At 47.4% G+C, this 140572-nt stretch overlaps 5 protein-coding genes and 1 long non-coding RNA gene across 31 annotated transcripts; 4 read left to right on the plus strand and 2 right to left on the minus strand.

Moving 5' to 3' along the window:
* Positions 1 to 4065: 4065 nt before the first annotated feature.
* YOD1 (YOD1 deubiquitinase) lies at positions 4066 to 10961 on the minus strand. The gene is made up of 2 exons (XM_002717546.5): positions 10619 to 10961; positions 4066 to 9742 (listed from the first exon to the last, which is right to left on the minus strand). The coding sequence occupies exons 1-2, from the start codon at positions 10959 to 10961 to the stop codon at positions 9039 to 9041; spliced, it is 1047 nt and encodes a 348-aa protein (XP_002717592.2). The 3' UTR covers positions 4066 to 9038.
* Positions 10962 to 11116: 155 nt separating this feature from the next.
* Positions 11117 to 36231, plus strand: PFKFB2 (6-phosphofructo-2-kinase/fructose-2,6-biphosphatase 2). Of its 15 annotated transcripts, none has more exons than XR_011381393.1 (16): positions 11117 to 11250; positions 11759 to 12450; positions 13780 to 13927; positions 19246 to 19371; positions 20234 to 20330; positions 20732 to 20794; positions 20927 to 21001; positions 21281 to 21337; positions 22200 to 22324; positions 23663 to 23870; positions 24346 to 24492; positions 25266 to 25370; positions 26081 to 26210; positions 26885 to 26947; positions 27217 to 27281; positions 34313 to 36231. XR_011381393.1 is itself a non-coding variant. In XM_051821282.2 (16 exons), exons 1-16 carry the CDS (start codon positions 11235 to 11237, stop codon positions 34334 to 34336), a joined length of 2145 nt encoding a protein of 714 aa, XP_051677242.2. In that variant the 5' UTR covers positions 11117 to 11234; the 3' UTR covers positions 34337 to 36231. The 15 variants fall into 15 exon arrangements, 14 of the variants coding, with proteins under 14 accessions (XP_051677242.2, XP_051677241.2, XP_069911307.1 ...); XM_051821282.2 differs by having other exon boundaries at positions 20728 to 20794; XM_051821281.2 differs by lacking the exon at positions 34313 to 36231 and adding an exon at positions 27882 to 33249 and having other exon boundaries at positions 20728 to 20794.
* An 8432-nt stretch (positions 36232 to 44663) lies between these two features.
* Positions 44664 to 86178, plus strand: C4BPA (complement component 4 binding protein alpha). Of its 10 annotated transcripts, none has more exons than XM_008268485.4 (12): positions 44664 to 44714; positions 61578 to 61746; positions 64385 to 64567; positions 65350 to 65449; positions 67149 to 67234; positions 67391 to 67585; positions 69894 to 70076; positions 73328 to 73522; positions 76106 to 76294; positions 83920 to 84090; positions 85063 to 85238; positions 85765 to 86178. In XM_008268485.4, the coding sequence occupies exons 1-12, from the start codon at positions 44679 to 44681 to the stop codon at positions 85936 to 85938; spliced, it is 1857 nt and encodes a 618-aa protein (XP_008266707.3). In that variant the 5' UTR covers positions 44664 to 44678; the 3' UTR covers positions 85939 to 86178. The 10 variants fall into 10 exon arrangements, 9 of the variants coding, with proteins under 9 accessions (XP_008266707.3, XP_051676456.2, XP_051676458.2 ...); XM_051820496.2 differs by having other exon boundaries at positions 61581 to 61746; XM_051820498.2 differs by lacking the exon at positions 44664 to 44714 and adding an exon at positions 53731 to 54140.
* LOC103350991 (uncharacterized) lies at positions 75687 to 92075 on the minus strand. Its single transcript, XR_518824.3, has 3 exons — positions 91926 to 92075; positions 88269 to 89836; positions 75687 to 75808 (listed from the first exon to the last, which is right to left on the minus strand). It is a non-coding gene; the product is annotated as an uncharacterized lncRNA (long non-coding RNA).
* A 69-nt stretch (positions 92076 to 92144) lies between these two features.
* LOC100352436 (zona pellucida sperm-binding protein 3 receptor) lies at positions 92145 to 121616 on the plus strand. Of its 3 annotated transcripts, none has more exons than XM_070055218.1 (11): positions 92145 to 92267; positions 98431 to 98615; positions 99638 to 99817; positions 101050 to 101149; positions 105092 to 105177; positions 106379 to 106570; positions 108628 to 108810; positions 109843 to 110040; positions 115072 to 115272; positions 120540 to 120715; positions 121214 to 121616. In XM_070055218.1, exons 2-11 carry the CDS (start codon positions 98459 to 98461, stop codon positions 121415 to 121417), a joined length of 1677 nt encoding a protein of 558 aa, XP_069911319.1. In that variant the 5' UTR covers positions 92145 to 92267; positions 98431 to 98458; the 3' UTR covers positions 121418 to 121616. The 3 variants fall into 3 exon arrangements, with proteins under 3 accessions (XP_069911319.1, XP_051676977.2, XP_069911320.1); XM_051821017.2 differs by having other exon boundaries at positions 92147 to 92267; positions 98434 to 98615; XM_070055219.1 differs by lacking the exon at positions 92145 to 92267 and having other exon boundaries at positions 98475 to 98615; positions 99568 to 99817.
* A 5077-nt stretch (positions 121617 to 126693) lies between these two features.
* LOC138844935 (apolipoprotein R-like) lies at positions 126694 to 131730 on the plus strand. The gene is made up of 4 exons (XM_070055233.1): positions 126694 to 126886; positions 129701 to 129868; positions 130663 to 130838; positions 131361 to 131730. Exons 1-4 carry the CDS (start codon positions 126802 to 126804, stop codon positions 131532 to 131534), a joined length of 603 nt encoding a protein of 200 aa, XP_069911334.1. The 5' UTR covers positions 126694 to 126801; the 3' UTR covers positions 131535 to 131730.
* The last annotated feature ends 8842 nt before the right edge of the window (positions 131731 to 140572 follow it).

Genomic DNA, 140572 nt, shown 5'->3' on the forward strand with positions numbered 1-140572 from the left:
CTGCTGGTTCTTCCTGGGTTGGCTACTATCCCTTCCACCTCCGTGGAAGGGCAGTTCCCCCTGGCCACATTCCCCACTTCCGCAGGGGAGCGGCACACCGCCGGCCGGCTCTCTCGGGGGGCTGCACAGGTGTTATTCAGATAGATGTTCCCCTTAGATGTTCCTTCTTAGATGTTCCTGGTGCATGCCGTCTCTCTCTTCCTTTATAGTCCTCCTCCGCCAATCCCAACTCGGCTGCCCACACGCCGAGTACGCTGCTCTCCAATCAGGAGCAAGTCCTACAGTTTATTGGTTGAACTGGAGGCAGCTGTGTAGAAGCTGTTTACTTCTCTCCCAGCGCCATATTGTGGGAGAGCAGATGCATAGAATAAGTCTTAATTCCAGTAACTCAGTCCAGTCCGGGCTGCTCCCCACAAATACTACTAATATAATATTAATATATTGTTATTTATATTATCCCAGAGAATTCTGACCTGCTTCCATCTGGAAAAGTTGTTCTATGGGTTGCTTTATGACTTTCATTTTCATATCTGTCTTCATCATACTACTGAGGAAAGTCCTTCTACCTCTTTCTTTTTCTGGAGTCCCTGGCTCTCAAACCTTCCTCTTTCTTGCTAGCCTATTCCTTTGGCACAACACATTCTCCAGTGGTTTCCTGACAAGGCAGTGTGGGATCTTCAATGTCTGAAATCATTCTAGTCATGACTAGACTATAGTGTGCCTGGGCATGTTATTTTAGGTTGTCCGATAGTTTCTTTCTTTTTTTTTTTTTTTAAAGATTTATTTATTTATTTGCAAGTCAGAGTTACACAGAGAGGGGAGAGGCAGAGAGAGAGAGAGATCTTCCATTTGATGGTTCACTCCCCACTTGGCCGCAACGGCCAGAGCTGTGCTGATCTGAAGCCAGGAGCCAGGAGCTTCTTCCGGGTCTCCCACGCGGGTGCAAGGGCCCAAGGACTTGGGCCATCTTCTACTGCTTCCCCAGGCCATAGCAGAGAGCTGGATTGGAAATGGAGCAGCCGGAACTCAAACCAGCCAGCGCCCATATGGGATGCCAGTGCTTCAGGCCGGGGCATTAACCTGCTGCGCCACAGCGCCGGCCCCATCTGATAGTTTCTTGTGTTGTTGGAAAGCTCAAAGCATTTCTGATTCTAAATTGCAGGCCCTTCTCCTTGTACCAAGTATTCTGACATTTCAAAGATGATGGTGATGATGATGATGAAGTTCACGTGTGTTGCATGTTTAAAGAGTCTTAAAAAGTCTTTATTCAAATGTCTACTTTTATTCTGGCCAAAAGACTTTGGATTTCCATTTCAAGAGCTAAAAAAAGGTATTTCTTTTTCTACTTTGGTTTCAAGAAATGCTAACATCACCAATTCTGGAACTTCTTTTGGGAAGAGGGTGCTCCATGGAGTCAACAGGATTGCTGAGTTAGAATTCAGCTTTTTTCTAATCAGCTAAGTTAGCTATCACAATTCAAAGTGTTGCTTAACTTTTATGTTTAAAAGACTTGAACAGTTTACTTCCTAGTACTACTCAAACTCTGGGGGAAGTAATTCACTGAGAGAGATTTATCAACCCCAAGGCAAAGCTGTTACGTCATAGTAGCAGGCTTGGGAATTTACTAGCTAAAAAGTTCTGTCCATGTTTAGGACAGACAACTCCGTGAAACAGCCCATATAGCACGCTCTAAAAAATGATTCTTACTCCATGATAAAGGACACATTTCTGTTTAATTCAATATAAATTTCTAGCAGGATAGAAATGAATTGTGCAGGAAATTTTCATGGTTACTTGAAAAAGTACCTTTTCCTTTTGGATAGTTCTATGTAAGTTCTGGCAATTCTTACCAACCACTCATGTCCTCTATTCTTAATGGAAAAACTGTTAACAATAATTTCAAACTTGATATTTCAGTTTCCAATATGCTTTTACAAATTTTATGGTAGCTGCTTCTTTTTAAGATTTTTATTACTTGTGAGGTAGAGTTACAGTGAGAGGGAGAGACAGAAAGGTTTCCACTGGTTCACTCCCCAAATGGCTGCAACTGCTGGAGCTGGGCCCATCTGAAGCCAGGAGCCAGGAGCTTCTTTTGGGTCTTCCACATGGGTTGCAGGAGCCCAAGTGCTTGGACCATCTTCTACTGCTTTCCCAGGTCATAGCAGAGAGCTGGATCAGAAGAGCAGCCGGGACTTGAACCTGTGTCCATATGGGATGGCGGAGAATTAACCTACACGCCACAGCGCCGCCCCACTCCTTTGATTCTTAAAAACAATGTGTTGCTGAGGTCTTCCATTTCCAGTGATGTTGGACTGGGTAACTGAGAAGATCCCTCCCGCTATTGAAGGTAGCCAAAAAGCAAGTGAAGGATTTGCAGAACTCCCAGGCCGGGATCAGGATGACAACACAGGCCTGGTGTGGTGCGCCCAGCACCAGGGGCCGCCTTTCAGAACGGGTGGCTGAGATGCTTGACCTGTGCTTCTGACAGCGAAACAGAACAACGGGACGGCAGTCACAGTCCGGGTCCACCAACGGATGGACCCCAGTGACCCACGCGCACTGCAGATCGCAGCCTGAGAGCTGCACCCTGGCAGTCCGTGAGCATGGGCTCTGCCAACAGAGTGAAGTCTTCTCACACATTTCCCCAGATTTGAGGTGTCTACATGTCGATCTGCAAGCTCGTCTCGTTCCAGCTTTCAGTCATCTACCCTGCTTCACATACTGTTTTAACTGTAAAATCCACACACAAACCCTCTAACACCGTGGCTTCAGTTTCCAATCTTCGCAATCCATGCCATGTCACCCTGGTGGGATCAGAATTAAGTAGTATTGCTCCATCTTCATCAAGTCAGCTTGAAAGGCAGGTTTTCTTCACGCTGGACTCGGATTGTTTTAGACTTTACATTTATGGGCATTCAATGTCAAGGTTTTTGAACATGCTTTTTGAATTGTCACTGTACTAGTCTTTCCTGGACTTCCATTATCAATTCATTAACTATCTCTAAGTAGGCAGATGGAAATGAATTGCATGAGCCAAGGATACAAGACTGATATAAGTCATCAGACAGCTCTCCAAGCTAATGTGGTGAAAAGTGTGCTTCTCAAACCCTGTCATGTATCAGAATCATCTGGAGGGCTTGCTAACACTGATGGCTGGCTGTCTGCACTTCTGATTTGTGAAAATTTGCACTTCTAACATGTCCTCGGGTAATGCGATGACCAACTGCAAGACGCATTGCATTATGGGCCTTGTTAATTATTCAACAGGATCCTGTCACAAGCTCATGGTACTCTTTATAAGCCTTATGTTGGATTGATTGTTTGTCCTGGTGCACAAACTGACAGCAGTATTATGGTTATACTACCATAATCTTTAAGCTTTCAATGAGAAAGAAAATAGTAGTTTAATTAATCCTAATAAACAGTGTTGTTTCAAATAAATGTTTAAATGTTGACATCGACAAAGATTAAATAAACCTCAGGAATGTTGCTACTTTCAAACAGATCTAAGTTCACACAAATTTATCATAAACAGGAACACTCAGCCTTTCCACTTGGCCAATTGTTCAGCAACAGACACTGAAAGCTCACTTTCGGGGACCGATTTAGAAAAACCATCTCAACGAGAGATTTCCAGTGCGCTCTGGTGTTAAAAGGAGGCAGGATGGTGTGTTTGGCCGAGGTGTCATGCTGCTGCTCGCGGTGCCTGGGTTCAATACCCAAGCCTGGCTCCTCACTCCTTCCTGCGAATGCAGAGCCCGGGAAGGAAGTGGCGACGGCTCAGGTGACTGGATCCCCGCCAGCCACGTGGAAGACCTGGGTTGAGTTCCTGGCTCCTGGCTTTGCAAGGCCCAGCTCAGGCCCTGCTGTTGCAGGCATTTGGAGAGTGAACCAGTGGATGGAAGCTCTCAAACAAATTTCAAAAAAGAAAGAAAACCTTTAGCTTCTAATTCATTAAGGGCAAGATTTGGCAGATTTTGGCATTTATTTTGATTACAGATAACTTGAGTGTAGTAGTTGTCCACTGGCCCTCTGCCCAGAACACAAAATATGCTCAAACAACAATGTATTCATTTGATTTATTCCTTTAAAACAAGTCATTTCATACAGCGTTTAGGTATTTAAAATCATACACCTTATAAATAAAATCAATGCATCTTCATGACAATAGCAAAATTACATAATAGTTGCACAAAATGAAATTAGACATCTTCCAGGTAGCAGCAGTGCATTAACTTTGAAAAAATGCTGGCAAATAGACAAAAGAACACTTTTTTTTTAAATAAGAAAACACTGTCAATTTTCTGTTAATAAAAATATATTTTTTAGGCCAAGAGAAACAACCTTGTTAATTTTTCCCTCCCTACCGCTTTTCTGAGTCATTCTACAGCTCTCGATCTAGTTGATGGTCTTTTTGTGTGGTTTTCCTCCGGCTCCGGGAGCCCCTGCCTTGACCGTGTCAATACAGCAGCTACGGGACAGTTGTGATTCTCTATCTCACTGGACAAGCTCTGCAGACTCTGTATTTTAAGCTGAATTCAAAAATTTTAAAGGAAAAAACCTACTTTGCTAAGTATATTATTTCCTGTAAACAGCTGGAGTCTTGAATGGCACCAATTAAAACTGGAAAATGACAAGAATTAGGTCCCCTGGTCCTTTAAGTAACTTATGGGCTATAATTAAACTACCTATCCTATTTCTGTTAAAAAGTCAAACTCATCTAATCTTAGTAGAAATTCTAAACACTTCTGCTTACCTACAATTTGATCAAGGCATATCTTCACTATACCTAAACTCCTACATGTAGGTACTTTTGAAAATCTAAGTATCAAGGGTATCATGGCAAAATGCTTATATTTATGGTTTTATACTTTAATGGCAAACTTTTACACCTATGGCCCTGCTACATTCTGTGCCCAAAAATGGAGGTGAAAGGGTTAAGGTGACAGAAAGGCATTGCTTGAAAAGCCTAATTCATGACTAGGAACAATCTCTGGACAATGTCTCCTTTTTTAAATGGCATTCTATTCTTCTGCTTTCACCCTTCACTCTGAAATACCAGGGGAGGGTTCTCAGCACCCTTTAAATGCATATGAATCAGGACTGAAATCATGATCTCACAATTCAGTATCAACGTAACAATTTTTCTCAGTCACATATTCAAAGCACTGTCAATAAAATGCTAGCTACTTTTTGGAGAAGAAAAACAGAACACTTTCCCACAATCAGGGAAGTTTCACATTCTTTTTACATTGATTAAATGTGAAATATAATGCTTAATAAGAAAACATCTTTAATAAATTTAGCTTATTCAAATCAAATCAAGTATTTTACTTTAGACTTCACAATGATGTTACTTGAATATGACTTTTAAGGCCTGATTCAAAAATTAGGTTCCTTAAAGTAAATTTGCTTAGAAACAAACTAAGAAGCTTAAGAATCTAATCTTTTAGAAGTTGTCATCTTTGTGCAGAGGACAAATTTGAATACTGCACCACACAATGAATGATAATGGACAATCACACTGTAGTCATTAACATTTTAGTGTTAGGACACAGATCATGCTAAGAGTTACTGAAAATGAGTTCTGTGGTTATCAAAACATTAGAATGTTGAATGTTCCACTCGGTATACCTCCACAGATGACGAAGGTAGATTAGTAAGAGCTCATGGCCAACAGCTCAAGATTGTATCATGTCATCAACAAGATCCCTAGAGAGGGCTAGCATGTAAACTTTTATTTCATAGTTTTTAAAGTGCTGCAAATAATCAATGTGTGTCAACAGATGAAAGAATGTAAATGTTAAAATACATGAATTTAGGAAGGCCACCTGATTTATCAAAAACAAAAAATAAAAAAACAAAAGCCACTCTGTTGCTTAGTATTACATACTCCTCCATTCTAATTTTTTTCAAGACACACAAAACTATGTTTAGCTAGAGCAACTTGCAACACCCCGAAGGAATAAGCTAGATAAGCAAGTTTGGCATGGGCACTTAGGGGCATAAACTCACAGATAATGCAATGTTAATTCCTGTTTATGATTCTGCTGGGTCTTGAACTTCATGGAAATCAAGTGGCATGACTACATTAATTCTTAACAACAGACCAGCTGACCAGCAGCCAAGCTTCCAGGGTACCGCCATCTGACTACACCCACTTCTCTCTCACGGTGAACAAGAAATCAACGATGAACCATTAGCACGAGACGCACAACATACTGCTGTCTTCACATGGCTATCACATCACGAGGCCCCCACAGGGACACGAATTTGACCTGCAATCTGTCTAGGAATGCACTTTCATGACAATAAATCTAAGTCTGAATTCAAAGATAAGAGAATGGAAGACAGGTTGTGGTGCGGGGAACAGTTTCTATCTGTTTCTTCCACTACTGAAAATGGTCCATTTTAATTAAGGAAATTTTTTTTTCTTTTGGTATGGCACCCAAAAACTGAAGGAATAGGAAGGGTTTCATGCTGCTCCAACACAAACTTTAAACAAAGGTTCTTTAACCCCACTTCAGGCATTAAATCCATAGACTTCCAAAAATCCTCGAGGTGGGAATGTATCCACTTTAATCTCTGAGAGTTTAATAAGCATAGTAAAAAGACTCTAAATCCTGCCAGGACCACAGCTTCAGTGCAGCGTGAGCAGAAGTTTTAAAGTTCTCAATAATCAATCACACAGGCTGCACACCACACTTCATCTTGAATTTTCCATGATTAGAACATTATTACAGTACCAACGACCAATTTCAGTAAATAATTTAAAAAGTCATTTTTTTAAAGTGACCTATCAGGGTTCACCTGGTGACTGGACAACCTAGTTGACCCAGACAAAGAAAGATTCCCCAAAAGAATACTTAACAATATGTGATCAAAACTCTTAAGACCCTGGGTGGGGGGTGGGGGTAGGGGCTGTCACTGCTGTTGAATATCCTTGCTCCATTTCTTCCCTTTGTACTTGTTGAATCAATCCATTGTAGGTAATATTTATTTTAAAGTGAGAAATTTATGTTGGGAAACATATCAAACCATGCCTGCAATATGATAAAATACTCAATAAATATTTGTTGCATGAACAAACTTCTAGGTCTAAAATTTCAGTCAGCAAATATCAAATGTAGCTCCTGAAACGGCAAAGAAAGGGAAGACAGCTTAATGAATAACGATGCAGAAAGCTCAATCAGATAAATGTCACCTGGTGGCATATTCATAAATTACATTTTTAAATTTCATCTTTTTTTGAGGAAAATAAAAATCATACAAAAATCATCTAGACCAGATGATAGGGACAGATCTTCAACCATATTCATTCACATGTAACATGATTGCCAAACATTATTGTAAGCTCACAAGCGCTATTTTTAAGGCTCAGAAAATAGAAAATGAAACACTTTTTAGTTATATTGACCATAATAACTTATAATACCTAAAACAGATATGCACTCAAGAGGTACTCCAGCAACCTCATTTCATGATTTGAATCTTCGTTGTGAATTGTTCCTTCAAGTATTTTCCCCTAAATTGTTCACATGGTCCTTAATTCTACACGGTCACCTTCACCGAGTGTAAATGCTAAAAGTAAAACTCAATTCTAAAAACATCTGCTGAGACTATATGCTGAAGAGATATTAAGTGCTTTAGAGTATACCATAGGTTTCCTAAGAGATACTTCATCAAAACTAACTTCACAACATTAAGCTTCTTCACATGGTGTGAGATAATACATAACAAACTCTAACTTAGCATCCCTGATCTTCATAGGAATTAAGAAAAGAGGTAGAAAATCTTATGTGGAAGATCTCGTAGTGCAGCCACGTGTCAGAGGGCATGCCTCGCGGACCGGGCCGCCAAGCAAATGGCTGCACATCTACGTAACTAGGAAGAAGCAGAAGTCAGAGAAAGCTGAATAAGGCAAGGGTTTTAAAACTTTCATGTTTTGGAAGAGAAACAAATTCATTTAACAGCATTATCTCAATTACTTTGAAAATGTTTCAAAGTACAAGATCACAGATTAAGCAAAGTGCTAATTTGCAGAAATATGGAATTATTCAAGAGTGGTAGTGGAGGGACAGGGCTGGCACAACACCAAACACTGTTCAGGTATGCAAAGTCTTGTAAAACACAAGCCGAAGCATAGCATTCTCACTTTGGATGAAGATGTTTTTTGGAGGAAGTTCTCGTGACAAAAAGCTGAGAAAATTACATCCCTCCAAATTTTCATGTAAAGAAAGCAAAAATCAAATACTGGAATTTCAAGGAACTTTGATTAAAAAAAAATTACCCTGCTTAATTTTAAAATTGTACCCAACATGACAAAGACCAGCACAGGAAGTGCATTGACACACGAGGCTGACGTCCTTGGAAGCCGCAGGGAGCTGCTTCAGGCACCTTTTCCTCATACATTCTACTTCACACACCAGAAATCCGCAGCAGGACACAGGCGCTCCTGCTGTCAGCGACATTCTCTAGGAACGCACTCATCCCTGTAAAGATTGCTTGTTACGTACTCAGAAGTGGTTAAGTACACACTGATAAAGTCTACCAAATGGCAATATAAAATCAGTTTTGACAATTCTGAGTATCTTCGTTTGATAAATCAATTCATAATTTAGAAACTATTAACTCACTCAGTTGTTAAAAGGACTCAATTACTGGAGACACTGGTACACGTCCGGGGCCTCATGAGAGGCTGTCAACATTACTCGAAATGTGGCGTTCTCTTCTTCTACAGGTGAAAGCTGCTGCGTGCTAGTTTATAATACTGAAACTCAATCTCCAGCAGGTGGGGGGCCACCTGTTCTGTCACCCCCGTGGAAAGAGGGCAGGCATCACCACTGTAGACACACATCTGTAAACTTGCACACTAATTTTAATCTTAACAAGGAATTTCAGTGTCTTAGTGGTTTCAAGTTCAAGGTGTGGTTCAAGCATTGTGTCCTTTGTTCTTTAGGGTCAGGAATAGCTTATTGGAAAACCCAGAGCCTTCTGGATCTGTGAGGTAGTAGGCTTCCACCCTCATCATGCATAGATCACACTTCTCCAAAGTTGGTGTGGCCTGTCTCCTTGGCATGCTCTCTTGCCTCTGCCTGTCCAGTCAGCCCCTTCTGACACACCATGCATCGCAGGGTGAAGCGGTTGACGTCGGTAAACTGTCTCTTTCTTCTAGCTTCATCTGCTAGTTCCAGTGCTTGTACGAGGACAATGTCATCGTTCGAGGAGAAGATGGTCAGAGGCGGCGTGTCTGGATCCGGGAAGTCTCGCTGCAGCGGGTCGTAGTGGATGCCATCGTAAATCAGCAGGACCCTTTTGGTATACCCCGCGTCTTCCCCGAAGCGATCGATTCTTACCGTCTGTGTATCCACTACACAGATTTCACACTGGTAAAATTTAGACAAGATGGAGATTTCAATCGCTCCTCCCCAAGTATCATCCCTTTTGATCCAGTCACAGTACTCTTGATTTGTTTTTCCCAGTATGGCCTCACTGTAGAAGTCTGGATCGCTCGCTACGATCTGTGCTATGAGGCGTCTCATCTCAGGGGCGCAAGCTGGATCCAGGACGCCTCCTTCAACCACATAGTACACGCTGGTGAAGAGGCAGGAGTTGTCTGCTGGGACCACAGTCCTGGAAAGCACAGGCAAGGTTTCCTTGACATAGCTAGGAGCACCGTGTTTTGAGAATGCAGGTGAAGCTTTGGGCCTGGTTTGGTCTTCTTCAACGATCAGCATATCGCCTGTTAAAAATAAAACAGATCCAGAACTGCAGAGAAATGACAGATGAGATTAGCCAAGTCTGTAAATTACAAATAGAAGCTGGGGTTACGATGGAGAACACTGCTGCCCCTAGGAACACTAGAAACACCTGACCCCGACTGTTCACAAAGGTGAAAACAGAACAGACTTCAAGCTGCACCCCAAGCAAACGAAGCCGGAGGCCTACACCGTCACACTTCCTTAAAAAGATACATTTAAAACAAAATTGCCTGCGAAGCCTTCGTCCGGAGGGTGTTTTCCCTAGACCGGCCGCTAGGGGGCTCTCGCCCTCCTGAAACTTGGCCTCTCTCGCCCCGCTTGTGTTTACAAGGTCCCGGATCCAAGAACAAAAAGCTTTTAATTACAACGTTGATGTTCAAGTTTTAACACTGGACACAAATAATTACTGTCGGTTAGGACTTGAAAGAGCTCTCCGTGGATGTTTACAAGCTAACTCTACGAGGCGTGCACCTGTTAAACTTAACTATTCAACGCGGGGGACTGCAAAAACGAACCAGGAAAGCCAAAGGAATAACCCCGGACCCTTCAGACCGGCTGGCCAACGAGCGACACCGGGAACGAGCGCTCGGGACCGAGAGGCAGGCCCTACCTTTTCCAACTTTTGCGGATGCACGGGGAAAACAAGGCTGAGCTAGCTTCAGGGAAGCACAGAAGGCAGGCTGGGGAGGGCGAACTCCTGGGCTCTGGGCTTCTCTTCCAGCCCTGTGTAAAGGCACGGAGCTGCCGGACACTTGGCCCGGCCTCCGTCAGCGCCCCCAGCCACCTGCCTTGCCTGGGTCTCCGTCCCCGCGCGCGCCCCTCAGGCCTTCCCGCTGGTCCCAGCTCCGATCCCTTACCTGATTGGATGGGCAAGTCCCCCAGAACGGTGTCCCCGTCGCTGAGATCCAGGCACTCGGGCGGAAAGCCGACGAGGATTCGCTGACCGCCGGGGGCGATCCCGGTGATGGCGGCAATTTGGCCCTGGAGTTCTCGCACCCGGGTTCGGCTGGACAGCCCCTGCAAAACATGGGTGCCATCCTTGGCCTTGCAGCGCAGCCGCCACATCGTGTCGGACTGGCCGCCCACAGGCCAGACACCCGCGGGGCCAGCCTTGGTGGCGGCCGCAGGAGGCGAGACGCCGCCGGGGCAACCGGCCGCCGGGTGGACTCCAAAATGGCCACCCTTCGCGGGGCCAAACATCGCGAGAAGTCGGCGCGGGCTACAGTTCTCGCGACACTTTCCGCCTCGGCCCTTGGAGGAGAGCGAACTCCCTTAAAGTGGTCGCTGGTGTTGCAGGGACGAGGATGCGCCCCGTATCCCTAAAGCATCCCTGGCCTCGCCGCGCTCCGCGCCGGCGGCTTATAAGGACAGCGCGCGGGAAGAGGGCGGGGAAGCAGTTCCCGGAGGGAGTCGGGTGGAATGTCGGCGGCCAGTGATTAGGCCGGCCGGGGCCTCCGCCCGACACGGCTCGGAATGCTAGGAATGGCCAGTGAGTCAGCGGGGCTGTCAGACGCCATCGGAGGCTCGTGGCCGCCCGCGCCGGGGCTGAGGGGCCGGAAGCCCGACCCTCCCACCCCGGCGGCAGCAGGCGGCCGGCCCCAGCCTGGGGGGCGCAGTGTGAGGAGGAGCGAGGGGCCCGAGCTGCCTCTGCAGTTCCCGGGCGGACAGACCCCGAGTCGGCCGCGTCCCCGCCTTCGGTGCCGGCGGTGGCGCGGAGAGACTCGCGGTGGGAGCCGCGGCGCCGCTGGGTGTCACGGCGAGGAGACAGTGCGGGGTCAGGTGGCCCTTCCCCACGCTGTAGGCCTAAAACCCAGGGCTGTGCCTGGCGTACAGCGCAGGGGCACGGGGAGGGCCGCTGCCACTCGCCGAAAGGGGAGATAGCTACACGTTCGAGCTGTTTGGGAGAATGTCTTCGCTCCCGGGTGGGGGGGGGGGGTAGAGACGCCCCGGGATTGAGCTCTAGCCCAAGAAGTGCATTTGCACTGCTCTTTATCCAGCCCGGACCCAGAGCGGCAGGGCTCCTCCTCTACAGCCTCCAGCATCAGCGGGACGAGGGCAGGCCCCTGGGACGTGCAAACTCACCGCCAGCGCCGCCGCCTCCGAGTGGCCACGAGGAGCCCCTGCTCTCTGCAAACACCTTTCCCACCCAGGCCCCTGCCGGTGCCGTGGAGCGCCTCGGGCCTTCAACACGACCGTCACAGATGCTGTCGCGTGGGCGGGGCGGGGCGGGGGCGGGACGGTGGGTGAAGTCCAGCCGGGCGCATGGCTGGGTCCGGGAAGCCCCCGGTCCCTCGTTAGGGTACACGGTCTGACCCACGGGGAGCGGCACGCGAACACTCGGGGCGCGACCCTCAAGAGCACGGTGGACGCCGACTCCCGGCGCCTCTTAGAGCTTTCGCTCGGGTGTGCGGATCCCACGCTGTCCGCCTGGGACTCAGGGATGAAAGCGTTAACCTCTGCGGACGCCGGCTGGCGCGGTTCAGTCTCGCGAGAGTTTTTACAGAACAGTCAGGCTTTCTGTGGGCCCCGCCCCCAGCCCTGTTGGTTACCAAGCAACGATGCAGCCCGCCCGGGAGCCCGGAGACTCCGGAGCTGGTCTCACCCTTCCTCGGGGCCAGGGTCCGCGGTTCCGCCTGGAGCCCCGCCCCCTGCATCCGCCGGCGCCCGGTTGGTCGGTGGTTCTCTCCAGGTGAGGACCGACGCGCGGGTGGGCGGGGCCAGCGGGCACGTGACCCGCCGGGGACTCGGGGCCGGGCCCCCAGCCACGACTCCAGTCTCCCGAGTTACGGGGCAGCGCCGGGGCCGCAGCCGGCAGGGGTCTCCGGAGAGATCGCGGGGTGAGCCACCGCTGCCGGCGCCTGGGAGGGGCTGGGAGGGCGGGCCGCGGGGGGCTGCACGCACCCGGATGAGGTGCCGGGCGTTAATGCCTCTCCGTCTCGGGGAGTGCGGGCGGCCAGGGCCTGGGAGCCGCACCTGCGGCTCGGCTTGGACGATTTGTGTGGTCGTGGAGGAATAATGCGCGGCCCCTGAAGGGGTGGGACCTTCTGCCCTCGCGGGCCCCGTGTAAGCTGGGTTAGGGAGCGAGCTCTGGGCTTTCCTACCCCAGGATTTACCCCTTATTCTGCAGGTGACCTTGGGGAAGTCACTTACCACCCTTGCCTCCCGTGTTCCTCCCTTAGAATCCTAGCGGATAAGCGGGGAGAGGCTGCAGGGCCGGGCAGAAGGGTGAGAACTCAGAGGAGAAGCGACGTGTAGGGCCGTCCAGGGACAGCTTTCGCCCAGGGAACGTGTTTCAAATTTTCCCACTCTTCTCAGTTTTTGAAAGTACTGAATCAACCTTTGGATTGAAGTTACTTTCTGTTTAAAAATGTTTATTTTCATGTACTTGAGAGGCAGAGAGAGAGATCTTCCATCTGCTGGTTCACTACTCAAATGCCAGCAACAGCCAGGGCTGGGCCAGCCGGCCGTCTGGGTCTCCTTTGTGGGTGGCAGGGGCCCAAGGGCTTAAGCCGTCACCTGCTGCCTGCCAGGATGCACATTAGCAGGAAATGGAATCAGAAGTTGAAGAGAAACTGAACCCAGCACTGCTCTCTGGGATGTGAGAGTCCCAGCCTGTGGCCTGACCCGCTGTGCCACAGAGCCAGCCCTGAGAATGCCTTCTTGGTAATGATCTGTTCCCAGCCTTCCTGCCCTAGATCCTCAAAACCGGAGTCTGATGTCGTAAAGAAACTTGGACAAGCCACTTAAATCGAACAACGTCGGTTTTTCAATCTGTAAAATGGGAGAGAAGTAATAATGGTAGCAACATCTGCTCTACTTAGGATTGAAAGAGATAAAAGTGTCTATGAGGGTAAACTCCCAAGTCAGCAATACACGTAGGGTTCTAGCACCACCCTCTTTGTAAGTGAGAAAATAGGAGACGGAGGAGGCTCATGGTTCCCCAAGGACAGGCAGCTCCTCTCTGCGGGAGAGAGAGCTGGCCTTGACTCTTGACCCTGAGTTCTTTCCTGCGACCCAGCTGACCCTCCGCACTGTTTTGAAGACCGTCTTCCTGCCCCTCCTTCCAGACGCCTACCGGAGAGCCACCATGTCCGGGCACTTCGGGTCTCCCTCGGAACACGGCAGCAACCGAACCGCCGGTCTTCGCATGTCGGACAAGAAATGTTGTGAGTTCTGGGACAGAGAAGGGCGGCCGACTGCCGGGATGTTATCTTGGGAATGCAACTCTGCTTCTTGGTAGGACTGGAAAATCATTCCTTGACTTGGGGATCTAAAGTGCCATCTCCAAGGGGACGGTTTCCTGTCTGAAACTAGTCGTTTCAGTGAAATGTTTGATTTTGGGGCTAGAAGGCTGGGGCAGCCCAGGAGTGTGTGAGCTGCACACTCATTTGATCTTCGAAGTAGGGGCAAGCATTGTGCACACGGTGAGTAAGGCAGATTGATCAGGCACAGACGTTAGATGGGGCTGGTACTGTTGGCGGCTCCCCTTTGTCTGTTGGGCCAAGTCTGGGAGTGCCCCACTCAGGCGAGGGTCAGTGTTGCTTGCGGCTTTCCTAGGCTCAGGGGAAGGAACGGGCCCTGACTGCAACTTCGTACCGCGTCTTGGGCGCCTTACTTTCTCCCTGTGAGTTCCTTGCTCTGAGGACTGGTTTCACAGGAGCACGTCCATGCTAATTTCTTAAAAGTCGGCTGGAGCAGGAGGGCTTGCAGAGGGAGAAGCATCACTCCCTGTCCCCACACACCTGCATTTCCAGGCATCATCGCAGCCTCCGTAGCGTCCCCAAATCTGGGAAAGCCGGTCCCCAGATGTCTGGGAGAAGCTGCTGCGTCTGCTCGCCGCTGGCACTTTGCCTGTGGAGACCTGTCGGTGGGCTCCTCTCACTTCAGGGGTTTTCTGTATCAGCGAGTGCAAGCAGCTGGCCAGCAGGAGCCGGGGATCGTTTCTTGGTCCCAGCTCCTCCACCTTGACGTCATGCGTCTGTCAGTTTCATGATTAATGGTGCTGATTTCTCTTTACCGCCTGCCCATGAGACCTACTGGACAGGAACAGCTGCTCTGGCTGTGATCCTGGGGTTGGCCACCTCTGCATTGTCACCAGGCACCAAGGGCAAAGTGCCCCATGAGCGAGAACCCGGATCGCCGGAGGCTTCCGGAACAAGACTGGGTTTGATCGACGGCTTTACCTGCTCCTGGCAGCACGTGGCTCCACCTCCCTGTGCCTCCCTCTGCTCCCTCTTACGAGTGAGGATGCCGATGGCGTCCGCCCTAGGAGTGACCCGGGGGCTGGATGTGGCCGTGTGGGGAGCGCTTAGGAAGGCGCTGGCCACACAGCTGGTGTGTGGTCTTTGTCACAGGTGGCTTTCTTCTTGTATTTATGGTTGAAACATTATATGTGGATGCTCAAGTGCCGCGCTGGGAGTTCAGTGTTTAAAACACCCAGTGAAGACTTATTTTTTCAGTAGAGAATGTTTTCCCCTCTTGTTTGACAATGCCCTAACCCAGGTTTGGGGACCAGACTTGCACCCCAGCAGAGGGGAATCTCGTGTTACTAGGACGCTGGACCCAAAAGAGGGCGGGAAGTTGGAGGGCAGAGCACGGGCAGACTCGGTCCCTGTGGGGACTCTGACCCTTGGGTCCGCCCTCTGCTGCCCGCCCGCCTGCCTGGCTCTCCTGGAGTTTTCTGTCTTGGGGTTTCCATCTATCACAGACGCCCTAATCTCAGGCCTCTTTTCTGTCTTCTAGACTCGGATTTCTGCTCCGGACTCTGATTTCTCCTTCCCAAACCCCACCTCTTTCTCCAGATGGCTTGTTCTACGCTTGTCCCAAAGCCACCTCGTTCATTTGCCCCAGTCTTATCTTGTGTCTGGGCTGTGAGACTCTGGTAGAAAATACAGAAGATCCAGCGAGGAGAACATGTGCTCTTTTACGTGCACAGAGACATGTAAATGTGGTTCTTTAGGTGTCTAGTTCAGGTCTGTCTTAGTAACGTAGTGTGTATATTCTGTTCTGCCATTTCCTTTTAATTTTTTTTTTAATTTGCTCTGTTGCAGGCTGTTTTTGTGTTGGAAAATCCAGCTTTCCCTCATTATGTGTTGTACAGAGAATGTGCCTTGGAACAGGCTCCCTGGCTGCTGGCGTTCGCCCCAGCAGCTGCCTCTGCGCAGCTTGGCGGGGATCCCTTTGCTGCTTGGTTGCACCTGCGCTGGCTAACTGACTCTGGGGAGTGCCTGGGCGGGAGGACTTCAGGGCTGAGGGATGGGCCCGGGGAGCCAAGAGCTCTGCAGGGGCACTCCTGGGCCGTCAGCTGCTCCGGGAGTGGGGTGGACGTGCAGAGGCCTCTGAAAGCAGGAGCAGGGAGTGTCTGCGTGCTTTTTTGTTCTTTTTATTTATTTTGAGTGAATCCGGGGCAGGCAGGTTATTTACAGGCACATTTCCCTAAATACAAAGCAACACATGTCCATGAACAATTCAGAAAGAGGGAAAAAAGGAGGTAAAAAGTAAAAACAACCTCTTACGACCTCTGCTTTGTTTGCTAAGCCTGATGCTTGCAGACGTTGGGTTCTGGGCATCCTGTGAAGGAACATAGATTCCTGCTGCACCTATCGTTCTGCCATTTCCTGTTTTTAAAAACTAACTGCTTCATGTTGGGAAATCCAGATTTCTTCATTCAGCGTGGATGGGTATGTCAGCTTCCCACCAAACTGTTTCCAGGTTTTCATCATCACAGAAAGTCGCAGTGAATGTCCTTTTACACATACCGCTTTGCATGTTTGTGCCAGCAGCTGTTCCTACAGACATGGCAGGAGGAAGGGTAGACTTGAGAAGTGCTGACCAGTATCGCAGTATTTCAGGTTACCTGGTGGAAACGAGATTTCTCAACCGTAGCCGCACTGGTTAACTAAAGCGTCCACTCAGTTAGTGTTTGGCTGCAGTCATATGAATTTGGGTATTTCATGCCCACAGGCAAACGGCAGGAGATACTTAACAGTTATTCTGATTCTTGATAAATAAAAGTGTCAATCATGAAACATGCTTTATGGACGCATATTTCAAAATGTTGGATCTGTTTAGAATGAATACCGGGAGAAGGCTGGGAGCCATTGCTGTCCTGGAGCCGCTCTCGGGAATAAGGAAGACAGCAAAGCTGTGCTTCCCGAGAGTCCCTCTATGCAGAGCTGCTGTGAGGCATGAGAGTCAGCCGCTGGGACCAGCAGTTACAAGACCAGGAGTTTGGGCAGGGCCCTGACCTTGACTTGCTACTGTGGGCAAAGCTCAACTGCTGAGGGCTTGAGGTGTTGTGTTTTTGTGGGGGCAGTTACGAGGCAGTCATTCCATCTGAGCATGTCTGATAAGGGAACCTAGATTTCGGATTGAGATGTGAGTTGAACTTTATGAAAAGACGCTACAAGAGGATTTGGGGATTGAAGCAGCTTTGCATAATGTATTCCACAGTCCCTGAGATCGGTCAGCACCAAGCGTCCTCCGTGCACATTAAGCCGGTGTTGGTGGTGGCAGGGAGACTGCAAGGTGGTTTTGTGTTGTAACGGGCAGGACGGCCTGCTCCTATTCTTGCCAGTGTGGTGGTTTCAGATAGGAAGTGGGGTTTTGTTTTGTGCTTTAGAAAACCAGAAGCCCTGGTGGCAGCTGGTGTGTGGTGTGCTCTGGGCAGAGGCGGCGGGTGTGGTGCTGGCGGGCGTTGGCGCAGTCCCCGGGGGTCAGGGTTTTACGTTGTTCTTAGCCTGCTCCTCCCCGTGTGGCAAACACAGAGCATCTGGCTCCCTGGTTGCCTTCAGGGCAACTCCCAAGTATCGGTTCATTTTCAGCGTTAGGGAGGGCAGCAGGGCCTTTGGGGGAAGTGCCTAATGGGCTGGAAGGTGTGGACAGAGCAGGCCACGAAGCGCAGGTAATGAGGCAAACCCTGGGGGAATGGAGAGCGTGTGCGCTAGCTGGAGAAAGTGAAGACTCAGGGGGACTGTGCTCCGCAAACGTGCGCAGTGGCTCCCCTGCAGCGTGGCCAGCACCCAGGGGTGAATACCGCTGATGCCGCACGGTGGTGTTTGCTTGCCGCTGAGTAACGATTTTAGACAGAGGAACATTACTTACGTTGCTCCATTACCTACCTCGGAGGGGCTCAGTGAGTAGAAGCCTAAAAGCCAAGTCCTCTGGCCCTGCATCTGGACGTCCACCTGTCCCTCACCGCCGGGGCCACTCTGGCTATGCAGTACTTCTTGCCCAACACCCCTCGGAAACTCTCCTCTCTACTTCTCCACTGAGACCTTTTTACAGTTCTCCCTCCAGAGATGAAGGGTTAATTTCACGTCCGAGCACCTCCCTTTCACCCAGTTGTCCCTTAGTCCTCCAGGGTCGGCTCATCCCAGTGTAGACAAGCAGCGGCAGCCCGCAGGGCAGCTTCTAGAAAGCGGTGCTGGGGTGTGGACTGTGAGGGTCTCGCTCTCCGTTCCATTCCTGTGCCGGGCCTCACTTCTCTGAGGGGCAGAGCCTGAGCCCTTCCCGATGAGCTCAGCTGGGTCTCGGCCCCAGGAAAGGGGCTGGCAGCAGAGCGGGCCCTCTCCGTCCTCTGCCCTGTGTCGCGAGAGGCGGGAGGAGCCGGGCCTGTGAGTAAGCTCAGGAGGGGCTGCTTTTTCTGGAGAAAAGCTGTGCGCGGAGCCCACAGTCTGAATCCCAGCACCAGCTCTGCCCTTGACTCTCTGCGTGTCCTCTGGAACGCCACCTGCCCTCAGTGCATCTTGTCCAGGACGATGAGCCTCTCCAAGTGAGCCTTGCGGAAGTAAGTTAGCTTACTGCGCAAGGGCGGACCAGCGGCTTCCTGCCTCTCCGTCGTCTTTCTTTTGTGCCACTTGGCCCTGATGCCCCTGTGGGCTGTCTACCAGAGGCTTCCCAGGGTCTATTCAGAACCTGTACCCAGTAGGCTTTGCCCCCTGACTCTAACTATGCTGCAGAAAGTCTGGCTTAAGCTGGAGCTCAAGGCCATGATAGCTCGAGGCCAAGCCAGGCCTCACCTGAGGCACTGACGGGCTGGGCGAGATTCCCAAGGTGGACGCTGTTGCACCTGCTGTAGGAGCCAGCTCAGTTCTGCACATAATCTTTAGGCGCCAGCCCTTCCTGCACAGCTGTGTCACTGTCCCGTGACTAGGTGTTCTCCTGGTAAGGAGGGGATCCTCGTTACTTTCTTACCCTTGCCACTCCCACCCCTCTTTCCACCTTGGGTGCCTCCTTGAAGACTTCACACATGTGGGAAAGACATGGCTTAGTTGGACACTTTCTAGGAATCTGCATGGCCCTGAAATTCTATTTCCAAAGAGTCTGCCCAAGATGTCAGTTTGCTTTCCTGTTCTTCCTGGAGCTTTTCCCTGCAAGTTTATGAGATTAAACGAGACATGAACATGAAGTCCCTAGCCCATTTCATAAGGCTTACTAGGCCCCTAGTCATTTAGTTCTGCCTTGTTTTGTTGTTTCCTTTTAGCCTGGGCCTCCTACATGACCAACTCCCCAACTCTCATTGTGATGATTGGTTTGCCAGCCCGGGGGAAGACCTATGTGTCCAAGAAACTAACACGCTACCTCAACTGGATTGGGGTGCCCACCAAAGGTAGGTGCAAGTTTTCCTGGGAAAGGCAATGATTAGTTCTCAATCCCCACGGCCTCTAGGAGACTTGACTCCCTGGCATCAAGGTTATGGGGTGCTCCCAGCAAAAAGAGTGGGCGCTTCCTGATTTACTGGCTTTAGTCACTATTTTGAGAATTATCTCTCCTGGCCTGGGGAGAAAGACTTTATTTTGAGGGAATGCTGCTGTTAAAAATATTAAGAATTAATGAGACAGGGTCAGCATTGTGGTGTAGCAGGTTAGGCCACTGCCTGTAGTGCCAGCATCACATACAGGCACCAGTTTGAGTCCTGGTTGCTCCAGTTGCAATCCAGCTCCCTGCTAGTAGTATGCCTGGGATGGAGTGGAGGATGGCCAAGGTGCTTGGACTCCTGCACCCATGTGGGGGACCAGGAAGAAGTTCTTGGCTCCTGGCTTTGGCCTGGCTCAGTCCCAGCCATTGTGGCCATTTGGGAAGTGAGCCAGCAGATGGAGTATCTCTCTCTTTCCTTCTCTGTAACTCTGCCTTTCAAATAGAAAAAATAAATCTTTAAAAACAAACAAAAGAATTAATGAATATAGAGCTTTATTTTTTCAAAGCCTTCCCATGTACTTATATACACCTAGTGGTTCCCCTGTGAAACAGATAGAAATAGTATGGCTGAAGAACTTGAAACCTGGACACTTTAAGACTTGTCCAAAGTCTGCTAAGTCAGGACCTGAACCCACTCTTTTGACCTCTTAATCTGGGATTGTTCCCAGCACACCGTGGTGCTTTTTCATCCCCTTGGCCACATTAGGCCAGGAAGTCCCCATGGTGGCGCCATCATGTTGTTTTGCTCCTAAAGGATTTGGGTGTCTCTGCAGTGTTTAACCTGGGGGTGTACCGGCGCAAAGCGGTCAAGTCCTACAAGTCCTACGACTTCTTTCGACATGACAACGAGGAGGCCATGAAGATCCGCAAGTGAGTCTTTGTGAACGCCTGACCTCAGGGCCAGTGTGTGCCTGGAAGTGGCAGGGCTTTGTTCCTCTCAGCCAGTGTCTTGTGAGCACTTGAAGTAGAGGGTGTCTGGTGGGCGGCTGACCTTGGGCTCGGGGAGGTGGAGCAGGGCTCAGGGGCATCATGTATGCTTGTAGGCCAGGCCTAAAGAGGGATAAGGTATGTGCACTGGGCGGGGGAAGGAGGAAGATGCTGGGTGCCGTGGAATCCTCGGTGGCAAGGGTGAAAGCTCTAGAGAGAAAAATTGTGACCAGCAGGAACCTGGGTAGCAAGGGATGTGACTGCTGCAGTAACCCACGTGTTTGTGTCAGTGGCCGTGTTGAGCGTAGCTCTTCTTGCTGATTTCCTCTGCTCTCGACAGACAGTGTGCTCTGGTGGCACTGGAAGATGTTAAGGCGTACCTCACCGAGGAGAACGGGCAGATTGCGGTAAGCCCGAGCCGCCTCTGCTCCGTGGGCACCCCCTGTCTGCAGCCTGCCTCCTCAGTCCCACCCTGGGTCTTCCCTGATGGGGCTCCGTTTCTCAGGCCCCACTCAGTTACCTTGTTTGCTTCTTCCCAGGTGTTTGATGCCACCAATACCACCCGGGAAAGGAGGGATTTGATTTTGAACTTCGCACAGCAGAATTCCTTCAAGGTAAGCTCTGACTCCGTGCTGGAGGAGAAAGGTGGAGTGGAGGTGGGGAGTCAGGACGGGGACATGCATCTGTTTGACCTGGTGGGTGGGGACAGAGCTGGATTCCTGGGCCCTTCTCTTGGGGCATACCTCCAGTCCTTGAGCGTTTCCTTTTAGGTCCTTTCTCAAGAGCAAAATCATGGGAGACGAAATGGCTGGGTGGGATAGGTGAGCACGCGCTCTTAATTAGTAGCCTGGCCCATTTCTGTCTCCCTCATCACTTCCTCTCTTCATGGCCAGGTGTTCTTTGTGGAATCTGTGTGTGATGATCCTGATGTTATCGCTGCCAATATCATGGTGAGTGACAGCCCTGTGTCCCGCCTCCTCTTCTTTTTTGAGTCTTGTCTGGTTTGTGTCTCTGGGTAGTGAACGAGAGAAGTTGACACGGTTGACACTAGAGAGTTCTGTCTGCCAGAGCACTGTGAGTGCTTCCCTGTTCCCTTGGGAGATGAGATGGGAGCTTTGAGAGTCAGGTAAGAATTAGCTGTTGAGTGGACACTGAGGCCTAGATGTAGGTGTCCTGGCTTTGTGTTCTGGATATCCTTTGAGTGCTAAGACTTGGGTGTTGGGATAGATCATATTCTTTATTATCTGTTTACTATCTGTTACTATCACAGTAAGCACCTGCCCAGCGGTTGTCCGGTAGTCTGGTCAGTGTTCTATGCATTGTCCTCTTCACGCCCTCTGGGGTCACTGCATTCCGTGGCCCCCTTCAGTGGGTCCTGCCACGAGGTGGACATCTGTGGCTCTTCTCTTGGAGGTGCTGTCCCAGCACTGTGGGAACCTGGGGTGATCTGAGGCGAAGGCACCTGGTCCCAAGGCAGGCATTGGATTACACGCCCTATTCTGAGCAACAGTGGGGAAAAATTGGAGCCTCTCTACCTTCAGGAGAGTCCGTAGAGGGATGGATGGGGGCGGCTTCAGCTGCGTGACTGCCCATGTCCTTCAGCCAAGGGCAGGCACATGACTCCCAGTTGTCTTTCCCTTCTTGCTTGCCAGGGTCACAGGATGGGGGCGGGCTTCCCAGTGGCGGGGAGTGCCAGCGCCACAGAGAAGGGCCGCTTTCCTGGGCGTCGGACTTCTCCTCCAGCGGAGCCGCATGTGGCAGAGCTGCGCGCGCAGCCCTGTGACGGGGCTCGTGCTGCTCCTGTGCTTTCAGGAGGTAAAGGTGTCGAGCCCCGACTACCCCGAGAGGAACAGGGAGAATGTGATGGAGGACTTCCTGAAGAGAATCGAGTGCTACAAAGTCACCTACCGACCCCTGGATCCAGACAACTATGACAAGTAAGGGTTAAGGTCACGACCTGAAGGGCCTGAGGCAGAGTCTCTTCCGGGAGCAGAGCCTTCCTCACTCTGTCCTTTGATTGCTAGTCCAGACTATTAGTGTTTACGTCATCCCAGAGAAACTGGGTGTGGATGTGTGGCTTTTATGCAGGTTGCATCTTACACTTGAACACCAAAGTATTACATACTTTCTTTCTATGTACATGTTCTATCTCTCTATCATCTAATCTGTCTTACACGTAAAGCTCTTGGGAACATGCCTGACTCAGAGGAATTCTCATAGATGCTGCCTGTCATTCCAATGGAAGTGTCTGTTGACAGTGTGGTATGGAATTCAGATAAGATACACTGTATTGGGAGGTACAAGAGCCATAGCAAATGTCAAGTCCATGTTGAACAAAGATGGTGCACTTGGAAGCCTGTGAGAGCCCGGCCTTTTGAAAGCATGGACGTTCAGGGCAGTTACTGGCCCTAGTCAACAGATGTGGGCCTGCAGCCAAGCCATCACCAAGGCAGATGCACTTGGCACGCTGTTAGATCACTGCGGGCCGGGTGAACTTGGTCAGCCTTTAGCTGCGTCAAGTGGGTTGCCCTGAATGCCAGTGTTTGGAAGTGTGCCCTTAATACAGAGGTTGAAAACTGCTACCTTAGATATGATCGCGCAGTATATTCTTCAGTTGCCCAAAGTCTCACACAGAGAGACAGCCTAGAAGGATGCTTTCATGTATGACAGTGTGTCTTCATAGATGTTATCTCTGGTAACAGGGTGATGGGTGACTTGCATCATTCTACCCTATTTTTTGTTTGTTTCCTGAATTCTTTTTTGGACTAACTACTTACAGTTTTTATAATGAGGAAAATCCCACGATGGCCGCAAAGCAAACAGTTCCTGGAGTGCCTTTGGGAGAGGCTCGATTAGGCGGATGGAAGGAGTACGTGGCTGTCTCTGTGGCTCCGCAGCCTCCCTCTCTCCCCAGGTTGCTGGTGCCGTGTTCTAGCCGGGTCTTACCAGCTTCAGGTGGAGCCTGTCTTCTCACCAAGTCTTGGTCTTAGCACAATCTTCAGGACGTCTTGTCTAGCTCCTGAGTGGAAGCTGAGTTCTGTTTACTGTGTTTATCTACTTGCGTGGTACAGTGCTACACAGAGGGAAGGGTACAGACTGACCGAGAGCACAGGAAGGTCTGCTTCATCTTCCACCGTCTCTTGCCACTCGGTTCTAGCAGTGTGGGGAGGATACAGGAGAGGAGGAAGAGCTGCCGAGAGCTTGCAGGTCCCCTCCTGTTCTTACTCTTAGATTTGCATGCCTGGGAATTTTTTTTTTTTCCTATCCTGTCCCAGAGACCTCTCTTTCATCAAGGTGATAAATGTGGGCCAGCGATTTTTGGTCAACAGAGTGCAGGACTACATCCAGAGCAAGATAGTCTACTACCTCATGAACATCCACGTCCAGCCCCGCACCATCTACCTTTGCCGGCACGGGGAGAGTGAATTCAATCTCGTGGGCAAGATCGGGGGTGACTCCGGCCTCTCGGCGCGGGGAAAGCAGGTGAGTAGTTGGCCGGCGTTTGGATTTCCTAGGCTTAGAGCTGGAAGGGCATGGCAGAGGTCATCTGTTTCATCCCCTTCTTAAGTCCCGTCTGGGCTTAAGCTGTGGTTCCAAGCAGTCAGGCAAGTGCCAAAGATGCTTCCTTGCTCACTGCCTCTAGGTCTGTACTGAAGTGTGGGTGACTTGGAACCATTTCTGCTGTGATCATTCAGCCATTACTTATTCAGCAGGACTTGTGTTCTTAGCACAGTACAAGGTGTTCCCGCTGAAGTCCATTTCTTCTTGGGTTTATATTAACTATGTTGCACCTTACGGATTTGGCCCATGGCTCTCCACACTGCACATTACAGGCCAAGTTAGCAGTTGTGTGTGTGTGGGGGGGGGGGTGGGGGTTGGTGGTGGTGGTGGTGTGTGTGTGTGTGTGGGTGTGTGTGTGTACTTCTTTCTTTTCATAATTTTTATTTTCAAACCCCAGTTTGCTCAGGCTCTGAGGAATTTTCTGAAGGAACAGGAGATAGCAGATCTGAAAGTGTGGACAAGCCAGTTGAAGAGGACCATCCAGACCGCTGAGTCTCTCGGGGTGACCTACGAGCAGTGGAAGATCCTGAATGAGATTGATGCTGTGAGTAGGATGCTCTGAAGGCCAGGGGAGCCAGCAAGAATCACCTGTTGAGACAGGGACCCTCAGAAGTCACTCGGTGGGCAGAGTGACTAGAAAACTAGAACCGCACATCAAAACTGCACAGAATCTGGATCTGTGGCCAGTTGAGGGGTTGGAAAGGAGGTGGACTTGGACCTCCAATCAGAGCTTCCCGCCTGCTCAGCACCTGTGCCAACAGTGGGACCCAGGCCAGCGTTTAACCTCATCGCTCTGGCATCTAGGGGGAGTGAGGCTGAACAGGCTCATTTTGTTCCTTGATATGTTTTCCTCCTGGGAGAAAGAAGTAGTTAACTACCCAGTTCTTTAATTTTTGCTTAGATATCTTGCTCAGCTCTTCTGGTGAAGTCCTTCCTCACAGTTTTCTTGTAATAGGAGACATCTCTTTCCTTCCTTCCTCTCTGCCTCTTTATTCTTCCTGCAAGGTGTTCAGTGCCTTCAGTTTCCCTCCTTCCGTGCTACCTCCTTCTGTTCCTCTTGTTGACTTTTCTTGTCCTCCCCAGTGCTAGGAGAAGGGGGACGTTAAGCTACAGGAGCTGCCTGCTTTCTGCAGGGGCCCTCACCCCGTGATCCCAGACTCCTTGCCACCCTGGTCACAGTCAGCTGCCAAGCATGGAAGGACTCAGCGCGGGGCCTGGCACACAGTCTGAAACTCGTGATCATCCCTCTTATGTTCCTTGTCTGGCGTGGGGCGAGAGCGGATCAGTCGACCCCTCAAACCCGGTGGCTCCTTGCAGGGCGTGTGCGAGGAAATGACCTATGCAGAGATTGAGAAGCGGTACCCGGAAGAGTTTGCACTTCGAGATCAAGATAAGTATCTGTACCGGTACCCAGGAGGCGAGGTGAGACTGCCCTTGCGTGGCGTGGCTGCCCAGCCCTGTGCTGGGGCTTGGCCCTCGTTTGGGAGAAGGATTGAATGATTGGGCGGTGATTAGAACGGAGGATCTGGGCTCATTTATCCTCCAAGCTTTGGGTCATACTAAGCTATCCAGGGCAGAGGGTGCCAAGATATCCCCTGGGTTGAGTATGTTGTAGAATCCTTTTTACTTATTTTCATTCTACCTCTTCATTTCTACCTCCCTCCAAGCAGGTAGGGTCACCAAGTGCACATGGGATATGGGGTTGTGAACCATTTCCTGTTGTCTCTGGTGGTCAGCTTGCCTCCTGGTCTAAGGGGTTTCCCACCATAGGGATGTGCAAGGCAGGAGTGCATGAAACAGGATGATGGGGGCCAGGAAACTGCTAGCAGCCTCTTGCCCTAGACTCTGCCTGTTCCTTTCGTTCCTTCCTTCCTGTGGGAAGGAAAAGTAAGCCACTGCCACCACCACCGGTTGGATTCAGACTTCTTGACCTTGGTTTTCTCAGTGTCAGCATTGTTCTTACAAGTCCTGAGTATTTTCAAAAGGCAGCAGGGCCGGGGGCAGCTAGCCGGTGACACAGTCACTGAGCCTCCGGGAGGAAAGCCGGCGGGGGATGAGGAAGAAGTGGCCTCTTGACTATGGGTCCTGCCAGCTGTGCTGGCCTCCTCCCAGCCTGCCCACTTCCCCCACAGTCATACCAGGACCTGGTGCAGCGGCTCGAGCCTGTCATCATGGAGCTGGAACGGCAGGGCAACGTCCTGGTCATCTCCCACCAGGCTGTCATGCGCTGCCTCCTGGCCTACTTCCTGGACAAGGGCGCAGGTACCAGCTGAGTTGGGGGGCTGGGGACACAGGCAGAGAGAGGGGCCGGGCTTACTGCAACTCTTTCTCTTTCTTCCACTCAAATTAGGGTGCATTCTCCAGGCAGCCGTGTGGGCTCCCAGCAGCTGTGGCGTTGCCTACTTGAATTCGCTCTGCTGCCTCAAAACCCCCAGGGGACCTGCGGGTGCTGCCACCGCGCTGCTCGTTGGCCCCGTCTGTCTGAAAGGCCTGTGTCGAGCTGAACGTTCGCAGCTTGGCCCCGTGGCCGTGGGAGGGTGGTCTCTTGGAAGCATCTCTGTTCCTTGGGTTGGGGCGCTGGCGTCTGGTCAGAGCCGTGAGGAAGTGTTGCTTTCCTGCCGGATCCACCTGACCTGCTGGGAAGCCTGCAGGCGGCCTTCGCATACCCGAGGGCCCAAGTCTCCCCTCCCGTGGGGCCCTGGCTGCGGCACTTACTCCTGTTTCGTCTACCTGGAAGGATCTAAAATGGCCCAATTTCCTCAGGAGTTTGGTGGCTTCTGTGGTCTTGCTGAGCGTCTGGGGACTAGGGGAGCACGTGTGCCACTGCCGGTGGCGGTCAGGGTGAAGAAAGCTCACGCACGCTGCAGACCCATCTCCGTTACCTTGACCTCACTCTGCAGTGTAGGAGACCCCTCACCTGGTCTCTCTGCTTTCAGATGAACTGCCGTACTTGAAGTGCCCTCTCCATACCATCTTCAAACTCACTCCCGTGGCCTACGGTAACTATGGGCGTGGGGCTGGCACGAGGTGGGGACTGGCGCAGGTCAGGATGCTTGAGTTTTCTCTGAAGGTGGCCCAGAAGTTCCGCGTCGTCCCGTGCATCTCAGGGAAGTTCCCTCGGCACCCTCCATCTTTGAAGGGGTCGATGGGTGCCTGTATTTGGGAATGCACGCATACCTCCATGGTGTGCTTTCCCAGACTGAAACCCAGGAGTTTTTCATAGAGTGTTTTTGCCTGAAGGCTTCTTCTTTTTCCTCTGTTTTGTTAGGGTGTAAAGTAGAAACAATTAAACTCAACGTGGAGGCCGTGAACACTCACCGTGACAAGCCCACTGTAAGTATTTTCCCATGGATGCACTTGCCACGTTCCCGTTCCCTTGCGTCTTTGAACCTTTGGTACCAAGAGACTGTACAAAAGGAAAACATGCAGATCTCACAGCCTAGAGGGTCTGCTGACTTCCCAAAGGAAGAGATGTTGAGATTCCATGTTTTAAAGTTATCTCTCTTTCATGAATTAACCTTGAAATCTGGCTCCTAAGGAGGTCAGTTAAATATGAAAATGTTTGGCTGAAATAAAATACAAACATCGCCCCTTCCCCCACCCCCAGGTTTCCCTTTAGAAAGCAGGGCCCACAGGAGCCAATGCGGTCGGGTCACGAGGTTTAGGTCTGATCCTAGCTCCGCCCCTGGGGATCTGCGTTATCTTCAATAAGCCCCTTCCTTGGAGCCACTCTCCATGCTTTGGGGTGTGGGGCTCAAGGAGCTTTTCCCCCTGCAACGCTTTTAGCTCCCAGGGGCTGGGGATCAGGCTGTGTCCCTGCATGTGGAGCAGCAGGAGTGGAGGAAGCTGTGTGGCTGCAGGCAGTGTTCAGCCTGTGCAAGTGAGCTTTTGGTTTGGCTTTCATCTGTGTGGTGTCCCTCCATTTCCAATCAGAACAACTTCCCCAAGAACCAAACCCCTGTAAGGATGAGAAGGAACAGCTTTACGCCTCTGTCCAGTTCGAATACAATCAGGCGTCCAAGAAATTACAGTGTTGGGAGCCGGCCCCTCAAGCCCCTCAGCCCTCTTCGTGCCCTGGACGTGCAAGAAGGGGCCGACCAGCCGAAGACCCAAGTCAGCATTCCGGTGGTGTAACCGTGTGTGTCCCTCCGCCCTGGCCTCCTGCCCCTGTCACTAATCACCTGCGCCCTGCCACTTCACCATTAATCTGAACACAGATCCTGGGTCTGTGTTGTGGACCAGCTTCCGTCGACGGCCTCGCCCAGGGGCAGCTTGGCAGGTTGGGTCTTTTAGGATAGGCGCTCAGCTGGGGTGGTCTGGAGGAGGAGGAACAGGATACACTCTCCCGGGGCCAAGCATGCCCCTACACCTGCTCCTTTCCCTCTCGTGTCCAACTCCCCACCGTCCTGGTGCTGTGACAGGGGCAGGTAAGTGCAAGGAGACACGAAAGCCCATTTCTCCTTTGCCTTTGTCTCTTGAATGTGTGTTTCCTTCATAGTCTTCGCTTGATTGTTCTCCTCTTCCAGCTCACCCGTGGCTTGTCTGGTGTTGGTGTCTGGGAAGGAGGGGTGGTTGGCGAAGGAGAAGGCTAGGCCCCGACGCTGCCTTCTCCCATGGGCCTGAAGGGATCAGGACTCGGGGAGACTCTCCTTTGCCTTCTCCCTTCCTCTCCAGCCAGGTCCTGTAAGGGTCAGCCCAGGCTGCAGTCACCCAGAGAATTCTCTGGAGCTTGCAAGTACACATAGAGTGAGAGTTCTGGCCTCCTTTCCAAAGGAATGATCCTGTTTCTGATGCTGTGAGAGAAGCTGGCTCTGGGGGCGGGATGACATCTTGGTGTGTTCTAGCTTGAAGAGCCCAGAGTAGATCGTCTGTTACTGCAGGGTGGGCTGGGCCAGCAGGGCGGTCTCCAGCTCTCACACAGCACTTCCTGGAGCACTGCTCTCCTCTTCTGAGGTGCTCAGGTTCTGTGCCAGTCACAGCAGATTCCATGCCAAAGCCTGTGTCCTGTTCTTCTTGAGTTGTGCCGAGGTCTGAAGGGCCCCATTTCCTATCATTTTCAGCACAGCCTCCTTAACTTAAAAAATAAAGCTGCTCTTCCCCCCGCCCCTCCAGGAGCAACCTTTTTTCCCCCCAAATGTGGAAAAAGCTTGATCAGAGTTTAATCTTTCATTTAGAGTATTCCTTGTTCATAAGGAGAATCTATCTCATCTTAGTGTCTAGAGGAGTCCTTGGCACACTGGAGTCTGACTCTTTACTTTTTATTTGTTCACTTCTGTCATTTTCTTTGTAGGGTTAGACAGGAAATATTTAAATTCATAGTCCCTTCGTGGCCAATAATGGCTTTCTCTCAGTCCCAGTGGAGTAGAAAATGTATGAATGTGGATATGTATATTTTGCCAAGAGGCAAGTCTAGAGTTCTTATGAGACTTTTTTAAAAAGATGGGTGGCTCCTCACTGCAAAGTTATGAATTTGTCTTTTAGAGGAAGTCATCAGTTTTCCGAGGATGGTCGTGTTTGGTAATAGAAGACTGGTCTTGGTTCTCACCCAGGAGTGTTCTTTAGAGAGCTCTTTAGAACTTTGGGACACGTGTCTGGGTCCACCTGGGTCAGGCTCAGTAGTGGCTCACTGCGTCTAGCTTGGAGTCTGGACATGTGGTGTTTAATAGCTTCCCTGATGATTCTGATTCATTCCCAATAGCTCCACCCTATCAACTTGGGTGGGAAAACACTCGGGCAAAGTGTCAGCCTCCGAGTTCTGAATTGCCCCCTGGTTCTGAAAGGACAGTCTGTGCAGTTAGATGTTTGAGCACTTGACAGTTTGAGATAAAGTCACCCCCTCGAAGGCAGGCTGCTTCAAACAACCCTTTTTATTAAAGGCTTGTTCCAGGCTCTTGTCCCATCTCTGACACTTTACTTTGCAGGGTAATTAAAAGAAATCGCTGGATTGAATGAATGTCTTTGGTTGAAAGCTGAGGGTTTTAAGCACCTTGGAGAGGGGCACCAGTGATGAAAGTCGGCAGCACTGGGAGCTGACTGCTGACCTTGAGCCCTTTGCTCTTACGTGTCCAGTAGAATCCCGCAGCCAGTGTCCACACTCGGCGGGGCTAGATTCTTCCTGCAGTTGTGTCCGGGACAGAGTCACCTGCCGTCACACATTGTCTTTAGTGGCGTTGGTTTTGGCAGCGTTGGGGGGGTGGGTTTGTTTAGTGTCTTTGCTTTTGGGGCTTTGAGCTGGGTGGGGGAAGGACACAGGGAAGTAGTAGAACGGGTCCTTGTCCTGGGAAGCAGGACTTGTATAACCAGTGAGCACTTGCCGGAGAGAGCTCCGAGTGTAGAGAGATGGGGCAGTGGAGAGCAGATTGCTCTTCCTCGCTTTTCTCCTGTCCTGGGGCTGCTGGGAGACGGGGTCTGGGAGGGGTTCTGCAGTGGGGTCTGGCAGGTCAGTGCCTGCAGCACGTTTCAAGGTCGCCTTGTCTGCTGTGCTTGGGTGGTGGCATCTGTGGCCCGCATGGCACAATTCAGCCTTTCCTCGTGCTGGGAGGTGAGAGTAGAGTGAGAAGCTGGAACTCGGTGGTCTCAAGACCCTGGATGTGGCTACACTCACCATGAAGGAGAGGGGATTTGTGGTGAAGTAGCACCCTGTTAGCCTGTTAAAGCCCCGGCACTGGAGACAGGTCCAGGGAACGTTCACTCTGGCTCTCAGCCCGCTGATTGTGTTTCCACTCTCCCTGGCCCCCTTGCTGGTCTGTTTCCCCCGCAGGAGCTGAGGTGGTCTTACTGCCCTCAGATAGGACACGAGCAATTGGAATTTGACAACCACAAGGGTTTCAGCGTCTTTCAGGCTTTAGAGCTAAGAGCCCTCAGAGAAGTTCATCAGGAAAATAGAGGGTGCAAGCTCTGATTCCAAGCTTTAGAGACAGCCTGCTTGCCGTCTGTGATCTCCCATCCTCTCCCCTGCTTTCTTGAATGTGTACTCATGGTGTACGCACCTTGCTGTGCTTGTCTCAACCCCAAGTTCAACAGGGAAAGGGTGGACCCCACACCACCCTTTGCTGATGTGCTGAGTTCTGTTAAATAGGAAACCGGTGAAGACTTCAGCATTTAATCTACTGATGTAAAATAGGGAAAGGAAATCATGTTGTTATTTGTGTGTGTGTGTGTGTGTGTGTGTGTGTTCTCTTGCTCTCAAAGCTGATTGAGGAAATTCCTGACAGATTTGAAAGCAGCAGCTCAGGCAGCCACTTCCCATTCCGGCCTCCTCATCTTCCAGTTGAAATTTAGCACTTACTTTTTATCTCTGTTATCTGTTGTTTTGATAAAGGGGTAGTTGAAAAAATAGAAGAAAGATCTTTTAAAAACATGCAGTGCTAGGGATGATATGCCCCATATCATTGTCTCTGGCTTTTTTTTTTTTTTTGTCTGTTTCCCAAGAACTGAGCATTAAGGATGGCCTGACTTTGTGCTCGTGTGAGATCAGGGGCAAACCCTTGCAAGCCACACTTGATGTTCAGAGGTAGTGAGGTTTGGAGGGAACATTTGGCACAGCTGTTTGGGAATAAAGCCACCTTGTGGTTTTCCTGTGAGCAGGATTCCGGAGTGATCAGGAAACAGTGGTGCTTAGCCCGAGGACAAGGGAAGCACACTCAGTAACTGTGAGAAGTGTATGTGGGTGAGGGGATCTTAGGCACGTTCTACTGTCTTTGCCAAGTCCAAAAGCTGTGTTGTATTGTTGTCAAGAAATTGGATAGATTTACACAGCTTTCCTAGTGTGCATTTTGGCTTGCTTGTATTTGGAAATACCTTTTTTTTTTTTTTTTTTTTTAATGTATAGCAAGAATAGGTGTTCACAGAGGGTTGCCCTCCTTGGGATGCCTCCATCCCATCCTGCAGTGCCTGGTTCAAGTCCCAGCTACTCCATACTTCTGATCCGGCTCCCTGCTAGTGTGCCTGGGAGGCAGAGAATGATGGCCCAAGTACCTGGGTTCCTGCCACCCATGCGGGAGACTTGGATGGAGGGAACTTCTGGCTTCTGGCAGTGGTCTGGCCCAACCCAGGCTGTTTCAGGCATTTGAGGAGTGAACCAGTGGATAGAAGATCTCTACCTCCCCCCCCCAACTTTCAAATAAATAAATAAAAATTTTTAAGCAGAAATTTTAAAATATGTAACAACTGAGTCCGTTTGCAGCATTGGTGGGCTCTTTGGCTTCTCCTGGCCATGGCACAGACTTTAGACGTGTGCCCAAGAATTTACTCTTAGACTCCCAGTCCCCAGGATCTGTACATCCTCTGTGATGGACTCTAGGGGTGTGTGTGCCAGCTGATAGGCTCACAGGGTCCATAAGCCAGCAGTCCACCTGCTTTCTGATTGTAGCTTGGTGGTGTACGTGCGGCATCGTAATTCTCGGTCTACAGCACCTGTCTATAAAGAAAAGATTCAACACACCATGCTTTCTCTTTTTAGGGAAATTCTCTACACTCTGGTTTTAATATTAATAGACATTTCTTGTCCAGTAGCAGCCAAATTCTCATCATTTTGTAAAAGATGATGGTTGAGTATCACTGGAATGGTATTTTGTGAACTCATCCGAGGGAACGTGTGTTCAGAGCCTGAAGTTGTGACATGTACTCACCCAGTCCCCTTCAGGGCAGGGCTTTGTGTCACCATCTGTTTCTGAACCTTCTATGCCTGCAGCTGACTCTGTTGAGGAGTGTCGCATTCCCCTGGGTAGTGGTGCTGTTTTTGTCTGCTGTGAACTTGGCTTTTATTCCTAATCTGTTAAATAGAAATACAGAGGAGATTTTGTGATGAAGAAATGGGTGGGTAAATGTGGGTAAATGTGTTCTTTCCAGTCAGTCTCTTACTGGATATCAGTGGCCAATATCTACCTACTTTCAATGTGATTGTATCTGATTTGTTGTATATATTTTGTTTGCTATTGAAGTAAGACAATTAACGCATTCTGATATGGTGATGATTTTACTGTGGCAACAGCAAAGGACTGATCACAAGCAGTGCCCTTTGGAGGGAGGTGGGAGTGAGGGAGGGCTGAGGTCCCTGGGTTGGGTGGGGATGGGCTGCACTGGGAAGCCAGGAACAAAGTTCTGCTGTGGTTCCCTAGGCACTGCTCTGTTGACAGTCAGAATGTAAATCTGTAGTGCTGTTCTGATTTAATTGGTGACACTGATGAGAAAATTCACCAGAGGCGTGTACAACTGTATTTGAAATGTGCTTTGTGTGTGTGTGTGCGCGTGTGCGCGTATGTGTGTAGACTGGGTAAATAAAATTGTTGAGTAACTTGAACATTTCAGAAGGCTCCTGGGTTTTTTGTTTTGTGTTTTGGGTTCTGTTCCCTACCATCCCCCTTCCCCCTAAAACTTTGCCTCTTGTTGCACAGCGAGACTTGGGCAAACCCACTTCAGTGTGAGTCCATGGCATAGGCACGGCTCACTTCCACCACCTTCTGGGGGAGATGGGAAGGACATCATGGAAGAAAACGTGGTGTACTTGTGTGCACCTATTGGCGCCTCTATAAGAATTACAAACTACATTTGACCACACTGTACTCTAAGTCCCATTAGTGACATGTAATTCATGTTATCTAGTACAAAGGAAAACACTGGAGAACTTTGAAAATGTATTGGGCTGTTGCTTCTAAAATACAGCTTGCCTGCTGTTTTGTAAAGGGCTTGTAGTCCATGTGAAGAGCAGTGTTTGCGTCTTCTGGGACGGGAGAGTGCGCAGGTGGGACTGTTTCAGCATTCTCAGGCCTGAGTCCTTGAACCCTAACGTGGACCAGGAACTCGTGAGAAAAGCAGAACCGCAGGCTCCAGGCCAGACCCGCTGAGCCCAAGTCTTCCTGCTAGCAGGGTCACGAGGTGGTTCCTATGTACATTCAGCACTGGGGGAGCACCGTTCTAGGGGGAAGAATTTCTCACGAGGCAGAACGTTAAGTCTCAGTGAATGGGAGGAAGTTGCTCTGCTCTGATCCCTGACTTCAGAGCAGGACTGGGATAGCTGCCCCGGCAGGGACCCTCTCGGAGGCCAAGTAGCCCCGGGCTGCAGTGTCACTCTTGTGGCGTGGTCTTTGGCTGATGTTGCCAACACATTCTCCCTTTACTGCCGGGGTCCTGGCTACTTCGGTTTCATAGCTTGGGTACGTAGCTAGTGGTCCAGGTCTCACGAGGTCAGCTTCTCAGGGAGAGAAGCTGAGTTTACCTGACTCCCCAGTGTCCATGCGTGGGTGTGGATATGGGGGTCAGCGGCGCGGGGAGCAGCGGAAAGGCGGGGAGGGCTTCTCTACTTTTCTTGGTTCATCTGCTGTCTGGGACATAATGGCTCTGCTTCTCTTCCTTCTGACCCGTAGGTAGCAGCGAATGGCTGTGCATAGAGCCCCCTCCGTGGCATCCCCCACATCGCTGTCCTCCTGATGTGGAGGCTGAGGCCAGACCTCTCCGAGGGACGGGCATCTACTGGAAAGCTGGGATGTCAGCTCCACAGAGACTAGGACAGGAAGCTCAGTGGGGATTCAGCTTTGGGCGCCACCAAAATAAGGCGCAAGAAAACAGTCACCGCATTTCTTCCCCTCATGCCCAGCGGAAATATCAGTTAACACTGACACTTAACTTCCCTGTGCCTCGAAACATCTGCCAGCCCGAACCATGTAGTTTTTATCATCTCTCTGCTGGGTTGGCCCACGTCGGCCTATCTTGTTCATTTCAGGCATTTTCCCTCCTTCCTGTGACTGCCTCCCCACAGTGCACATGCACCTCTTCAGATACGGTTTGCAAGAGTGAGGACGGAACTCCAGGGAAGCTTGTCCAGGCACAGAGCTGGCCTCTGTGGCCATCCTGGGAGAGCAGGCTAGAGCCCTGGCAGTCACCTGGTGCCACACTGGACAGGAGACGCCCAGCAGGTGAATGGAGGTGTCAGAAGTTCCGTCTTCTGCAGCGATGGAGGAGGCAGTGCCAGTAGCACCCTTTTCATTCACAGAGTTTTCAGGGCGGACTCTGGATGCAAGATCCCTCACGTGGGTACCCATCTGAGTTCTCTTTGGTAGCTACCGTGTCTCCTTCCGATGAAGACCAGAGAGAAGAGTAGGGCTCTGTTGGCATCACCCAAAGAAATAAGGACAGCTCCTCCGCAGTCAGCTCTGCTAGGGAGAGTTTCTGGCTTCACACAGATGCACGGAGACACGTGCCTCTGTACGGTCTGTCACCGTGGCGTGGTCTCTGAAAAAGCCGTGCCCATGAGGGCAGTGTCTTAGGATGCTTCTGTCTTGGCTAGTTGTCACTCTTACGGGCACCTGTCTCCCGCGTGGGACTTCGCAGGAGCAGGAGGAGAGCCAAGGCCTCCAAGCGTTGGGCATTTGGTCTCCCTTACAGGCGCCGGGCTGTTCCCCAGGCCAGTGACTGTCAGATGTACAAAGCTGTCTCTGGGAGTGGTTTCCTGTCACTGCTCTGGATGAAGTGTGTGCAATCCCTGGAGGATATTACATCTTGCAAGCAAAACCTTTTTTTTTTTTTTTTTTTTAAGAATAATGCATTTTTAGCTTTAATTTTTTTTGCCTTTCACTCCGATGCCCACATCCTGGGCAAGAGAGCGAGTAGCAAGTCAGGCCGTGCAGCGCAGCTTTCCCCAGGCGGTTCTTCCGTGCTGTGGGTGACACGAGGCAGAGAGCTGGGCTGCGGACAGGTCAGCAGCCGGCAGCCGGGAGCTGCTTTCCCACGCACAGAGCTGCCCCCGACGGGCTCCTCACCCAGCTCTGCACGGCGGCTCACCTGGCTGCTTGCAGCGCGCTGTGCTGTACAGATTTGCTTCTTGTGGCGCAGGTCTCCCTCTGCATCTGTCTGCGCTATCTTTTGGTGATCAGAAAAAAAAAAACATTTTTTCATTATTTATTCTATCTGTGTAAGGCATTTTTAAGTCCTCATATTAGCATTTGCATGTATTTAACCAGAATGTAATGTAATTTATGTTGTCAGTTTTTTGGTAGAAATGTAGGTGGCCTGAACTTTTATGTCTAATGATGTCCATGGTATCACCTTAAGTTAAATTTCCAAAATAGGATATCATCTTCTCTAAAAGGGTAATAATAACTGTGTTAAGGCACAGTAGGGTTTTTTGAATACTTTTTTCTCACGGATTTTTATTATGAGCCAGGAGATGTATTTCTTTGCAGAAAAGTTTACCTCCTGGATAAATAAAATCAATGCTAAAATATGTGAGTCCTATGTATTGTTTTTGTAATAACAGAATACAATAAAGGCTATTTTTCATTAAAAATGCAATCGTTATAATCACGCACAAAAGAAGATCACATTTGGTACGTGGGGCTGGCCCTGTGACGTAGCAGGTGGAGCTGCCGCCTGCGATGCCAGTACTGATGTGAGCACTGACTCAAGCCCAGTGGCTCCACTTCTGATCTAGCTGCCCGCTGACGTGCCTGGGAAAGCAGCTGAAGGTGGCCCAAGTGCCTGGGCCCTGCACCCACGTGCAAGGCCCGGATGGAGTTCCTGGCTCCTTGCCTTGGCCTCTTGCAGCCCAGGCCGCAGCAGCCATTTAGGGAGTGAACCAGCGGATAGAAGGTCTCCCTCTGTGTTTTCTCTCTGTCCCTCCCTCTCTATATCTCTGCCTTTCAAATAAATCTTAAAAAACAAACAAACAAACAAACAAAAACACTTGGTGGTGCTGGGGCTGTGGTGTAGCAGGTAAAGCCACCACCTGCAGTGCCAACATCCCAGGGGTGCCACTTTGAGTCCTGGATGCTCCATTTCCAATTCAGCTCTCTGCTAAAGCGCCTGGGAAAGCAATGGAAGATGGCCCACGTGCTTGGAGTCCTGCACCCATGTGGGAGACCCAGAAGAAGCTCTAGGCTTGTGGCATCAGATCGGCCCAGCTCTGGCCGTTGTGGCCATTTGGGGAGTGAACCAGCAAATGGAAGACCTCTCTATCTTTCTGCCTCTGTCTCTCTGCAACTCTGCCTTTCAAATAAATAAATAATCTTTAAAAAAAAAAAAACATGATATTTTATATATACACAAAATATTCTCAAATTATTAGATTGTATATATATTCCAACTATAATTATGTTTTAACCAGTGATTACTAGCATTTCAAAATGATATCAGGGACCGGCCACTGGCGTGGTGGGTAAAGCCACTGCCTGCAGTGCCGACATCCCATATGGGTGCCCATTTGAATCCCGGCTGCTCCACTTCCAATCCAGCTCTCTGCTATGGCCTGGGAAAGCAGTGGAAGATGGCCCAAGCCCTTGGGTCCTTGCACCCATGTGGGAGACCCGGAAGAAGCTCCTGACTCCTGGTTCCTGGCTTCGGATTGGCACAGCTCCGGCCATTGTGGCCAATTAGGGAGTGAACCATTGGATAGATCTCTCTCTCTGCCTCTCCTCTCTCAGTGTAACTCTGACTTTCAAATAAATAAATAAATCTTTTTAAAAAATGATATCAGTGGGATTGTTACAGGTACACATTATTGGCATCCCAGAATTTTACTCACTTATGTAACAAATAGTTAATGATTACCCGTAGGTTACCAGGCAACTCCTAAAGCAATGTCACTGCCAGTTTTCTAGCGCTTCTTTTTGGAAAGGAAAAGCAGTTCTGTAACCCATCTCTCCCTGCTGGGCCTGCTGTCTTCCTGATGACTGGTCTTGGCCAAAACCAGGATTAGATAAGAATTACATAAATGTGCATGACAGAGGAACTTAGAACACTCTCTTTGGGGGCAGGAGCAACAGATATAAAATAAAAATGTCCTTAATAGCAATAGCCGCTTCCAAATTCTCCAAATTCAGGAGTTCTGGTAGAATCAGAATGAGTAATGAATTTTCCAAGTTTGAAAGTAAACAAGAGATAGTGGTCATAAATGCTGAGGTGGATGAGTAATAATGAGAGAGTGGTGTCTAGGGTGTCTTTTTTTTTTTTTTTAAGTTTTATTTATTAGAAAGGCAGCGTTACAAAGAGAGAAGATGAGAGAGAGACCTTCCATCCACTGGTTCACTCCCCAAATGGCCACGATGGTTGAGGTTGGGCTCCCACGAAGCCAGGAGCCAGCAGCTTCTTCTGGGTCTCCCCCGTGGGTCTCCCCCTGGGCCATCTCTGCTGCTTTCCCAGGTGCAGTAGCAGGGAGCTGGAAGGGAAGTAGAGCAGCCCACAGGGGATGCTGGCACTGCAGGCAGCAGCTTAACCCACTGCACCTTTTTTTTTTTTTGAAAGATCTGCAAGCACTTTTACAAGTAGTATTTGACAAGCTAAGGACTCTATTCCCAGAAAAGCTTAGAAACATAAAAGTTTTGCATACAGATTAGGAGGGTCATGACCTCAAACCCATTCCTCAGGGTAGGAAACCAGGTGCCAGGTGGTAATCCACAAACTCTGTATCTCCTTTGATGTGTAGAAGTAAAAATCAAATGACATCCATTCGACCCTTTTTTCAGCAGAGGAGGGGAATATTTGGACACCAAAATACCTTTTTATGGACACTGATATATTTAAGATTTTTATGGATTGTAGTGAGATAATGTCAATCATAGGGAGTAATATCTTCTTTCTCTTCAAAACATCAAAGCACAAAGTCTGTCCCTTTTTATTCTCACCAAGCCGTTGTAAGCTGTGTTATCACAACCATTTACAGACGGGCGGCTGTTCCCTTCTAATTTCCAAAGGCTTGAAATGCCCTTTTTGGTTATGTGCAGTGCTCTACCTGTGAAAACCTGGTTATCTTCTTCAGGTAAGTGTCTCCTTGTAAGGGACATTCTTGCAGGAATGTGAGGTCAGTCCTTAAACCCCAGCTGTCAGCCAGCCCACCTGCAGAGAACAGTGCTTTATCCTCTGGGGTTTCTTTCATTAGCGATGCATTGACCGCACTGTTTGCATTTGCTTTTCACTTCCTAGGTCATCTCCCCGTCATCCACTGCCTTTCTTAGGATTTATGGATGGGTTGGGAAACAGTCTGGGGTTGTAGTTTAATACAGTCTATTAAATATGCCTTTCTGAATTTAGATTCCTGGGTCATTTCGCTCAAACTCCGGGTCATCTTTATTTTCTTGCTTTCATCATTTTTTTTTTTTTTTTGACAGGCAGAGTGGACAGTGAGAGAGAGAGAGACAGAGAGAAAGGTCTTCCTTTGCCGTTGGTTCACCCTCCAATGGCCGCCGCGGCCAGCGCGATGCGGCCGGCGCACCGCGCTGATCCGATGGCAGGAGCCAGGAGCCAGGTGCTTTTCCTGGTCTCCCATGGGATGCAGGGCCCAAGCACCTGGGTCATCCTCCACTGCACTCCCGGGCCACAGCAGAGGGCTGGCCTGGAAGAGGGGCAACCGGGACAGAATCCGGCGCCCCGACCGGGACTAGAACCCGGTGTGCCGGCGCCGCTAGGCGGAGGATTAGCCTAGTGAGCCGCGGCGCCGGCCCTCTTTCATCATTTCACATTAGAGTTGGCCAGCGAATCTGAAACAACCACTCCTCACCTGCGACAGAAGGGTGCTGTCTCACCTACAGTGATGTGGGGTGCGCTTCCTAGAACTGGTGTGGAGGCGTTGCAATCCTTGGGGTCTCTGGCCTCGAAACTCATCATCCTTAAAATGTGAAGCATTCATGATACCAGGTGGCTGCTCCGGCTGTAGGAATCATGTCTGCATTCCAGCCAGCAGGAAGAAGAAAGGCAAAAACAGACAAACAAACCACCCCAACTTAAGGGTAGTACCTAGATGGTGCACACAACACTTACTCTCACATCCCATAGGATACAGAGATACACACACACACTCACATCCCATAGGATGCATGAATACATCTATATATATAGCTTCAAGACAGATTGGAAAAAAATTGTTTATAATTACAGGTGGCTTTGCGCCAACTGGCATTGTGGTTTAATTACAGAAGAAGCAGGGTACTGAGTACTGAGTAGCTCAGTGCCTCGGGAGGCAACTGGAACATGGTAGTCAGTCTAAGGGCCAATGGCAAGACAAGCCACAGCCTTTGTCAGGTTAGGCTGCTGGGCCGGCGCTGTGGTATAGCTTGTGAAGCTACCGCCTGCAGCGCCGGCATCCCATATAAGCACCAGTTCAAGTCCCGACTGCTCCACTTCCAATCCAGCTCTCTGCTGTGGCCTGGGAAAGCAGTAGAAGATGGCCCAAGTGCTTTGGGCTCCTGCACCCATGTGGGAGACCTGGAAGACGCTCCTGGCTTCAGATCGGTGCAGCTCGCCATTGCGGCCACTTGGGGAGTGGACCAGTGGAAGGAAGACCTCTCTCTCTCTCTCTGCCTCTGCCTCTCTGTAACTCTGCCTTTCAAATAAATAAAATCTTAAAAGAAAAAATAAGATTAGGCTGCGTGGTTTTGTAGAATAGGGACAAATTCTTGGCTTCGACCTCCCTACGTCCTCTGGCTGGGATCCTGTATATTAGGCTGACAAAAGACACATTAACACAAGGAAAAGGCATTACCGGTCTGCAGCAGTGCACATACAGAGTAGGGCAATCTCCTGCTGAGGGGTGATTAGAATTCCACTAGTGCATCAACTTAACAAAACCACACCGTTTAGACAAGGGCGGGGAAGGAAAAGGACTGAGTTTATAGAGTGGCACATTTGGGAGGGCAAATACTTGAAGAAACTAAGAAACTAAACTGATCCAGCTCTCTGCTTGGCCTGGGAAAGCCCACGTGGGAGACCCGGAAGAAGCTCCTGGCTCCTGGCTTCCGAACAGCCCAGCTCTGGCCGTGGCAGCCATTTAGGGAGTGGGCAGCTGATGGAAGACGTCTCTTTCTCCCCATTTCTCTGTAACTGCCTCTCAGATAAACAAATCTTAAAACAACAACAAAAAACCCTCAGGGGAGGGAACCTACTAGCAGTCCGCATTTTTCAGCACTTTCTGCTTTTAGCCAAATAAGGGAAGCTCTGGGAAGCCTGCCTGCCTGCCTGCCTTCCTTCCTTCCTTTGTCTTCTTCTTCTTCTTTTTTTTTTTTTTTTAAGATTTATTTATTTATTTGAAAGTCAGAGTTACACAGAGAGAAGGAGAGGCAGAGAGAGAGAGAGAGAGAGAGAGAGGTCTTCCATCCAATGGTTCACTCCCCAGTTGGCTGCAATGGCCGGAGCTGCGCCGATCCGAAGCCAGGAGCCAGGAGCCAGGAGCCAGGAGCCAGGAGCCAGGAGCTTCTTCCAGGTCTCCCATGCTCGTGCAGGGGCCCAAGGACTTGGGCCATCTTCTGCTGCTTTCCCAGGCCACAGCAGAGAGCTGGATTGGAAGTGGAGCAGTCGGAACTAGAACTGGCGCCCATATGGGATGTTGGCTCTGCAGGCAGAGGATTAACCTACTGCGCCACGGCACCAGCCCCACTGTAGGTCTTCGTAAACAACCCGTTCTCCCAGGCCTCACACTCATCCCAACATGTGTGCCCTTTTCCTATGCCATACAACCCTCCCCCAGACAGGCATTTCGGATTTTTGCCTCTCTCCCTCCTCCCTTACTGCCTGGTCTCTTCCTGTATTCCTGTCTCCCCGTTTGTTTGAAAAGCAATCAAACCAGTCCTATTACGGCTACTTCACCTGCCCTGTAGCCATGGCCCTCCAGGAAACAATGTGGAGCAGAGAGAACTGTCCTTCATGGTCAAGGGCGTGGGAGAGCCTGCGAATGCTCATTTCCTGCTTTATCCACAAGCCTGCAGCCTCTGCATCTTCCATTCTAAAATCCAGCAGTTGTGTTCTAAATCGCTTGACAGCAAAACTTGATTAAGTTTTTGAGGCTATAGTTTCTGTCTCTCAGAGTGAATTTTCTTTTTTTTTAATCTTTTTTTTTCTTTGACAGGCAGAGTGGACAGTGAGAGAGAGAGGCAGAGAGAAAGGTCTTCCTTTGCCATTGGTTCACCCTCCAATGGCCGCCGCAGCCGGCGCGCTGCAGCCGGCCCACCGCGCTGGAGCCAGGAGCCAGGTGCTTTTCCTGGTCTCCCATGGGGTGCAGGGCCCAAGAACTTGGGCCATCCTCCACTGCATTCCCTGGCCACAGCAGAGAGCTGGCCTGGAAGAGGGGCAACCGGGACAGAATCCGGCGCCCCGACCAGGACTAGAACCCAGTGTGCCGGCGCTGCAAGGCGGAGGATTAGCCTAGTGAGCCGCGGCGCTGGCTAGAGTGAATATTCTTGTCTGCTACGGAGAAATATCAGTACGGCCATAGTATAAGCAATATGAACCTTCCTGAAGCCCTCGTGGTTCTGAGTCTGAGATGAAGGATTCTTTGCAATGATCTCTGTAACACATCCTCTATTTTATGTCCAGATTTTTTCTTTCCTTGTAGACAATTTGTTGTACAGATATAATGTATATGTCTCTATGTAAGACACTGAAGGGTGTATATCCCTCAAGAATTGGAATATGTGGGAGGTTGAAAAATTATTCAAAACCTGGAACTAAGCAAAAAGGACCCATTGGATCACATTTCAGTGGATTGTGGGCATTCTCTGGGAGGTTGGGGATTACCGTTCTCCAGGGGCATGCAATTTTTTTGCTGACTTTGCATTAGCCAGGCTTTGTTACATTTCTCAAGAAAAGAGAATTTCTAGTAAAAAGACAGGCCTATGAAGGAGTTTTAGAAGAATGATTCTTGAACATACAAAGTTAATGAAGTTTGACCATTTTGCTTTCATTAATTTCTATCAGGTAGAAAAGTCAGTGTCAAGCATTGCATTGTGTTACTATGTAAGCTATTCACCAGCTTTGGGTCCATTACAAGAGTCATTTCAGAATGCTTTTCACTTACTGACTGCATGGGTCTCGATTCCTCAAATTCTTCTTTGACCCACTCTTAGCCTGTCAATGGTTCCCCATTCCTAAATGAGTTGAGTAAAGCCTAAGACATAATATTTATTTACACACTGTATTTACACAAGTGTCATTTTTTTTCACCTTTTGAAAACCACGCTTTAGAAGGTTCTTAGACTACAGGAATCCACACATTAGTTGAGAAAAGATAGTTTGTTTTAAAAAGTGCCCATTATACAGTTTATGATAAATGATGAATGATCAGATCGGATCCGGGAGGCTGTGGGGGAGTCGCCGGGTGCCTGTGATCTTCCCGCTGGTTCCGCGTGGCTTCTATTCCTTGAGCATACAACTCTGCTTCACACCGTGAGGCACGGATCCTGTCCCAGAACTGTTAACAGTTTAGTGCACAAGTGCAGGGGAGGAAAAGTGCTGCCCTTCACCCACGTAGATTTGGTGGCTGGGATGTGTGAGTCACATGATCCAAAAAACCCAATGGTGTGTGCAGTGTGAATACACCGTGTACTCAGGGATGAGTACCTTGAAGGGGTGGTGGGAATTGTTTTTAACCACCTTTTTTTTTTTTTTTTTTTTAAGATTATTCATTTGTTTGAAAGGCAGAGTTACAGAGAGGCAGAAGCAGAGAGAGAGAGAGTTCTTCCATCCGCTGGTTCACTCCCCAGTTGGCTGCAAGGGCTGGAGCTGTACCTATCTGAAGCCAGAAGCCAGGAGCTTCTTCCGGGTCTCCCACATGGGTGCAGGGGCCCAAGGACTTGGACCATCTTCCACTGCTTTCCCAGGTCACCGCAGAGAGCTGGATCAGAAGTGGAGCAGCCAGGACTTGAACTAGCACCTATACAGGATGCCGGCACTGCAGGCATCCACTAGGGCACAGCACCGGCCCCTTTAACCATCTTAATGGATGAAGAGGAAGAAAAAGGTCCGTGTAGGAAGACAGATGGCTTTTGGAAAGATAAATGGATTTTCAACAGGAAAAACAGGAAGTAAGGAAGTTTGGGCCTTCCGCCTTCCTCGTGGTCTTAAATCTGTTCTGGAGAGGGATCTGGGGTAGGTCTTACCTCCATGCTCCTTGCTGGGAGTGGATCTGCCCCACAGAGGAATTCACAGCACCCTTAGGTGCCAGAGTTGCTGCCTTTCACCAGCTCAGCAGAGCTGCAGGAAAGCGCTGTCCCCCCTGCAGCTGTGGACTTGGGGGTATCTCCAGCTGATGTCTCCCTGGTAATGCAACATGGTTTGGGGCTCCATATTCTGATCCCCTTCAGGAGAGGCACGGGAACAAATCGTGATAAAGTCGCGAGAACGAGTAGGGCAGGGAATACCATTTGAGACTTTGCTGCATCCGTAGATGTTTTGTATTTGTTATTGTATGGAAATGGAAAATCGTGAGGGTATTTTACACCAGCTTCATGAGCCGGACACAGAGAACCCACTAAGTGCTGTCCACTCGTGAAGAAGACGTCCTGGGAGCCCCAGAGCTGTCTCATGTGCTTTGATTCCCGGGAGCAGGCATTTCCCTCGCCTCTCTCTTCATTCATTGGGTTCCCTTTGCATTTGGGCCAAAGCCTGCCCCAGCAGGGCCACAGGGTGGGAGACCCGGCAAGGCCTGGCCAGTGAGGGCCACGTGGCCCTGCTGGTGTGCAAAGTTTGCAATCAGTCAGGACCAGCTCCTTGCAGGGAAGCAGTCGACCTGCAGGCACAGGACAGCTGAGGGTAGCTTACTCCCCTCCGGCTGTCAGAGTAGCCTTGGGAGAAAGAGAAGGAGGCAGCACTGACTTGGCAAGCACCATCGATTGGTGCTCCACCCTCTGCCTCCAGTGTTGGAGAGAGTTGCAGAAGGTGGACCGCAAGCACAGACAAATATTGACAGAAGTCAAGGTCATGGAAAGACCTTTTGGCCCATGTCTGTTGGGGAAGGAGAAACCTGTAGTTCAAATGGACTGGTCAACTGATTTGCATTCCCAGAAACCGGTTTCAGAAACTAAGTTTTGAAATTGGTAGCTCTTTTATACCAAGCTATGTGTTTTTCCAAAGCCCCTCCCTGTACTGAGTTCCTTCCTGCTATTCTTATTTCCTTTGGTAGGATTTCCCCCTTCCTCCCAGGAAAGGGAAATCAATATGACCTCTTGTCTAACATGGCGGTGGTTGGTCGGTCATACCTGAGGGTAGATTTGTTTTGGTCCAAGCCGGATATCCGGATGGGCGAGTCGCAGCCTGGGTCCAGCAGTTATCACCAGAAGTTTCTACTGCGTGCGTGAGGTCTTGTGGTTGTAGGGCTGATTTCTGCTCTCGATGATCTGTCTGCTTCCCTTAAACTCAGTCTACAAGCACTTGATAGTAGTTTGTGGGCGTTGAGACAAGTGTCTGAGGTTTGGATGACATGTAAACTTGTGATATTTCTTTTATCAAAAAATCTCTAAGTACTTGAGCTAATATTCTGTCCTCCATAGGGGCTGTAGCAGATCCCTGAAGTGGGTAATTTCTGTTTACTCCCCCCCCCCCTTTTTTTTGAGAGTGAAAAATGCACTAATGTCAAAATCCCGAGAGCTGTGGCTTATTTTAAACTCAGAACTGTTTTTGGGAAGGGGATTGTCTATTTAGGAATGGATAATGTGTGGCTGTATTAGAATGAAATTCTTGTTATCCTCTTGCATTTAAAACCTTGTAGTCCTTGGAAGGGGAGGGACAGGGATGTGCAAGCACAGGGAAGAATACGAGGCATCAGGATCAGCAACCTTGCAAAGACAGTGGGATGCAGGAAGCTGACGAGGGCCGGCCTGTGGCATCCAACACGCTAAGACAGAGACTCTGCCTTCCTTCTCCTTCCAGCCGAGGGCTGGCCCGAACTTCCCAGGGGCCAACAGTGTCTCTGGGAAAGCAGGTGGACAGATAGACTTTCACATCAAGGGCTGCCCCCTGATAGGAGGGAAACTCCTTATCTGCAGGCCTCCACTGGTGCCTGCCGCCTCTGGTGGGCTTCCCACCTCTTTGCCCGAATCGCCATCCCGCCCTAGTTTTCAGAGTCCCTTCCTGCTGGCCACGTGAGAACTCTAAGAAACCATTCTCAATTTCTCGGTATGTGGTCAGTTCTTTATCAGCATTAATTCAGTTGGATTAATAGAACTAATTACTCCTACGAGAAGAAAAGACTTACTTTTTTCCATATATCAAGATTACTTTTTTCAGTGTAATTTGTAGTAGCCTTACTAATTCAGACATTTTTATATTATAGAAAATTTTTATACAAATGCTATACAAAATTTTATACAAAAAGAAGAGCCCAGTTCATTGACATATGCTAATCACACAGCTTCCTCATTTATCGACATGTGTCTAATCTTTTTCCATCTATGTCCTCACTTTATTATTTTGAAGTAAATGCATCATTTTGTTTCATCCATTCTATAACTTTTTTAAAAATGTATATTTATTTATTTGAAAGTAATAGCAACAGAGAAAGGGAGACAGAGAGAGAGAGAGAGAGAGAGAGAGAGAGAGAGAGATTGATCTTTCATTCATTGGTTCTCTTCTCAAATGGTCACAATAGTTAGGACAGGACCAGCCCAAAGCCAGGAGCCAGGAACCCTGTCCAGCTCTCCCACATGGTGGGTAGCAGGCAGCTGGGTCAGAAGTGGAGTGGCTGGGGCCGGCACAGTGGCTCACTTGGCTAATCCTCCACCTGCAGCACCGGCACCCCAGGTTCTAGTCCCAGTTGGGGTGCCGGATTCTGTCTCGGTTGCTCCTCTTCCAGTCCAGCTCTCTGCTGTAGCCCGGGAAGGCAGTGGAGGATGGCCCAAGTGCTTGGGCCTTGCACCCACATGGGAGACCAGAAGGAAGCACCCGGCTCCTGGCTTCGGATCTGTGCAGCGCGCCGGCCATAGTGGCCATCTGGGGAGTGAACCAATGGAAAAAAGGAAGACCTTTCTCTCTGTCTCTGTCTCTCTCTCTCTCTGTCTAACTCTGCCTGCCCCCCCCCAAAAAAAAAAAAACCAAAACCAGTGGAGTAGCTGGGACTCAAACCAGCACTCAGATACAAAATGCTGGCATCTGAAAGGGAGGCTTAACCTGCCGCACCACAACACCAATCCCATCCTATAATTTTTTAACTGGGAAAAATTTATGTTCTCAATTTACACATGTGATGGCTGACATCCAGGTGACTTGCTCAAGGTTACAAAGCTCACGTGTGCTGTTGTTTACAAAGGTGGAGAGTAATTGGTCTGTGTCATCTTTACTATCACTATACTGATGCCTGACTGTGGTGTTGTCTGGCATACCTAGAGTGAGGCATGCTGGGGTTTTTACCCTTTACTCATGTGACCAAATTCACATCCTACTTCATTCTTTCTTTCTCACATCACGGGAATGGGGGAGGGGTCTTTTTGATGGAGGAAGCAGTGGATGGAGAACATGTGCCGGGTCCCACAAGTGCTGCTGCGAAGGTGGCAGGTGCAGGCTCGCTGGTGTCCTTACAGGGCGCGCCCACCAAGCAGAGCTGGCCCTCACAGCTGTCCTGTGAGCCCCTTCTCCAGGCGGCTGTGGTCCTCCTGGGAGCCCAGTCCATGGCTGTTCTGAAGCAGAGATCTCACCTCGGGGTCTGCCATGAAGAGGGGAAAGTGCATGTAGCCTTTCAAGAGTGGGATCTTGCCTCTTGGCAGCGCTGCTCTGGGGAAGGGCCCAGGCTATGCCCCCACCAGCCCCTGGATTTTCTGCTATGTCAGTGTCTCTGGTTTTACAGCTGGTATCACCCACTGCTAACTCGCCCCAGTCCCTGGAAGACAGACTGGTCCTATTGAAGTTTCCTACGTATCCTAAGTAAAGCATGACTCTTCTCTCCATAAATACTACACATGTGTGTTTTTCTAAAGAACTGAAGAATACAATAACAAAATGTAGAAGTGCAGAAGGACAAAGCTTTAGTCTGTAGACCCTCACAGCATTCTAATTAAGACCAAGCCTTCATTCCGATGGCCTCCTCGCCCACCTCAGGGACCTGCTCAGATCCTCTCTCACGGTCTCAGTCTTACTAGCTCCACATCATGTGACGTCACTGCCGTTTCAGTTAGTAGACCTGGCAGCCGACTGTCACGGTGTTCTGAAGAAGCTGCGTCTCCCTCCTAGCCCGCACGTGAAGACCTATTGAGGGGATGTCTCTAACTTCCGACACCACTTTAGAGCCCCGACAGGAGGCATCTGGGTTACTGAACCAGCAAACACTGCTTCCCTCACCCAGCCCACTCCAGTGGTGTGTGCATTAACGTCCTGACAGAATCCCTCACTTCTCTGGGGTTTATGGGTCCTCCCCACCTTCCCGAGAGAGCTTTTTACTTTGTAGCTATTTTGTATCCCTGAGATAACCTAAGTGCCCATCAGGGCTCAGGCACCGGGAGGTGGAAACCAGCCCCAGCTGCCCCGTTGGGAAGGTGGCGTTCTGGCTTCTGTCCAGGTACCACTTAATGGGTACCCCACAAGCAGCAGTGCACTCACAGGGAGTGGAGCGGGCACTTCCGGCCTGTGAGCTGACCCAGGAAGCTGCCGAACGGGCCTCCCTGAGCTTGAGAAGCAGGGCGTCTGTTCATGGCTGGGTCTCCGCAGCCTGGGACTGGCTCCTGGCACGGGCTCTGTAAACATGTCTTTGGATAGGCTGGCTTTGGCCTGACTGAAGAGGGAGTTCATAAACAGTGAACTCACATTTTTATAGATGGATGGTCTCACCACCATCCACTCGACTCTCTCCTAAGTCCCATGTTGACAGGAGCTGCTGTCTCACGAGTCTTCCAGAGCAAGGGACATGACACTCAATGCCTGAGATTTGGACGTACTGCCTTGAAAAGTCCCTACATTTCTAAAGGCTTAAAAAATAACACCGAACACATCCCTTTTCAAAGAGACTTTTCTTTTAGTCTATACTTGCTCTGGGGTAGTATTAAAAACTATGCTTTATCAAAATATGTAAACAACCCATCCTGTTGAAGAGCCAGATCCTCACTTAAGCCCTGGTTCTGAGCCCCAGCTCTGCACCCTACCCCGATTGGAGGCTCTGCACGCTGCCTTCCTGGCTCAGGGTGCAGCTGGTCTCAGTCCTTCAGCTGCAATTAAACATTTTTTCCTTCTTCAGCTTGCCTTTTGGGAGAATAGCAGCCTTTGCCAAAACCCAGAAACGCTTACACAAAGGTTAAGGGGAAATACCTTAACAATGGGAGGACTAAAATATTCTCTAAAGATGAAGAAAGTGGAGCCGGAGGCAAAAATGTTGGTGCAACATGGGAGCTAAGCAGTCTGCTAATAAAAATGCGTCTGTGAATCAATTTTCCTCTTGGTTCTGAAATTGGTTTCCGATTTGTTTCTTATTGGACTGAAATGCAGCCTTCTGGTAGCCAACTGCGATTGTATAATGCACCATGGTGAGTGAGTGTGTGTGTGTGTGTGTGAATTGTGTGCTCAGAATATGAAAAGGCCAACATAGAAACTGTTTCTTTAAGATAAGAATTGGCAACAGGGAGGAGCCGAGAGTTTAATTTCCTGTGTGTGAGAGGAGGAAAGGTGGATCTCAGCCAAGAGTGTACCTCATCTTTTAATTGGAAGTGCACATAACGAGGCAAAATTAACCTCAAGTTAACCAAAACTTAGGAGGCAAAAATTTACCTCTTATTTTGGGGTAATCAGCTCGGAACAGTTCCACCCTTGGAAAGACCCACTGAGGCAGATGCACGGTCAAGGACCCGCACTCTCTCCCGAGTCCCCTCTGTGTGGTTTCCGGAGCCTGGTAGGACCTTCTGTGGGAACGCTCCAGGCTGCCTTTCGGATGAGGTTTGAGGTGCTGCTGCACAGTGAATGTCCTTTTTCAGAGGGTAGTGAGAATGGGAGTTCTAGGGCTTTCCGTCAAGACGTCATCCTTATCTGACGTGATAAGCTTCTCATCTTCACCCGGACCCTCACCTGAACACAGAGGAAAAGCGCAATGACACATAACCAAAATATCCCAGATGCCTTGAAAGATTGGCCAACCTCCAGGCAGAATCACAAAGCAGCCCAAGACATGGTATCTGAAGCAGGCTGGACGCTCTGAGCGGACACACAGGGGGACGCTCTGAGCGGACACACAGGGCGTTGTTCTGGGGTGGTTACAGGGAACTGGACGCTGTCCCCCAGGGTCGCGCCACGGGCCACGGAGGAGAGGAAGAGTCCATGTGTGGGAGGAAGCTGCAGCATCCCGAGGGAGGAAGCCGTGGTCATGCGGCCTTCAAGGGTGAGAGACGTTTGGGAACCAAGTATTAAGGAGGAGCAGAAAAGAGATCCAAGAAATGGCATAAGTAAGTGAGTCATGAGCTCTCGAAGTAACTCCACTCCTAAGATTCATCCACTGGTGCAAGGGACAATGTTAAAAACATGATCTTAGGAAAGAGTAGAATATTTATTAATGCATTCATGTAAGCCTTCTATTTGTTTTTTATTTGACAGGTAGAGTTAGAGAGAGAGACAGAGAGAAAGGTCTTTCTTCCGTTGGTTCACCCCCCAAATGGCCGCTACAGCCAGCACGTTGTGCCAATCTGAAGCCAGGAGCCAGGTGCTTCCTCCTGGTTTCCCATGTGGGTGCAGGAGCCCAAGCACCTGGGCCATCCTCCACTGCCCTCCCGGGCCTCAGTAGAGAGCTGGACTGGAAGAGGAGCAACTGGGACTAGAACCCGGCACCCATATGGGATGCCGGCGCCGCAGGCGGAGGATTAACCAAGTGAACCACGGTGCCAGCCCATAAGCCCTCTGTCCTTGTGGGAAAGGTCTGGGCAATCATAGGTCCCGATGCAAACAGCTGTCTTAGAATGGTTGAGGGAGAGGTGCTAACTTTCTTAATGTTTTCAAATGTTTTGATAGTACTTCTTTTTAAAAACACTGTACAGAGACAGGAAAAGTGAGAAATGTTTTGGGAATAGCATACATTCTGGTTGGTCTGGATGCAGTGGGGAGAGGTGAGAGAAGGCTGGAAAGTCAGGCTGATGTCAGTTTACGCAGAGCCTTGAATGGCATGGTAGAGAACTTATGCTCATTTTGATGGGTAGCGAGGATACATGGAACACTTTTAAACAAGCGAATGCTAAGGACAGGGCGAAGAGGAGGAGTTATCTCACCACAACATGCTGTATTGGTTGAAGCAGAAAAAGAACCGGGGCAGAAACCAATACAAGGGTTCCTGTAATAGTCTACGGCTACATTTCAGTATGTCCCCCAAAGTCCACGTGTTGGGAGTTTAATCCCCAGTGTGACGACGTCGAGTGGGGAGATCTCTAAGAGGTGATTGTGTTAGGTCATGAAGGCTAAGTCCTCCCGCTTTATGCCATTATGGCAAGACTGGGGTTAGTGACCGTGGGAGTGCATTCCCATGATAACTAAGGATGGGTTCAGTCCCCTCCCCCTCTCTCTTGTAGGCATGCTCGCTTGTCTCTCCACCTTCCATCATCAGATGACACACTAAGAAAGCCTTTGCCAGCTGCAGGCCCTCAACCTTGCACCCCCAGCCTCCAGGTAGAAGAAATAGACATCTTAGGCAGTCTCAGGTATTCTGTGAGAGCAGTACAAGATGGAGCCAGCTACCCAGGAAACAATGATGACCCAGCTGCTCTGATGCAGGGGAAAGAGAAAAAAGGCACAAGACAGCCTGCAAAAGTCTGAGCCAAACAACTTGCCAACCGACTGACACTCGGAGGGCGGGGGAGAAAGAGCTCCAAGGGGGTCTGTAACCCGTTGCCGAGAGCCCGGATGAAAGTTGGGGTGACCTGGGCAGGAGAGGACAAGGTCCTCTGTGGGTGTGCTGACTATGAGCCACTTGTGAGGTGTCCAGTGAGCAAAACCCTCCACAAGTCTTGAGTTTCGGAGAGCAAGCAGGGACACAGAGCAGGGCGTCCTCTCATCGCAAGTGCTGAACGCTGCGAGAGGAGGGAAGTCATTAAAACTGTGAGCAGAAAAATCTATTCTAAAAAACTGGGGGTTGGGGAGCCCCTGGGATGTATGTCTACTGAGGGATGAGAGGGAGGAAGGAGGTATTAGAACTTGAGGGAACCTGGAGTGTTTAGGGCAGTGGGGGCAAAAGCAGAAGAGAGTTTTCCGAAAGGACAACAGCAGGGGTGTCAAAGACTACTGAGATGGGGCCGGCGCTGTGGTGCAGCAGGTTAACGCCCTGGCCTGAAGCACCGGCATCCCATATGGGCGCTGGTTCTAGTCCCGGCTGCTCCTCTTCTGATCCAGCTCTCTGCTGTGGCCTGGGAAAGCAGTAGAAGATGGCCCAAGTCCTTGGGCCCCTGCACCCACGTTGGAGACCTGGAAGAAGCTCCTGGCTCCTGGCTTTGGATTGGCGCAGCTCCGGCCGTTGTGGCCAATCGGGGAGTGAACCGTCTGATAGAAGACCTCTCTCTCTGCCTCTCCTCTCTTTGTGTAACTCTGACTTTCAAATAAATAAATCTTTTTTTTTTTTAAAGACTACTGAGAAGTCACAAGAAATGAATTAAGGAGATTTTGGGTCCAGGGCACACCTCAGAGCAGCATGCCCACAGCAGGCTGGGGGCGGCACAGGCCACATCTGCGAGAAGTTCAGCATCACAGTGAAGACCAAAATGGAGTTTGAGGTTTCGGCGAGATGGAGGGATCACTTTGGGACGAGAGGCACATTGTGACAATGAGGTAGAGAAGAAGAGACACCACCCCACCTCCCCCCGCCCCAAATCAGGAGTAACGGGAGGAAACTTGGTGAAACTGATGTAGAACGATTTTCAGTAAGGAAGGAGGCAAGATCGTCTGCTGAGAGTAAGACAGTGTGCTGAGCTGTAAAGAAGTTTGCAACAATCACCACGGAAAGCAAAATGTCCTCTAGTGCATTGGGAAATAGTATTTTGAAGACCCAGCTTGGGGCCAGCGCTGTGGCATAGTTGGCTAAGCCTCCGCCTGTGGCACTGGTATCCCATATGGGCACTGGTTCGAGTCCCCACTGCTCCTCTTCTGATCCAGCTCTCTGCTGTGGCCTGGGAAAGCAGCTGAAGATGGCCCAAGTGCTTGGGCCCCTGCGCGCATGTGGGAGACCTGGAAGAAGCTCCTGGCTCCTGGCTTCGGACTGACCCAATTCTAGCCATTGTGGCCATTTGGGGAGGAGTGAACTAGAGGATGGACGATCTCTCTCTCTCTCTCTCTCTCTCTCTCTCTCTCTGTAAGTCTGCCTCTCAAATTAAATACATCTTTTTTTTTTTAAAAAAAAAAGACCCAGCTTTAAAAGTGGGATTTCCTCTAAATTAACTCTCAAGACTGATGATCAGGAAACCTCTTCTACGCTTGTTCCTGTCCAATCAGTCCCGCACCTTTGAGACCTGCTTTATTTACATGTAGAATCCTTCTCTCTCCATCGAATGATTTCTGCTTCCTATTCAAAGCCCAGCCTAACTCACACCTCGGGTCAAGGCTTCCTCGATTAACAGCCTGCTAGACGCAGATGTCTTCCTTTCTGGAACCTTTAATGTGACGTTAGATGTTTATTCCAGAAAAAGTTGTCAGAAACAATTTGCTTTTTCATAGCAATTTCTTGAACACACAGAGTGGAAACTTTAACAATGGACGATGTCGGGGCTGGGCGTCCTTCCCGGATCAATATGAAGGTAAATAGTTTGTCTTTCATTGCCTTCTCCTGAGCAGCTCTCAATGGTAGACCACCCCCTGGAGGTCCTAGGGGGCCCGACATGCAATGGTGGTGGTGGAGGTCAACATTAGTTGAGCCCTGAACACACTGCAGGAACTCAGTGAGTGTCTGATGAGTTCCCGTCTTCCATACTTCTTTGGAATGGGATGGATACCAGGGCAGGGCAAGACTCTGTCCCTGAGTCCCAGGGAAGCTCGCCAGGCCTGGTGTCATGGGAAATGGTCATTTCTGTGGAACTTCTCTGAACCCTGGAGCAGCCAAGATTTCCAGGCCAGCTGGATTACGCCGGCACAACCCTCTTGTGTTTGCAGAAAGGGAAAAGAATTTTGACATCAAATTCAAATTACCTTTCACTTAGGGGAAATGGTTGGCAGAGGAGAAAAGAAAACGATTGCAACATGTTATCAACAACGAGGAGGAGGAGGAGCGAAGAGGAAAGAGCAGGCCCGCCCTGCGGCTGCTTCGTTTCTGCTGTTAATCATTGACCAGGCAGGTAGGGAGTTTCTGCTGTCCACTGCCATTCAGCTGATCCTGTCCGGCCAACAGCATGGCTGCAGTTTAGGGATGTCTGTGGCGGAGCGATTTCTGGCCAGCCTCGGGGCGTTGTGAGAGACTCTGATCTGCGGAGGAACTGCGGCCTGTAGAGGTCAAGGGTGTCTTGTTCCTTGGGAAACTACGCAGAGCACCTTCAGAGTCTGCTGCTTCTCCCTCTGCTGCTGCAGGTCAGTGGGCTACTCAGTGCTCGGGGACTCTGGGGTCTCTGGTGGTTTGTCACTTCGAAGCGAGTGCAGGATTCTAAAGGTAAGACAGAGACAGAAACTGGCAGCAGACTCTTTTCAGGCGGTTGTGTGACTTAAAAAGTGTTTTTATCCCCTTCTGATCCTCAGTTTTTTACATTATAAATGGGAGGATAATAATATTGCATACTAACAAAGAAAACCAAAGAAGAAGAGCAGTGTAAGATTAGTGTGCTCTGATGATTGTATCTAAAAGATGAGTGTGCTGGTCTGTGGATCGTTCGCAACTCCCCAGAGAGGCCTCCCTATTGGCTTACGGAGACAGGGTTTTCATAATCTAGATTCTGAAACTGGGTGCCTCTTTCTAAGGAGATTCTGTAAGGCTCCAACTCCCCACCCTTGACAGCTATGGCTCTTAGATTTGGCAACAGGAGGACACTGGTCCGCCTCCGGTAGGGTCTGGAGCGGGAAGCCCCAGTCGGCCTGGTCTCCTTTCTCTCCACGTGTTCTGAACGGGACAATGCGTGCACCTTTCCTTACTGAAGTTCTCATCTACCTTGGTTAGCCAGGATGCAGTTCCCTTCTCTTCTGTTTTATTCTCCAGGCACTTGTCTCTTTGTTGGTTCCTATTCTATACCTAAACATGGTGATACCAGGAAAATGAATAGTAGGATGCACAGGAGAATGAGAACTGTGGAAAGTTTTTATTAACTTAGTGTGTCCCATCATCCTATAAAAACTTAAATTGAGCAATAAATATGCCCTATGGTAACTTTGAAATAAATGTTATATCTTAGATTTCTATTCTTTTGGGAAAAGTAATAGGTTAATGATTATTGCAGTGTTTGAAAATATTTTGAAATTTATTGTAAAATGGCATAAACTTTACACATAAGTAACTTTTACTAAATGGTCAACTAAGCAAAAGATTATGTATATAACCAATATCTAATTTAAGAACTGCATTCATAAAATTATTTTCTAGAACCAGGTTGTCATTTCAAAGAATGCACTGTGCTGCAAGTGGTCAATGCTCTAAGACAGCTCTCCTATAAATAAGACCCTGGTCGAATGTGGCCTGCATGGTAGGTGCGTGGTAACACACTGCCGCCCCGCAATTCTAACATGTCACTACCTGTGTATCTGCTGAGAAGCTGTGACCTCTGTGCTTGGGAATAGCTCTACAAATGCTTGAACTGGTAGAGATCCATGGTCACACCTATTCCTGTTGACAGTCTATTCACTGCTCATGACTTGTTGGTACATCTTCAGAATACTGGATTCCTACCTATAGGCGGCATGAAAAAAAAGACAAACTAAGCAAGTTTCCTCAGAAGTGCACAACACTGATGAAAACAGGGTCATATGATTATAGATTCGATACAAATAATGAAATCTTCATTGTAAAATGGTTAGATAACAATGTGTCACTGTTGGAATGAACCACTATACAGGGGAACCACTTGGCAAAGCTCAATGATGGAAAAAAGAGTAGAACCAACGTGACTCAACCAAAGGTATGGAGTTGTAACAATTGCAGTGGTGGCAGTTATTCAGTGGATAAACATGCCTGGTTTCTAGACATTCCACTTATCTTAGAGGTAAAACATTCTACTGCCCACTCTTCATTCAAATAATTGAGATGTGTATTGTAAATTCATGAGTTATTCACAAACTTGTCAACAAAGACAAGAAAGACCTCATAAATCTATTGCATTTCAAACGAGACACCTGCTTAGCATACCGAAAACCGTCGTGGGCTCTGGGCTCCCGGGCTCAGTTTGTTCCAGATTCTTCCCTCCACAAGTGGATGAACTCTAAGTGCAGGCCCGGTGGTGTGGTGCAGCAGGTTGAGCTGACGCCTGCCACGCCCTGTTCCATATCAGAGAGCAGGTCCCAGTTCCCGCTGCTCCGCTCCAGCTCCCTGCTAACGTTCCTGGGAAGGCAGTAGAAAGTGGTTGAAGTACTTGGATCCCTGTCACCCACGTGGGAGACTTGGATGAAGCTCCTGGCTCCTGGCTCCTGGCTTTTGCCTGGCCCAGCCCTGACCCTCTAGGCCACTTGGGGAGTGAACCAGTGGATGGAAGATCTCTTTCTCTCTCTCTCACTCTCTTTCTCTGTCATTCTGTGTTTCAAATAAATAAAGTAAATCTTTAAATTGAAGATGTGCAGGGGAAAACGATTTATTCAAAGCACAGGAAAAGTGCAGGCAAACTGGAGAGAGAGAATGAACAAAAATCCTAAACACAAAGACTGACCTCAAACAGGGAAACAAACCCTCACAAAGAAACAAAGTCCTCACAAGAGTTAGGCCTCTTTATACTATCCGGAGGCCTAGGAGGTGATGGCTAGGGTGGGGCTTAATTTGCATATTCAAAAGGGCGAGGCTTGAGTGTTGCACATTTGTATATCGTTTTTTTGGGAAATATCTATGTTCTGTCATCAGGTGTGTGATAGGAGTGGGAGTGCTCCTCCTGCCCCGGCAATTTTATTATAATGGCATAAGGTCATTGCTGGGGACACATTTTGCAGCCATACTGGATATTTCCAACTAGTGTTGGCTGAACATTTGCAGTCTTGGGGAACTTGTGGTTTCCACTGCATGGGAAGGGGGTGTTGGTGGTACATGGAAGGCTGCCTGGGTTGGTGTGCAGAAAGGGGACTGTCACGCAGACTGGGCCGGGCTGTCACATGGGGGCTGGCCACAGCTGTCCCAAGGCTGGGGATGGGCAGCCAGAGCCATCTCACAGCGAGTGGCTGTCAAACCGCAGATCTCTTAGAGCTGTCAGTCAATGAGGTGCAGGTCTGGTCGTAGGCTAGAGCTGTCAATCGGCAGATCAGCTGCAAGTGTCAAACTGCCTTGTGGTTGCACCAGTAGCACTTCACCCAGCTGCCCACATTAAAACGGTGCCAGGAAACACCAGCAGGAGGAAGAAAGTGTCATACTGCTGGGTCTGCTACTATGCAAGACGACATCAGATTTCACGTGAGAAGCTGTGTTATTCTCAAATGGCAAGAGCAGCGACTTGTCAAAACAAGCCATGCCATGTAGAACTGATAGCATCGTGTCAGAAATTTAATGTTGTCCTTTGCCTGAAGTGTTTTGCTGCTTCCGCTGGAAATAACTGTTGAACAGGTCATGACTGCTGTTTCTTTGTCCGTTGTGTAATGTATGGAAGAATATCGCAGTTGCCTGATGTCTTACTCATAGGACAGCTTCTATATGTAAGATTGACTATATGTGTAGGACAATCTGTATTTTCATTCTTAACAATAACAAAGGATACATAAGCTCTAGTTTATGATTTCGATCCTGATTTAATGCACCTGTATGAGTTTTGTGGCAATAGTCATCGAATATTGAGACTTAATGGGTTAAGCTTAGAAATACATCAGAAATGCAAAACAGGCATGGAAAGATGCAGAAATTAAGAGATTCTAGGAAGTGAAAGGGCAGTGTGGAAGCAAGTTCTGTTTTCAAATTTTCATTTATTTCATTTATTGAAAGGTAGAGAGTGAGAGAGACAGGAGGGAAAAGAGAGAGAGAGAGAGAAATTTCCCATCTGCTGGTTCATTCTCCAAATGCCCACAACAGCCGGGGCTGGGCAAGTCCAAAGCTGGGAGCCAAGAACTCAGCCAAGGTTTCCTAGGTGGGTGGCAGGGACCTGAGTGCTTGAGCCAACACCTGCTGCCTTCCAGGGTGCTCGCTGGCAGGAATACCGGAATTGGTTCGCTGGCAGGAATACCGGAATTGGGAGCAGAGCAGCCTGGGTTCAAACCAGGCACGCCAATGTGAGATGTGGGTGTCCCAAACAGCATCATAACCGCTACACCAACTTCCTGTCTCATAACTTCTTTCTAGAGTTTGCCAGGGATGTGATGAGAGTCCAGGTACAAGGAAGACAACACTCCCCCGAGACCAGAGAGAGCTATCCTTTCCAGAGGTATCTGAAGGTTAAAAGGAGAATTTTGAGAAATACTCTAACTTAAAAATAACCTCTAACAGGAGAAATTTGGGGACTGAAGATTTTCCTGGCATCTCTCAAACTGAACTGCCTTGAACAGTGCTGACAGCGCTTTACACAAGAGACGAGCCGGGTTGATAATTCTTGGATTGGTTTCATTTGTCTAGGAATTAAACAGGTGATGTCATTGAAGTAGGAGGTATGGTAGTCTCAGCTTTTCAGTGGGGAGTTACAGCAAGGCAGGGCTTTTAAGGAATAACATAGATACTCTACGTTTAGTATTATCTTAGAGACGAGCAAACTGAGTTCCAGGAATTGGAGTAGTGTCTTCAGGATCAGAGAATTAGACCGTGGTGTTGCTGGAACTCAAACTCGGGGCCTCTCACCTTGCAAGTCCTGACATTTCTCGGTGGGGTCAGGCAGTTCTCCACCAAGGAGGTGACGGTTCATGTGGACGGTGATAAAGGAGAGATTACAGGTAAGAGCATTCGTGCAGAGGAGACATTATGTGCAAATGCGTGGAGGCGCTTAAACATATCCAGGGTGTGTTTTGGGAACAGTGAGTACGTTCATGAAGCTGAAGCACAGTGTTCCACTTGAGAAGGGTGAGGGCAGCTGGGCGAGGAATGAGGACCTGCGTGAACTGGGGACCATGGGAGTTTTTAAGCAAAATGACATACTTTAAATTTCTTCTTTGCAATATAATGGCATCTACATGCAAGCAGGCTGACAGATGTCTGGAGGCTTTTGCAGTGGTCTAGGTTAGGGTGGAGGGAACTGGGAGAACCTGATCCTAGACTGTGGAACTGGAGTGAAGGAGAGAGCAGATTCTAGTGCCATGGCTGTGGCCAGCTGGACAGGACATGAGGCTCTGGGGACGGAAATGGGGCAAGTGAGAGGGTGCAGGGAGTCGTCAGATTTCTAGTCTGGAATGTTGGTGAGAAGGCACGGAGGTCCAGGGGAGGTGGAGGAAGAAAGTGAATTTAGTTGGTGATCTGTGGACCTGTTGGCCTGCTTGGAAATACTGATCTGAACCTCTGAACCTTGGGAGTTGTGTGTTTTTAGATCGTGTTTTGTTTTGTTTTGTTTTTACTGATATAAGAAATCTAACATGGTCAAAAGTTTTGATTTACTTTCGGGATTGCAGACGAAGAGGAAAATGTAATCATGTATTTCTGCATTTGCAAAGAAAACTCATGAGTTTACACAACTTTTAGAAAACAGAAGTATTCATTCAAATATTATATAAAATAATTTGCTAAGATAACCAGAATTGTAGGTTTTTTTTTAAGATTTATTGATTTATTTATTTCAAAGGCAGAGTTACACAGAGAAGCAGAAGGAGAGAGAGAGAAAGAGAGAGAGACAGAGAGATCTTCCATCTGCTGGTTCACTCCCCCAGATGACCACAATGGAAAAGGCTGGGTCAGACTGAAGCCAAGAGCCTGGAACTCCATCCATGTCTCCCACATGAGTGGCAGCGGCCCAAGTGCTTGGCCCATCTTCTGCTGTCTTCCCTGGCACATTAGTAGGGAGCTGGATCAGAAGTGGAGCAGCCAGGACTGGAACCGGGCTCTGCAGACACAGGATGCGGCTGTTGCAGACGGCTGCTTAACCGGCTGTGCCACAACATAGGCCAGAATTGCAGATTTTCTCAAGGTGAAAGGCCACTGTCAAGTGGTAGAGCAACAACCTCTAAAGTCTAGGAAGGGCTCTTTTGTTAGAAACAACAGTTGCGGCCAGCGCCGCGGCTCACTTGGCTAGTCTCCACCTCCGGCGCAGCACCCCGGCTTCTAGTCCCAGTTGGGGCGCTGGATTCTGTCCCGGTTGCCCCTCTTCCAGGCCAGCTCTCTGTTGTGGCCCGGGAGTGCAGTGTAGGATGGCCCAAGTGCTTGGGCCCTGCACCCGCATGGGAGACCAGGAGGAAGCTCCTGGCTCCTGGCTTCGGATCCACTCAGGGCACCGGCCGTAGCGGCCACTTGGTGGGGGTGAACCAACGGAAAGGAAGATCTTCCTCTCTGTCTGTCTCTCTCTCTCTCTCACACCTAACTCTGCCTGTCCAAAAAAAAAAAAAAAAAAAAAAAAAGAAAGAAAGAAAGAAAGAAAGAAAGAAAGAAAGAAACAACAGTTGCAAGGCTAGCAGATGTTATGTTTCTCTCTGCAGCTACAGAGGGAGAGCAAAGATTTTCTGAGATTTCTTTCATCAACTTTAGAAAGCCTTACAGTTTTAAGGCTAAACCCTGCAATTCCACTACTTAGAAACCTGAGTGAAGAAGACAGGCCTGGGGCCGGCGCTGTGGATTAGTGGGTAAAGCCACCGCCTGCAGTACCTGCATCCCATATGGGCACCAGTTTGAGTCCCGGCTGCTCCACTTCTGATCCTACTCTCTGCTATGGCCTGGGACAGCAGTAGATGATGGCTCAAGTGCTTGGGCCCTGCACCCACGTGGGAGACCTGGAAGAAGCTCCTGGCTCCTGGCTTCAGATCGGCGCAGCTACGGCCATTGTAGCCATTTGAGGAGTGAACCAGAGGATGGAAGACCTCTCTCTCTGCCTTTCAAATAAATGAATAAATCTTAAAAAAAAAAAAAAAGAAAAAGAAAGAAGAAGAAGAAGACAGACCTGATTGGTTGTAGAAAGGCACAGGGCCATGTAAGATAATGAATTATTTTTTTTAAAGATTTATTTATTTATTTGAAAGTCAGTTACACAAAGAGAGGAGAGGCAGAGAGAGAGAGAGGTCTTCCATCCGATGGTTCACTCCCCAGTTGGCCGCAATGGCCAGAGCTGCGCCGATCCGAAGCCAGGAGCCAGGAGCTTCTTCCAGGTCTCCTGCGTGGGTGCAGGGGCCCAAGGAATTTAGGCCATCCTCTACTGCTTTCCCAGGCCATAGCAGAGAGCTGGATTGGAAGAGAAGCAGCTGAGACTAGAACCAGTGGCCAAATGGGATGCTGGCGCTTCAGGCCAGGAGTTAACCCACTGTGCCACAGTGCCGGCCCCAAGATAATGAATTAACCGATGAGTTTATGGAGCGTCTGCAGGCCCAGAGGTGTGCGACTGATTCATTTATGATGGCCAAAGCCATGGATGTGGATGAGCTTCTCCCAGGGACACAGTGTTGGCTGGGGGGAAGAGGAACCCCTGGGACAGCCTCTGGGGGCCCTAGCGTCTCTCTACTCTGGGCTTTGCACTGGGTCTCACTGTATCCAGGGTTGCCGTGGAGACCAGCTGCAGCCTTCTGGATGAGCCCTCCCTCCCCTAGGAGGCAGCCCCTCTGCTAAGCAGAGAGCTTCCAGGGGCCACCCTCACTGTCTCGTTTTGTCATGCTCGTGCCCTCGTGCTTTCTTTCACTGTGGGCTGTAGTTTCCTTGCAGACAGGATTCCCGTATCGTTGGTCCTAGTACCTTACAGTCAGGAGCAATTCAATGACTTTGTCTATTAAATTGAGTTTTTTCAGCAGGAAGTGTTGGGGAAGCAGCAGATCATGCACATCCCAAGAGCTCCGAAAGGGACCTGTCCTAGAATGGAGGACATCGCAGCCAGGCCAGTCCCTAGATCCTGGAAAGTCTTGGATCAAACTCTGTTCCAGATTATCTTGATCGCTGCTCTGTTGGCTCCTGTTCTTGGTAGGTAATGGGAAGCAAGTTCAGGCTGACAAGAAATTGTTCAGATCATTCGCATGCTCATTTTGAAGACTGGAAAAGAGATGGCCAAGCTTCTAGACTCAGCGACAAAGGATTTTTGGACCTGCTGGAATTAGAGGAATTTTCTTTACGTGTGAAAGAGGCAATTTTTTAGGTATTTCCTCCTAGAATTTCCTCTCCGGGAATTTCTAAAGCAATCTGTCTCCTAACCATGACCTGAAACAAATAAATCTATATTACTGATCAGCCTAAGTGAACACTTTGCATTGCCTGTGGGTTTATCCAGAATGGAGCAGTGAAGTGTAAAATTTCACTGGAGTTCTTAAAACCTAAATCATGGGGCCGGCGCTGTGGCGGAGCAGGTAAAGACTCCACCTGCAGTGCTACCAGTCCAATCCCGGCTGCTCCACTTCCGATCCAGCTCTCTGTGATGGCCTGGGGAAGCAGTAGAAGATGGCCCAAGTGCTTGGGCCCTTGCACCTGTGTGGGAGACCCAGAGGAAGCTCCTGGCTTCAGATTGGCTGAGCTCCGGCTGTTGGGGCCACTTGGGGAATTAACCAGCAGATGGAAGACCTCTCTCTCTCTCTCTCTCTGCCTCTGCCTCTGCCTCTCTGTAACTCTGACTTTCAAATAAATAAATAAATCTTTAAAAAAAAATGTAAATCAAGAGCAGGAGTTTGGCCCAGCAGTTAAGATGTCGCTCGGAATGCCTGCATCCCATATCAGGGTGTCTGAGTGTGAGTTCAGCTCCGCCTCCTGCTTCCTGCTTCCTGGTGATGCATGCCCTGGAAAGCAGCAGGCGCTGAATCCCTGCCACCCGTATGTGAGACCTGGATTGAGTTCCCAGCTCCTGCCTTTGGCCTGGCCCAGCCCTGGCTGTGGTGGGCATTTGGAGAGGGAACCAGTGATAGAAGTTTTTCCAGTCTGTCTGTGTCCCTGTTTCTGTGCCTATCAAATAAATGAATTAAATAAATTAAAAACTTTAAAAAAAAGATAAATCAGTCCAGTATATAATGCAACAAGAGTCAGATTAAGATTTTATGTTTCAAAGACTACAAGTTTCCTCCTCCACATCATTCAAAACCCAAAAGTCACAAAAAATGTAAATTTTTTTAAATTTTTATTCATTTTTTGACAGGCAGAGTTAGACAGTGAAAGAGAGAGACAGAGAGAAAGGTCTTCCTTTTTCCATTGGTTCACCCCCCAAGTGGCCGCTACAGCCAGCATACTGCGCAGATCCAAAGCCAGGAGCCAGGTGCTTCTTCCTGGTCTCCCATGCAGGTGCAGGGCCCAAGGACTTGGGCCATCCTCCACCGCACTCCCGGGCCACAGCAGAGAGCTGGACTGGAAGAGGAGCAACCGGGACAGGTTCCAGCGCCCCAACCGGGACTAGAACCCGGGGTGCTGGCGCCGCAGGTGGAGGATTAGCCTAGTGTGCTGCAGCGCTGGCCAAAAATGTAAATTTAAATTGTCATTCTCGCCCATCTTCTTGCCACTCCATTTCTTTTCTGTGAACAATATTATGTAATACTATTTTTAATGCAATAATATATTTCTGTTGATGCAATATCATAGGAACTACTGACTTTTTTAAAAAGATTTATTTATTTATTTGAAAGTCAGACTGGGGCCGGCACTGTGGCATAGCGGGTAAAGCCACCGCCTGTAGTACTGGCATCCCATATGGGTGCTGCTTCAAGACCGTCTGCTCCACTTCCGATCCAGCTCTCCGCTATAGCCTGGGAAAGCAGTGGAGGATGGCCCAGGGCCTTGGGCCCCTGCACCTGCCTGGGAGACCTGGAGAGGGCTCCTGGCTTCGGTCGGTGCAGCTCTGGTAGTTGCGGCCAACTGGGGAGTGAACCAGCAGGTAGAAGACCTCTCTCTGCCTCTCTTTCTCTCTCTGTGTGACTCTGAGTTTCTTTTTTTTTTTTTTTATATAGATTTGCTTATTTATTTGAAAGTCAAAGTTACAGAGAGAAGGAGAGGCACAGAGAGAGAGAGAGAGAAAGAGAGAGAGAGGTCTTCCATCCGCTGGTTCACTCCTGAGTTGGCCACAATGGCTGGAGCTGCTCTGATCTGAAGCTAGGAGCCAAGAACTTCTTCCAGGTCTCCCATGCAGGTGCAGGGGGCCCAAGACCCTGGGCCATCTTCCACTGCTTTCTCAGGCCATAGCAGAGAGCTAGATTGGAAGCGGCACCCATATGGGATGCCAGCACTGCAGGTGGTGGCTTTACCTGCTACACCACAGCACCAGCCACAGGAACTCCTGACTTTGTACAGACTCATCAGAGTTAGAGAGATGGGAGATTTGATGAAAAATTCATGTTTGTCCTCATTTTTAGGCAAATTGTCCCGTATATAGTAGAAAAGGCATTAAAAAATCTACCTCTGTCACTATCATTTATCCATATCCTTGTCATTTATCCATATCCTTATCATTTATAAACAAATATTATTACTGGTCAATCACTGGATCCATTGAACAGAGAGAAAATAGAAATTATGATTTTTCTGGATTGGCGGGAAAAGATGGTCTTGATCTGAAAGTCAGTTAACTGAGGCACGAAGATGCTGTGGCCACGTTGTGACGCTCGGTACTCCTTGTCATTTCGGTGTCCAGGCGACTGTGGTCCCCCACCCCATTTACTGTTTGCTTCTTCAATAAGTGAATTGTCTGAGAATGAGTACCAAACCGGAACTATTCTGAAATACACCTGCCGCCCTGGCTATACTAGGAACGGTCTAAATCCGATTCTTACCTGCAAACCCAGAGGACTGTGGAGCTACGATACCTTCTGTGTTAGTGAGTATCAACATTATTGTTTGTATGTCTGCCTGGTCCATATTTGGAAAATTGTCCCAGGTGCTACCTGAGTCTTTAGTCACCAAGAATCTTCCAGTTTGTGGATGAACACATGTGCTACTTTTTGAGAAGTAAAACAAAACAGAATAAAAAAGAGAAAATTAGCTAATCACATTGAGAAGTCTACTGCTCTCAGTGACGTAACTCACCAACACTTCTTTCAAGAAATGAAGCACAAATTTCATTGTGATATCTTGAAAACCAGGTTGACTTTGACAAAAATTATAAAAAGTTAGGTGGCTATGAAGGGGTAATACAGTTTCCCAAGAAATCTCACTCAAAATACCTGTGGTGTTAGAAAGATGCTGATCTACTGTTAGTTAGGAATGCATTCTGCAGTAATAAGAGTTAGCAATCTATACCTTATTTTTGTGTCTTTTGTGACTGAGGACACACATTTTTGAGGAACCTCAGTTCAATGAACCAAAGTTTCCCAGTCCCCTGGCCATCGTCTTAAATATTTGATCATAGATGTTTTTATCACAGTGATTAATTGTGTATTTTCCCCTGTTTGTTAAATGTATTAGAAAAAAGTGAGATCAAGTTTTGCATTCATTTTCCCTCTGAAATAAAAATCCAATGAGTCAGGATCAGAAATAATTTGAGTCTGAGCCTCTCAGCCTTTCTGAAAGTGGCAGTGAGACTAGATCAATCGGTCTGCTTCTTATTGCCATATCTGCGGTATGCGGAGTCACTACTTATCATTTTAATTTTTCTCCCAGAGAAAAGATGCAGAAACCCAGGAGACTTACCTAATGGGCAAGTAGAAGTTAAGACAGATTTCTCTTTTGGATCACAAATAGAATTCAGCTGTTCCGAAGGGTGAGTGTGAGGTAATCTAGAAACAATGAAGTTAATTTTTAAAGTAGCTAAAATGTTCTTATGTTTCAAAATGTAAATGATATAAGAAGATATTCAATGACAATTTTTGCTTCCATCCCGTCTCCAGGCACCCAATTCCCTCCTGTCCTCAAATAAGGATCCACTTTTATTCCCTCTCTTTAGTATCTTCCTAATGTTTCCTTACCTCAATACAAGCTAAGGGATTAGCGTGTATTCTTAAAACAAATGCAGCTTTGAATTTTTTTTTTTTTTTACTCATCAATATATACTGGAGACATTTCAGGTTTGTGGATAGAGATGGCCGTGCCCAATTTCCTTCTTCAACTGCACAAGAATTTCACATGTAGATGTGTCAAGGTTCATCAACCTCTTTGATGGATGCCTGAGTATTTCCTATCCTGCACTATTATGAACAACTCTCTGACACATTACCTTATACCTAATGTGTACATATTCGTTGCATACCACCATCGAGCAAATCAGTTGAATTCTCATTTCGTTGATGAGCTCTTTGAATATTTATTATGCTTCTCTTTAAATGCTTCAAACATAAATATATGAATTAAGGTAAATTATCAAATTTAAAAATTGTTTTAAATATTACAAAACAGATTAATGACAGTTAATAGCATATAGTAAACATTTTTCTTATGTCCCATGTATTTTTGTTTGCACACCCACATAATATTTGTATTTCATTCAGTCATTTTTTAAAAAAGATTTATTTATTTATTTGAAAAGCAGAGTGAGAGAGCAGGAGAGACAGAGAGAGAAATCTTCCATCTGCTGGTTCACTTCCCAAATGGCTGCAACAGCTGTAATTGGGCCAGTTGCACCAGTCCTAAGCCAAGAGCTAGGAGCTTCTTCCGGTATCCCACATGGGTGCAGGGGCCAAGTACTTGGGCATCCTCTGCTGTTTTCCCAGGCACATTAGCAGAGAGCTGGATCAGAAATGGAGCAGCTAGGACTTGAGCCCATACGGGATACAGATGCATCCCGGCGCCAACCCCTCATTCAGTCACTCTTAATCCTGACTGTCTTTGTCTTAGATCTGTATGTTCAACACTCGTTAGTAGTGTTTGTTTTTGTTGTTGCTAAAGCTGTCCTTGCCAGGTCTTGGTTACCTATAGCTTGTCCTGCAGTGGGTTTCTAAGAAGCCTCAAGTGAACAATATTCCTTGAGGTCTTGCAGGGTCAAATTGTATCTGAAGCACAAGTCCTGGCCAGATCACTGACCCCAGGCTCTTGCAGTCTCTGCGACGAAGCCTCCTGCTGACTCCCAGATGTGTGGCTTACTCCCATACACCAGACACTTCCTGTTTTCCAGCCCCATTTCTGTGGCTCTCTGGAGTTTGTCTCTTGTGAGAACAGTGCTCATGACCGAAGACCACTGCAGGACACACTCAAGTGAGTCTTCCCTGGTCCTACTTGAGCCCCGGATGAGCTCCATGCTTGACATCTAGATGCTTAATAGATTACAGAATGAAAGGACAGACAGATACATTCCATTGCCTGATGAAATCTTACTGATTCGAGTGCTCAGTGGGAAGTGATGTCCCAGAGAACATTCGTTCTTTATTTGAGTATTGACTAACCATTCTATTTGTTCTGTCTCTTTGTCCAATTTAATTTAGGGTAGGAAGAATTCCATTAAAATCATTGTTCCTATCTTAATTCAGATATATCTTAATTGGGTCAACCACTAGTCATTGTGATATTCAAGAAAAAGGAGTTGAGTGGAGTGATCCGCTCCCCAAGTGTGAAAGTAAGTATTTTTTCAGCTTGATTATACATTATGTTAGGTGATTAAAGAGCCCTATGCATTTTTACTGCTGTTTGCACCCTGCAATAGGATTAGCATGGATTCTAGATTTGTGATGGGCCTTCTCTGATTGTTTTTGCCTTCCCTCACTCCTCTCAGTTGTCAAGTGTGAGCCCCCTCCAAACATCATCAACGGGAAGCACAATGGTGGGAATGAAGACATCCACACCTACGGCTCCTCTGTCACCTACAGCTGCAATCCTCGCTTCTCACTCTTGGGCGAGGCCTCCATCTCCTGCACGGTGAAGAACAAAACAGTAGGCGTCTGGAGCCCAAGCCCTCCTGTCTGCAAAGGTGAGCTCCAATGGTCAATTCTGTTTTGGGTTGCTTGTTCTCTCTTGTTTAAAAGAAGAAGGGTCCATCTATTGGGGAAATGGAAAAATTCAAGGACAAGCTCATTACTGCACTGTTGATTTGGCCACTGGATGCTTGTTGCATGCTGTATTAGAATATAATACAACAAATAGCACCAAGATCTCATGGGTTGGTGAAGTAAAAGTTTATTCTCATTCATATCAAATCTGCTGCATGCCTAGGAGACTCTCGAGGCAGCAGTAGTCTACGTTAGTTTAAGAAGCAGCTTGGGGGTCGGCGCTGTGGCGTAGCAGGTAAGGCCACCGCCTGCAGTGCTGGCATCCCATATGGGCGCTGGTTCAAGTCCCGGTGGCTCCACTTCTGATCCAGCTCTCTGCTGTGGCCTGGGAAAGCAGTAGAAGATGGCCCAAGTCCTTGGGCTCCTGCACCCTTGGGCTCCTGGCTTTGGATTGGCACAGCTCAAGCCGATGCAGCCAATTGGGGAGTGAACCAGCGGATGGAAGACTTCTCTCTCTCTCTCTGCCTCTGCCTCTCTGTAACTCTGCCTTCCAAACTGAATAAATAAATCTTTTTTTTTTTTTAAAAAGAACCATCTCAGTAGTCCTGACTGCTTTGATCTTATAGAACCGCCAAATCCAAATGGGCTTTCACGATCTATAGAGAAACAGAGAAAGGCAAATTGTGCATTGGCGGTTAAGGGCTTTGGCCTTGAAGTGATCACAGAGTATTTTCCCTCATAGTCTTTTGTCTAGAACAAGTAACACGTAGGCCCTACCTACCTTCAGAGGACTGAGAAAAGTAGTCTTTTTTCTGTTTAGGAAGCAGGACCAGAAATACTGGTTAGCACTTGTAATGTTAACCACATATGCCTACAGGGCAAGCAAAACCCATTAAACAGCAGGTCAATAGGACAAAGCAAGCAATCCTTGAGTTAGAAGGTGTATTGTGGTATAGCTGGCTTGCTAAGGCATTTCCCTTTACTGCTGAGTGCTTACACATTACCACTTACTACTCTGTCTCATCATTAGGACACAATCAACCTGGAATCAGGCCTGCAAAAGATGGCAATGGCAGTAGCTGATGTTGGACAAGTTTACAGGGACAAATTATAAATGGCCTTGTGTTACTTGCAAGAGTTCACAGGGAAGGTGAATGGGAGGTGTTGAAAGATGTTAACCAAGGAAGTCAATGTGGTGCATCTTAGAAAGATAATTCTGGCTGGAGGATGAACAGCAATTTGAAATGGGCCAAAACTTAACTGAGAGCCACCTGCTGTGACCTGACTGTGACCCTCCAAATTAATGTTGGAACTGCCGCATCCTGGTTGGGAAGCTACTTTCCCTGGTCTGTGGACTTGTTTCTCAGCATAGAAATAAAAAGTCCAGGAGAGAGCGCAAGGGTGTGGGAAAGCAAACTTGTTTGCAATAAGTGACAGAAGCTCCCCCGTGCGGTAGAGGGGCCCCAGAGCTGGGAATCCTTTGTCCCTTGGGGCTGGCATTTTGTGCTATTTCTGTCTCTGCTCCCTTCTCTGGACGTCCTGGCCCCTCACCTAGTGCAGGTAGCAGGGGTTGTCTTTGGATTGGCTCCCTGCCTCTGTTCATGAGCATAGAAGGGGTTGGGAATTGGATCCCCCACCTCTGTTCACAGCCCAGGGAGGGGTGGTAGTTGGATCCTCCCCTCCAACCTCTTTGTCCATGTGCTGGAAGGGTCGGTAGTTGGCTATTATTTCCCACTCCCTTCTAGAGAAATAACACACAAGATTTCCAGGATCCGAATGACTGGATGTGGGGCGAGGTTGGGGGTGGTTTGTTCTCTGCTAGTGGGGCCACAGGTCTCTGCTGGTCTCGCTGCCTCTTCATGACCACTGTACTGTCACCATTGGCCTCTGACCCACAAACAAGATCATCCAGGAAATTAGGCCCTTATCAGAGAACTTTGTAGGCCTAGGGGATATGTGTTTCTCCTGGGTTATATAGGACTAGAATTTTTTTTTTTTGGTAAATTGAAGGGATTATTTGCAATCATTTCATAGAAGAATGCATGATTTACTGAGGCTTTTAAAAGTCATTTTACAGAAGCATTTAAAAGCTGAAATTATATATTAGAATATATACATAAATATAAATTATATATTATATAATACATTAAACTATTTCCCTTCTATCTACTTGATATGTGCTCATGTCAGGTGTGTGTATTCTGCTTGTAACTAGATTAACAGCAGCAATAATATCCTGATTTCTGTTTCCTTTTCCAAATCCACTTTTCTTTTCTCGTGAACCTTTAGAAATCATCTGTTCTCCGCCAAATGTTCCACATGGGAAGATAATCTCTGGGTTTGGACCCATCTATAACTACAAAGATTCTATTATGTATACCTGCATCGATGGCTTCGTCCTCAGAGGCAGCAGTTTAATCCACTGTGAGCTTGACAGCAAGTGGAATCCTTCTCCTCCTGTTTGCGAGCTCAGTGAGTACGGACCCGGAAGAGAGTTCAATGTTCGCATCTAGGGGTACCCGGAAATGCTGGTGTAGGCATCCTCGCGTGAATCACAGGCAAAACGGAAATTGAGGTTGATAACTTTATTTTTTCTTGTTGAGTACACTCTGCAAGGTCACATGACATCACAGAAGGCTGCCACGCACGACTGTGCGGGTTGTGCTCCAGCTCTAAGACATTACCATTGTGCTGGATTCATTAATTTATTCCAGCAATTTCCTGCAGTTGATAGAAAATTGTCTTTTCCAGCAAATCATAGTATCAGGATAATTATTTGGAAAGAAATGGTAAGTATTCTAGGGAAAGTGTCTGTTTTCTGACTTACTAGTATTATATAGACGATGTCAGAAACATACAATCCTGGTGCTCTGAAGTTATAAACTCATGCAGATCATTAAAATAGTGATAAAACAATAATAATAACTTGGGACTAGGTTTGGTGCACAATAAGAGTTAAGTTAATGAATCCCACCAACAACTGTGGGTACTATTAGTGCTCCCCTTTTACAGACAAGGAAACTTCTCTGAGAGTAAATGACTTGCCCAAGATCCACCAGCTGTAAGGAGAGGGAGACACTGAGGCCTTGTGCTCTTATTTTTGCCCTCATGAGATGTTGAGAACCTTGTCCTGGGAACCTCTGGAACAGTGATGTGAGGAGCTTGGGGGAAACCTCCCTCCTGGAGAGGCATCTATGAATCTGGGCAAAATTAGCAAAGAAAACCGTCAAGGTCTCCAGAGACGGATCAAAGGGCTTGCAGCAAGTTGAGAAGCTTCTGTTCAGCAAGGCTATGGAGACTTGACATGAACAGTGGGAGGCCGCTGCGTTGGAACTAAGGACTGCACACCACCCCCAATGGTGCTAACTTGTAGGGGACCTGTTTTGTGAGCTCACAGTTAGTAGTTCCCAGCTGCTCCAGCTCCCTGAGGTAGAAAAGATAAATTTGGCAGTCAGCCCATGTGATAGCATTCTCCAAAGTTCCATGCTGTGGATGGCTCGTATTACACAGGTCCCAAGAGCCAGACACCAGTGCCTGTTCGTCCATTCCAACTCCCTTTATATAGAGAGGATTCAGTTGGAGCAGCTGATGAAGAATTCAGTCTCTCTTTATTGCATATCTCTATGGTACAGGAGAGCTTTCCCTGTGAGCTTAGCATCTCCCATCTTCCCCATCTTCCTAGAATGGAAGGCAGCTTTGACAGCTGGTGAAAATCAGCAATCCTCATTCTCCCTGTAGATTTGGAAGTGGGGACAGCGGGGGTGCAGAACCACTTGCTGCTCTACCCCTTCCCTTCTTCATGGCTCCTACACCATGATGGGTCATTTGGTGAAGAATGAGTTGCCTTATTCTCCCCAGCCCCTATCTATAGTATAGACATTATTCCAGGGGAGATTGGAACATTCTTTAAACTGTCAACTGCCTCTGCCAAGGGACTTGACTTTAATTGGATCATACTGTGGAGCAATTTATGCCCCAGGGAGTTGTACAAAGCCAATAGAGCAATCAGATCACAATTACTGGAGGCTAACAGCGGTATGTAATACCAATAGAGGCAGATCAGCCAAAAGCTTAATGAGAAAGAGACAAAGAGAAAACCACAGTCACACTGCATGGTTAGGAAGATTTTGTACATGCCCAAGGCTGTGTCTTCTGATACACGTCACTAATGTTGCGAACTTCGAGGTAAACAGACTTAGCTGAATAAGTCCAGTCAAGTCACCAAAGAACTAACTAACCAAACAAGAAAAACACAACAATAGGCCCTGAAGGTGGTGAGGGAGAATCAGATCCAAAGTTGTTATATTATCTAATAAGTTTAGTTTTCAAAAAAAAAGTCAGATATACACACAAGCAGGAGAGAGTAACCCATAAAAATAGAAAAAAACTGACAATAGAACCTGCCTTTGAGGGAGCCCAGAGGTTGGACTTAGCAGAAAAGAAGCTCAAAGAAGGTCAAAACAGCTATCATAAATGTGTTCAAAGAACTAAAGAGACAATATTAAAAGAGTTAAAGGAAGGTATTATGGCAATGTCTCATTAAAAAGAAAATATCAATCAAGATAGAAAAGATTTAAAAATCAAATAGATGTCCTGGAGTTGAAAAGTACAATGAGTAAAATGGAGAATTCATAGGAACTCAATGGATTTGAGCCATTTTGGGAAACGGTTTTGACAGTACCTCCAAAGCTGAAGCATAGGGTTACTATACAACCCAGCAATTACCCTCCTAGGCATCTACCCAAGAGAAATACAGATTCATAGCAGCGTGATTCACAGAAGCCTAACAACTCAAATATGCATCAACTGAGTAATGGATAAATTTTAAAATCGTGGTATTCCACATGACAGAATATAATTTAGCAATAAAAATAAGTGAAGTATTGATACATGCTGCAACCTTGAAAACATCCCCTGAAAAAGAAATCAGCCACAAAAAGAAATGCATTGTATGATTCCATTTTTTAAAAAGAATAAGGAAAGGAAAGTAGATTAGTGATTGCCAGGACCTAGGCAGGAGGTGGAGAGGGTTAGGGAGTGACTGTTAACAAATATGGAGTGGTAAAATTACCCTGCAGTTAGGGTGATGATTGAATAATTTTGTGATTACACTAAAAATCATTGAATTTCAGTAAAAGTGTTTAAAAAAGCAAATTGCCCTGTACACTATCTTAAATGTTTGAAGACACAATATTGTACACATCCAGCTGGGTAGATGTTGGTGTTCTGTTTCTATACCATGTAGATCGGCAGCACCAAGAAAGAGACAGAGAACAGGACCCAAAGCCCAGGTTAAGACAAATGCTTAGAGCTTGGCTCTTTCTTGCCAACCCCTTCACTAATGAAGTTCCTGGTGTTGTTTGGATACTGTTGGTTTTCCCCGAGTAGTCAGGAAACACAAATTTGTTGGTCTGTGACTGTTTTCCTGCCATGTTTACCTAGCAAGCCTAATGCTTCAATTCAGAAACTAAACTCCCCGACCTATAGTGAGGAGGAAGGAGAGTTAGTATCATGAATAGTTGGCACAACACACAGAAACCACTTGGCAGCATCTCTGGTCCCGTGCACATTTAGGTGACTGGTTTCTCCTGTGGCTGATCTGTCTGGCAGCTGCTGCAGATTAGCTCCCGGCTGATGAACACACGCCACCCTTTGATGGGTCAAGTTCACTGCTGGGACAGCCCTGGTGATTTGTCCTTTTCCCCTGTCTCCTTCATGAGCAGATAGCTGTCTTGGCTTACCGAATGTTCCACATGCTTCCCAGCAAGGCTATCAGTGGTCAAGAAAAGAGGGCGTGTATTCTGTTGGAACAGAGTTAAGGTACAAGTGTCGTCCTGGCTACAGACCTGTTGCAGATGAGCCTATAATTGTGACTTGTCAGGAAGATTTGAGATGGAGCCCATTCGCAGGGTGTGAAGGTGAGTTACTGTTTTTAAGATATTTTTGTTTGTTAAATGTGTGGCTGGTGCTAGGATTTTCCACCTTGGTGAATATAATTGTATTCCTCCAGATGAATTTAAAATATATTAATTTGACAGGATGGTGAACTATTATTGCAAGAAAGGATCATAAAGATCTTAGAGTTTGAGGTGCCAAGAAATTGAACCATCCTCATCCCAGTTCAGAATCAAGGGAGAAATAGTCAGACGTTACGCAGACTGAGTATTAGCGTCATTGCTGGTAGAACGGAGTGAAGAAAACAGCTCAGTTACTGTGGGAGTCCGCCTCACCTCCCCAGGGGAGGCTCCCGGGTACCTGACCGAAGGAAAGGCTATGGAACCCTCATTGCCACAAGCAGCTGCTGGGTGGGTTTGTCTCACGCCCCCTGAGCCATGGGCTGGCGGGCTGACAGAGCTGCGTCTCCAGACCTAGCCCTGGAGGACAGGTCCTGACTCCTGACCCAGGATTCTTCCCTCAGGGGATAGAAAAGAAATTTCCTTCGGTTCCACTGGTAGGAACGGCACCTCCTTTTCTGTTTGTGGGAATGAGGGAGGGGCTTTAGGGCATGGGGGTGCTATTTTATGGGCCTCAGTGAAATTGACAGGCAAAGGAGTGAACACTTTCTTCCACCCATCCATCAGAACCTTGCCATTTTAGAGGAGAAAATGCTGAGAATTTTATGCTATAAAACTCAGGCAATTTTATGCTGCAGGTCAGAATCTGAAATATATGTGAAATACACAACTCACGAAAAGTGGTAGCTTAGATCAACCTATCAGGGTATCACTTGTTTAATATTAAGACTTAAAGTTTAATTGTTAGTATTGGGCTCATTTTCGGGAAGTAGAATGAGAAGTTTTAATAAAACGAATATATATATATATAAATATATTTATCAGAACTTACTGCTGTTGCAGAGTGACAGTGAGAGAGGGAGAGACAGAGAGATCATTCATCTGCTGGTTCACTCTCCAAATGACTGCAATGCCTGGGGTCAAAGCCATGGTCAAAGCCATGAGCCAGGAGCTTCTTCTGGGTCTCCCACATGAGTGCAGGGGCCTAAGCACTTGGACCATCTTCAGCTGCTTTTCCCAGGCCATTAGCAGGGGGCTGAATGGGAAGTGGAGCAGCCAAGACATGAACTGCACCCATATGGGATGCTAGCTTTGCAGGCAGCAGCTTAACCCACTACACCACAAGGCTGGCCCTGAGCGTTTTCATTATAGCTCATGAAGAAATGAGCACTGAAAGAATTTGAGTATGCCTACAAAACCGTATTACAGTGCTCTGTCCAGCTTTTTATATGGAGAATAGAGCATTTTATTCTGTTCTATGTTTTATCTGACATCAGGCAATATTAGTTTCTGTCTTAAAGTATTTCTACCAATGAATGAAACAATACATCTCTCTGTCAGCCTCCTCTAGGTCTCTCTTGTGGGTGCAGGGGCCCAAGAATCTGGACCCCCCATTGCCCTCCCAGGTGCACCAGCAGGGAGCTGGATCAAAAGTGGAGCAGCCGGGTCTTAAACCAGCCCATATGGGATGCCAGCATTGCAGGTGGCAACTATACCCACTATTCCACAACGCTGGCCCCCACTTTATCAACTCTTATTATAATAAAATATTAAAAAGTTAGAATCTGCTAGGCTGTTGGGTCACAAATTGTTCATTTCCAACCTGATAGAATTGGGTGCAGGTAGGTAACCTAGACCTGGGTGACATTTCTGTGCTGGGTGTTCCACCAGCTGGCACCAACCTTCACCAACGCCTCTCCTGGGACATACAAACTGACGCAACCTCATAGAGTGCAAATCAGGAGCTTCAGTTACAAGGGTCAGTGCGGCTTTCTGCATGCTGAAGCCCACTTATCACGGGCCATGTGGCATTCTGCACATCCACAGGTCTTCCCCTGAGAAATAGCTTCAAAAGGGGCTGTGGCCAGCTGCACTCCCTTCAGAGCCCCGCTCGCTGTCCAGGTGGGCTGCAACCTTATTTCCCCTCTAGACATCTTTTCTGCCTTCACCATCATCTCTGTGCCTTCTTTGGACCCTAAACTCCTAAAAACAAGAAAAAAATCAAAGAATCCAAACTGCTATTTCTCTCTTAAAGTTTGCATCAAAGAAGAAATATGACAGCCATAAGCACAAACATCAATTTATTCCTGTACATTGTCAGATGAGTATACTCGGTTGAGAAGGTTCGTCTTCTTGTGGCTGCAGAAATACGTCACTCGAGCCTAAGAATGATGCGCACCTAATGCAGCCCTAAGTAAAAGGATATTATTTGTCATTGATGTTGAATAATTTTGAAAATTTTTATTTAAGTTCATTCTTATTTCTTGTTTTGGAGGCGCCTAATGACAAGGCTTAGTTGGGGGAGGGGATAGCTGATTCCTCACCAATCAGGGACAGGGAGGGCGGGCTCCCGCATCTTATCTCTTCCTTTGATTCCCCAAGCTCTCCTTGGCGGTGAGATCATCAAAAAGTAGCAATGCCACTGTTAGCTGTAGCAGCCTGCACACAGTGATTTTCTGACTACTGGCCTCGCTTTCTGTTTTTCAGCAATTTGTTGCCCACCCCCGCAGCTGGACAATGGTGCAATCACGGAGCATAGCAGAAACCCTCGGGCCAACAATTGCACCTATTTCTTTGGAGACATAGTTGTCTATTCATGTTATCAGAAGCAAAGGCCACCAGTCACTTGCCGGGCAGACGGCACATGGAGTCCCCACACACCATTGTGTGGTCCCAGTAAGACTTTCTAGAATTATCTTAACAGCATGATGGGGATTATTAAGAGAAGGGTTAAAATGCGATACAAGAGCTTCTATTTCCTGCGTGAGTCTTGGTGTGGCTCCAGCGCTCTCTTTTTTCCCTCCCCATTCTGTATATCCATTCTCTGGGTCTTTCTGGTCTCCTCTTTGCTGAATCAGTGCAAATAGACCACCTCTGAAGGACACGCTGGAATTTTCCATAGCTGACTTTGTTTCTTTGCGTTTATTCTCCGTTCTCCTCTTAGTTCATGTTCTTGTGTCATTCTCTGCAGAACAAGTCTCGCCCAAAGTGATTGATTGGCTTTTTCTGAATTTGCTTGTACCTCCTCTGATAGTCACTTACACTGACTGTAAGCGCTCCTGGGAGTTACCTGATGGGAAAGGCCTTCTGCTGCCTGTCCCCAAGGCATCGGGGTGCTGGACGCAGCCCTCCCTGCTCACTCTGCTGTTGACAGCCTTATCTCTCGATGCTCAGGAGAGGTTACTCTGCCAGCATAGTAATTTCTCCTCTTGTTTCCAACGCCAAAAGAGCCCAGAGTGGCCAGGCGTTAGCTTCAGCTTATAAAGTCAATAAGAAAAATCCTCGGCTGGTGCCGCAGCTCAATAGGCTAATCCTCCACCTTGTGGTGCCTGCACACCGGGTTCTAGTCCCGGTCGGGGCACCGGATTCTGTCCCGGTTGCCCCTCTTCCAGGCCAGCTCTCGCCCGGGAAGGCAGTGGAGGATGGCCCAAGTGCTTGGGCCCTGCACCCCATGGGAGACCAGGAGAAGCACCTGGCTCCTGCCTTTGGATCAGTGCGGTGTGCCAGAAACAGCGGCCACTGGAGGGTGAACCAACGGTAAAGGAAGACCTTTCTCTGTCTCTCTCTCTCACTGTCCACTCTGCCTGTCAAAAAAAAAAATCCTCTTTCCAATGGTAGAAAGGTCTCCACTTTGCCAACTTCAGTTTTAGACCTGCAGATCTGAGTTTTGGGGAAGGGAAGCACAAATTTTCCGAGTGAGTCATTTGGAAAAAATGACTTGGTTTCTGGATCCATGCATTTATTATACTGGAGACTCAGAGCTACATCAAGCTTGATCTTTGAGGGAAATTCATAAGACAGTGCCCAGCTTTGTAAACTGTTGCCTCTCATCTGGCACTTCATGGGCGCCTTAACACAGCATTCCCACATCTAACAGGTGTCAGGTTCTGGGCGGTGCGGTGTGTGACATGGATGGCGGATTCTATGGCCATTGCCCCAATGCCATGCTTTTTTTCCCCAGGTGGTTTCTGACACAGTTAATGGGGAAAAACATACAAATTTTATGAAGTTTTACATGCATATGAGAATATGCAAAAGAAAGTGAAAACCCCCCAAAATGCTGAAAGCAGAAAACTTTTATACCTTTTAGACAAATTCATGAGGAAATGAGCATACAAAGGAACCTCATCACCCAGAGAAGGGGCATTTAACGCTAGAGAAGGTGCTGGATTATATGGCAGGTGTAAAGCCAGTGGAAGATAAGGTTACTGGAGCAAGTGTCAGCCCCAGCCTCCGGCCCAAAGCTCATCTTCGGGCACTGGTATAGGGGAGGTGTCTTTCTCAAAGGAAGTTCCATGACTTACTCCACGTCGGAAAGGGCCAGCTGCTCAGCTCGTTCTGCAGCTACAGCGTCTCACGTGCCTTCAGCTCGCAAGTAAGCAACACCACGACTCGGTGTATTTTAGGGTGCCCTGCCCTTAATTCCTTCAGTTACCAGTTGCTCAGACTCTCTGTAACCTGTCAGTTAGAAATACTGACTCGGGTCCTGCAGGCAGGAAAGGCAAGCCTTGTCCTCTAATATTTGTCTATTTCTGTCCAAATAAATTGCTATTCTTTCTAGGGGGGAAGGAGTCCAGCATAGTCTGTTTGCTACCAAGTGGCAACAGGTGGTACAGCATTGTTGTTGGCAGGTTGGAAGTCCAGAGGCAATTAAGTTGGGTGACTGGAGTCCCTGCTTTTAGGCCCATCATGGCCACTTTGCTCTTCCTCCTCTTGGGTCTGCACCAGTGAAGCCAATGACAGAGGGTGGCTGACTTCAACTAGCTGACTTTTTTTTTTTCTGCTTGGTTTTTGTTTCTATTTTTAATATCCAAAAGGCAGAGAGACAGAGAGGTTGCCCATCCACTGATACACTCCTCAAGTGCCCACAATAACCAGGGGTGGACCAGGCCAAAGTCAAGATCCAGGAGCTCAATCTGGGTCTCCCATATGGGTGGCAGGGACCCAAGTACTTGAGCCATCACCTTCTGCCTCCCAGGGTGTGCATCAGCAGGAAGCTGGAATCAAAGCAGAACGAAGACTTGGATTTGGGAAGTGGGTGTCCCAACAGTGTCTTAACTACCGCACCGAATACTTGTCACTCTGCTCGCTTGGTTGACACGCTCCTTCCATTGGGGATGCTCTGGTGTCAACATATTAACGTACCAAACAAAAATCTCCAGGCTTCCTGCCCACTCCCGTGTGCCGCTTACCTGCTTCTACCCTCATTCCCGTTGAGCCCAATCTTCCAGTCTTTGTCCTTACAGGACCCTGACTGCACAATCCATCCACTCCGTGCCATGAATCCTAATGTGATCTCTCTGTAGCCCACTTCTTTTCAGCTGTGCCACCCACCGCTCTGCCTATCGGGAAGATTTCTCTCTACTACTGTCTTTCAAGACCACCCCTGGTTGGCTGTAATGCAGCTTACACCTCTTTGATCTTGTACACAGACCAGAAACATTCCTGTAGGACCCAAGCTCAGGCTTCTCCCTGTTCTGGCAGTCGGCTATAAAGGATAACCCGTGAGCCCCAGGTGGGAGCTAAGGGAGAGGCTCCCAGGCAGCAGTGGCTGGGCACAAGCATGGGGTGGACTTCCTGCCTGTGTAGCTTGGCTGCGCCATCTGGTTTTACTCCTGTGCAGTCCAAGAGGCCCCACTTCCATCTTAAAATTGATTGTTCCCCCACTGACCTTAAATTTGATGGGTCTGACAGACCAAGCTTATGACAAATGATTCTGGCTACAGGGTCACCTGATGACCCAGTGTCAGGAGTTTTGTCTTTTTCAAGTTCAAGTGACATGCCAGGAGTTATATTTCAAAAATCATATGATTCTCTGTCGCAGTGCTCGGCCATGCTTCAAAACCTCAAGGGTGTGTGCTGTGGTTGTCCCATTGGTGGTGCGTCTTTTCCTATTACAATCACCTGCAAAATATTATGAGATTCTGCAGAGGTCTAAGGCTCAAGCGAAGGGATGAGTTCCTTGCAGACTAGACCTGCTGCACAGTCCTTTCTTAGTTTGTGCTCCACTCCAAACCTGGCACTCTTTTGTGTCCCTCCCCTACACACGGGCGAGAACAGCGCTGCCAGCCATGGAGTGTGTCTCCTTTAGGATCCACGAGGGCCTGCTAGGTGCTGTGCTTCCTTCTTTCTGGTGGAGTGAGCACTTTACAGTCTTTTGACTTGAAATTTTTAAAAAAGATTTATTTGCTTTTTTTTAAAAGATTTTTTTATTTATTTGAGAGGCAGAGTTACAGACAGAGGTGGAGGGGTCCTCTATCCACTGGTTCACTCCCTATATGGCTGCAATGGCTAGAGCTGGGCTGAACCAAAGCTTGGAGCCAGGAGCTTCTTTTGGGTCTCCCACATGGGTGCAGTTGCCCAAGCACTAGGGTGGAAGGAGTCCAGCATAGTCTGTTTGCTACCAAGTGGCAACAGGTGGTACAGCATTGTTGGTGGTGGGTTGGAAGTCTAGGACAATTAAGTTGGGTGAGTGGAGTCCCTGCTTTTAGGCCCATCATGGTCACTTTGCTCTTCTTCCTCTTGGGTCTACACCAGTGAAGCCAATGACAGAGGGTGGCTTCCATTGCTTTCCCAGGCCTCCAGCAGGGAACTGGATCAGAAATGGAGCAGCTGGGACTTGAACCGGCTTGCACGTGAGATACCGGTGCTGCAGGCTGAGGCTTAACCTACTATGACATAGCACCGGCCCGTTGACTTTAGTTTGAATGGGCTAGACTAGTGACCCCTAGATCCTGGACCTCCAAACATTTTATTGCTGTGGCAAACTCCTGAGAATTTGTCTTCTATAGTCTAGAGTATGGACACCTTAGCTACCTTGCCCATCGGTAGAATTAGCATGATGTCCTTGCTTTAGTATATCACTGTGATGTTCTGTGGCTATCCAGATGATCCGTGTAGCTTCAGGCTGCATCATGACAGGGGCAGGAGTGTTTTCCATTGCTCAGGGCAAAATGGATGCTCGCGACCTTTCAACGTGTGTGCAAGCTGTCCCCGATCCCCTTTATCTAATACGGCTGGACGCTAAGACGTTTGCTGAATCCGTGACCTCACTTACCTGAAGCCGCATTAATCTGCTCCAGCAATCGAACCACATCTGGTGAGGTGGCTGCAGTAAGGGCTAAAATGCAAATACACTTGGAATTCTCCAGAACCCTTCACTGGGGAGTGCAACGGACGGATGATGGAGATGACGACTCCCATGGGCCTAGCTCTTCAAGAGGGGAACTGATTTCCCCTCAAACTCCACAAAATATATTTTTGTTTTGTTTTTCCTTTTCTAAATTTGCTTCTTTTGCCTTGGGGAGTTGGTGGAGCAGATAGGCACTGCCAATCACTTCCACTAGGCCTTCTTGTATTCATTAGCTCTTGTCACACACACACGCCAGGGTCTGGATTTTATCTGTTCTGATTACACTTTCAAGGATGATAGAAATGAGCAGAGGTGGTCTGTGGGGAGAGCCACAGTGCTTCCAGCTGTCAAGGTCAACTCAAGGCCTCTGTCTAACAGTCTCCGGATTACTGTGTACTTTTTAGCCAGTATTATAAGTAAACCCAAGTCCTCTGGAAGCCCAGGGGGATTGGTCACTGTGAATACTTCCTAAAATCTGTAGTATCTCCATTCTTGGGACATGGTTTCCTCATCAGTCAGTGACTGTCTGGCCTGAGAATTGATCAAGGTCTAGAAACTGAGCGAGGGACTGTGACTTTTTATTGGGTCAGTGCCGGGAGTCCTTTGATCAACATCCTTCACCTTTTTGATTACACAAACTGAGTAGGACTCTTGTTGGTTGCTTGTCTGGTTTTTTTTTTTTTTTTTTTTTTTTTTTTTTTTTTTTTTTGGCAGGCAGAGTAGACAGTGAGAGAGAGACAGAGAGAAAGGACTTCCTTTAGCGTTGGTTCACCCTGCAATGGCTGCTGCGGCCGGCGCACTGCGCTGATCTGAAGCCAGGAGCCAGGTGCTTCTCCTGGTCTCCCATGGGGTGCAGGGCCCAAGCACTTGGGCCATCCTCCACTGCACTCCCGGGCCACAGCAGAGAGCTGGCCTGGAAGAGGGGCAACCGGGACAGAATCCGGCGTAGAACCCGGTGTGCTGGCACCGCAAGCTGAGGATTAGCCTATTGAGTCGCGGCGCTGGCCTGCTTCTCTGTTTGTTTGTTTGTTTGACAGGCAGAGTGGACAGTGAGAGAGACAGAGAGAAAGGTCTTCCTTTGCCGTTGGTTCACTCTCCAATGGCCGCCGCAGCCGGCGCGCTACGGCCAGCACACCGCGCTGATCCGATGGCAGGAGCCAGGTGCTTCTCCTGGTCTCCCATGGGGTGCAGGGCCCAAGCACTTGGGCCATCCTCCACTGCCTTCCCGGGCCACAGCAGAGAGCTGGCCTGGAAGAGGGGCAACCGGGACAGAATCCAGCGCCCCGACCGGGACTAGAACCCGGTGTGCCGGCGCCGCTAGGCGGAGGATTAGCCTGTTGAGCCGCAGCGCTGGCTTGCTTGTCTGTTTTGACCCCTAAAAACACTGTAGTCTGTTCATCTTCAGGGCTCTCTGACCTTGCAATTCACTCTAATGAATCAGTCTTCCATCTGCTGGTTTACTCCCCAAATAACTACAATGGCTGGGGCTGGCCAGGCTGAAGCCAGGAGCCGGGAACTCTACCCAGGTCTCCCACATGGGTGGCAGGGTGCATCTTCCACTGCTTTCCTAGGTGCATTAGGAGGAAGTTGGACGGGGAGTGAAGCTCAGAGGGATGCCAGCACTGCAGGCGGAGGCTTAATCCTCTGCATCGCAACGCCATCCCCAGCTGCAGCATTTCAGTCGCCCCTTCTCCATGCTTCTAGCAAGCCCTTCAGTATAGTGCTTCCAGCTCTCAAAGTACATCAGCCTAAGACTTCAGCATTGCCATGGCCCTGTGTCACTTCACTGTCCCATGCAGTGTCCGTGTCCCCTGGCTGTTCTCCCTTTCAGAGAGGTGCCCTGTACCACATCTTGTTTGTTATTCCGGTGTGAAAACATCCATTTTTATTCCCCCTATGATCTCTTTTCTAAATACACCAAGCATCTTCTTGGTGGAGGGGGCAGTTTTGATTGGGGAATGATGACCGAAAGGTTATGCATTGATCTAACATTCTTATAGTTTCTCGATACACGCATAGGTAACAGAGGAAAAAAATGTTTTTCATCAACCCTTATAAGTTCATAGTAGGGACGGTCTCCTGAAACAATACCACATCATAAGGGAAAAACAAGCACATTTAACAATGCGTGTCCCGCCCCTCGTATGGGAGAAAAGGAACTCTTTCTGGAAAGAACTCTTTGAAAACCCATAACTTGAGTGCTGTTTGAAATGACTAGAGTTTCAGAGAAGGGATAAGACCAAGAAGAGGCCGGCGCCGCGGCTCACTAGGCTAATCCTCCACCTTGCAGCGCCGGCACACCAGGTTCTAGTCCCAGTCGGGGCACCGGATTCTGTCCCGGTTGCCCCTCTTCCAGGCCAGCTCTCTGCTGTGGCCCAGGAGTGCAGTGGAGGATGGCCCAAGTGCTTGGGCCCTGCACCCCATGGGAGACCAGGAGAAGCACCTGGCTCCTGCCATAGGATCAGCACGGTGCGCCGGCTGCAGCGCGCTGGCCGCGACGGCCATTGGAGGGTGAACCAACGGCAAAAAGGAAGACCTTTCTCTCTGTCTCTCTCTCTCTCACTATCCACTCTGCCTGTCAAAAAATTAAAAAAAAAAAAAAAAGACCAAGAAGAGAGCAGCTGGGGGGCGGGTGGTTGGGTGGGGCTGAGGGGTGGGAGAGGGCCTGCTGGCACTATCATGGAGCTGCCAATCAAGTGAGAATTCACGTCTCTGCTCTCTGCTCCACTGGGGAACGGGCTGGGGAGAAAGACCTTGGTGACTTTCTCTCTGGTAAGCAGGCAGAGAGCCCCTCTGCATGTTCCGTGTTTTAAACTCCATCATCTTAAATACTTTAGGGTGACAAGTGGTTGGTGCTCTTCACAGATCCCCTTATTTAAGCTGAGATGTGCTCCATGTGTGACCTGTGTGATCTGGGGCTGAATCTGCCCTTCAGTGAAATGATGGCAAGAAAGCCTCAGGGCTTGGACCCTGCAACTTCCTCGCGTTCCTCATCCTGAGCGCTGCGGGGGCGGGGGGGGCAGCCGAATGCCTGGGGCTGGCCCCGTGACCCCGCGGGCAGAGCTGGACGGCCAAGAGGAAGCCGCCGACAAACCTCACACATTCTAGACGCACTATCTGACAGGTTCTACAACCTGACGTGTGCTTCCTCCTGTGTCTCGCCACCAAGGTTGTGACAGTCCACCTCCCATTGCCCACGGATATCACACGCCAGTGAGTTCCGTGTTGTCCTTCACGCAGGAGGTGGAGTATGACTGTGAGGAAGGCTACACCCTGGTCGGAGAGAGGAAACTGTCCTGCAGTTCCTCCATCTGGTCCAAGGCACCGCCTCAGTGTAAAGGTAACTCCGCCCCCTCATGGGCCCTGACTCGGTGGGCGGGCGCTAGCACATTCCTCCCTCCCAGAGGCAGGAGGAACACACTGAACTTGGTTCATTTGAAATAATTCGTATTTGCAGATGGCAAAGGGCATGTGCAATCCTTCATCTCCTTTCTGCCAGTCACAAAAAATTCAGCCTTTGAAAAGCCATTCCCAGTCCCAGTTTCTTGTATGTTTTTCCAGACAGAGTCTGGAGTCCTTACCTGTTACACGCATGTTGTTCGTGTGGGCCTGTGGCCAAATCTTCATGGAAACCTGCTGTGGGATGAACGTAGGCTCTCCTGGGCTAAAGCCACGCAGCAGGAAGGGAGAGCTGCTTCGGGCAGAGCCTCGTGCAGGCCACCACCTGCCATGCTGCAGGCGTGTGTATGTGCGAGGGACTCGCAGGCTGTAGCAGGGACAGGAGGAGTCCCGATCTGGTTGGAGTTTTTACAGACATACATGTATGTGACCAACATGCCCCACTTTGCTCTCAACAGTTCCAGGATTTATTTGCTGCCATTCTGCCCCCTCCTCACAGGACAGTAATAAGCCAGGGGGAGAATTTCGCACCCAGAGTCATGCAGCAGTCGAGACGGGGAGCGGGAATTTGGAGCCACATTCCCTTTAAAGAATATCCTTTCATGTTATTTAAAAATGTTTCCATCTTAGATATGTTTCTTAATTTCTCTGTACCTCAACTTTCTTGTGATAAACTGAGAAGAACAGCACTGATTTTGTAGGGCACCAGGGGTCTTTAACCGGACAATCATGTAGTGTTTAGCATAAAGTCTAGGAAGTTGCTGTGTCCAATAAAAATGTGAACCAATATCATTATCAAAGTGAAAAAAAAGAAAAATTAGTAGCACTGACATGTGCATCATTCTAATCCCAGCCTGTATTGTGTCTTTTTTTCCTAGATTTACTGATGGATTAACATTTGTTTCCATTATAGCTCTGTGTCCAAAACCAGAAATAACGAATGGAAAGCTGTCTGTGGTTAAAGCCCAGTATGTTGAGAAGGAAAATCTCACTGTGCGGTGTGACTCTGGCTATGGTGTGGTCGGTTCCCCAAGCATTACCTGCACAGAGAACAGAAACTGGCAGCCAGAGGTGCCCAAGTGTGAGTGGGTGAGTGACACACTCAGGGGAGTTCTGTGCTGTCCACCCCTCAGCTTGATGGCCTCCCCACAGAGCTCTGTCCCGGCCAGCAATGGGGACGCTGACTTTGCCAAGAGTCATGTCTGAGCCATTCAGAGACACTCTCCGTGTTTGCCTTGAAGCACTCGGATGAGGGGGGGGTGGCAGGTTTTCACGCCTTCACTCAAGATCAAGAAATGCTGAGTCCCACGGAGAGCAGGGTCCCCTAGACCCGGGAGTCCCAGAGCCACGCTGAGGTCCTGTGGTCTGCACAGATCCTTCTCTCTGTCTGTGCACCTCAGCATAAGTCACCTTTGCCCCATGGAGGCCTCTGGGCAGTGGGCCAGAGCACATCCATGACCACTGAGGAAGGCTTTGGTGGGACTTAGAGGATCGCTGGTTTTCCAGGCTGAGGGTGGTCTGGGTCCTGACCCTGTGGTCCTGCCATCGTCAGGGTGCACCCTCCTGCCCGAGGTGGCGAGAAACCACTCAGCCACACCGCCTGTGTCTCTTCCAGGAGGTCCCTGAAGGCTGTGAGCAGGTGCAGGCAGGCAGGAGACTCATGCAGTGTCTCGCAGACCCATACGAGGTGAAGATGGCCCTGGAGGTGTACAAGCTGTCTCTGGAGATTGAACTCCTGGAACTGCAGAGGGACAAGGCAAGGAAATCCTCTGTGCTGGCACCGCTGTGACTTTTCCCCGTAGAGGGGGGAGCGAAAGCCTCCTGCTGCGTTCAGCGCAATGGGGTCAGGTCAGCCCCGCAGCTCGGGGTCTCTCTGGCACCAATCTTCGTGGTAGTCAACACTTGTTAAAGTCTAGTGACTTGTGATTTTGGAACTATCCATCCTCCTGTGGCTCATATTTTTGCTTTTCTGGACACACCACATGCACACACAATGTGTTTTCCCTATTAAAAATCTACACATCCCAAACTATTTTGTCTTGTGATCATTTGGTCCTCTGTGAGCTGAGGGTGCTAAGCAAACCCGTTTTGTAATTAACAATTCTGATTTACTGCGTGGATCTGCACTTGTGTTCACGCCATGTGTCCTGGGCTGCCTGGCCTCCCCTGTCCCACACCTGCGCATCCCTCGGGTCTCAGGAGTCTATGAAATGCCGACACAGCCCCAGCTCCACGGCTGCCCTCCTCCAGGGGTCCCCAGCTGTCTCCCCTCCTGCTCTCACCCTGCAGAAGGAGTTCTGCACGACCGACAAATGGGAAGCCCTCCCGCCGACCCCCGTGCTTTCCCACGTCTTCCCTGTGGCTTCGTCACCGTTTCCCTCACCGTTAAGTTACAATGGCTTGAACCACAGTCCCACACAGGAGGAGCAGCCCCACACCTGTCATTTCATATCCCAGGGCTCTCTGGAGCTCTGTGCCTCGGTCATCGCTTCCCCTGATGTCTCTGTCTCATAGGATTGAACTTCAGGTGTTGCAGGGACTTGGATAGTTGGAGAAGCCCACTGTCACGGAACGGGCCTGCCCACTCTCTGCACCGTCCTCCCTTGCTGGATGTTCACTGTGGGGCCTCTGCTGAGACACGTGTTTGTGGGCAACAAGTTTCCTTGGAAAGTAGTTCCAAAGAACCCAGTGAGTGAGTGGGCGGCAAGATGGGGAAGGAAGACCTTGGCAGGGCTTCCTATTGTCCCCCTCCCCCCCCCGGTGGGGCTCCATCATGCTGAGAGTGGGCAGGATTCACACCTGAATGGCCCCTCTCGGGGGTTTGCTCACCAGTCCCCTTCCTGCTACTTCTTGGCATGGTGACCCATACTGTGGGCCAGCAGAGCAGGCTCCTGAGCCAAAAGTCAGGGGTGCCCATGGGCTGCTGACCAAAACCCTCAGGGTAGGCCAAGGGCGTATGTCGGGGCACCGGTGGCTTTTCCCAGAGCTGCCCCTGCTGGGTGGTTTTACGTGTCACCTGTCATTCTAATCGACAGCAGTCTCCCTCCCCAGCCGTGTATCCTCTTCTCTACATTATTTCCTCAAAATATGATCTTAGAAAGCCAAAACACTCTTAGGAATCTGGGGCAGCCTAGAAAGCTTAGGGACGTCACATCAGAATTTTCCAAAGAACTTATTCAACCTCCTGCTTGGTTTCAGTTTGAGTGAGGCAGCAAAGGAGTCTGGATCATTCAGAGCAGAAACTTAAAATACGTCTTAGAATATACAGAAAGATAGTCACCATGGTCTAACCAGCAGATGAGCAGATGTATCATAGGCAAAGAAATGGAATTTTCAGCATTGGCCCACGTTTGCAGGAGGTGAGTGTTTGTAAGCAAAGCAAACAGACGTCCCTATTGTTTGTGGGAGTGACTTCCTGCCATGGTTCTCCTTATTCAGGGACTGGAGGGGAAGACGTTGACTTGTCTCTTGGGTTTAGATGTGGGTAATTGTCTGGCACTATGATTTCACTCACTCACTTTTGTTAATACTTGCTCACCAGGGCTGGTGTTATGGCACAGCTGGTTAAGCCACCTCCTGCGATGCCAACATCCCACATGGGCCACAGTTGGAGACCGGGCTGCTCCACTTCCCATCCAGCTTCCTGCTAATGCACCTGGCAAAGCAGTGGAAGATGGCCCAAGTGCTTGGGCCCCTGTACCCATGTGGGAGATCCAGAAGAAGCTCCAGACTCCTGGCTTTGGACCTCTGAGAGTGAACCAGCAGACAGAGAGGCCTTCCATCCACTTGTTCACTCCCCAGTTGGCCACAACGATCCGAAGCCAGGAGCTAGGAGCTTCTTCTGGGTCTCCCACAAGGGTACAGGGGCCCAAGGACTTGGACCATCTTCTAATGCTTTCCCAGGCCATAGCAGAGAGATGGATCAGAAGTGGAGCAGCCAGGAGTCGAACCGGCCCATATGGGATGCCGGTGCTGCAGGCTGGGCTTTAACCTGCTACGCCAAAGCGCAAGCCCCATTGTGTTCATTAATTTCTTCTCAGCTGCTGCCTAATTTCTCCAGAGAAGAATCTTCTGGTCTTCCGCCTGCTTGCAACTTGACTTCACAGCTACAATTTTTACCTTGCAAGATGAGGAGTTTGCTGTTTATTCGTTCTTTTTGAATTCTGTTTTCTTCTATCCCTTAGCGGATTTCCATCACCGTCACCTTGAATGAACTGTCTTTCCTGAAATGATTGCTCGCACTCCTAGAAGCCAAAGCAGTTGTGTTTGTCTCCTCGTGTAAAGTGAAACATTTTCCCTTCTGGCATCACTGGTTCATCTGTGTAGTTCCCTCAGAGGTTCACCTACCATACACCAATGGCAGTGAATAATTACACCAGGAGTGAAAAACGGGTGAAGTGGAGGCCGGCGCTGTCACGCAGTAGGCCAACATATGGGTGCTGGCTCAAGTCCTGGCTGCCCCTCTTCTGATCCAGCTGGGAAAATAGTGGAGGATGGCTCAAGTCCCTGGGCACCTGCACCCATGTGGGAGATCTGGAAGAAGCTCCTGGCTCCTGGCTTTGGATCAGCCTATCTCCGGCCATTGTGGTCATTTGGGGAGTGAACCAGCAGATGAAAGACCTTTCTCTTTGTCTCTCTTTGTCTCTGTAGCTCTACCTCTTAAATAAATAAATATTTTTTTAAAAAGTGAGTAACATTACATGAAATGTTAACTTGTTTCTAAAGTTTAGTTCAGCTTAAGAGAATTAACTACAAAACATTTGCTGTGGGGCTGGTCCTGTGGTATAGCAGGTAAAGCCACTGCCTGCACTGCCAGCATCCCATATGGGCAACAATTTGAATCCCAGCTGTTCCACTTCCAATCCAGCTGTCTGCTATGGCCTGGGAAATCAGTAGAAGATGGCCCAAGTCCTTGAGCCCCAGCACTTGTTTGGGAGATCCAAAAGAAGCTCCTGGCTTCGGATCAGCACAGCTCTGGCTGTTGCGGCCATTTAGGGAGTCAACCAGCTAATGGAAGACCTCTCTCTCTCTCTGCCTCTGCCTTTCAAATAAAATAAATAAATCTTTTCTTAAAATATTTATTTATTTAATTAGAAAGTCAGAGTTACACATAAAAGAAGAGGCAGAGAAAGAGAGAGAGAGAGAGATCTTCTATCTGCTGGTTCACTTCCCAATTGGCTACAATGGTCAGAGCTGTGCCAATCTGAAGCCAGGAACCAGGAGCTTCTTCTGGGTCTCCCATGAGGGTGCAGGGGTCCAAGGACTTGGGCCATCTTCTATTACTTTCCCAGGCCATAGCAGAGAGCTGGATTGGAATTGGAGCAGCTGGGACACGAACCAGTGCCCATATAGGATGCCGGCACTGCTGGCGGCAGCTTTACCCACTATGCCACAGGGCCAGCCCCAAATACAGGTGATTTTAAAATTATATTCAAATTAGTTATTCTTTTCCCTTGGAATGTTTACATTTCTGATGTAATGCTTAAAAGCGGTACACCCTAAAAGTGCAAGCTGTTTGTGGGCATTTAATGTGCTCGCTTTGGGGAGAACTCAGAAACAGAACATTAGTAGACGAGAGTCCGTCCTCTGGGAGTGTGCGGGATTGGATCTATGGAGGCACAGATGCCAGAGAGGGAGACGGTGAGGGCACGACATGAGGTCAGGGGAGCAGACTGGGCTTCTCACTCCTATGACAAGAAGGAAATATTGGAAATCCCATCAGTAAATGTACTACTGTCCCCCTTTTCAGTTACAAAAACCTGAGGGAGTCTGACCATGGCAATAAGTGCTGACAATGGTGGTCACAACACCTTTTCATGGCTGATATTTGAAGAAGTGAATATTTAATAATACTGACATGTTCTAATCACCATATATATGTTTAAAATTGAGCTTTAATGCCAACATCAGATTTGATTTTAGACTACAATTGATATAGCCATGTGCTTGGATTTAACCAAATCCCTTTCTGAACTCAAATCTTTCAAGGGTATTTGGAAACTAAGGGTATTTCTAGATAAGTTATTACTCAGCATATAAAGAACATGTATGATGCAATACTATAGTATTTCCGATTTTATCTGACTGTTCTGTTTCTGTCCTCCTCCAAAAGACAGCTCTAATTTTCTCCAGAGATACCCTGGTCCTCGGCATGTCGTACTCGTCCTAGAGCCTACTTGCTTATACCTCCTCCTATCAGACCCTGTCCTTTCTTTTCAAATAATACTGCTCTTCTGACCTGTGGCCATCACTTCCTTTCTGTTATCTGTAGTATCACAAAATAAACCTAGAGCCCTAATTGCTCTAACTTAGCATAGATCTCTCTTTTTACAAATGGGGTCATGAAGTATGATTACGTCCTGTCTGACTTCTTTTGCTTCTCTGGTGAGATTCATTTGTGTTGTCTGTGGTTGTCCACTCATTTTCATTACTGTGTATTATTCCATACTGTGAATAGACTGTGATTTATTTACCCACTTCATTAGGATAGAATATAGATGATCTAGTTCCCAGTTTTACACAACTGTGAATATTCCTGCATATATATTTTGGAACAAAAGCTGCCTGAAAAATGCATGTATTCAACTTTCACAGAAAAATTTCCAAAACCTAGGTTTATGCCCTGGCTGTACCAGTTAAGCGCTATAGGACTATTGGTAGTTATTTAAACTCTGTCCTTTACTCTTTACTTCTGATAAAACAGAAAAAATTATACTACCTGTCTCAGGGAATTAGTAAGTAAACATTGTGCATACCTGTTAACTAATGGACATTCTCAGTAATTATAATTCAATTGTTAAATATTATTGCTTCCATGAAAAGAATGAATGGAAATAACAATCCTCAGTATCCAAATATAATTTGTATTGAGTATTCTTATTGCCTGATGTCCTACATTATTGGGTATTTTTCCTGCACAACATAAGATGTCCAAAGACTACATTTTCAACATCTCTCTATGTCCGAAATCAGAGTACCGACCTAGAAATTATCATCATTTACAGCAATCAAATGTTGGGAGTCTAGTGTGTTGGTTTCCAAATAAAACCTGTTTCCAGAGACACCCAGGTGTGAGTGATATGTGGCTGCGTTCGATAACTGTCTTTTCTCCCGAGAGTGTGGTCTTTCTGAGTCACTGTTGGTTGGTAGGACTGGATTGAATGTGGGTGTTATTCGCCAGTTGTTGGACCTCCATTGTAAGAGCCAGCTCTTTCCATTTTGTCATACTCTGATGCGTCAGGAATGGTGAATTGTAGTGCTTTCACTTTTCAGCAAAAAAAGTTGAGACCCCAGAACAGAGCAGACTCACATGCTGAGTGTTCCTAGCCTCTAGCTCTATATCTTGGTGCAAGAAATAACAGTTGTCCCTTGGGATCTCCAAGGGGCTTTGATTTTGAAGATCAAAACCAAGGACACTCAAGTCCCATAAACAAAGTGGCATACCATTTGCATAAAGCCTACGCACATCTTCCTGTATACTTTAAATTATCTCTGGATTATTTACAATATCTACAACAAGGTAAATGCTATGTAAGTAGCTGTTATGGGGAATCATAAGAAGAAAAAATGGTCTGTACGAGTTCAGTACAGACAACCATCGACGGCCTAACCACATAATGCACGGTCAGTGATCGGCTGAATATGAAAACAGAACTTGTGCGTCTGGAGGGAGGAGAGGACTGTGTCCTTTCTGGATTGGTCAGTAGAACCACCTTTCCAGTTGTCCCTCATTGGTAAAGATAGGCAAAGGAGAAAGTAAATAGTATGACATCTTACCCAATTTGAGGCCTGGCTAAGGAGAAGGGGGAGATTAACTACACACTGGCAGCTTTTTGCGTCATTTGCAGAACAATGAATAGCTCGGTATCCAGTCACACTCATCTTGCCCTGGGCAGTCAAACACCAGCCACATTGCTGGAACTCCAAAGATTTTTAGTAGAGTGTTTGCTTGAAAGGAAAGAATGTTCCGTATGGTAGGTTCTGTTCTAGAAGGGGCTGGGACCCTCAGAGATCAGAGATACTCCATTCTGAGAGAAACAGCCCAAGGCAACGCTAGAGTCTTTTCTTCAGTGGTTGACCAAATTCTCCCCAAGACACTCAGAGTCTCTTGAGTTTATTGTGAGTATCTTAAGGGAAAGGCTGAGGTTTCGTTGCTTTGAGATGTGCAGGATTCAAATGATGAGGCAGAGAAATATACTGGTGTCTACTCAGCAGAAATTCTTTCAAGATGATTGTATTTGTGGTAGAAAGAACATGGGTTGTGTGACATAGAAAGTATTTAGCACTTTTTGAAATGCTAAATTGATCTATAAATGAAGAAATAGAATTACCAATGAAATAAGCTGTAAAGCAGATTAGAGCTATAAGGTGTTATTTCTACTTGATTCTGAAATATAAGTGTTGGTGACTTTCCTGTCTACTTCCTATACCTGAAAGTAGTTGGTGAGAAGGTAAAATGATGCAGTCACTTTGGAAAACAGCTTGATAGTTCCCAAAAATGTGAAACATGGAGTTAACCATATGATCTGGGAAGTCCATCCCTTGCCCAAGAAAAAAAGGAAAGCATATCTCAACACGAAAAATCTACATAAATATTCATAGCAGCATTATTTATGACATAGATGATCCCACCTTATGATGCTTCAATTTATAACTTTTTTTTTAACTTTTGGGTAGCATGAAAGTGATATGCACTCAGTAGAAACCGTACTTTGAACCTTGATCCTCTCCTGGGCTGGTGATACGTGGGACCACCCCCATGGTGCTAGGCAGCTCAGTACAGCGTGCAGGCAGCCACGCAATCATGAGGCCAAAGTGATCTCTAGTGTGCTGTGCTGCCAGCATTGTTCAGATGTTGTGTTTTGAGTTTTCACGCTCCATCATGTCTACAAAACTCTCATCTCTGTGTGTGGGTGAGGTATTTAGCACTTTATTATAAAACAGACTTTGTATTATGTGTTTCCCAACTGTAGGCCCCCATACGTGTTCTGAGCATGTTTGGTACAGGCTAGACTAGGCTATGATACTTGGTAGATCATGAAAACAGCATGTGGGATGGGAGGCATGCATGTCTGCAGGAAGCAGAAGGTGGGATTGGAGCTGTGACATGGTTCAAGAGTTTCTATAGTTCCTTAAGAACCTGCTGTGAGTTTTCACTCAATGGATGAGTTAAGTCTGGCATTACAGCGGGAGAGGCACCATAAACTTCCTCCCTAACACCACCACCTTCTGCTCCAAAGTGGGTACCGATGGCTTTGAGAGGGACTGTGAGAAGCCTGCCTTAAGTGGACATGGGCTGGTGATTGCTAGAATTAAGGATAGATAATAAGGTACACACATTTCAATCTACTTAACATTTTAGGGGGAAAAGTGAAATTGAAAGTTAAGTTTATTTGTTGGGGGCCGACGCCATGGCTAACTTGGTTAATCTTCCGCCTGCGGCACTGGCATCACATATGGGCACAGGGTTCTAGTCCCGGTTGCTCTTTTTCCAGGCCAGCTCTCTGCTGTGGCCCGGGAAGGCAGTGGAGGATGGCCCAAGTGCTTGGGCCCTGCACCCGCATGGGAGACCAGGAGGAAGCACCTGGCTCCTGGCTTTGGATCGGCGTGCTGGCCGTGGCGGCCATTTGAGGGGTGAACCAATGGAAGGAAGACCTTTCTCTCTGTCTCTCTCACTGTCTAACTCTGGCTGTCAAATAAAAATAAATAAAAATGTTTAAAAAAAGTTTATTTGTTAAATTTAGGGTGAGGATTTTTCTTAGGGGTAAAAATGACTTTAAAGGGCTTTTTCTTGAAGAAGTCTCTGCTTACAGAATGCCCAGAACCAAGAAACATTATAGTAATGCTTCCATTTCCATTTTTGTGATGGAAAGATCCATGCTTAGGAATCCAGTAGATTACTGCTTTTGTTGACAGTTGCTATAAGGAATTTGTGCAGTTATATCTGAGCAATCTTCAGAAAACTCATGGGAAATTTATGCTATGAAAGAATGCATAGATTTCAAGTTTTTTTTTCACTAAAATAAACTTACCATTTAACTCCATCTTTCTAGGACATTTTGGAAGTGGCTTCATGCAGGTACATAGAAAATCACTCAGCGATGAATAGATATCGCCAATTCATTTTCCATGAGCTTTTTGAAGTACCTCATTTTGGGACCTTTTCTGAAAAAAAAAACTCTCCAGCCAATCTGTATCTTTTGTTTTAATGCTTTCATTTGTTTACATGTGAGGTTATTATCGATAGGTAAGACCATATACAATGACAAGAGATAAGACAATCTTGTAATTTTATTCATTATTTTCTGATTCTTTTTATCTATTCTTTGTTTCCACCTCTCATGTGGTTTATTTTTGTAGTTTGATGATTTTATGTAGTGATAAAGTTTGATTGTTACCTCTTCTTTAATGTTTATTTATTTATTTATTGACAGGCAGGGTGGACAGTGAGAGAGAGAGACAGAGAGAAAGGTCTTCCTTTGCCGTTGGTTCACCCTCCAATGGCCACCACGGCTGGCGTGCTGTGGCCGGCGCACCGCGCTGATCCGATGGCAGGAGCCAGGTGCTTCTCCTGGTCTCCCATGGGGTACAGGGCCCAAGCACTTGGGCCATCCTCCACTGCCTTCCCTGGCCACAGCAGAGAGCTGGCCTGGAAGAGGGGCAACCGGGACAGAATTCAGCGCCCCGACCAGAACTAGAACCCGGTGTGCCAGCACCGCAAGGCGGAGGATTAGCCTAGTGAGCCGCGGCGCCGGCCTTATTAATTTATTTTTATTAAAGGGAGATAAAGATAGAGATAGAGATAGAGATAGAGATAGAGATAGAGATAGAGATAGAGAGATATAGAGATAGAGATAGAGATAGAGACCTCCATCTGTTGATTCACACCTCAAATGCCTGTAACAACCAGGGCTAGGCCAGGTGGCAGCCGGGAACCCTGAATCCCATTCAGGTCTTCCATGTTGGTGGAGGGGGTCCAAGCCCAAGAGTCATCATCTATTCCTTTCCAAGATGCAAATTAGCAGGAAATTGGGTCAGAACCAGAGCAACTGGGATTCAAACTGGCATTCCAGTGTGGGATGAGGGCATCCCAGGTGATGGCTTAGCTCACTGTGCCACAGTGCCCACCACAGATATTTCACTATTTATTTTAAAGGCAGAGTGTGAGAGAGACACAGAGAGAAATATCCTCCATCTACTGGTTCACTCCTCAAGGGCTCACAACAGGAGGGTCTGGGCCAGAGCCAGTGCCAGAAACTCCACCTGGATCTCCCACGTGAGGAGCAGGAATCCAAGTACTCGGGCTAGCACCTGCTGCTTTTCAGTGCATTAGCAGAAAGCTGGAGCAGAAGTAGAGCAGCTGGGATTTGAATCAGCATTCTGGTGTGGGATATGGGGGTCTGAGGTCGTGGCCGAAGCACTGCATCACAACGCCTGCCCTGTTCTCTTTTCCATTTGTGGATCTGCTTTGCCAGTGAGTTTTGTTATTCAATTATCTCAGGATGCCAGTTATTGTCCTTCCAGTTCTAGCTATGGGATTTCTTCAAGAATTTTTTTTTTTAAGATTTATTTTATTTATTTGAAAGAGTCAGAGAGAGAGGTAGAGACAGGTCTTCCATTCACTGGTTCACTCCCCAGATGGCCGCAACAGCTGGAACTGGGCCAATCCAAAGCCAGGAGAAAGGAGCTTCTTTCGGGTCTCTCACATGGGTGCAGGGGCCCAAGGACTTGGGCCATCTTCTACTGCTTTCCCAGGCCATAGCAGAGAGCTGGACTGGAAAAGGAGCAGCTGGGACCAGAACCAGCACCCATATGGGATGCCAGCTCCACAAGAGGAGGATTAACCTACTGCACCATGGAGCTGGCCCCCATCTTGTGCTGTTTTCAGAATTCTCTCCTTGTATTTGATTTTCGGCAGTTTAAATGGAACACGCTTCAGAGAGCCCCTTTTTGGTTGAGTCTACCTGGGTTCCTCGAGTTTCCTGGCTCTGGACGTCCATTGCTCTGAAACAGGGTTTTCAATGTTTTCCATTGCTCTTCTCCTGCAAAACCCATAATTCAAATACCGCTTTGTTTAATGGTGTCCTGTAAGTCTTAGATGCTTTCTTCATTCTTCTTCCTTTTTTTAAATCTCTGAATTAATTATTCTAATGTCTTCAAGTACAGAAATTCTTTCACTTGGGCTGGTTGTTAAAGCTGTTAATTGTAATATTTTACTTGACTCATTGTATTCTTCAGTTTTAAGGCTTCTTTCTTAAGATGTGTTGAATGAGTTGTTTTCTTCATTTCATTGACTTTTCTACTGCTGTTCTCTTGTATCCTTCTGAGTTTCTTTAGGATTTTTTTTTTTTTTTTTTTTGGACAGGCAGAGTGGACAGTGAGAGAGAGACAGAGAGAAAGGTCTTCCTTTACCGTTGGTTCACCCCACAATGGCCACTGCGGCCAGCGCACCGCGCTGATCCGATGGCAGGAGCCAGGTGCTTCTCCTGGTCTCCCATGGGGTGCAGGGCCCAAGCACTTGGCCCATCCTCCACTGCACTCCCTGGCCACAGCAGAGAGCTGGCCTGGAAGAGGGGCAACCGGGACAGAATCTGGCGCCCCGACCGGGACTAGAACCTGGTGTGCTGGCGCCACGAGGCAGAGGATTAGCCTAGTGAGCCACGGCGCCGGCCTCAAGTAGCTTTGGTAGTGCCCTAAGTCCTTGCCTTTCTGTTATTCTTTTTTATTTTTAAGGTTGATTTATTTATCTGAAAAGCGGCCTGTAATTCTTATATCCCTTTGTTGATGTCTCTGCATCTGCTTTAACTGCTATCTTTTTAAAATTTTTCAAAAAGATTTATTTATTTATTTGAAAGGCAGAGTTACAGAGAGGCAGAGAGAGAGAGAGAGAGAGAGAGAGAGAGAGAGAGAGAGGTCTTCCATCTGCTGGTTCACTCCTCAAATGACCACAACTGCCAGAGCTGGGCTGATCTGAAGCCAGGAGCCAGGAGCTTCTTCCAGGCCTCCCATGCAGGTGCAGGGGCCCAAGCACTTGGGCCATCTTCTACTGCTTTCCCAGGCCATAGCAGAGAACCGGATCAGAAGCAAAGTAGCCAGGACTCCAACTGGTGCCCACATGGGATGCTGGCACTGCAGGTGGCGGCTTTACCTGCTACGCCACAGTGCCGGCCCCTTAACAGTTATCTTTTCTATTTCTATTTCTATGGAGTAGTTTTTCCAAGGAAAGACTTTCTCTTACGGAAGGTTACAGGGTGTGGGTTGGATGCTTCATTTGTGAGTAAGCACAGAAACGCAGCCTCCCTGTGAGTTCTTCAGCTTGAAGCAACACCAGTGATGTTTGTGAGTGTTCAATGGTCTACACTGCAAGTGTGTATGGAGGTAGCAATAATATTTTACAATGTCCACGGGCTATGGGGTTTTATGACCTCAGGCTCTCATGGGCAAGCACGGATCAGTCATGATGGCCCTCCAGTGGTAGGCACAGCACGGGGGTGTGGGCTGCAGGCGCGTGTCCCAGGGCTCTACAACAGTGATGCCAGTGGTCATGGGGACTCTGGTGGAAGCAGCAGCAGCGGTGCCTCGGGCACAGGTCATGGGCTGGTGTGCCCTCATCGGGGCAAGTGTTCCGGGCAAAAGGATTTCCAGTGGTGGCGTTGGCAGCAGCAGTGAGGTGAGGCTGCACTCATCTGTAGGATTGAACCTCCCGCGCTCTCTTCACTGCCTCCCTCAGTGTATCTGTGCACATCTGCCACAGGGATCCTTTGAAAGCACAGTCACTCCGCCCTGCCAGAATAGTGGCTCTCCATTTTATAAATCCAATCTCCAAATATCATCACTGGAAACTCAGCCAAAACCCATTCTAACCTGGTCCCTGTCTTTACTAACATCTTCCTACACACGTCCCTTACCTTCTAAACAAGTGGAAGTAGCAACTGCTATTTCCCAGAAATAACCTTACTTCCTCACTGGTATGTCTGTACTCAGCTTTTACTCTCAGTATAGAACGTCCTGTACCCAACATTCCAGAGTGCACATCATTATCTCCGATTGAAGCCGTCTTTAAAGAACTCACTCCCATTTCTCCATCTTGAATTAACTGCTCTCATGAATATGCTCCTAAGGCAGATACTGTAAAACTGCATTTGGCTGTAAATATTTGCTCGTGTTGTTTGTTCTTTAGTTCTTGATTGTAATCCTTTGAAGACGGTTGCCATGTGGTTTTTCCTAGTAGATTATGACAAATAGTAATTCCGTGATTGTCTATTAAGTTGAATTCTTTCAGCAGGAAAATATTGAAGAGGCCTCAGGTGATGCACTCCCCAAGAGCTCCACGCGTGTTCCTTGGGAAGTCCGCCCTCCATAGAGAGGGGGGAAAGGCAGCGTGGCCTCTCTCTAGACTGTGCAAAGTCTTGGATCCAACTCTGTTCCGAATGACTTTGGTTGCTGTTCTGTTGGCTCCTGTTCGTGGTGAGTGACGGGGGGCACGTGCAAGAGTGTCACTATAGAACTGAGTTTGCCACACATCTTATTGTAAGACTCATCCAACAGATACTCACCTTTAACACTGTTGGGGTGGACATGGCCACATGCAATATAGGGGAATTTGTCATAACGTCCAAAAGGCTGTTTTTATAGACACTTTTAATACTCTCTTTTAGAATTTCACCTCAAAGATTCTCCAACAAACAATCTCATCTCAAAACAATCATGTCATGGAATGAAAAAAGGGGAGCCCCAGAAAATGTATTTTATGAAAAAAATATGCATGCATTTCTTTTTTTTGCACTAAAACAAACTTATTTGTTAATTCAATTTTTACAAACTTTTCAGAGTCACTCACATGTGATCTATCAGCTTGACAATGGGTAGCATTCCCTGCTGTGTGGTTATTCGGAATGTAGAGAAGACACCATGCTGTCGCGGTGTCTGGGAAAGGCCCTTAGAACTTTGTGTTAGTATTTCTTGCCAGGGAAGTAGAAGTAAGATTTCACTTTTTCAAGGGTTTCAATTCGATGATTTTGAAAAACATTTTTATTTTTGAATAGTTACATTTAAAATCATATAAGTCTAAAAGAATGCAAATGAAATTAGCCCTTCTCATCCCTGGGTCCAGTTGGTCTTGTGTTGATATTATTAACCAGAATATATTTCTGCTAAGGCCAGAGGCAGGCTTATATGGCGTAACAAAGACACTAGTGTCTGAATAGGCAGATGTGGGCAATCTGACAGAATGATGAGATTCAGCTGTGTGTCATCTATTTTCCGATAAATTGTTGCATACACAGTGAAGGATGGATGAACTCTTTTTGCCTTTTTCATTATTAATGTTGATATTCCTAATCAACAAGCATTTATGAGGAATCACTCGCTGTGGTCCATCACAGATAGAATACAAAAGCATGGCTCCTGTCTCAAACAGTGTGTACCGAACATTGAGATGCTGTGTCCCACGATGAAACTTCTGATGCTCCTTGCCCTTTGGTATCCAGGTGACTGTGATCCTCCACCCATTATACCGTTTGCTTCCCCAATAAACCCGCTTTACGATTTGAGCTTCAAACCTGGAACCACGTTGAAATACAACTGTCATGCTGGCTACAAGAAAATCAATTCAACCTGGATTATCTGTAATGCTAACGGTGAATGGAACTACAATGTCTTTTGTGCCAGTGAGTAGCAACTTTTATTCTTCTTGCCTGTACCTTTTTACTCTAGAAACTTCTCCTAGGAACTTTGTAAATTCTTTAACTACTTTGATCAACGTAGTCTTCAAAACTAACATCTGCGCTATTTGGAATGGGTCAGTTGGGAACACACCGAGAGATATTTTTCTAATAGTGTGGACATAGAAACCATCTTTTCTTTTTTCTTCTGTCTGCCTGAGACCAAGGATATACATCTTTAAACTTTTGCTTGCTTATTTTTATTTATTTGAAAGTCAAAGGAAGTGAGAGAGGGAGGGAGAGAGACAGAGAGTGAGAGAGATCCTTGGTTGGCTGATTTCTTCCTCAGACCTCCCAAGCAAGAAGTCTGGAACTCAATCTGTTCTCCCATGGGGTGGCAGGGACTCAGCTACTTGAGCATTGCCTGCTGTCTCCAGGGAACGTATTAGCAGAAAGATGGATTGAAGTAGAGCCAGGATTTGAACCCAGGTTCCAAACCTAGGCATTCTAAAATGGGATACAGCCATCCCAAGAAGTGGCTTAGTTAGTGTGCCTGATCCCAAGGGCATACATTTCTCAAAGTGTGAATACAGGGGCTGGCGCTGTGGCATAGCAGGTAAAGCCACCGCCTTCAGTGCCGGCATCCCGTATGGGTGCCGGTTCTAGTCCTTGTTGCTCCACTTCTGATCCAACTCTCTGCTATGGCCTGGGAAAGCACCGGAAGATGGCCCAAGTGCTTGGGCCCCTGCCCTTGCATGGGAGGCCTGGAGGAGCCTCCTGGCTTCCTGGCTTCAGATTGGCATATCTCTGTCCATTGTGGTCAGTTGGGGAGTGAATTAGACAATGGAAGAACGAACTCTCTCTCTCTCTCTCTCTCTGCCTTTCCTTCTTTCTCTGTGTAACTCTGACTTTCAAACAAATGAATAAATCTTTTAAAAAAAGCAAGTATGAAGATATATATTATATATATATAAACAACTGGTCAACAAACCACATTACTTATTATAACAGTGGTCTAATTGAGCAAATAAAACTAAGCACTTATTTTTCTCCTTAAAATATGTCAGAAAAATGGGATACAAGTTTCCATTTATTTACCTTCAAGATAAATATGTTGGGAATAGAAATAAGCATTGAAAAAACATCTCTGGGGTCAAGAGTTAATTAACTAGACTTTATTTTTAAATATCATATCTTATAATTGTTATCACTAATCATCAATTTATTTTTCCTCCTAGAGAAACAATGCAAAAACCCAGGAGAATTAATCAATGGGAAAGTGGAAGTTAAAACAGATTTTCACCTTGGTTCAATCATAGAATTCAGATGTTTAAGAGGGTGAGTATACAAGGAAACCTAGAAGCAGTGTTTTTCCTTTGAATTGATTTTTGTGAGTAGTTAATGCATTCATATCTTTCAATAATGAAAATCAAGATTTCCAGCTTCTACCCCATCCCTATTCATTCCATTCCCATCCGTCTTCTGGCAGGAAGTGACTTTTGTTACTTTCTGGGTCATCATTTCAGTGCTTACCTATGCAGATAAAAGTGAGTGCAAGTTTTATTGATCTATTTACTGGTTTATTTGAACAGCAGTAAGAGAGAGGGAGAGAGATCTTCCATCTGCTGGTTCACCTTCCGAATGCCCACAGGGCTGGGCCAGGTCAGAGCCAGGAGCCAGGATCTGCCCCTGGGTCTCCACAGAGGTGGCAGGGACCCAGGCAGTTGGGACAACGTCGGCTGCCTCTCAGGGTGCGCGTTAGTAGGATGCTGGAGTGGGGAACTGAGGAGCCAGGCTCAATCCCAGGCGCTGCAGGGCGGAGCAGCTTCACCCACAGTGCCACACTCACCACAAATTTATTTTTTTATTTATTTATTTTTTATTATTAATTTTTTATTTTATTTTTTGACAGATAGAGTGGATAGTGAGAGAGAGAGACAGAGAGAAAGGTCTTCCTTTGCCGTTGGTTCACCCTCCAATGGCCGCTGTAGCCAGCGCGCTGCAGCTGGTGCACCGCGCTGATCCGATGGCAGGAGCCAGGTGCTTCTCCTGGTCTCCCATGGGGTGCAGGGCCCAAGCACCTGGGCCATCCTCCACTGCACTCCCTGGCCACAGCAGAGAGCTGGCCTGGAAGAGGAGCAACCGGGACAGAATCCGGCGCCCCGACCAGGACTAGAACCTGGTGTGCCGGCGCCGCAAGGCGGAGGATTAGCCTAGTGAGCCGCGGTGCCGGCCCGCAAATTTCTTTATTAATATTTTGTCCCATTTGTTATGCGGAAGATACCTGACTGATACATTACTTTGAATTTTACTTCATAATGTTGCTATGGACTCACCAAAGAAACCAAAGACAGCTTCCTTGCTCTCTCCCTCTGTGCCATGTGAGGGCACAGCCAAAGGCATCCACCTACAAGGCAAGAGTGCCCTCAGGGGAACTCAACCATGCGGCCACCTGGCCTTGGGCTTCCAGGCCAGTTCAGACTTTTGTGTGTAGTAGCCTGAACTGTCTAAGATACGCACTCCAGATCCTTGATATCTAGGCACTGACTGTTTGCTCATCTGCCGTGTGTGTGTTTACAGCTGTATAACTTTCCAGAGCAGGTATCATAGCTCTTCCTAGTTTATCTAATGATCTCTACTGACAGACCTTTGTGTGTTTCGGATCTTGTGTCGACACATTCGGTGCTCTGACATGTAAGATTCAATATGTATTACATCATATGTTGGAAGAAAGACGTCCCAAAGGCGGGATCGTTGGATGAGAGACAAGATACTCTAAAATTTTGGTAAAACTTTCAAATTGCTCTGCATAGACTAGGGGAAGTTTTGTAATTGAAACAAATGTCTGTTTCGCCACCACGCATGATTGATTATTTTATCAAACTTTTGGACTTTTGACCTGTGAGGAGGAGAAAATAAACCCCACTGTATGTTTTTCACTTTTATTTTGAGTCAGTGTAGATTTAGAAACCATTGCCACAAGAGGCACATGGACTCCATGTGCCCTTTTTACCACCCCTCCCCAACCATACATCTTCCCTGACTATAGTTTGGCATCAGAACCAGAAGTTGGACACTGACACAATCCCTTGACCTTAGCAAGGTTTCATTGGTATTGCCTGACTCGCTCATGTGAACGTGTGTGTGGTCAGTCTTGGGTGATTTTACCATACACCGGATTCCAGTGGCTACCACTGCAGTCAAGTTACAGAGCTACTGGACCACAGGATGCCTATGGGACGCTCTCACAGCCAAGGCCACCCCTCCCCCTCCCTAGTCTGCCAATCTCTAATCTCAGGTTACATGCATGGAATCACACACTGTGTGTCCTTTTGACATTGGCTGTTGCCACTCAGCATGATTCTTGTGCCATCACTCAAGTCCTTAGGTGCACCGGTGGTTGCACGGGTTGAGCCCGTGTTCCATGGTGTTGCTTGTTTATTCATCCATTGATGAATTCACTACTTTTACCAGTTTTGCTTTCTAGTCCTAGTTTTCTGAGTCTTTTTTTAAAAAAGATTTCTTTATTTATTTGAAAGAATTACAGAGAGAGAGGGAGAGCAAGAGAGAGATAGAACCTTCCATCTGCTGGTTCACACCCCAAATGGCCACAATGACTAGGAGCCAGGTGCTTCTTCCTGGTCTCCCATGCGGGCAGGGCCCAAGCACTTGGCCCATCCTCCACTGCCCTCCCAGGCCACAGCAGAGAGCTGGACTGGAAGAGGAGCAACCGGGACTAGAACCCGGCGCCCATATGGGATGCCGGTGCCGCAGGCAGAGGATTAACCAAGTAAGCCACGGCGCTGGCCCCTATAATGTATTTTTTTAAAGTGTTTCTGGATTTTGTTTGATATTTTATTCAGAAACTCCTCACCAATGTTTAGGGTATCTTGATCTATTTTTTTTTTTTTAATGCAAAAAGTCCTGGAAGCAAGACTGGGACTTGTTAAAAACAAGAGCAAGGAGATGATGTCAAGGAATTTAATGGTTGATAAGAGTCAGCCAAGTTTTAGAAGCCAAAGGAAGGGCAAAGGTCAAATTAATTAGTGTCAGTACTATATCTCGATCATTTATCCGTGGAAACTATGAAATAAACTCAGGTGAACCTTGTGCCTTTCATGTGCTGCTTGATTTGCATTTTGTAAAGAAAACAGTACAGGATTCCAACGGAATCTCAAGATTTTGGACACAGGGGCCAGTGTAGTGGCTTGGTGGGTAAAGCCGCCGCCTGCAGTGCCAGCATCCCATATGGGCGCCGGTTCAAGTCCCGCTGCTCCACTTTTGATCCAGCTCTCTGCTGTGGCCTGGGAAAGCAGTGGAAGATGGCCCAAGTGCTTGGGTCCCTGCACCTACATGGGAGACCCAAAGAAGCTCCTGGCTCCTGGCTTCAGATCGACCCCACTCTGGCTGTTGTGGCCATTTGGGAAGTGAACCAGCAGATGGAAGACCTCTCTCTCTCTCTCTCTCTCTCTCTCTCCCTGCCTCCGCCTCTCTGTAACTCTGCTTTCAAATAAGTAAATAAACCTTTTTAAAAAAAGATTTTGGGTGCAAATCTTACCACGTATTCCTTATTGGTTATGGGCTGGAAGTGAAACCCCTTCCCAGAGACAAGAGTTGATGTGAGGAAGTTAGGCTTATTGAGGAGGCCAACAATCCTGGGCGAAAAGTGCACATCCCAGTCTCAAAGGGGTTTTTCCAATTGACCATTTAGCAGGAGAACTTTTGAAAGAAGGAAAGGGGCATTGGGAGAGGGAGGGAGGACGATGGGGGTGGTGGTCAGGCAAGTGTCTATGGTCAGCGTGAAACCCCTGGGGTGGTGGGCCCTGTGGGCTAAGGCTTGACCATTTACAGTGGGCGCTCACGCTTGGAGGTTGCAGACCTCCTCCTTTCCCAAGGCCTCACAATTCTAGCCACTTCCCTGCACTTAGTCCCTGGGATTCTTCAGCCGGCATTATTTATCTGTTGAGTTAAACATAGGTCTGATTTAGCCACAAAGCCTACTTTTGCTTAGCAGAATACGAAAAGAGAGGGGAAAAAGTCCACTTTGGCTATGGTCACAGCACTATCTCACTCCAAGAGAAAGCTTTGTCATGTGGTTTAAGTGAATGAGAGAATTTTGATAAGGATTCTGCTTGATGTGATGATATTTAACTGCAGTCAATCTGAATAGTAATCAAGGTGAGAGCATTACTTTTGCATCTTACAGTATGAATGAGGAGCCCATGTATCCGAAATCTTAGCAGCATTCTATGTAAGATGACCTTGACTTCTCTTCTTCAGATATATCTTAGTTGGCTCAGCAACTAGTCGCTGTGAAGTCCACGGGAAAGGAGTTAGCTGGAGTGATCATATCCCAGAATGTGTAAGTAAGTAAAGAATTTTTTTAAAATAACTACACACTTTTTTTTTGAAAGACAGGCAGAGTGGACAGTGAGACAGAGAGACAGAGAGAAAGGTCTTCCTTTGCCGTTGGTTCACCCTCCAATGGCCGCCGTGGCTGGCACGCTGCGGCCAGTGCACTGCGCTGATCTGATGGCAGGAGCCAGGTGCTTCTCCTGGTCTCCCATGGGGTGCAGGGCCCAAGGACTTGGGCCAACTTCCACTGCACTCCCGGGCCACAGCAGAGAGCTGGCCTGGAAGAGGAGCAACCGGGACAGAATCGGGAGCCCCGACCGGGACTAGAACCCGGTGTGCCGGCGCCGCAATAACTACACACTTAAAACAATATTCAGTAATAACCCCGCTGTGAAATGTCACTGTTTTTTTTTTTTTTTTTTTTTTGACAGGCAGAGTGGATAGTGAGAGAGAGACAGAGAGAAAGGTCTTCCTTTTGCTGTTGGTTCACCCTCCAATGGCCGCTGTGGCTGGCACGCTGTGGCCGGCGCACCGCGCTGATCCGAAGGCAGGAGCCAGGTACTTCTCCTGGTCTCCCATGCGGGTGCAGGGCCCAAGCACTTGGGCCATCCTCCACTGCCTTCCCGGGCCACAGCAGAGGGCTGGCCTGGAAGAGGGGCAACCGGGACAGAATCCGGCGCCAGGACCGGGACTAGAACCAGGTGTGCCGGCGCCGCTAGGTAAAGGATTAGCCTAGTGAGCCGCGGCACTGGCCAAAATGTCACTGTTTCTTACATCCTGCATTAGGGTTAGCATGCATTTTATTTATTTATTTTATTTTATTTTTATTTGAAAGTCAGAGTTACACAGAGAGAGAAGGAAAGGCAGTGAGAGAGAGAGAGAGAGAGATCTTCCATTCCCTGGTTCACTCCCCAATTGGCTGCAACGGCCAGAGCTGAGCCAACCCGAAGCCAGGAGCCAGGAGCTTCCTCTGGGTCTTTCCATGTGGGTGTAGGAGCCCAAGAACTCGGGTCATCCTCCACTGCTTTCCCAGGCCATAGCAAAGAGCTGGATTGGAAGTGGAGCAGCCAGGACTTGAACCGGTGCCCATATGGGATGCCGGCACTGCAGGCAGAGGCTTTACCAGCTATGCCACAGTGCTGGCCCCTAGCGTGCATTTTAGATTTGTAACAATGCCTTGCCTGCTTCTTCCTCTGCGCTCACTCATCGCAGTTGTCAAGTGCGAGGCGCCTCCTACAATCAGCAATGGGAAGCACAATGGGATGGAAGCTGTGTACACGTACGGCTCTGTGGTCACCTACAGCTGTGATCTCCACTACTCGCTCTTGGGCCAGGCTTCCATTTCTTGTGTAATGGAGAACACCACAACGGGTGTTTGGAGCCCAAACCCTCCTACCTGCAAAAGTAAGTCACAGGCATGAATTCGGTTTGTTCTCTTTTGTTTAAAAGAAAAATATATTTAGTGGGGGGGAGGGGAGATGGAAAGATTTGGAGAGAAGTCATCAGTGTAATGAAGAGGATGTTCACTTGTCCGTCTAATATCATCGCATGTTATACGAAGCAGGATGGTGGAGGCTATACTGTGGAAATAATCCACACCCAAATCCCAAAGACTTTTTATAGAAAAAGCTTTTGTCAAGCTCCCCCTGCTCGCCTGGGAGACTTCCTATGGCAATGGTCATGTATATTCAATCCAAATGACTTAGACCTTCTGACACCTCCTGTCCAAAGCTCCACAACTAGTTCAGCAGGGGAAGAGAGCAAGGAGGGTCAATTCCAACTCTTAAATTGTTTGACCTTGTTATCAGAGCCTTTTGGCCAGAACTAGCTCCTTGTTTCTGCCTAGTGCCAAGGAACTGGGTAATCATCTTCTTTTGTTTATTCTGGAAGAACTGGAAATCTGGGTGTACACTAAAATTCTCAACTCAGTATGCCTATGGAGTAGACAGAACTGTGCCAACATCAGTAGGTTAATCATAAAGGAAAGCCAAAGAGGATTCTTCACTCTGCCCCCTCTAGGGAAGCCAGAAGAGAGGTTATGTCAATGTTAGGAATGACTCAGCTTGCTGGTCTAGGGAACCTTTCTTTCCTGCAATTGAAGTGCCTTAAAAGCGCATGCTCATCTGTTGCTTTGACTCATACCAGCACAGGTACATGAGTGAGCGTAATAGCAAAGAGTTCAAAAGCCTGGAGACAGGGCTTTGAGAGGTGGAAAAGACAAGAGCTGAGCTGGAAAGATTGACAAGGACCAGATGATGAAGGACCTCATATGTCACTCTGGAGGGGTTTGGATGGGAGGTGTAAGGGAGCCCCAAAAAGGACAATGTGAAGTGGGGCAAAGTGTACCTGGTGAGTGCCTGTTGGAACCATCCAGCCAAGAAGGAAAGATGCGCTCAGCTGGAGGCAAGCGGACCTGCAGAGAAGGGAGAGGGAGCCGGGGGCAGGGCTGATGGAACCCCATGGGTGACAGGGACTGCTCTCTGCTTGTGGGGCTGTAGGTCTCTAGCGCTCTGGCTGCCTCTTCATGGCCACCATATCACTACCATTTGGCACTGTTTCAGTCACCTTCTCATCACTGTATCAACTACATGAGAGAAGCTACTCAGGAAGGAAGAAGGCCTATTTCAGCTCGTGGTTTTGGAGGTTGACAGTCTAAGATCATGTGGCCTCACCCATCCGGCATCTGATGAAGCACTGGATGGTGGAACGATTACAGGAGGATGACATGAACCAGGAAGGAAAGAGATAAGCTAGGCTCAGCTCGGCTTTTATAGCCAATCTTCTCTTAAGGGCACACCTCCAGTGACTGAAAGACAACCCTTCCCCAACCAGACTCATCTCTTAGACACCGTAACTGGAGTAAGTCTCTGCATTTAATTCATTAACCATTAATATTAATCTATTAATCATTAACAAGAGACTTTGTAGAATCAAGCTTTCAACACAGGAATCTTTGGGGAACACAAACTAATACTCAACTCTAGCAAACCACTGACACACAATCAAATGAAGTTCTGATAATAGAAGGATTTGAGAACTTTGAGATCTAGATTTTAGGGTTTAGATATTATTAGATTATATTGATGAGAAGTTTGGAGACCTTCATCCACGTGACCAACATGGGACCTAATTGTATTGAAATTCCTAAAAAATGAAATGTGTGTGTATGTGTATGTATGTGTATGTGTGTGTGTATATATATATATACACACACACAAAAGTATATGCATAAAATTATTGTATCTACTTGATCTATATATACACACATACACATACAAATACATCCATTAGTGTAATGAAGAGTTCATCATCAGTGTAGTGAAGTGGATGTTATTTCTTTTGTATCTACTTGATATAAACTTGCATCAGACCTCCTTGGAGCCACAACCATCAACTGCATTCATATTTTTATTGTTATTTCTCCTTTATAACACAGATATCTTTTGTATATTTCTTTATAGAAATTTTCTGTTGTCAGCCACAGATTCCAAATGGAATTTTTGTCTCTGGATTTGGATCCCTTCATACTTACAAGGACGTCATTGTCATTAAATGCAAGAAAGGTTATGCCCTCAGAGGCAGCAGCAGAATCCACTGTGAAGCTAACAATGAGTGGCACCCTTCTGTTCCCACCTGTGAACTCAGTGAGTATGGACCACAGAGGAGTTTCAGTATTTGGCATCTGCAGTTATCCAGGAGTGTGAGTGTAGCATGCTTATAGGCAAAATCCCAGTTTAATCCCAACAATCGCATAAATTACATAGTTTTCTTTTTAAAAGGAAGATTTTCTTGTTGGTAATCTCTTAGTGTTATTGAAAGGATTTCGTATGTATTATACAATTGTGATGCCAATGACTTTGTAATTATTGTTATATATCTGTTATGCACATTTTACATCAGTGAATAGTGAAGTTTCTTATCCTAACAAAATCAACATATTATGAGTATTTTTGGAAAATGGAAATAACCTTCTCTTTAGACATTTCTCAGCCAAGTTCACATGCTTACTCAGGAGTGGAAACCACTGCTATATTGTGGTTTGTGTATTCCCTTCTGCCATCACAAGGACTTAGGTATCATTCCAAATGTGTAGTCGTAGAAGTAGGTAAATATGCAACGTGGCACTCATGCAACCCCTCTTCAATCTACATGGCCCTTCTGCATGAGTTCAGATAGAAAGAACAACACACAAGTCTGAGGCTCCGCTGCAAAATTTGAGTGGGGTTTGATCTGAGGCCAAACCGTGAACTTCCAGGTGATAGTGTCGTCACCCAAGGAGATGTTTCTCATTTTAATTCCTCAATAGGAAGGAGATCACTCACAGTTGGCCTTGTCTCAGACAGTGATGCTAAGTCTTCCCCTTAAGATGGACCATTCCGAAGTGCAGTAAACTAGAAGGAGAGCTAAGCTCCCATACGGTTTGCCTAACACCTGGAAACTTGTCCCCTTTCTGTACTGTGACAGCCTCGCTAGTGCTGCACATGTTTAACCTTGGCATTAGCTTTAGTTTATTGGGCCATGATGCTGCCACGTATGTTCCTAGAATTTCCATTTAGTTCTTACCATCTGGTCCCTTCTGAATGGATGTATGACATCTTTTTACCGTTCAGGATCTTGGGATACTCTGTCCACCCCAATAATAATTTTCCTTTGCTCTGTGCTTTCTTCATGATCAGATAGTTGTATTGACTTACCAGAACTTCCCTTTGCTTCCTGGGAAAAAACTGCCTACACCTCAAGGAGTCCGGAAATATTTGAAGTTGGAACTGAGTTGAAATTTAAGTGCGACCCTGGCTATAGAGCTATTCCAGCTGAGTCTCTGACTGTGAAGTGTCAGGAAAATCTGACATGGTCACCTTCCAAAGGGTGTGAGAGTAAGTGAACTTGAACTTCATCCCATGTCTATGTATGTGCATCAATTTTCTATTGAAAATACCGAGTTCAATCCTAATAAGTTGCTGCAAGTTGCTTCACTGAACAGCATGCAATTAATTACTGTGAATCTTCAGTGTGCTTCAGAAAAAATGCATATTTTGCAGTTGTTGGTCGTAATGTACAGATATCAATTAAATCTAATTTTTTAATTATGGTGAAAATATTTTATATCTATGCTGCTTTCTCATCTGCTTTTTCTTTAAATTGCTGACAAATGTTGATCAGATTGTGGGTTTCTCTTTCATCTTTTTACTTTTTAAAAAAGCATTTTTCCATTTTTTATTTTGAGATGACATTTGAAAATTTGAAGCTGCATGCTAAATTTAGAATGATGTTTTCCTGATGAATTTACCCTTTTATTATTATGAAATGGCCCTCTTTATTTCTGTAATTGCTTCACGTTCAAATTTTACTTTATATTAATGTACCTCCATTTGAATTAATGTTTGCATGGTAAATCCTCTTGAAGTTTCTTACATTCAAACTTTCTCTAATTTTGTATGGTATCTTAGAAGCAGGATAATGTTGGCTACTCTAATCTTACCTGAAAATTTCTATGATCTAATTGGTGTATGTAAGCTGTGTGCAGATCATGTAATTATTGATATATTTGAGTTTGTTGTTTTAATATTTACTACATTTTCTGTCTGTTTTACATTATTTTTTCTTGACTTCTTTGGAATTTATTATTTTTTGTCTTTCCCATTTTCACCTGGAATTTGATTGGTATTTATCTACTTTTTACTTTTAATGTTGTTTCCACTAAAAGTTATTGTATACAATTTTTACTTTTTTAAAAAAGATTTTATTTATTTATTTGAGAGGCAGAGTTACAGACAGACAGACACACACACACACACACACACACAGACGTCTTTCATCCACTGATTCACCCCCCAAAATGGTTGCAAAGGCAGAAGCTGGGTCAATCCAAAGCCAGGAGCCAAGAACTTCATCCTGGTCTCCCACATGGGTGTAGGAATCCAAGCACTTGGGCCATCTTCTACTGCTTTCCCAGGCCATAAGCAAAGAGATGGATTGGAAGAGGAGCAGCCAGGACTTGAGCTGGTGCCCATATGGGATGCTGGCACTACAGGTGGAGGTTTAGCCCATTTCACCACAGTGCCGGTTCCTCTACTTTTTAAGCTTATTGTTTTGTCTCTTCCGAGGCAATGCAAAACCTTAGTATCTTTAACTTGACTTACTCCTTACTGCTTCTGTGTATTTCAATTCTATGAGTATTACACCTCATATTCATATCTTACACTCCATATTATCATTACTATTATTATTATTTTAATAAAGCACATTAGTTGAGTCGTTCACATAATGATGATTACTGTTTTTTTTATTCTCTGCAGATTCTTCAGTCTTGTGTCTCTCTGCCTGGTGAATACTCTAGTTTCTTTAAGTGTGGTATGTTGCTGATGAATTGTTTGCTTCAATGTGCCTGTATTTCATCTTAATATCTAAAACTATAATTGCTAGGTATAAAATTCTAGGTTGCCATCTATTGAATTCTAGGTTGACATGTGAAATATTTCATTCTACTGTCTTCTGTCTTCAATGATTTCTGTTTAGAATTTTGCTGTTGGCCTTATACTGTTGATCTTTTGAGAGTTATCTGCTTTCTTTATTTTTCAAATGTTCTCCTTGTCTTTGGGTTTTTAGCAGTTTTTCTCTTTTCTAAAAGAAATTATTTTATTTATTTTCCCTTTATTTGAAAGGCAGAGAGACATAAAGAAAGATCAGATGGAGAGAGCTCTTTCATCAGCTGGTTCACTCCCCAGATACCCACGACAGCCAGGCCAAAGCCAGGAGCCAAAAACTCCATACAAGGCTCCTACATGGGTAGCAGGGATACATGTGCTTGAGCCATCATCTGCTGCCTCTCAAGATGTGCATGAACAGAAAGCTGGATAGGAAGTGGGGTAGCTGGGACTCAACCCAGGCACTTCAATACAGGCTGCAACCCGACCTCTGCACCACACGTCCGCCCACTGCAGCTGTTTGATCAGATATGGTTGGATTCTTTATGTTTATCCTGCTTGTGCTTCAGAGTGCTCATGGAATCCAGTACTGGATGCCTTTCATTGATTTTGAAAAATTTCAACTTAAAACATTGATTATTTCAAATATTCTCTTCAATTTTAATTTCAGACCATTTTTTAAAAAGATTTATTATTTTGGAAGTCAGAGTTGCACAGAGAAAGAAGAGACAGAGGGGGAGAGAGAGAAAGGTAGATCTTCCATCTGCTGGTTCACTCCCTAATTGGCCACAGTGGCCAGAGCTGTGCCAATACAAAGCCAGGAGCCCAGGAGCTTCCTCGGGTCTCCCGCGCCGGTGTAGGGGCCCAAGGACTTGGGCCATCTTCATCTGCTTTCCCAGGCCATAGCAGAGAGCTGGATGGGATGTGCAGCAGCCAGGACTTGAACCAGTGCCCATATGGGATGCTGGCACTTCAGGCAGCGGCTTTACCCACTACGCCACAGCACCAGCCCCTCAGACCACTTTTCTCTCCCCCTCCTCCTGGTGCCTCAGCTACGTTCATGTTAAGCCTTCCTACAAGATCTCCCATATTTCCCATGCTCTTATCTGTGTTTTTGAACTTTTTGTCTCCCAATATTTTATTAACAATATAAAGTTCATTTTTTACTTGTGTATAATCTGGTATTCATTATTAATGAATTTAGGGGAATTTCACCCTCTTTTTTGGAATAATTTGAGAAAAATCGGTATTACTTATTCTTTAATATTATAGATTTTTGCTTTGTGGTTACTTTAGGCTTACCAAAAATATTTCGATTATTATATCAAGTTGTCCTGAACTGATAGCAACTGAACTTTCATTGTAAAGAAATGAAAAGAAACAAAGAAGCAAAAGCAATAATGAAATACACTTGCAGAAGTTAGTGTTGTGGCACAGTGGTTTAATCCATTCCCTGTGGTGCTGGCATCCCATATGGACACTAGTTTGCCCTGGCTGCTCCACCTCCAGTCCCTTCTAATGCACCTGGAAAAACAGCAGAAGATGACCCAGGGACTTGGGCCTCTGCCATCCATCCATGTGGGAGACCCAGACGGAGTTCTAGGCTCCTGGCTTTGGTCTGGCCCAGTTCCTGATGTTGGGGTCATTTGGGGAGTGAATAAGTAAATGGAAGATATCTCTGTCTCTTCCCCCCATCTCTCTCTCTAACCTCATCTCTGTCTCTCTATCATCACTTCCTGTCTCTCTGTAATTCTGCCTTTCAAAGAAATAAAATAAACCTTTAAAAGCAATACACCTGAGGCCTGGTGCTGTGGTATAGTAAGATAAGCCTCTGCCTGTGGTGCTGGCATCCCTCATGGGCACTGGGTCGAGTCCTGCCTGCTCCTCTTCAGATCAAGCTCTCTGAAATGTCCTGGGGAATCAGTGGAAGATGACCCAAGTGCTTGGGCCTCTGCACCCGTGTGAGAGACCCAGAACAACTCCTGGCTTCTGGCTTTGGATCGGCCCAGCTCTGGCCGTTGCAGCCACTTGGGGAGTGAACCAGCAGATGGAAGACCTCTCTCTCTCTCTCTCTCTCTCTCTGTAACTCTGTCTTTCAAATTAATAAATAATAAAATGAAACCAAACTAAGACTTGTGATAGACTTGGTTGAATCGCATCTCACTGCTGACCTTTGACCTTCACAGACCTGGTGTCTCCGTCCTTCTCTAGGTATGAGAAGTTTTCTGTTATCTACTTTAATAAACTTTCTACAACACAGGCATTCTCATGGCTATTTTGAACCATGGTAGCCCCCAAAATTTACTCTTTTAACACCGTCCCATAGTTTCTATAGCTTCCTTAATTCTCTTTTTCAATTTTCTTCTACCTAAGTGTATTTTCAAATAGCCCATCTTTAAACCCATTAGTCCTTTCATTTGATCAGTTCTGTTACTGGCATTTTCTATAGCATTTTCCATTTCATTTATTGTACTCAGCTTTGAGATTTCTGCTTGATGTAATCTTTTTTTTTTTCATTTTCTCTGTTAACTTTTTCTGTCAAGTCTCTGAGTTGCTTCTGTGTTTTCTTGAAGTTTGCTAAATTTCATTAAAATAGGTCTTCTCAGTCCTCTGCTGTCACACACATCCATTGCTTCATGGTCAGTCTCTAGCACCTTGTTCATTCTGTTAGGCAGTCATGGTTTCGTGAATGTTCTTGCTGCTTGTGGGTGTGCATCAACGTCTGAGAAAGGTAAATTCGCTGTTTATTCCAGTCCTTGGACAGCACTTTCATCCGAGTAGTTTTTCAGATTTATGCGTCTGTGGATGGTCTTTTCTCACATCTTGTGCTTCCTCTCTCTCTGTTTTTACCTTTTAAAAAAATGATTTTTTTTATTTGTTTGAAAGGCAGAGACAGAGACACACAAGTAGACAGAGAGAGAAAGAGATCTGCTGGCTTACTTCTCAAATACTCACAAAAGCCAGGGCTTGGCCGGCTAAAGCCAGACGTTTTGAATACCATCCGGGTCTCCCACCAGGGGGGAGAGACCCAAGTACTCAAGCCTTTACCTTCTATCTCCCAGAGCGCACGTTAGCAGAAAACTGGAATTGGAAGCAGAGCTGGGACTTGAACCTAGGCACTCTGGTATGGGATATGAGTGTTCCAAGTGGGATCTTAACTGCTGTGCCAGATATCCACCCCTCTCTTTCTCTTTTTAAATTGTAATAAAAACACTTACCATGAAATCTATCCTTTTGTTAATTATAGACACTACGTCATTCAGCTTATTTCCAGAACTTAACCGTCTCACACAACTGCAGCTGTGTACTTGTTGAACAACTTCCCATGTCCTCTTCTCCCCTCAGCCCCTGTCAACCCCCACTCTGTTCTCGGCTTGCATGCGTTTCATTACAAAGATCTACAGGAGGCCGTCGGGGCTTCAGCTATAGGTGTATCCACGGAGCGATTTTGTTAACCTAAGCATTGTTTTCATCTGTCAGGGGTATGCTGCCCAACACCAGACATGGAGAAGATCATTATCATAAGCGACAGGAGAGACTTCACTGGGATATGCGTCTATGCCTATGGAGACTACGTGTCATTCATGTGTGATAAAGGCTATTACCCGATCTCTCCTGATGGAAGGAGCTCCTGCCAGGTGGACGGCACGTGGAATCCTAAAATGCCCAAGTGTGAGCCAGGTGAGAATGTCAAGAGTATTTGTCATTGTTACTTCCCAGATCCCCAGTGATGTCATTTAGCTTCCTGAATGATCAAGCGGCTTAAAGCCAGGTGAGTGTGAGGCTTTTCTCCTGAGATGCGTGGTGCAAGCAGAGTCACAGATGCATAGCACTGGCTGCTCGCAAGGCAGCTCAAGGACCAAGGACATCCGGAGGAAAACCTTACAGCAGGACTTGTCTTGTGAGAGCAAACAGTGGAGCTGGCGAAATCCCGCTGTCTCGTTTTCTCATGTCTCCTGTACACGTTGTTTGCACTTCTCCACGGACACCTGACTGTAGGAGCCACGGGAGCAGGAGTGACCCACACAGTTCCGTGCGGGGAAGCTCCCGGGCGGAAGGAGTGACTGTGTTAGAGGGGGCGCCTTCAGAGCCCGCGGAGGGACACCGGCCTTGCCTTTCCCGCCCGGACGCAGGCCAGCAAAACCGTCCCCGTGTTAAAATGCCAAAGGGGGAAGAACTCAGCCAATGGCGGGGGCGAAGACGCTCCGCCCCTGCCCAGAGTGGGACCTGAGAGTGCAGTCCTCAGGCAGGGGCTTCCTCCGCCCGCTCCTTCCCGCGCACGCGGTGCCACAGCTGGGCTGCTCCGGGAGGGCAGCTTGGGAACATGGCCTGGGAGCCGGTAGCCTGTGTGCAGGTGATCCCAGCCAGAGGAAGCCAGGGACCCGTGAGGGCAGGGAGGCGGGGAAAAGCTGACGGTTACAAGCAGCAGGGCCTCAATTCTTTGGGACCACTGAGAAGTGTGCAGAATGCCTGGCAAAATTACCTGTGCGATGGACGGGGGACCGGGCTATTTATGCATTGGTTTTTAGTCCCCACTGGTTTGAGATTGCCCAGAAGGCCAGTAACTGCTCCTCAATTCCAGCTGTGCTCCGTCAGCTCAGAGAATGCCCAGAGGCAGATAAAATGACAGATCCAATACTCTCTCCAGAGCACCATCATTATAAATCTAAGTATGGGGGCCAGTGCAGTGGCGTAGCAGGTAAAGCCACTGCCTGTAGTGCCGGCATCCCATATAGGCACCAATTGGAGTCCCAGCTGTTCCATTTCCAATCCAGCTCCCTGTTAATGTGCCCGAGAAGGCAATGGACCATGTCTCAAGTGCTTGGCCCCCTGCACGCACATGGGAGACCTGGAGGAATCTCCTGGCTCCTGGCTTTGTGTTGGCACAGTTTTGGCCATTGCAGCCATTTAGGGAGTGAAGCTGCAAATGGAAGATAGAGCTCTCTCTCTGCTCCCCCTCCTCCCTCTCTCTCTCTCTCTCTCTACCTCTGCCTTTCAAATGAAATGAAATAAACTTAAAAAAAAATCTAAGTATACTCCACCTGACACTGTAATCCAAGGTGGCCCAAAACGCTGTGACACGGCCATGACATCTGCTCCACCACAAACCCCTTGTCTAACTCGGTTCTGCTCCTACTTCACATTAATTGTGCAGAGTCACCGACTCTTCAAAGTAACTCTGGCCCCAGCCCTTAAAAGTCACTCTAAGGGAGGGTGAGTGCCTTAAGTGCTCTCTGACCTTGAGGCTATTGTGGGTACTGGTAATATCTGCTGTGCTACCCATTCTGGATTCTTCTCCCCTTTAGCCAACGCTTGAGTTGGTGCAGGTTGCCTGACAGATGAGCTCACCCTGATTGTCATCCCTCACAGGGAAGACAGCTTGGTGTCTAGTAACTGTCCGTTCACTGTTGCCTCCAGGTATGGGAGCATCAAGAGACACTGGATTCCGGATATAGTCTTTCCTCACTCGATAATGTCACAATCATTCGGGCTCTTTGTGGTGACTACAATCTAATGCAATACCCATGTAGTGCTGGTTTCCCTGCCCCCAAGTTTTCTCACCTGTGTGAAGAGCCCACTGCAATCTTGTGAGGACCACTGCTTCAAGCTTAGTAGGGTGCTTCAGTGTTTCCTTGTTGAATTATCCCCTCCCCCACCCAGTCTCTGGGAAGGAGGACTTCCGGTCTAGAAGAGTCCAAAGTTGGAAGTAGGAAAAATACATCCTAGATGTGGCCAACTGCCATTAGTTATGCCAACCAACCTGTTTGGTTGCTGGCTCTGTGTATTCTGGCTATTGGGTGAACAGGTACTGGCAAACAGTTCAATGTCTACTGCATCCTGAAAGACAGTGTCCCCATAGTGCAAAGTGTCATTAACCCAGTGATTTCTTATGTTATCTCCTTTTGGGTAATACATTCAGCAGGAAAAGCCAGCCTCAAACTTTTTTCCCCTTGTCATCTCTTCTCTGTTAACAGTCTTTGGAGCTTTAAGCTTTTTCTTTACTGTTACTCCATGGAAAATGTTCTCCTACTTCTCATCTACCAATCCAAGCTTTCTGCCCAACTTTCCAATCTCTTCTCCATCCTTCTATAAAAAAATGTTCCTTTAATACTCTAGCTGTGTCTCCCTTCTCTATTGAATTTACTCTCTGTATGAGCTTTTTGGTGCTTTATCATCAACTGGCTGTTACAGATGTCAACCATTCACATTGTTTAGGTTTATTTTCCTCCACAGCATAATTCAATGCTGAGCATGTAAATTTATTTTTGTGTTAGTAAAAATTAAAAGTTACCTTTTATGGAGTATTTGAAATGAATTTTGCTAAAGATTATACATGAGCTCTAGACTTAACTATAGGTGAAAATGTCATGTCCACAATCAATGTTTAAAGAAAGAAATTGGTTGCTAGGGACATAGACTCTTACAAGGCATGGCCCTTGATATCAAAGCAGAGAGAAAGGAATGTGATGGGTACTATAAGACAGCTGTTAAACAGCTACTACAAAAAAAATAGAATGTAGTTGGAGCAAAAGACTGTGCATGGCGACAGATCTGAATCCAGTCCTGCCCTACGTGCCCAATAGTTGTGCTCCTGGGACAATGTCCTAACTCCTTTAAGCTTCTCTTCCATTACACGGAAAAGGATGAGGATGATATCCAACTCCAGGGTCATTGTGAAGTTTCACTGGGATCCTGCCTGAAAGAGCTTAGCAAAGTATTTGGCACATGGTGAGAACTCAATAAGTAGTCACAAGTAATCGATTGCTAACAACTGCTGTAAAAGGAAAGTAGACATTGTAGTCAAAATGTGCTTCACAGAGAAAGTGAAATTCGAGTTCACGAATAGATACAAAAGAATTCGTTTTTTAAAAGATTTTATTTATTTATTTATTCGAAAGTCAGAGTTACACAGAGAGAGAAGAAGAGGTAGAGAGAGAGAGGGAGAGGGAGAGGGAAAGAGAGAGAGAGAGAGGTCTCCCATCCGCTGGTTCACTCTCAAATTGGCCGCTATGGCTGGAGCTGCACTGATCTGAAGCCAGGAGCCAAGAGCTTCTTCCGGGTCTCCCAAGCGAGTGCAGGGGCCCAAGGACTTGGGCCATCTTCATCTGCTACCAGGCCATAGCCGAGAGCTGGATCTGAAGTGGAGTAGCTGGGACTCGAACCAGTGCCCATATGGGTTGCTGGCACTGCAGGCAGTGACTTCACCTGCTACACCACAGTGCCGGCCCCCAAGAGAATTCTAATAAGGAAAAATCACAGGAGGAAGTATGTAATAGAAACACATAGGGTATATAGACAAGATGATTTAACTAGTTTGTTTAAATAGGAAAAATGCTGGATGAATTTGAAGGATCTAGCTAAAAGGCCAGTGGAGGCTTTCATCCCAATGTCCATGAGTCTCGCTTTTTCATCCTGGCTTCCTCTCGTCCTTCCACCTTCCACCATGTTATGAAACAACATGAAGACACTCACCAGATGCAGGGCTATGCCCTTGGACTTGCCAGTCCCCAGAACTACGGGTTAAATAAACTTGTGTTCTGTAAGAATTACACAGTCTGCGATATTCTCCCATGGCAACAGAAAGCAGACTAAGGCACTTGCTTATTACAAAGCTAACTCTGGAAGTGACTGGGCTGGGTGTGGAGCCTAATGACTGAGATGCCTGCCTCGGATGTCCAAACGCCTGGGTCTGATGCCTGGGTTTGCCTTGGACTCCAGATGACTGTGAATTCAGATGCTGAGAGAGGGCAGGGAGGTTATGAGTAGTTGGGTCCCTGCCATCTACATAGGAGACCCAGACTGAGTTCCTGGCTCCAGTTATTGGGCATTTGAGCAGATGGGAGCTCATTCTGTCTGTGTCACTCTGTTTTGTCTCCGTCTCTGCCTTTCAAAAAAGTTAAAAATGAAAAATTGTGAAGGATGTAACTTGGTAGGATTGCTGTGACCTGCAGATTATCACCTTGGCTACGGGTGGAGCTAACTCCAGCTCCATATACAACCATTGTGAAGAGACAGTTAAAAATGTGGAGAACAAGGATGACATAAATTTTTGGCTTTTGTGTATTTATTTACATTGACTATTTAAATCAGTAAACATCAAGTCATTGACAGAGACAATGAAAATGAACTTTACTTCCCACTTCAGCCCTCCACAGCCACAACCTACCCCATGCATGGGCAGCCATTCATGCTAGGTTCTTAGGTATCTTCCCACGTTATCTAGAGATGATGTCTTGGCAACTTCAGTAAGTTTTCTTGAGTCTCTTGAGTGAAACCCAACTATCCAAGAAAAAGGAATCTCAAGTGCTAATTCCCAAGTCATGAATTGTTGGAAATCTCCACAAAAGCTTCATGAAGGCATCATTATTTTATGACTTTTCTGTCTTCACTTTGGATGAACTGGAAGTGATGCTGGTTGGTCAACCTGTTGTAGAGACAAGATGGGCCAAGAACCTGTCTGTCTCTTCCTTGCTCAAGGTGCTTTGTCCTTTTGCTTACAATCACCACTGTCTCTAGCTAACCCACGAAGACAATGAGACAAAGACAGTGAGAAGAACTCACTCAGGATCATACCCAGAGAGAGGATTTTGAGGGTAGGAATTAAGAACACAAATTCCGCCATTTGAGAGCTAAGGGATACCAAGGAAATTAACATTCCAGTTTCCTTATTGGAAAAATGCTGATAATAACAGCACGTAGCTCATGGGCTTGTGCTGAGGGTTAAGTGAGAAAGTGCAAACCAAAAAGATTAGCACATAGAGGGACATGTAGTGTTAGCTCACTGAATGTTATCACTATTACAATGGCCATTAATTGAAAGGGTATAGGACAGCCTGTGGGATCTAAATGTAATTATGAACAAAAATTCTCGTCATTGTTATTATCCAGTGCTGTCAGGATGCCTTTTTCTGAAAAACAGAGCATGCTTAAAATTGTTTCCCTTGCAGCGCGGTGTTTGAAGCCATACATAAAAAATGCAAAGCTGTCCGTGGATAAGGATGAGTATACGGAATTTGAAAATATCACCATCCAGTGTGACTTTGGCTATGCGGTGGTTGGTCCCCAAAACATCATTTGCTTAGAAAACAGAACATGGTACCCAGAGGTGCCCAAGTGTGAATGGGTAAGTGGCAGAGTTTGGGGAAGTCCTGTGCTGTCCACCCCTAAACTTGATGGCCTCCCCAGAGGTTGTGTCCCAGCCAGCAATGGTGACATCTGACTTTGTCAGGATGTGTAAGTTTAAAAATTAGACCAGCAGTGAGTCGGGAGAGGCGAGTTTCCTGCTAGAGCCCAGACTCTGGAAAAAAGGGCTCCATAGTCCCAGACGTCCTGACGTCCCGCTCTACGTTTTCTACAACAAACGCTGCACCCTTGTCTCTGGTTGGTCAATAAGCCCATTCCTCAGCGTGCAGGTGGAGGAGCTCTGGGGCTCCCTGGCAGCTTTGTCGCTTGCCTGCTGCAGCTGTGCGTGGCTGCTGCCCGGGAGAAGATCTGGGCTTGGCCTGCGAGTGTTCTCCTGATCTCCTCTCCCATCAGTCCTCAGGGCAACCTCACTTTTCCCGGGAATCAATCTCTCGAAGGCACCACCTGTCCCATGCTTGTTTCTTTCCATCACTTTTAGGAGATGGCTGAAGAATGTGAGCAGGTGATGGTGGGCAGAAAACTCCTGCAGTGTCTCCCCACGCCGGAGGATGTGAAAATGGCCCTGAGTGTGTACAAACTGTCGCTGGAGATCGAGCGCCTGGAGCAAGAGAACACGCAAAACAGCAATCAGAAATTCTCCAAAGGAAAGAAAAGTAAGGGGTCATTTTTGCCCCTAAATTAATATGCAGAATCTCCATTCAGCAACCCTACTCCTCTTTAAGCACCAGCATTCCTGTTAGTAAGTGTCTGGGGCTTTGATAAGCAGGTTATGATAATTGCTACAGAAAGTGAGTAATTATCAAGAATCCAGCCTTGGATGCCTGAGTTGTCTATTTTCCTGGATTTGAAGTGCTGGGTAATAAATAAAAATCTACCACATATCAGCTTGTCTGTGTTGTCATCTTGATCAGCCTGTTCTGTCAATGTGACACGCCCCCAGTCCACAAATTCACAGCCTAAAAAGTGTGTAATTCACAGCATCTCCCCTTTTGTGTACCTCAGAAAGAATGGAAGCCAGGACATTCCCTTTTCCTGAATGTCTTTGCTCCATACCTCCCATATTCAAAACCTACCTACCCTTTACCTATAGAAAGAGAAACACGGTCAAGAATTTTCAAAGCAAACATACCTGGATAGCGGGAAACCAGGGTGTGCCACAGGCTGCAAAAGCCCTTCTTCGGAGCTCTCTTCCAGGCACTGACTCCGCACCCTACCCCTGCCAAACAACTCTTCTTTCCTCGATTTTCATGGCCCAGAGCCATTTCTCTTGTGACTCAACTCTGTAGGAACAGAATCACACCTTCCACAGTCTCTCCCTCGGGAGCTTTTCTCCTAAATTTACATTGGTGAGAGTCGTCCGTGTCGCATGTGGCTGAGGTTCACACATTTTCATGACTGCTTCGCATCCTAGCACGCAGAACACACGTGATTGGTTTCTCTAGTCTACTGATAATGGTATTTGTTCTTTGTTTTGTTTTGTTTTTCAGTTTTCCAGCAATTCCAAACAACGTTGGTATAAACGTGTTGTTCAGGTCTTTGGCTGAACACATGCATTTTTCGTTCAGTATGCAGCTCCACCTAAGGGTGGGGTTGCTGGCTCAGAGGCGGTGTCTGTGTACCTGGTCGGTGATTTTCCAAAGTGGTTGAATCCAGCCACACTTCCATTTTGAAAGCATGAGCCTTCTGAACAACACCTGCTATTGATTATGTCTCTTCCTTTTGAGAAATTCTGCTGAGCGCGAAGGGATATCACCTTGTGCTTTTAGTTTTGTTCTTTCCTGGTGGTTACTGAGATTGAGCTACTTTTTATATGCTTATTTTCCATTTAGATTTTTTTTTTGTTATGTAGTGCTGTTGCAAGCCTTTTATGACATTTTCTCATTGGGTCATCTACCTAATTTTAATTTAGTTGTAGGCATTTTAATATATTCTGCATGAAAGTCCTTTGTGAGATATGTATTCGATTATCTTTTTTTTTTTTCTGATTTAGGGCCTGCCTTTTAACTTCAGTAAGGCTTCATAAGGTGTCTTTTCATAAACATAAATTGTTAATTTTAATGAAGTATCGCCTTCTGCATTACTAATACAATACAGTTGGCTGGCTGAAGGTGTGGGTTCTGCATCTGTGGATTCATCCACCTATGGATAGATATTATTTAAAACAAAAATTTCATCTGTAGTAAACACGCTTCTTATTCTTATCTTTATTCTATAAACAATAAAGCATAACTGATTATAGATTCACATTGTAGTAGATATTTAAAATAATATGGAGGGGCTGATGCTGTGGTATAGTGGGTTAAAGCCCCAGCCTGCAGCGCTGGCCTCTCATATGGGCACCAGTTCAAGTGCTGGCTGCTCCACTTCCCATCCAGCTCTCTGCTAATGCACCTGGGAAAGCAGTGGAGGGTGGCCCAAATCCTTGGGCCCCTGCATCCACATGGGAGACCTGGAAGAAGCTCCTGGCTTTGGATGGGCTCAGCTCCTGCCATTGCAGCCATCTGGGGAGTGAACCAGAGGATGGAAGATTCTCTCTCTCTCTACCTTTGTGTAACTCTGTCTTTCAAAATAAATAAAAAATAAACTTTCAAAAAATAATATGGAGATGATTGTAAGTACACAGAACGGGGCAGGCATGTGGCACAATGGTTAAACTGCTGTTTGAGATGCCTGAATTGCCTATCAGAGTGCCTCGTTTGAGTCCTGCTGACCTTGCTTCTGATCCAGCTTCCTGCCAATGCACACCCATGCAGAAGCAGCTATGACCAAGTACTTGGGCCCTTGGCACTCCAGGGGGAAACTCAGATGGGCTTCCCAGCTCCTGCCTTCAACTTGGCCCAGCTCCAGATGTTGGGGACATTTGAGGAATGAACTAGTAGATGGAAGATTTCTCTGTCTCTCTCTGCCTTTCAATAAAATGAAAATAAATAAATAAAAATTGAAGTACACAGGAAGATGTACTTGGGTTAATATCCAGACACTACACTTTTAAAAGAGACTTGAGCATCGTGTAGATTTTGCTATTTGCATGAGTTCTGGAACCAATTCTTAAATATACTGTATATCAAGTGGTTCCCTGTTGATTCCTGCTTTTCTGCACCCCACTAAAGAAATCTATACTTAGTTTTATCAAATTCTTTTTTCTGCGTTCATTAAAATGATCAAAAACATTTTTTTGTTAATGTAGAGAAGTCTAATGCCACTGATTGCTACATAATAACCTATCCTACAACTTGTGGCTTCTAAGGGCAATGTTAATTTTGTTCACACATCCTGCATGCAGGATTTGGGGTTGGGGGGGAGGGTGGCTTTGCTCTGCTCGGCATCAAATGGGGCAGCTGAAAGACTGGGAGCTGGAATCAGCTGAAGACTTGCTCAGCCACGTGTCTGGGGCCTGAGCTGGGAAGGCTCACAGAAGCTGGAGACAACAGCCTGGACCATCCTGTGCTGCTGTTCCCTGGCCATTAACAAGGAACTGGATTGGAGGTGGAGCAGCACCGACATGGACTGGTGTCCTTACGGGATGCAGGCATCGCAGGCAGTGGCTTTACCTGCTGTGCCACAACTATGGCCACGATAGCTTTGCTTCAAGAAATTAATAGCAGGGCCGGCAGTAGGGTGTAGCAGGTTAAGCCACCACCTGCATTGCCGGCGTCCCATATGGGTGCCAGTTTGAGTCCCAGCTGCTCCTCCTCTGATCCATCTCCCTGAAAATGCACCTGGGAAAGCAAAGAAAGATGGCCCAAATGCTTGGGCCCTTGCACCCACGTGGGAGACCAGGAGGAAGCTCTTGGCTCCTGGCTTTGGCCTGGCCCAGCCCTGACCATTGCGGCCATTTCAAGAGTGAACCAGCAGATGGAAGATATCTATGTTTCTGTCTCTACCTCTCTCTGTATCTCTGCCTTCCAGATAAATAAATAAATCTTTTTAAAAAAGAAATGAATAGCTACAGTGTATGTGGAAGTTTGGAACATGATTAATAAGCACAAACTTCTGAGAATGGTGTTAATTCAGTGATCATTATTTAATTATTTCAGTGACCTCCATGATCCAACATAGATTGCATCTGAGGTCTTCTTTGTAAAAGGAAGAAAACACATGGTAGGCTTATTTGCTTTCCTTTTTCTCTAGCACGGCTGAAATTCAGCTGTGCTGTCATCACTGTTCTGTAAAGTGTTCCTCTTTATTTTTGAGAGCTAAGCACTTTGCTGTTCTCTGCCTATTGCACTCACAAGAGCTCAGCTCTGTGGTGAAGGTCATTTTCAAGCATGTCTGAGTGTTTGCAGCACAATATCTCTGTATCTTCAAGTCACAGACAGTCATAGCTGGTCCAGAGGGTAAAAGATGTGCAGAAGCACGTTGGCAACTTCATCTGTCTCCTTCATGGAGACTAAGTAATCCTCGCATAAGACCCAGGTAATTATTAATGGGTCAATAACCACTGAGACAGTTACTAATGAACCAAGCTTAGATTAAAATGTGGGCTGTCTATAACATCTTTTAGTGCTTTTATCTGACTTATGATATTGGGGAGCAAGGTGCCTCGCTCTGACCCAGCATCTTTGAAAATGTGTTAACATTGTGCTGAAACATTGTCCATCAGTAACGCCTCATTTGTCTACCACTCAGTTTCCACGCACTTTTATCTGTGCTGTGAACACTGCCCTGAGAAATTTACCTCTGCTTTCCAACGGGTGTAGCACTGAAGATGATTCATTTGGCATTGCAGAAACAGTGACAACACCCATACCTATGGAAAGAGTTGTTGCTTGGTCTGTATTTTTGTCTTTTCACAGTCATAGACGTCCACGCGTTTCCTGTTCCAGCTAGCCTGTGACGTGTCTGGGAAGAAAACTTACCCATAGATCTTTCTTTCTATTTTTTTTTTAAAGATTTATTTATTTATTTGAAACTGAAAGTTATACAGAGAGAGGAGAGGCAGAGAGAGAGAGAGAGGTCTTCCATTTCCTGGTTCATTCCCCAAATGGCCGCAACAGCTGGAGTTGTGCCGATCAGAAGCCAGGAGCCAGGAGCTTCTTCCAGGTCTCCCATGTGGGTGCAAGGGCCCAAGAACTTGGGCATCTTCCACTGCTTTCCCAGGCCACAGCAGAGAGCTGGATTGGAAGTGGAACAGATAGGTCTCGAACCCAGCGCCCATATGGGATGCCAGTGCTTCAGGCAAGGGCATTCACCTGCTGCGCCATAGCGCCGGCCCCACCTATAGATCTTTCTAACTTTCACTTTCAAGTTGGGAAGTCATGCAAGCGGCACCTCAGGGACATGGTATAGAGCATGCCTCAGCATCTCGCCCTGACCCCTGAAGAACCTGCTGTACGGCTGTACCTCACTAACTCACAGGCGAACGACGTATATGTGGACACAGGCAGCCAGCTGGTTCCCCTGCTACCGGTGGAAAAGAGATGGCGAACAAGTCCTGGGGTTCTCACTGCAAACACCCGCAGAGGGCCGGTGCCATGGTGCACTAGGTTAATCCTCCACCTGTGGCGCCGGCATCCCAAATGAGTGCCGGGTTCTAGTCCCGGTTGTTCCTCTTCCAGTCCCGCTCTCTGCTGTGGCCCGGGAAGGCAGTGGAGGATGGCCTGAGTCCTTGGGCCCCTGCACCCGCATGGGAGACCAGGAAGAAACTCCTGGCTCCTGGCTTCAGATCAGCATAGCTCCAGCCGTTGCGGCCAATTGGGGAGTGAACCAGCGGAATGGAAGACCTCTCTCTCTCTCTCTCTCTCTCTCTCTCTCTCTCTCTCTCTGTAAACTCTACCTGTAAAATAAATAAATAAATAAAACACCCGCAGAATCCCAGGGAGCCTTCTTGTCCAGCTCATCTCATTCTCCCGGAGACTGGGCGCGTTACTGGACGGCTCCCATTGGGTCCTGGTTCTGGTCGACAGCCAGGCCCCTCCTCTCTGGTGACTGAAAGCTGTGCTCTTGCCACGACTTACTTCCTCAGTTTGGGTGTTGCTTTGCTACTGCCTTGGAGCCTCAACTTTAGCCTGGTTCAGGGCACCCGAAAATCCTGAACCTTGGTGCTTTGCTCTGAGATTCTGCACCATGACCCCCAAATTGCAGGAAGTTTTCCCAGCTCTGTGCCTCCTCCAGGTCCTGTGCCTCCTGTGGGCTCCACCTGGCCTTTGTGGTGAGTATACAGGTTAATAGAGAAGAGGGAAGAATGTAAACCTAGATAGGAGAGAAAATTTTGATTAAGAATTAGTTAAGTAGAATCAAATAGATGTGATTCAGTTCAATTTTGAAAAAATACATTGGAACACATTATTAAAAAAATGCCTTAAAATAGCTTTAGTCCTTTCAATGGAGGGTATAATTACATGGAAACAAAATATTACCAATCCTTGAGAAACTGAAAGATCAAAAATATGCTTAATTTTTATATTCAGGTATGAAATTTAAGTGGGTATTCCTAAATATTTAGGCAACTAATTCTTCTATTAGCCTAATTGTTTTTGTTGCCTTAATGATTGGGTAGAACATGTTTGCCATCAAGAAAGCAAAATTTTATGTTGTTGTATATAACGAGTGAATTTCCCAGAGTAAAATTGCAAAGCAGTATATTCACTGAAAACGCCGTGCAAGTGTGAGGAGTCACATTGCAACTGGGGAAGTTACTGTCCCCAGACAACTAGTACCCTAGTACCGAAAGGACTTGCGAGGACCTGCAGGTGTACTGCTCATAAATGTTGATGAGAATAATTATTTTAATTTGTAAATGGAAATGCTAACAAAAGTATTCTTTCTTATTCTCCTGGTACATTTTGCAAGAGAAAATCTTCCTAAGAATATTTTAAAGATATTTACACACACATCCCTCCCACGGGTGGGGAACCTTTTTTCTGCCAAGGACCATTTGGGTATTTGTAACATCATTCATGGCCTTCCAAAATGGTTGACTTAAAAATTAGCCTGCTCTCGATGTATTTGATGTTGAGTGCTGCCTGACCTGGCTTGAGAAGGCCAGACCAAATGCTTCTGTGGGCCTCATACAGCTTTAGGCTGGAGGTTCGCTACCCCTGCCTGGGCTTACACCGTGTGTCGGAGCATTTATAATAGAATATTCTATGCAGAATTCCTAACTCACTCAACAGAGAAGAAAAGATTTCACCAGGAGCTCAGCTGGTTTCTGTGGAGTCTGTGTCTCCTGTTCATGTGATACGGAGTAATTCTCCATTCTAACAATGCAAGGGTTATGAGCCAAGCAGGTGGAGTGTGGAGCCCTACGTGCCACTCTGTCATCTCACAAGGACATTGAGACAATTTGTCAAGATTAGTTTCCAGAGCTCCAGAATGATCCCAGGTAGTTCAGACTTTGAACTTTCTTGATATCACTTGGTGATTGCAGAGTTGCTTTTCTTATTTTTTAGATTTTTTTAAAAAATTTCGGAGAGAGAGGGGCCGGTGCTGTGGCACAGTGGGTTAAAGTCCTGGCCTGAAGTGCCGGCATCCCATATGTTTGAGTCCCGGCTACTCCTCTTCGATCCAGCTCTCTGCTGTGGCCTGGGAAAGCAGTAGAAGATGGCCCAAGTCTTTGGGCCCCTGCACCTGCGTGGGAGACCTGGGAGAAGCTCCTGGCTCCTGGCTTTGGATCAGCTCAGCTCTGGCCATTGCAGTCATTTGGGGAGTGAACCAGTGAATGGAAGACCTCTCTCTCTCTGGCTCTACCTCTCTCTGTAACTCTCTCTTTCAAATAAATAAAATAATTCTTAAAAAAAAAGTCAGGGAGAGAGAGAGAGGGAGAGAGAGAGAGTCTAGATTATGGATACCTTGTATCCATAATATATTTAAAGTCATTTATACATATGTGGATATACATCTTGCCATAGGATATTGTCCACTAAAATATATAGACTATAAAAGTACATATACTACATATTTATATACATTATGTATGCTATGCATGATGTCTAGATTACAGTAAGAACCTAAGAATAGTTGCAAATGATTGAAACTTTTCTCGTAATAATTACCATAGGCACTCAGAAAAATAAATGATGACTGCTGGGGAAGCGAGAGAAACGCACACGGGGCAGATGCGACTTGAGCAGGCAGAGAAGTGAGAGGGCATTTTGCATTCTAGGTCCGAGATCTAGGAGCACAGGTCTACACAATGTGTGTGCCGTAGCTGGAGACCAGCTGGGAGGCAGATTAATGAACTGATTAATTGACCTATGAACAGGATTCTGGTAAGAAAAAAGTGGAGTCCCCATCCCCAGGAGGACATCGAGGAGAGAGTTTTCTGAGTAAACACCGGTGCCTCAGTCAATGTGTTAAAACTTCTGGTTGTGGTGAACACACACTTCTGAAGCTATAGTTCTTCACTTCAACCAGGAGGAAACGAGCAGAGGCCTCCGTCTGACATTCCGGTGGCTTTATTTTATTTCACTTTCCCACTGGGTGTTAGTGGGCCCTGGCTGCAGTCCCTGTCAGAGAGGCGCCCCACATTGTGCCCTGTTTATTATTCCAATATGCAAATCATCAAGTTTATTCTTCCTATAAACTCTCTTCTGAAATATTTTCAAAATACAGTCAATATTTATTGATGAGAAGTCAGGCTATTTTGATTGGGTATAAGAACTCAGTTTCTTTCCAGTTTCTCAGAGATGGGCAACTCAGCTATGCAGCCCGAACTCAACTGAGCATAGCATGAGAACGATATGACGTAGGGCTGATTCCAGCTCTCATGCCAATGGTCCTTGCACGAGGCTGAGTGGAGCGAACTTGTCGGTGAAGTGAAGGAGAGCTTAAGGGCTCGCTGTTCGAGGCTTTCCTCAGCCCAAGGCTCACAGGAGGGTAGCACGGGTGCAGGGATTAGGCCGGGGGAGCTTACGGGCAGAGGAGGAAAAACAGAAGGAAGCCTTCTACAAAGCACACAAATTCTGGGACGCACAACGCGACAAGTTCTATGCGCTCACGCTGTCTTTTCTGTCTCACCATGAAGATTGCCTACAGCCGCCTAGCGTCGCCCATGGGCGCCACAGAGTTCTTTCTAGGACTCCTTCCAAAGAGGAGATTATGTATGAGTGTGAGGAAGGCTACACTCTGGTCGGAGAGAGGAAACTGTCCTGCATTTATTCACGCTGGTTTCCCAGAGTCCCCGTGTGTAAAGGTAACTACAGCCCCTGCATCGGCCCTGTCTCGGTGGGCGGGCACTAGCTCATTCCTCCCTCCCAGAGGCAGGAGGAACACACTGAACTTGGTTCATTTGAAGTAATTCATATTTGCAGGGGGTACCCAATGCAAAAAGTGCAAAGGGCATGTGCAATCCTTCATCTCCTTTCTGTCAGTTACAAAATTCAGCCTTCAGAAAGCCGTTCCCAGCCCCAGTTTCTTGTTTTTCCAGACATAGTCTGGAGTCCTTACCTGTTACACTCATGTTGTTCGTGTGGGCCTGTGGCCAAATCTTCATGGAAACCTGCTGTGGGATGAACGTAGGCTCTCCTGGGCTAAAGCCATGCAGAGGAAGGGAGAGCTGCTTCGGGCGGAGCCTCGTGCAGGCCACCACCTGCCATGCTGCAGGCGTGTGTATGTGCAGGGGACTCGCAGGCTGTAGCAGGGACAGGAGGAGTCCCGATCCGATCTAATTTGATGGCTAGCAACCTGGGGGTCACACACCTTCACAATCTGGCATTTGGCTGAAAACCTTTAAGACCTTGGGTAACTTCCTTAACCTCTGTATATCTCAGCTTTCCGTTAGATAAAATAGGAAAAATAACAGTACCCACATCATCGGGCCTGTGAGACTTAGGCACATGGAAATAGAAAAACCATTACCAATATTATTGTTTCCAAAAGGATAGGAAAGTTAGCAGTACCTAAATAGATTTCATTAAATCTTACCAGACTGTTACTGTGTCTTTTGTCTTAGATTTACTGATGGATTAACATTTGTTTCCATTATAGCTCTGTGTCCAAAACCAGAAATAGCGAATGGAAAGCTGTCTGTGGTTAAAGCCCAGTATGATGAGAAGGAAAATCTCACTGTGCGGTGCGACTCTGGCTATGGTGTGGTCGGTTCCCCAAGCATCACCTGTGCAGAGAGCGGAAACTGGCAGCCAGAGGTGCCCAAGTGTGAGTGGGTGAGTGACACACTCAGGGGAGTTCTGTGCTGTCCACCCCTCAGCCTGATGGCCTCCCCACAGAGCTCTGTCCCGGCCAGCAATGGGGACGCTGACTTTGCCAAGAGTCATGTCTGAGCCATTCAGAGACACTCTCCGTGTTTGCCTTGAAGCACTCGGGTGAGGGGGGGTGGCAGGTTTTCCCGCCTTCACTCGAGATCAAGAAATGCTGAGCCCCACGGAGAGCAGGGTCCCCTAGACCCAGGGGTCCCAGAGCCACGCTGAGGTCCTGTGGTCTGCACAGATCCTGCTCTCTGTGCACCTCAGCAGAAATCGCCTCTGCCCCTTGGAGGCCTCTGGGCAGTGGGCCAGAGCACATCCATGACCACTGAGGAAGGCTTTGGTGGGACTTAGAGGATCGCTGGTTTTCCCAGGCTGAGGGTGGTCTGGGTCCTGACCCTGTGGTCCTGCCATAGTCAGGGTGCACCCTCCTGCCCGAGGTGGCGAGAAACCACTCAGCCACACCGCCTGTGTCTCTTCCAGGAGGTCCCTGAAGGCTGTGAGCAGGTGCAGGCAGGCAGGAGACTCATGCAGTGTCTCGCAGATCCAAACGAGGTGAAGATGGCCCTGGAGGTGTACAAGCTGTCTCTGGAGATTGAACTCCTGGAACTGCAGAGGGACAAGGCAAGGAAATCCTCTGTGCAGACACCGCTGTGACTTTTCCCCACAGAGGGGGGAGTGAAAGCCTCCTGCTGCGTTCAGCGCAATGGGGTCAGGTCAGCCCCGCAGCTCGGGGTCTCTCTGGCACCAATCTTCATGGTAGTCAATGATAATCTTGAATACAAATGAATTAAACTCTCCAATCAAATGACATATGGTGGCTGAATGGATTAAAAAATAAGATTGAGCTCTATGTTGCCTTGAAAAAATTCATTTAAACTTTAAGTTCTCATATGCAAATAGATCGAAAGTGAAGGGCCATAAGATAGTCCATGAAAATAACAATCAATCAAAAGAGAGCAGTAGTGATTTTTTATATTAAAAAAATAGAACCATTCAAAAGTTGTTGTCAAAAGGCAAAGGTGGTCATTCCCTAATTTTAAAGCAGCCAATTCATGATGAGAATACAGTCATCCTAAAATTATAAACATATATGCACCCAACACTGGAGCATCTAACTAACTACATAAAGCAAATATTGATAGAAATGAAAAAGAACTAATAGCTGTCCAATGATAGTAGGAGACATCAATATTCTTGCTTTCAATAATTGATCAATCTACCAGACAGTAAGTTAAGATGGAAAGACTGGGCTTGAGCTGTACTTTAGATCAAATAATACTAAAAGATTGAAATAGAATGTTCTATTCAAAAGTACCAAATACAATTATAATTTTCTAGCACAAATGGAAACTTTTCCTGGATAGGTGATATGTTGTCCCACAACACAAGTCTTAACAAGTCTTAAAATCATATCTAGTATTGTTTCCAGCTGCAATGACATGAAACTAAACATCAAGAATAAGAGGGATCTTGGGAAATTCACAATCATGAAAATTAAAATGTGCTCCAAACAACCAACAGATCAAAGAAGAAATCAAAAGGGAGATTTAAAAATATCTTGAGATAAATGACAACTGAAAAGGAACATAACAAAACCTATGCAGGAAAAGCAGTTGTAAGAGGGAAATTGATAGCAAGCAAGGCCTACATTAAGGAAAACAGAAAGATCCCAAATAAATAGCCTAGCATTAAGCCTCAAGGAACTATAAAAAGAACAAACTGGCCGGCACCATGGCGCACTTGGCTAATCCTCCGCCTGCGGCGCTGGCACCCCAGGTTGGGGTGCCGGATTCTGTCCGGTTGCTCCTCTTCCAGTCCAGCTCTCTGCTGTGCCCCAGGAAGGCAGTGGAGGATGGCCCAAGTGCTTGGGCCCTGCACCCGCGTGGGAGACCAGGAGGAAATACCCGGCTCCTGGCTTCGAATCAGCGCAACACCGGCGATAGTGGCCATTAGGGGAGTGAACCAACAGAAGGAAGACCTTTCTCTCTGTCTCTTTCTCACTATCTATAACTCTCTCTGTCTGGCAAAAAACAAAAATTAAAAAAAAAAAAAAGAACAAACTGAGTTCAAATTTAGAGGAAGGGAGGAGATAACAAGGACCAGAACATAAATAAATCAAATAGAGAACACAAAGCACTATAGCAAATTCAATAAAACCAGGAATTGATTGTTTGAAAGCATAAACAAAATCAGCAAACCTCTAACTAAGGTAACTAAGAAAATAAGAGAGAAGATTCAGACAAAATAAAATGAAAGTGAAGACATTACGACAGATAACTCAGCCATAAAATAATCTTAAGGTACAATTAAGAGTAGTTACATGCCACAGATTGGATACAACAGAAGAAATGCATGAATTCCTATACAAATATGACGTATCAAGATCTAAACAAACCAATAATAAATAAATACATTGAGTAATTGATTAAAAACTTTCCAACAAATAAAAACAAGACCAGGTGGCCTTAAGGCTAACTTTTTTTTTTTTTTAAGATTTATTTATTTATTTGAAAGAGTTACAGAAGGCAGAGAGAGAGAGAGAGAGAGAGAGAGAGGTCTTCCATTCACTACTTCATTCTCCAGATGGCCACAATGGCCAGAGCTACTCCGATCTGAAGCCGAGACCCAGGAGCTTCCTCCAGGTCTCCAAGGCGATTACAGGGGCCCAAGGACATGGGCCACTTTCCACTGCTTTTCCAAGCCATAGCGGGAAAAACAGAAGAGAGCGGAAGTGAAGCAGCCGGGACTGGAATCAGCACCGATATGAGCTGCCAGCGCTGCAGGCGGCAGCTTACCCGCTACACCACAGAACGGGCCCCAAGGCTAACTAAGTTACCCTCTCACTCCTTTAGGTATCAGCAGGAAACGTGGCTGCTCAGCTAGGCCCTCTCTTGGAGCAATTTCCTGATCACTTCCTTAAGAAGGAAATCACTTGCCCACTACTTCCTCCTGCTGGGGGCCAAAATGCTGACAAGGTGCCGGTCAGTTTCTGCCAAGAAGAGGGGTGCAGTGTCCTGCAGATGTTGCAATTGTGAAGAGTCCCAGTCCATTGTTTGCTTGTTTATTTGCTTGAATTCCTGCCATGCAACAGGAAGATGTTACCGCTTCTGTATTCTCTTTAAACTCTCTTCTTTTTTTCTTAAACACATACATTTCATTCATGCTTTTATCCTTAGCACAGAAAGCAATTCTTTTTCTTTTTTAAAAAGATTTATTTATTTGAAAGGCAGAGTGACAGACAGGCAGAGAGAGAGAGAGAGAGAGAGGTCTTCCATCTGCTGGTTCACTCCCCAAATGGCTGCAACAGCTGGAACTGGGCAGATCTGAAGCCAGGAGCCAGGAGCCAGGAGCCAGGAGCTTCTTCCGGGTCTCCCACGTGGGTGCAAGGGTCGAAGCACTTGGGCCATCTTCCACTGCTTTCCCAGGCCATAGCAGAGAGCTGGATCGGAAGTGGAACAGCTGGGACTCAAACCGCTACCCATAGGGATGCCTGAGCTGCAGGCGGTGGCTTTACCTGCTACGCCACTGCACTGGCCCCCATACTTAGATTTATAATGATGGTGTTCTGGAGAGTATTGGATTTGTCATTTTATCTGCCTCTGGGCATTCTCTGAGCTGACGGAGCACAGCTGGAATTGAGGAGCAGTTACTGGCCTTCTGGGCAATCTCAAACCAGTGGGGACTAAAAACCAATGCATAAATAGCCCGGTCCCCCGTCCATCGCACAGGTAATTTTGCCAGGCATTCTGCACACTTCTCAGTGGTCCCAAAGAATTGAGGCCCTGCTGCTTGTAACCGTCAGCTTTTCCCCGCCTCCCTGCCCTCACCGGTCCCTGGCTTCCTCTGGCTGGGATCACCTGCACACAGGCTACCGGCTCCCAGGCCATGTTCTCAAGCTGCCCTCCCGGAGCAGCCCAGCTGTGGCACCGCGTGCGCGGGAAGGAGTGGGCGGAGGAAGCCCCTGCCTGAGGACTGCACTCTCAGGTCCCACTCTGGGCAGGGGCGGAGCGTCTTCACCCCAGCCATTGGCTGAGTTCTTCCCCCTTTGGCATTTTAACACGGAGACGGTTTTGCTGGTCTGAGTCCGGGCGGGAAAGGCAAGGCCGGTGTCCCTCCGCGGGCTCTGAAGGCGCCCCCTCTAACACAGTCACTCCTTCTGCCCGGGAGCTTCCCCGCACGGAACTGTGTGCGTCACTCCTGCTCCCGTGACTCGTACAGTCAGGTGTCTGTGGAGTAGTATCCCTCCTTCCTAAACACTGGAAAATTTTCCGGCCATAAACAGGAATATTTTCTGTTACAACAAATGTTGAATACATTTCATGTAGTGAAAATACAGAGCACTCTGTGAACTGGGGCCAGTGCTATGGGGTAGTGGGTCAAGCTGACGCCTGTGGTGCCCACATGTCTTACAGGCGCTGGTTTGAGTCCCGGCTGCTCCACTTCCGATCCAGCTCCCTGCTAATGGCTGGGAAAACAGTGGAGGATGGCTCAAGTGCTTGGGCCCCTGCACCCAGATGGAGACCTGGAAGAAGCTCCTGGCTCCTGGCTCCTGGCTTCAGATCTGCCCAGTTCCAGCTGTTGCAGCCATTTGGGGAGTAAACCAGCAGATGGAAAACCTCTCTCTGTCTCTCTCTCTCTGTAACTCTGCCTTTCAACTAAATAAATATATATCTTTAAAAAGGTACAAGAAATTTTTATAAATGAAGGAAATGTATGGGTTTGAGTGAGCTGGCTAAGCTGGTTGAAGCATTCTCACGATGGGAATTAATTACTGTTAAATTAATGAAATGGAAATGTCCTTTTAGAAAAGTGATGTTTTTTTCTCTCTCATTAAACATTATTTCATATCTGAATTAATTTTATTTTTTTAAGATTATTTATTTTAAAGTCAAAATTACACAGAGAAGAGGCAGAGAGAGAGAGAGAGGTCTTCCATCTGCTGGTTCACTCCCCAGTTGGCCGCTACGGCTGGAACTGCACTGATCTAAAGCCAGGAGCTTCCTCCAGATCTTTCCAAGGGAGTGCAGGGGCCCAAGCACTTGAGCCATCTTCTACTGCTTTCCCAGGCCATAGCAGAGAGCTGGATCGGAAGTGGAGCCACTGGATCTCGAACCAGCACCCATATGGGATGCCGGCACTGCAGGCGGCTTTACCCACTATGCCGCAGCGTCAGCCCCCTGAATTAATTGTCTAACACGTTAAAAATATTTAGCAACCTACACCCTGGAATAGCTATTATAGTACCAAAATGGAGAATTGGAATAATTTGGGGGCAAATCCTGACCTAATTTGTAGGCATTCTTTTTTAATTTTGAGAGTTGCAGAGAGAAAGGAAGAAATAGAGACAGAGAATCTTCCATCTGCTGGCTTGCTCCCTAAGTGGCTGCAACAGCTAAGGCTGGGCCAGGCTGAAGCCAGGAGATAGGAGCTTACTCCAGGTCTCTCACGTAGGTGACAAGGGCCCAAGCACTTCAGTCATCTTCCGCTGCTTTCCCAGGCTCATTTGCAGGGAGCTGGATAAGAAGTAAAGCAGCCGGGACTCGAACCAGCACTCACCTGAGTGAGATACCAGCATCCCAGGCAGTGGCAAAACCCACAGCCCACAATGCCAGCCCCTGTAGGCATCGTCTTTCATCTTGTGATTACTGAATATGACTCTGTTTCAGAGCGACTCCCTGTGGCTGAATTAGTGTTCCTAATTCAAAAAGTCCGTGAGCGGTGTCAAATGTCAGTGATTTTGTCCAGGATGTGAACTACATGAAAATGATGCAATAATTTCATGATCTAGTTCTGCGTAATGGGAAGGGTCCCTCAGTCTGAACTGTTACATGAAACCCTGCCGTGGTCTCTCCCACCCTCCTCTCTCAGCATCCAAGGGTGCAGAGTGCCTCCTCGTACTCCCATGGGTCCCATCAAGATGGGAGTGCATGCCTACCCTTCGCTACTGTTTGGTTCTCTGAATGTGGTGGTGGGCATGCTCTGGGTGGGGAGCTGAGGTCAGCAGCAGAAATGCACCGGTCATCCAGCCCCTCCGCGTGACGGGAACTCCAACCCTGGGAAGAAGGCAGACCCACCAGGAAGTCCCGACGGTGGCAGCATGTAGAAGCCTGCACTTCATTTGTTTACCAAATTTGTATAATCAGTACGTGCACATGGGATAATATTTCAAGAGGGCAAAGCATGACACAGGTTACCGTTCCACCGTGACCAATGCGTGCCTTTCTGAAGGTCATGTGGGGGGGGGCACTTCTTGCTTTGTAATATAAATACACTACAGACCTGTGTGCAAACCTCAGACTCAATGATTCTCACAAAGGAAACCCCCCGACGAGAGCTCCCAGTCAACAAGACGCTCCATGGTTAGCAGCACCCAGCGGTCCACGCATCCTCTCCCAGCTGTTCTGACTTGTAACACGAGGGGTTAGTTTTGTCAACTCTTGAACGTCATATAAAGGAAACCATGTGTGTGTTCTCTTGTATCTAGCTTCTTTCCTGAGGTGTATGTCTTTGAAAATCACGGATGTTCTTGTGTGCAGTGATAGTTCGGCCACTGTCATTGCTGTATATGATTCCTTTGGATGGACATACTGCCGTTTACATGGAAGCGTGGGTGTCTCATGTCTTAGGCTATTTTGAATAATGTTCTTTTGAACACTCTTGTGTGTATCTCTCAGTATAAATGGGCAAACATTCCTGTCGGGAATAAATTCAGGAGTGGAATTGCTACTGCTTGAGTATTCACATACTCACTTTTAGGACAGGATGCCAGACTGTGTTCAAAGATGATTGCCAACGTCTGTATTTCTACCAGTAGCGTATGAGTGTGTGAGTGTTCTAGTTTGGATAAGCAGAAGTTCTACAATCTGATTTAGTTCAATTCATCATTTTTCCCTTGATGTCAGTGCATTTTGGGTCCCGTTTATGAATCAGTTGCCTACAACAAAGTCACAAAAATATCCTACGTTATTTTGTTGTTTCAGCTTTCACATTAGTATCTCCAAATCGTTTGGGATTCCTCTGTGTTTGTGGTGGAAAGTAGGGGTCAGGGCTTGTTTTCCCAATAGCTATTCAGTTAACTTTGCCCTATATATTAAATAGACCAGAGTTTCCACATTGCTCTGTAGAGCTATCTTTGTAATAATTCAGATATTCACCCATATAAGATCCTATTTCTGGACTTAGCAATAACAATTTAATTTGCAAATAACAGTAAGAATTCAGTAAAATTTTGTAAGCACATATTTCATTTCTGATGAGGACCCTTAAGGGAAAATTCAGAACATCGTTAGAGGCCCCGTTTCTCTGGGAGAGCCCCTGCATGCCATCTTCTCATGAAGAAGCTGACCTGGTAGGAGAATTGCGGTTGACCATCGAGACTAAGTCTGCCTTCTCTCCCACTCTGCCAACGGCAACCCAAGCAAGTAATTTTTCTGTTTAACACAGGAAGATATCAAGGATATGAGAACAAAAATTATATACTGAAGATAAATCATAAAAATGATCAAGGTTTTGAGATACAGGAGTTTTGAGAACTCGGAATGTAGGACCTTAGTCCTGGGTTTATCTCATAGCCATGCCACCTGAAAGTCACGTCACCTAGTCATGCCACAGAAGCTATCTCTACCTGATATTTTTCAAGCAAAATGGAGATAACAGTGTTTCACATCAGTGCATACACTGCTGTGTAATGTGTGCATATCTTTTTATTAATCTTATTATTACAGTCATAAAAATAGATGGAGGCAAAGGGCAACTCTCAACATCCGGGTATAATTTATCAGTGCTTCGCACCCTCATTATTCCTTGGTATTGTAGAATCTTATTCTTGGAATCAAGGACGATCAAAATTATGTTTCTGTAGAAGCTGTGTCTGGATGGCCATCAGTGGACAAGGATCTGTTCGCTGGGCATGAACATGCCACCAGGTAGTGTGACTATGGCTATGGCATGGTCAGTCCCCAAAGCATCCCCTGCTCAGAGGACAAAACATGGTACCCAGGAGTGCCCAAGTGCGAGCAGGTGGGTGGCACAATTCAAGGGGTCCTGTCGTGTTTTAAAAATGATAGCATCATTCCGAGCACCATCCCAGAGAGCGTCCATGAGATCTGACTTGTGTCGGGATTCACTTCTCTCACCTCACTCACAGAATTAACACTGTCACCCTTGGGACTCGCTGGTGATTTTGCTAAGGCGATGTCTGATTCTCTCGTTTATAGCAAGAAGGACCAAAGCCCTAAGTTAAGAGGATCTCCTAGATGAGGATGCCCTGGCAGTTGCCATAGCAAACGCCGTCGTTTGCTCCCTTTCCGATGGGCCATCAGAGCCTCCCCTCCAGCCGTGCTCGCCAGCTGCCACGCAGGTGTTCAGTTCTGCGCATGAGCAGAGCTGGTCTAGACCCTCGGGGCGGGGCGGGGGGATGCAGAGAGACCATGTGGATTTCCCCCAGCAGACCGCAGGGGGCTTTGATGCTCCAATCGTGTTACACGCTGAAGGAATCTTAGATCTTTGGATTCCGTTTGGAGAGAAGCCTCTCCCAAACCATCTTTTCTTTTAGAAGATCCCTGAAAGCTTCGAGTCAAATGCGCACAGACAGGAAACTCACACAGTGCGCCCCAGACCCAGAGGGGATGGAGTAGCTGTCTTGAACGATGACAGAGCTGGAACGCGAGTGAGACAACATCTGTTTCCCCAGAGCGGAGAACTGGGGACCTCTCCTGCTTTAGCAATGTTACTGCTTCTAGTACATCCTTCACTGGGAGGGCAAAGAATGTCGCGTTAGGGGAGAATCTGTTAATGTTCTTAGTGGCACTGGTGATGCGGAAGTAGGACAATTCTATCTTAGCTCGGTTTTCAGTTCCTGCTGTCTTGAATTTGGTGGACAGATGGACAGAAATAATCCTCTGTGAAAAATCAGATTGTCTTTGCTTTCACTATGAGTGCTATAGCGTGAGGAATCACTTCCTAAGATCTCTGGCTAACTTTTTGTCTATTTTACTATATTGCAGGACATACACAGTCCTCAAAAATACACTGGGGGGCCCTCGACTGTCTCTTTTCCTGCATCTTCGCTTCCTACTCAGCCTGACTCAGGACAAACGTGGCGCCTCCCCCGCATGACGTTCACCTGACTTGCCCAAGTAGTACCTCTGTGGGGTAACGTCTCACGCCATCCCCTCACCCAATAATAATAACCTTGATCTTCACAGGCAAACTCAAAAGACACGCCTGATTATTCCTGTAAGCCAACCTGAGACCTTATTAAGCTCTTCATCAAAACAAAAAAGGTAAGTAAAAGCCTTTGCCTTCGTTATAGCAAGGCTGCTGCACCGGAAGGCAGACGTGCGGCACCTGCCTCTTTTGATCATCTCTGGGAACCGTTATTGATAATAAATCTCCTATTATCCTCTATTATAATTCCCTAAACTAAATGGGCTTATAATCTATCACCACCCACTGTAAGATGTGTTTTTTCCATCTCATGGGCCACTCTCCTCACAACTGGTCTTGTTCCAGTTTTGCTTATGCTAATTAACAAACTTACATGTTTCAGAACTCGACTTCTGGCAATAACTGACCATGCAGGGGACACAGACATTGGCGGTGACTGAGAATGCTCCAGCTCACAAGGCAAATTTGTTAGCTAAGATAGACAGACTTCCAGACCCAGGACAGGCAGGGCCTGCACTATGTCC

This window comes from Oryctolagus cuniculus, chromosome 13, assembly GCF_964237555.1.
Source record: "Oryctolagus cuniculus chromosome 13, mOryCun1.1, whole genome shotgun sequence".
NCBI lineage: Eukaryota > Metazoa > Chordata > Mammalia > Lagomorpha > Leporidae > Oryctolagus > Oryctolagus cuniculus.

Bases quoted from the DNA above. Each gene is read 5' to 3' on its own strand.
- YOD1 (XM_002717546.5), bottom strand. From the start codon at position 10,961: ATGTTTGGCCCCGCGAAGGGTGGCCATTTTGGAGTCCACCCGGCGGCC. The intron at 9,743-10,618 runs GTAAGGGATCGG...TATTTTTAACAG, and splicing joins GGACTTGCCCATCCAATCAG to GCGATATGCTGATCGTTGAA.
- C4BPA (XM_008268485.4), top strand. From the start codon at position 44,679: ATGGACTGGTCAACTGATTTGCATTCCCAGAAACCG. The intron at 65,450-67,148 runs GTGAGTGTGAGG...ATCTTAATTCAG, and splicing joins GAATTCAGCTGTTCCGAAGG to ATATATCTTAATTGGGTCAA. The intron at 67,586-69,893 runs GTGAGCTCCAAT...GTGAACCTTTAG, and splicing joins AAGCCCTCCTGTCTGCAAAG to AAATCATCTGTTCTCCGCCA.
- PFKFB2 (XM_051821281.2), top strand. The intron at 22,325-23,662 runs GTAAGGGTTAAG...ATCCTGTCCCAG, and splicing joins GATCCAGACAACTATGACAA to AGACCTCTCTTTCATCAAGG. The intron at 26,211-26,884 runs GTACCAGCTGAG...CTCTGCTTTCAG, and splicing joins CTTCCTGGACAAGGGCGCAG to ATGAACTGCCGTACTTGAAG.
- LOC100352436 (XM_070055218.1), top strand. From the start codon at position 98,459: ATGCACTCCCCAAGAGCTCCACGCGTGTTCCTTGGGAAGTCCGCCCTC. The intron at 106,571-108,627 runs GTAAGTCACAGG...ATTTCTTTATAG, and splicing joins AAACCCTCCTACCTGCAAAA to AAATTTTCTGTTGTCAGCCA. The intron at 115,273-120,539 runs GTGAGAATGTCA...TTTCCCTTGCAG, and splicing joins AATGCCCAAGTGTGAGCCAG to CGCGGTGTTTGAAGCCATAC.
- LOC138844935 (XM_070055233.1), top strand. From the start codon at position 126,802: ATGACCCCCAAATTGCAGGAAGTTTTCCCAGCTCTGTGCCTCCTCCAG. The intron at 126,887-129,700 runs GTGAGTATACAG...CTCACCATGAAG, and splicing joins GGCTCCACCTGGCCTTTGTG to ATTGCCTACAGCCGCCTAGC. The intron at 129,869-130,662 runs GTAACTACAGCC...TTTCCATTATAG, and splicing joins CAGAGTCCCCGTGTGTAAAG to CTCTGTGTCCAAAACCAGAA.